Below are 144,179 nucleotides of genomic sequence, written 5' to 3' on the forward strand. Positions count from 1 at the left end.
AGAGGTTGGTATCTCTTTCCCAGGACTCGATTTTCTAACACCCCGCAAGGGGAGTCAGAAACACTGGAGCTGGATTCTTGGTAAGGAGGATGACAGCGTCTGGTCAGTGCGTCAGTTGGGGAGTTGACTTCCATCAGGACTTACTGTGGCAAGCCGCGTAGTGCAAGTAGGTAGCCGAACATCACTGTGCCTTGCCATAGCAAGTGAAGGTTTTTTTATACTTTGAAGGTGTTTAGGAATGCCAGTATTGATGTAGAAGTCGAGCATATGAACGTCATGAATGAACCCCTAAGGATAGATGTTCAGGCATAATAAATGAGTTCTTGGAGAAATCAATATTCAAGCAAGGGGAAGTCCTAAAGGCTTAAGAGTCTTGTTTTCCAGGAACTCGTTGTGATGTGGAGGAACGGTTGTAAGCAGCCATGCCTGTATTTGGTTAGCATGGACAATGCCTAAATAAGGACTGGATAAGGGCAATGTGAAACGTACTATATAGGAGCATACGGAATCTAAATCGCTACACAACAGAGGCAAAGATGGAGTCAAGTGCGTTGGTTCAGTGACAATTTGGGTCAGGCCAATTGTAGGAAGTTGACCTTTGAATGCATGGTTACCCCCACTTTTTTCCTGGTGTTTTGCTGGTTTTTGACAAGTCCCGCTTCGTTGTTTGAGCCTACTGCCAGCTGAACGGCGGTCTCCCAGGGAGGGGAGCAACGTCGAGGGCTTTGAGGCTATGCCTGCGACAGCTGTACCTGTGGGGGCAAAGCGAGTACGCCGCACGGGACTCCAGGAACCAGGAGTCTGTGCGAGAGTCCATCTGTGCGGAGGTCCGCCCACACACTCCGGCTCTTCATAGCTTCATCCGGCTAACGCAACGCGGGACGATGCCTGGAAAAAGGGAGGACAGTCTGTGACAATCCGGGACAGGACGAGGCTGGGCTGGGCCACCCCCCTTGACTGCCGCTACACTACCCAACCAACAGCTAAGTGGATTCATTTCTTTATTCTAATTTTAACCTTGTATTCTTACGTAAAAGGATCCTCCGAACTGACCCTTAGTATTGCTGCTCTGAGCCTACTCTCTGTAGCTCTGACTTCAACAATCCTGGGATTATCTATCTGCTGCAGTAATGTCTAAACAGAAATCAATCATGGATAACTATTTAGTTAAAGTTGTGAGCAAGATCAACCATGATCAAAGAAAATCGCTGGGCTGGGAAACTCCCCCAGTCCTACTTCCTACGTCCCCTGTAGACAGTATTGTACCGTCTCCGGAACCCCCCTGTACTACCAATGTCCCACCTACGGAATTGCCGGAAACATCAGCACCAGTTCAGGATGTTTCAGTTCAGGACCCGCTGGATGTTTCCTTGGATACACCACCACGGCGCTCTCCGGCCAAGAGAGCAGTGAGGGCCTGCAGGAAAGCACAGTATAAGCAAGGGGAAAACCATTGCAAGAAAAGATCTGAAACTGTACCTAGGAGCCCTGTTCGTGACAAGGAGACCATGACCAAAAACAGTGGAACTTACATGAACACAGAGCAATTTGATTTACTAGTTAACTTGATAGAAGTTAAGCTTGATACTATCGCCTTTAGTGGACAAGCTAGACCTATTGACCGCCGAAGTGTCCAGACTGGGTAATCTTTTGGGTGCCCATACTGGCAATAAAGAAAGCCCTAGGCCCCTAGAGAGGGATGTATTACGCAACAATAACGTATAGAAGCCAACGGTGGGGAGGACTAGTATTAATGAAACAAGTGGGCTAGGCCCAGAGGGCGGACATATACAAACAGACCAAGCCACAACGGCACTAGCTAATAAGGTGGGGGTACCAGCACCAGTACCTAGGAAAAACCGTTCTGTTAATCTCCCACCAGACTGTGCACCCTATGTAGTTGTGCTTTCTAATGTCCCGCCTCTAGACCACAATTTGATCCAACCCCCTCAGGAATCACATGATTCACTCAAAAATAAGACAGTTTCCTGGTTGAATAGGCACTGTGAGTTTCCAACTAAATACTCTGACCAAATACTCACAACGAGAAGGGTAAACTGGATAGGTAACGCCAGGAAATCCTGTAAGGGTGAGTGTGTTATTGTAAACTTCAAGCACCCTCAACACGTTGCAACCATCTTACTCAGAGCATCCTCTTTAACACCAGATGAGAATGGTGTATGTGTGCACCCATTGGGATACTTTTATAACCACCTTTGTAAGGTACCTCACCTTAGCAACCGAAGTAGGCCTCCCAGTTTTAGTCAGTGTCCAATTTTTGAGATTCCGACTCAGAATAGGTATCTAGCCTTGAGTACTGTTGTATTTAGCCTGTCCCCATGCAGTATACTTTAGGGGTGGTGAGTGACAAGTGAGTGGCAAGTGACGCAATTTATGTCTTTTTGGAGTGACACAATTTTTGTGTTTTTGGAGTGGCGAGTGACACAATTTTTGTGTTTTTGGGGTGGTGAGTGGCATTTGTTTTTTTTTTAGACATCTAAGCTGCATTTTCAAATTGTTCATGAAGTGAGGTGTTTGGGGTTATATGTGTCCTGGTGTTTGGGACTGTATGTGTCCTAATGTTTGGGACTATGTGTCCTAGTTAAGTGTTTTGAAGGGTAGTGAGTATCCCATTAGAAAATTGGGGGCGGAGCAATGGCAACTCCAAGGTGTAGTTCATGGGGAGAGTTGTACCCCGTTGTGTACCCCATTTAGGTAATTGGGGGCAGAGCAATGGTTACTCTAAGGTGCAGTTCATGGGGAGAGTTATACCCCGTTGAGTACCCATTTAGAAAATTGGGGACGGAGCAATGGCTACTCCAAGGTGCAGTTCACAGGGAAGGTTGTACCCCGTTACAGAGCAAAGTGGACTCCATTAATTTTGGCCCAAAATCAGTTTGTGTTTGTGTTTCCCAAGGAAAGGGGATGGGACTTGTGACTACTTGTGTTTGGGACGAGTTGTGGTTCACTTGTGTTCACAACTTTTTGGGATGTGTTAGTAAACTCATCTTTTAGAATGCACTGTGTACTTTTATATGGATGTGTACACTCAAGCTAATTTTATCTATTCTATTTTCATCTTGTTGATTTCCCTAAAGAAAGGAGATTTGTTGTATTTAGCCTGTCTCTTTTCTACCTGTGGGATTTCATAGTCATTCACATGATGTCACCACTAGAACCTTTGGTGACATCATGGAGTGTTTGGGGCTTAGCCTAGTGACAACTGGCAGTTGGCACCAGGCAGGCTGAGTTGCAAGCTGGTCACTCCTAGTGGGTCTCTTTTATCTTATCATCTTAAAGACTTGACCTGTAATCTATCTTGAATAAAACAACATAAGTTATACCCGGCTCCAGGCTTCTATTTACAACAAGTACATTGGACCTGAATGATTAACATTTAAAGGTCAGCAGGCTCTGCCCGAATCTACCTTTAAACTCCCAGGATGGAAATCCGAACGGGGCTAGTATAGATTCTGAACATTTGTGGGTAGCCACTCCTATACTGTGTTCCGGAAACGGGCTTGGACTCGTTTCTGATGTAAATAGTGTGGCAAATGCTCAGTTTTTTATACGTATTGAGGATACTAATGTTGGTCTAGCCAAGGTTGCACCCTGTCTAGATGTTGCTAACTGTGGTAATGCCCTTGATCAACCCAAAAGTAGTATTATTGAGGGCATATCTATTGTTAGCTGGAATATAGCTCGATGGGCATCCAAAGGGGAAAAGTTGGGTTGGGTGGATACGATCAGGTCATATGATATTCTATTTTTCCAAGAAACCTGGTGTCCGACAAAACCTAGCTTTGAAGGGTTTGTCTGTTACAATCTGGATGCCTCAGAGTCACGGTATGGCAGGGCCAAGGGAGGTTTGCTAGTATTATTATCTGTGGATTTAACACTACCCGTTGTTAAATATATAACAGTAGGAAGCCATTCTCAAATTTTATGGGTACATCAGCGAGAAGGCTCAGAGCTGCTTTTAATAAATTTTTATAATAACATATTTGATCATTCACGGCACAAGATTATTGGGGAATTGGAAAGTGCCCTTGTGAAGCTTGTAGCGGAAGCAAAATGTGTTTTTAGTTACATTTGGTTAGGTGATTTTAATTCTCCAACTTGCCCACTGTCGATCTCAAGGGCATGCGGGGTTTTAAATAATAGCGGTGAGAATACACCCCACTTCCCACACAACACTTATGGGGAGGCTATTAATAACATCATGATAAGTTATGATTTAGAACTACTACAGCCAGCGCCAAATTATTCCTACATACACCGGAAGGAATACTAACTCCAACATTGATCATGTTATGGTCTCATCCACCATTGTACCACACTGCAGGACCTTGGTAACCGAGGACCCAACTTTAAGCGATCACAACCGTATCGTAGAGTAGAGTCCTGGAAACGCAGATGTCAGTGTGTGACAAGAACCCTGGTCAATGTTGAGCCACACAGGCCAAACGGGCCCATGCTAAGGTGGAGAGGGGATAAATCAACAACAGTAATGCCTATAATCATTTCAAACTCCTTAGAGAACGGTAGCTAGACCCAAGAACTTTCAAATGTTAGGACTAAGATGGCAAAGAGTGCCTATGGTATATTTAAATTCGCCTCCAAGCTCGGCGATAGACAGATCAGGGACATGATGTCGATTTACAAAGCAAGGAGCGTCTCAATTGCATTATATGGGGCAGGGCTGTGGGGTTATACTAATGTAGGTCCCGTGCAAAGGGAAGAGAATACCTTCCTTAAAAAACTTCTTTGCTTACCCACCTCTGGCCCTATCGACGTGATCCACAGGGAATTGGGTGTCGCTTACTTAGGCGACCTCATATTGCTGAGGCCTCTGATGATATGGCGTGCGATTTGGAGGAAGGATGAGACAGTTTTTAACCAAAACGTCATCAAGGACTGTCTTGATCTGGAGTATTATGTTATGTTATGTTATAGTAATTTATATAGCGCGCGGCTGCCCCAGCCAAGGGGCGTCCCGGCGCTGCGAGAAGACTAATTGCAGAGAGTATTACACCAAGATACCTTGGCTTAAGTAGGTTGTTGACAGTTTCCGGGACATTTTCGGGCTTAACATATTGGTTGAACCATGTTCTGCAGGTAACATCTCTAAATTGGATCTGAAAATACTTTTATGTTGTATAGAGCCCAGAAACGTTTAGTGGTCAACTGTCGCCTTACCACAGTCCACCTTTACAACAAATATAATGAAAGTGATGGATTTCAGTTATACTTGAGCCTTGTAACCAGACCTGCCCACAGGTTTGTTCTAACCCCTACTCAGATTCGGTACGGCTCACATTCTGGTGGCTTTTCCGCAACCAAAAAAACATCATGTTGGGCCGTGCCCATGTGACGGGCGTTCAAAGCAAAGCACGCTGCACTTTATGCTAATTTGTACTCTTTTTCTGAGTGTAAGGGTCGCCTATCTGAAACCTATGTTTGTAAAGTATGGAATTAGTAATGTGGAGGACGCCATGAAGCTGCTATATAATGTGAACACACCGGACAAATGTTTTTAAATTGCTACTTTTATCTGTAAATCTGTTTACTTTAGAAATAGCATGATATTTTAAATATTTATTTCTTTTAATCTGTTTCTGTATTTTATACCGCATCTTGCTGGGTGCTTTTATGGTCATTGTCTAATATGAACCGAATAAAGCTTCATGAAATTAATGACAAGTCTGACCCCAGTTTATCTGCGTTCTCCCTAAATTGGTTGTGCATGTACTTTAGGCACACCCCAGATTGGATACTGGAGTACCCTTATCAGCCACTAGAATATGGTACACCATGTACCCAGGGCATAGGTACCCCTGAGGCCTCCCAGGGGCTGCAACATGTATTATGCCACCCCTGAGAGACGACTCAAACTGACACCCAAGGTCTGCTACTGCAGCCTGTGTAAGGTGGTGCATGCACTCCTTACTTAGATATAGGTGACCAATATCTATTCTAAATCACTGCACATATAAACCTATCAGTCCCCCTTATGGCAGGCCTTATGAATCCTGAAGGCAGGGTGCTGGGTTTTGTGTGAGAGGGTGCCCCTGCATGAGCAGAGCCCCTCTGCAGCCTTCGGAATCTATTTCCCGGGGTTGTCTGTGATGCAGCCAAACCATATATACATAAGTGCATTATAACATTGCAGTAAATTCTAACTTTACAACAGCTGCTTAGAAACATGTTGTCTTTGGTGTCAAACACCTTGGCACGAAACCGGACAAAGGACATGGGTGTAAGACCCTTTTGTCCTGACCCTCCCATAGGTGGGTCCCCAGAATTTGTCCAATCCCTTCCTTGGGTATAAAGTAGGAACCCTTACTACAGGACTTTAGATTTTACCTGGACAAAACTCTGCAAGCAGAAAGCAAGTACTTCGATGATCTACACTACGCTGGATGACAGAAGAATCTCCCTTGGAGTAAAGGAGTCACTCCCCTGCTGAAGCAGGCACCTTAATGCATCTGACCAGCTTGCATCTCCAAAGCTCCTGAGGACTCCAAAGATTTCTTCAACACAGGAGGTGGGTTTCTGAGCATTTCTGAGGTTGATCTGCTTTCTCAGCAATTCTGGGACATGTATCCCTCGAGGGGACCATGCAACCCGAACCCCTGTGCACTGTGTACTTTTGCAGCAGCATATCCCTTTTGTCGATCCCTGAGGCTGTGTTTGAGGCTATATGTAGTCCTGACCCTGAGCAGCTGAAGATTTCTTGCCTCCACTCCACGAGTGCTCCGTGGGCCTGTACTTCGTGATTCAGCTCAATGTCCCTTCGGGATCCCTGGTCCATTGGCCTGTGGGTCCCAGTGAAGGTGACTTTGATTTCTCTTAGGCTTCCCTGCTTGATGCAGATGTGCCCTGTCTTCTCCTAGCTTGGAGAGTCTCTAGGACCTTGCTGGTCCTCACTGTGACTTGCTTCCTCTACCCGAGTGGGCTGCATTTGCCAAGGCTTGTTAGTGTTAACTCTGGACACTGAGCCCTCAGCACTTGACATCCTTTGTGGGACAGCTCACCTCTGGACTTTGGTTGTCATTGATGTCTCCTGGTCCCCGTGGCTGCAGAGTCAAGCATCCAGTCTTCTCACCTGAATCACCCAACATTGGTGGCCATTTGTCTACTGAGCCCCTGGTCACCCTGTGTGACCCAGACTCTGTCCCCTCTGCTTTCAGGTTCTTCTCACCTTGTATCCAGGCTTGGACTCCACCGGACACTTTTCATCTTCCCGGAAGCAGCACTTCTTTGTGTCACGTCATTGAAAATGACGAAGGTTTCTGACACCACTTGACCCCTATGCACCCGGTTCCCCTAGGATAGGTAACATGGGTACTTCAGTACTCACAAGGGTGCTGGCCTTAGAATCTTTTATGTTCCAAAGGGTTTGCTTGAAGTCCTCTCCGAAGTGTTCTTAAACTGTAATTTTCCAACTGCGACTTTCCCATAGAGTTGTACGGAACTCGCGTCTGTGTTCCAACACTGCACCCGTCCTCCGTGGGCTCCCTGTGCCACTCTTTTGGGTGGTTCCTTGGGGTCCCAGCGATTCTATGTGCTCTAGGCACTGTGTCTAGTGAAGTCGTTGTTGTTATACCATTTTTTAGTATATGGTTCGGTCACCCCCTGGAGCCCGCTGTGTATTGTGCTATTTACTGTCGTTCTATTGATTAAGGATTATGAAGCCTTGTGCTCTAATGTCGTACAGAGGTTAGTAGAGTGTTTAGTGATAAATACATATACTTTATATATCTCTTGTGTGGTTCTCCTTTCATTTGGTTATTCAGAAGGTTCTGATCTGGTGAAACAAGCTGATTTACATTCCTTAGACACTTAGCCTGAAGGCTGCTCTCCACAGCTACCGCTAGGATAGCTTTCTATAAAGGTTGTCTTTAACCTAATCATCAAAAAGGGTTATTTGGACTGATACAAGGTGCCCACTTTAATTAGTAGACAGCATATACTAGGCCAACTTCTCACACTAATGTTGTGCAGGTTTCACAGTAGGGCGGTGGATTTGGCGTTGTTAAGGTCATTGACATGGAAATTGTAGTCGCCGAGTTTGACGTAGTGGTGTGAATTAATGGCAAGTGGGGCGATGAGGTTGGAGATGGCATCGCAGAAGGCTAGTTGGGGTCCAAGAGGTCTGTAAATGAGGATGCCTCTTAACGTGTTTTTGGTGTGCGTCTGCAGTTGGAAGTTGAGGTGTTCCATGTGAAACGTGGTGTCGTTGTTGGTAATGGTGCATCTGATGGTATCTTTGAAGATGATGGTGATGCCCCCACCGTGCTTGTTGGTGCGGTCTCTGCGTAGCATCTTGTAACTGTTGGGTTTGGCTCGGGCAATGTTGGGGTTTGAGGTGGGGTTGAGCCAGATTTTGGTGATGAAGGCTATGTTGAGGGGAAGGTAGTGATGGTGTCCCAGATCTCCGTGGTGTGTTTGCAGAGGGACCAGATCTTGAGCAGGATGCATTAGAGTAATTTTAGGTTATTCATGGCCCTGATTGTGGAAGTGGGCACAATCCATAGTCTAGGGCTAGGAGCTCACTGGTGGTGTAGTGGTGTGAGGACCAGGGGTCCTGGCACTTGGCGTGGTCCAGGCACGGATGGGCGCAGGCAGGGTTGCCTTTGGCACTCCAGCAACGCAGCCACACTACAGCCTCCTTTAAGTAGATTATAAGAGGACAGGGGTGATGGGTGGTGGGAGGTGGGAGCAGGGCAAGGATAACGACGGTACATAGGCACAGCCGAACAGCAGCAGTAATAGGGCATGAACATAATGGCCACAAAAAACAGTACAGGGTGTAAGTTGGATTTAAAAGTTGAAACTAAAACATAAAACTGACTAAAATGGGGAAGGCTAACTAGCCGCTGCACTAGCAATAAGGGCAGTGCTGCACGGAGCCGTATTGTTGATGGCAGGGGGATGGGAGCAAGAGCTGCCAGCAGCAGCACGAGTGGAGAAATGCTTGACGGAGTGGGGAGCTGTCACAGGACCTGCTCCTTTTGAGCAGTATTCTTTAAACCTTTATGATAAAGAGAGGCTTTTCAGGATTTTGTCTCATTGTTCATAGATTATCATAGACAATATTCGCACTACATGATCATTGTAGTATGTAGAATGTTGTTCTGGAGTGCTGTAATATGCATGTAAATAGCCTTTCTGTTTTCTCTTTTTCAGCCCTGAAGAAGGTGTGTGGAGAGCTGCGAAACATCTTTTGACTGAAAACTTCTTGCTGAACACAACTTGATTTGAATATATTCTCTGTGGAAACCCTGTGTGAAACTGACCCATAATAACTGTGTGCAGTCGGTGCCACGTGATTATTTTCCAGAGAGTTCTCAAACGAATTTAATAGCTTTAGCACAGAGTCTGCATTACTAGAAGTGTCAGAGTCGATTCGCGAGTGTGTGGATAGGGGAGAGGAGGCCATGTTGGTCCTCCTCGACCTATCCGCAGCTTTCGATACGGTGTCACATGACATCTTGTTGGATCGTCTCTGTGATGTGGGCATTGGAGGGACACCGCTGGCCTGGGTGAAATACTTCTTGAAGGATAGATCGCACAGGTCTTCCTCGGGCCATACATTTCTACTGAGAAACCACTGACTTGGGGGGGTCCCGCAGGGCTCTGCACTTAGTCCTTTATTCTTCAATGTGTATCTGTCCCCGCTAGTGGAGGTGGTGGAATCCTGGGGTGTCAGAGTCATCTCTTATGCTGATGATACTCAGCTTGTGTTTTCTTTTAGAGATCACTCTGATGGCTACATAGCTAATTTTCGTCGCTGCCTGGTGAACATCGCCTCGTGGATGTCCACCAATAATCTCAAACTGAATACAGATAAGACGGAAGTCTTATTCTTTAATCAAAGATCTTCTGTTGCAGCTCACTCTTGGTGGCCGGCAGAACTCAATCCCCCCCCCAGTGCCAGTACAAACTGCCCATAATTTGGGCTTCCAATTTGATACGGCTTTGTCCTGCAAAACCCAAATCAACAAAGTCTTGGCAGCCTGCTTTGGTAAGCTCCGTATGATCAAAATAATTGTGCCCTTCCCCCCACTTGATGCACGTAGGACGGTGGTTCACGCCCTAATAACATCCCATTTGGACTATGCAAGCAATCTGTATGTGGGAGCCCCAGCTTACCTCATTAAACGTATACAGACAGTGCAGAATGCCGCGGCCAGGCTGATTTGTAACATCCCTTATCACCATTCCATCACACCGTATCTGGCTAAACTGCATTGGTTACCGGTGAGCTACCGCATTCAGTTCAAGGCTCTTGTCCTTGCCTTTATGTTATGTTATGTTATGTTAATAACTTTTATTAGGCGCACAGCTGCCCCAGCAAAGGGGCGTCCTGGCGCCTGATCAGATACCACAACACAACAAATCGATGCTGGAAAAGAGAGGGGATCAATCAGCAGTAGGGAACAAATAAGTTTTTATGGCGCGTCTGAAAAGAGTCAAGCTGTTCAGGGCACGAATATGGACAGGGAGAGAGTTCCACAATCCAGCCGCAAGAACTCGAAAGGAGCGACCTCCCATCCTACTCAGTCTGAACCTGGTCTTAACTGCCAGATGAAGAGATTCCGATCTGAGAGCCCGCGTAGGAACATAAGGTAGAACAAGATTAGCAAGGGCTGGAGGAGAGGAGAGTTTCAGGATCTTGAATGTCAGACAAAGAGCCTTAAATTTAATTCTTTGTCTGACCGGTAGCCAATGAAGAGAGGTCAAAACTGTAGAGACAGAACACCGTCTAGGAAGGCCAACGATGGCACGTGCTGCCGCATTCTGCACCCTTTGCAGTCTAGTAGCCTCCGCCTGATTCACTCCGAGAAGCAGCGCACTCCCATAGTCCAGCCGGGAAAGAATGGAGGCTTGGACCACCAGTTGCCGAGTAGGGGGGTCGAGGAACTTGAGGACTGGTCTCAGTCCTTGCAGAATACCATAGCAGGTAGCTGCGGTCTTCTTTGTGTGGCTGGTAAAGGAGAGTGTAGGATCCAGCCAAACCCCCAAGTTCTTAACTTCGGCAGCTGGGATGGGAGTCACCCCCAATTCTGGAGGCCACCACTGGTCTCCCCAAAGTTCCGCCTGCTTCCCTAGGATCAGGACCTCGGTTTTTTTGGCATTTAACTGCAAGCAGTTAGTACGCATCCAGTTTGGCACGGCTATGAGTCCTGCACGGAATCTGGGAGCGTTCACCTCAGGGTCCCCACTGAGTGTCACCGCCAGCTGCGTGTCGTCGGCATACGATGTCATGGTTAAGCCACATTGTCTGACGACAGCAGCCAGCGGTTTCACATATAAGTTGAACAGAGTGGGGCTCAACGCAGACCCCTGAGGTACTCCCAGCCCCAATGGATGGAAGGAGGACTGACCAGGTGGAATAGCCACTTTAAAAAACCGGTCCGAAAGGACGGAGCGAAACCATTGGAGAGCCGTCCCCTCAATTCCCACTTCCTCCAGACGCTGGATCAAGATGTCGTGAGACACCGTGTTGAACGCGGCGCTCAAATCTAACAAGAGGAGCGCCGCTGTCTGCCCTGCATCCAGCACCGTACGCAAGTGCTCAGTCATGAAGAGCAGTGCGGTTTCGGTGCTGTGTTGTGCACGAAAACCATTCTGGCTCTCGTCTAGAATATTATTACGAGAGAGGTGGGCAGACAAGATGGAGTTCACGTGTGCCTCAGTGACCTTAGCGGTCCAGGGCAGGAGGGAGATGGGACGATAGTTTTCTGGTAGCAGGGGATCCAGATTAGGCTTCTTTAAAATGGGGCTGACCACTGCCTGCTTCCAGGAGGAAGGGACCACGCCCGTAGTGAGTGATAGATTGATCAAGTCCAATATAGGCTCATGACAGAGGGGCGGAAGAAGTTTAAATAGCTCTGGCTTCAGCGGGTCTAAAGGAGAGCCAGATTTAATTTTGAGGCTCAAAGTGTCAAAAACCTCATCAGACATAACAGGCAGGGAGGACAGACTTTCATGGACCGTAGCCATCACACCAGTAGGCTCAGCACCGGGCACAGATGGCATGAATCCTCGGTAGATAGCCTGCACCTTCTCCACGAAAAAGGATGCCAAACTTTCACAGTGAGAGTCCGTGCAGATTTCTAGCGAGGTGGCCCGTTTCCCCACAAGGTCTTTGAGAACCTTGAAGATTAATTTAGATGGGTTAGGGCTGCTCAAAAACTCAGAAGCGTAGTATGCGGCCCGGGTTTGGCAGATTGCCCTATGATAGATCTAGAGCTGGGTAAAATACAGAGACTTCAAAGTGGAATCAAAGGATTTCCTCCACGCCCTCTCAGCTTGCCGGCACGTTCTCTTAAGCTCGGCAAGAGTATCATTATACCATGGGCTGTGAGTTTTAGCGTGGCATTTCGACCAGCGCATTGGTATAAGAGAATCAAGGGCGGCTAAGACCCAGTTACAAAACTGCTCATATCCTTGTTCCACATTGAGCAGATTGCCCAAGGGCTGCGCCTCCAAGATCTTAAAAAACTCCTCTAGTTTGAGCTTACGCCAATTTCTTTTAAGGATCAGTCTGTCCACAGGTTTAAATTGTGGGTCATCTAAAGGACAGGAGACTTTAACCAACAGATGATCAGTCCAGCCTACCACCATCGGGTCAGATACCCTAGCCCGATCCAGTGTGGTAAAGAAGGGGTCAAGGATGTGACCTCCTATGTGGGTAGGGGAGGTAACTAGTTGGTTCAATTGCATGGCTTCAAGGCTCTCAATGGGCGAGGCCCTGCATATTTGAGGCATAGACTTAAAGTTACTCAATCGGTACGAGACCTCAGATCAAACCATCTTCGCCAGATGCATGCCCCACGCTTCCATCTTGCACGAACTGGGGTCGGGCCTTTGCTTTGACCACATCTAGACTTTGGAATCGCCTTCCGATGGATCTTAGATTTATTACATCAGAGTCTCTGTTTCGGAGTAAACTCAAGACCTGGTTCTTCTCCATGATCTAGCGCTCACTGAATCCCCTTGGTATCGATCGTCTGCAGCGCCGGGACACCCCCGTTGGGGATAGCCGTGCGCTCTATAAGTTTCAAAATAAATAAATAAATAAATAACGCAGACAATAGTATACACAGGCATGAGGTGTGTTTAAGACCACACAGCATTGGTATTCGACACACCAATATTCAGTAGCTCCTGCCACGGGTTTATCAGCAAATCTTTGGAACCTTGATTCTTTTTGAAATTAAGCAGTGGGATGGAAAGAGGTTATAAGTGGTAAAAGGGCTTCATTAATAAATCAAATGAAGTCTTTGTTAGCAAAGGGCGGCTGATGATACTTCCTGAAGCAACATTTTGTATGAGTGAGGGGGGGGGGGGAGATTGCAGATGAGGTAATATAAGGAATGTTATTAACATGGCCGTCGATTTCCTATTGAGATTTTCCTTGTTTTTCATTTTATTCCCTAATTGTTTCCTATTTTCCTGTCCGCATCTACACTGGCACTTTGAAATCCATTTTTTACCCCAACCAAGCGCAGAATGAAATCGGACTTTATAAGAACATGCTGCAAAGCAGTGCTTGGTCGCTATGTGCTATACTTCCAGGCCCCGTACTAAGAAGTACTGTTTTTGAATGAAGCTAATTATTTGCACGCTCTCAGACGTGGGATGAAAGGCTGAGAGCTTCTCAAAAACATTCGTACAAGGGGGCTGGCTCGCGGGCCCAGCGTGTGCGCTCACGTTGGTTAATACAGCAGAGAATGGAATCAAACACACGGCTGACGGATTGGAAAGAAGCTATTGATGGATGAAAATGTCACTTCAACGCCGGAACATAGGTGGGATCCACGCCCTCTCAATTAAGCGGTATGTTGCTAAGCAATGCACAAGGCGGCGAGTTGAGTGGGAGTCAGGCTCCCACGGCTGCTCTTCACGGTGCATTCAAGCTTGGCTGCCAGGCGGGGCACGGTTACTGAAAGGCTTTAAATAAGATACCAAGGCCCTCGAGTAAGTAAGTTCCCTTTAAAGCCTGCTGGGCTTCTTTTTACCTTCACCGTTTGCCACTCCCCTAGTTTCATGAGAACAAAAACTTTTTTTAAATATAATTGTAGACCGAGTTTTTTCAGTCTCCATGCGATTTACAGGGGTCACCTTTAAAAAAAATAGTTTAATATATAGCGAGCGCGAAGTCGACTCGAAGGTATCAGAGCAATTTATGTGAGCACCAATTGCGGTACAAAATTACGCATTTATTTTGTGAGGCACGGGGAGAATAAGAGATTTACCCAGAATCACAGGATGCCTAGACTCGAACCGGGATCCTCAGGTTTAAGGGCGACAGCATAAGGCCACATTCTCTCTATTTACTGGAGCTAGATTTTGGAAGGATGAGCTTGCATTCAACTTTTGACGTCCAGGCAGGCCCGGTTCTAGCGGGTGGGCCGGGTGGGCCAGGTCCACCCAAACATGAGCCTGGCCCACCCAAACAGGAGCCTTGGCCCTCGCAGTGAGGGTTTAAGGCAGGCGCGCAACGGCATTGGGTTCAAAGGGCTGTCTGTGTGTGTGTGTGTGCGCCCGGGTTGAGACAGCTTCCTGGGCGCACACACAGACAGTTTTAGAGATTATCGCAGCATCACCCGAGCACCCAGGTCTATAAAAGACCATTACCTAACAAGACTTTGTTTATTTTTCATCTCTTCATCTCCACATGGCAAAGGCGACAAATCCTTTCTTTGTTAACGATAACCTTTGCCTACTGTTCTGCTGCGTGGAAATTTCTTTTTCTATGCAGCACAGGAGAAAAGAAGTTTGTTTATTCCTATTCACCTTTCCTGACCCCTGCAGCTGCTCATCACATCAGGTTGTGACACAAAGTTTGACTAATGGAGTAGTAGGTAAGAGAATGTGTTACTATGTGTTTCTCTTTTTTAAATCTGCACAGGCCCAGCAGAACACATACTTCATGTGTGCTTCGTTTAAACAGTTTTTATCATTATCATGGCTGATGCAGGACAACAATAAGACAATACAAAATGCCCAGTGAACGCTGGTGATTAATGATCCTGCTGGAGAGCAATCATTTATCTGTTAGTAGTTTTTAAATGCAGATGAACTGTATTTTTTGTGGAAGCTCAGTGGGTTACTGCCTCTGTCACAGAGATCCGTGTGTTACTTGCAGTTCAGAAGTTACAATCCTAACATAGGGCAGTGACCAATGAACTGTCACCAAAGAGCTACATACAAACAGAAATGGTATAGTTAGAACTTCACTTTTTTTGTTTTGTGATACAGTTAGAACTTCCTCAGTCTTTCATTATTCTAATATTGGCAAAATGAGTATGTTTGGGCAGATATAGATTTTTATCAGTAAAGATGACCCCCATGGAATACTCTTAAATCCTAAGGTTGTGTTTCCCCAGACGAAACCTTCTTAAAATATACTGTCCACCAGTATGGATGACACATGATTCCTACACCTTGTTGCCCTCATTGGCTTATGTGACATTCCCAGTAGACTGATTTACATACTTGTATGATTCATTGTCTCTGTATAATGTGTGCGTGGTGTAAAGTACTGACACACACTACACTGATATGATACAATGCATATAAGAGAGGGGCTACGTAAAGATGAGGGGCACTGTTGGAGGGTGGCAGTGGGGGAATCTGAGGAGGAGATAGTGGGAGGGACTACTGAGCGAGGAGGGGCACTGGTGGAGGGTGACAGTGAGGGAATCGGAGGAAGAGGTCATGGGGTGGAGGGGGTGCTAGGGAGAGATGAGGGGCACTGCTGGAGGGTGGTAGTGAGGGAGTCTGAGGAGGAGGTCATGAGGGGGAGGGGCCACAGAGAGATGAGGGGCACCAGTGGAGGGTGGCAGTGAGGGAATCCGAGGAGGAGGTCATTAGGGTGGCCCATGGAGGGATTAGGAGCACTGTTGGAAGGTGGTAGTAAAGGTATTTACAGAGAAAGAGGTTATTGATGTGGCGCCAAAAATGGACTTTCGCACCAGCGCTAAAGCCAGCCCTGTCATGGCCTTTCCGTTTTTGTTTATTTAATTAGCAGCCGGGTCATAAGGGCTTCTGTGGGACATACTTTAAAGTGTGTGTTAATTATATTTACTGCTATATTCAATATTTTAAGTTTGAAGGTGATTTTACTGATGTTTTTACTGGGAAAAATGAACGTGTAGCCCGATGGTGCCTAATGTGGGGCTGGGGCCCAAGGTCAGCTGCGCAAAAAGGGGCAGTGGAGAGGAGTAGTGGATAATCAAGTCTGTAAGGGAGAGCATTGCAGAGTCCGGGGTCAAGTGGAGGTAGTAATGAAGAGGGATTCTCCCTGAAGGCTCGCACAGAGAGAACCCGTGAAGTGTCACTTGACTGATACTCCCACCTCAGAAACCTCCTCTTCCCATCAAAGGAACATTAGATGGAAAAAACACTTTTCGAGAGTGATAATATTTAGAAACAGATTTGGAAAAGAGTGCATTTTACTGGGACTTGTAAGACTAATAATAGATAAAGGAGGGCCCTGAATCAGGCCAGCCCAGACATATATGCGACAAATCGAGCCCGCAGTGGCTCACCCAAACGCACCCTTGGCCCACCCAAATAAAAATTCCTGGAGCCGGGCCTGCGTCCAGGTAGCAACCGATGTTAACGCGGACCTTAAAATACCTGAGGCATCCTGCCAGAAACAAATTGAAGCTTGCTTATCAGGAAGAACCTGATTAAATGTGCTCACATTGGGGACGATTCACAAAGAAAATCGTGATTCTGCACCTGCATGTCTAATCACTGGTAGAGAAGCCGACACACGGTTTTCAAAAATGCATAAGTTTCCCAGTGTACTCCTTGAAGTAATATTTCTATTTATGCAGAGTCTCTGTCCCGCATATGTAACTGTACATGGTGTGCTGTTATTAATAGGAAAATTCATGTGCATTGGTGCGACTATTTTCCAGGTGGAAACTTGTTTTTCCCATGGAGATAACCCTTCACCTACACCTCCCCCAATCTTCGAGGTATTTTCAGGCCATGTTAACCCTTCAAATAAAAGTTCCCTTGTCCTTAACACGAATAAATATTCAGCTAAGAATTGATCATAGAGAAGTTTGTGAATACCCACAATTTCTGGATCTGTGTCTGTCAAAAATACTTTCTGGGCTTTCCCCTCTTTGAAACACTGACTTCCTTCCCTGGCAGCAAATTCAGCCATGCAGGACACAGCAGACGGGTGTATATCGATGGGTAAATGCCTTTTCTACTGTGAATACACATCTTACAAAAGCTAATTTGCCCTCATATATCAAGCCACTTGCAGGGCCGAACTGGCCGTAGCGGGCACCGGCAACCCCGGTGCGCCGCAAGGGTGGGGCCGGTTTTGGTCCCCTAGGGGCCGGTTTTGTTACAGGGCCGTCAATCGGCCCTGTAACAAAATCGTCCGAAAATCGGCCCCGCCAAGAGCTCGGCGGCACCCACAATCCCCGGAGGGAGGGGGGCCGGCCAAGTTCTTTACCAGGGCCGGTTTTGGATCCCAGTCCGGCCCTGGCCACTTGAGTGGGTGTGCTGAATTTACACATGCAAGACCATTTTATTTTACCGCAGAGAATAGCACCAGATCACATCCTGAGGATTTCACAGGACCTTGTAATGTTGTCTGATTTTAATAAGTGGATATTTTCGCATTCTATTGATCTTTAACATAAAATGCCACCCCACCTGTTAAATATTTAAATACCTTAAGTAACAAGTAACAAATATCAGTAAAGCCCATTTGTCTTGTTACATGTTGAGTCCTGACTATTTTTTAATAGCCTTCTTAAAAAACAATATAAAATGATTTATTTCTTTATACAGTACGTCTATGAGATAAATAATTTAATGTGTGATGATTCAGCGTACTTTTGAGTTATAAAATAGTCCCTCACGCATTAGAATGCAAGTACTATTTTTGATACTCATAATACAAATTAGAATGTATTCGTTTTTTGCCTTATTATTGTGATATATAAATGCATTGCATGCGATTGAATATCTTTAATATTATTACCTGTACATATAGTGAGCGTAGCTACCGACTGGCTCATGTGTGACTCTTTTTGATATGCACATGAGGGAGGTAAGGTTTAAAACAACATCACTGATATGTGTCAAAGTTAGTATCTGAAAGGAATAGGAATTATTGTCAAACACTAACTCGTAAGACAACGTGGTGCCACAAACTCGGAATGTAAAGGTTGCTGAGAGAATCAGTTAGCTATCATTCATGTTTGCAGCTTTTCTCTCACTATTATGAAGGAATATTTTCTGTCTTAATGCTCTTGTACGTTCTAGTTGTTGGTAACCCGTGTGTACTTAAGCCCTTCCTGGTCACATCGCGGTCGCCACCGTTATTCTCTGGAGACGAACCGCTTAGGATCGTTCCTGCACCATACCAGTAAGTGTAACAAACATGAATGATAGCTAACTGATGCACTCGACAATCTTTACATTCCGAGCTTGTGGCACCACGTTGTCTTACGAGTTAGTGTTTGACAATAATTCCTGTTCCTTTCAGATACTAACTTTGACACATATCCGTGTCACTGTTTTAAAGCTTCCCTCCCTCCTGTGGATTTGAGGTGTTGTCCGAGAAAACTGCTAACCGTTCCACTTAAGTAAGTCAAGATTAGGTTACCATTGAGCCGTAGAAATCTCTCCATACTATGTGGCCTGATCTCTAATCAGTCTGAGGAAGAGTGGGTTGCCTTGGCCCCTTTTAATTGCTCGAAATCCTTAAAGCATATTACCCATTGAGTCGTTATAACTCCTTGCTTTCAGAGGAGGGTATTATTACCATGATATTTCCTCGCGAACTGCAAGCAGAATCGTCCGGTGAATATGCACTCCTTTTCAGATTTAACACTTTTGAACACATACCTCTGTATTCTACCATGGCTCCAGAACACGCCCAACCTTAGATTCAGGTATGATATGGTGGTTTTAAGAGTGTTAGTTATTCATTTCCTGACATATACATTTATTTAAAATTCCCTTTTGTTACCACTTTAGATTACCTCAGTGAACTTGCCTGGGACCTGTCAGTGTCAGCGGTACTCCAAATCCCACGAGCCTCGGAATCAGCAGCACCTGTGCCCCCTTTGCCTGCCGCCTGAAAACTGTTCACGGCCCCCGCTCCGATGGAGCCATTCACAGCAGTGAACTTGCCTGGGACCTGCCCGTGAATCAGATGTCATGTGGGGAGTGTCGGTACAAAAGGGGGTGGTGATGGACGGAGCATCTGAACCAATCAAACACTCACACCCAGTCAACAGATCTGGGTTTAATCCATCACCTTTCTTTAGCTCACTCTGCCACCCCAGTTCTGAAGACGGCTGAAATGCCAGAAACCGGTCCTCAGAAGCTTGTTTCTGTTCCAGGGAAGGCATGGCTTGGCAGTTCGGGCTGGACTGTTCCCATGAGGCACAGGGTCAGACTGCTTTGCATATGGCCATGTCTGAACTGGGGTGGCGGAGTGGGCTAAAGAACGGTGATGGATTAAACGCAGATCTGTTGACTGGGTGTGAGTGTTTGATTGGTTCAGATGCTCCGTCCATCACCACCCCCTTTTGTACCGCTTTGTTCGCCATAAGTTGGCAGGGTATGATCAGACGTGAGTCCCTTTCTCACTTTGCCACTGGATTCAAGCAAGCCGGGCTGAAGACGGCTGAAATGCCACAAACCGGTCCTCGGAAGCTTGTTTCCGGTCCAGGGAAGGCATGGCTTGGCAGTTCGGGCTGGAATGTTCCCATGAGGCACAGGGTCAGACTGATTTGCATATGGCCATGTCTCAACTGGGGTGGCAGAGTGGGCTAAAGAACGGTGATGGATTAAACCCAGATCTGTTGACTGGTGTGAGTGTTTGATTGGTTCAGATGCTCCGTCCAACACCACCCCTTTTTGTACCGCTTTGTTAGCCATAAGTTGGCAGGGTATGCTCAGACGTGAGTCCCTTGCTCACTTTGCCACTGGATTCAAGCAAGCCAGGCTGAAGACGGCTGAAATGCCAGAAACCGGTCCTCAGAAGCTTGTTTCTGTTCCAGGGAAGGCATGGCTTGGCAGTTCGGGCTGGACTGTTCCCATGAGGCACAGGGTCAGACTGCTTTGCATATGGCCATGTCTGAACTGGGGTGGCAGAGTGGGCTAAAGAACGGTGATGGATTAAACGCAGATCTGTTGACTGGGTGTGAGTGTTTGATTGGTTCAGATGCTCCGTCCATCACCACCCCCTTTTGTACCGCTTTGTTCGCCATAAGTTGGCAGGGTATGATCAGACGTGAGTCCCTTTCTCACTTTGCCACTGGATTCAAGCAAGCCGGGCTGAAGACGGCTGAAATGCCACAAACCGGTCCTCGGAAGCTTGTTTCCGGTCCAGGGAAGGCATGGCTTGGCAGTTCGGGCTGGAATGTTCCCATGAGGCACAGGGTCAGACTGATTTGCATATGGCCATGTCTCAACTGGGGTGGCAGAGTGGGCTAAAGAACGGTGATGGATTAAACCCAGATCTGTTGACTGGTGTGAGTGTTTGATTGGTTCAGATGCTCCGTCCAACACCACCCCTTTTTGTACCGCTTTGTTAGCCATAAGTTGGCAGGGTATGCTCAGACGTGAGTCCCTTGCTCACTTTGCCACTGGATTCAAGCAAGCCAGGCTGAAGACGGCTGAAATGCCAGAAACCGGTCCTCAGAAGCTTGTTTCTGTTCCAGGGAAGGCATGGCTTGGCAGTTCGGGCTGGACTGTTCCCATGAGGCACAGGGTCAGACTGCTTTGCATATGGCCATGTCTGAACTGGGGTGGCAGAGTGGGCTAAAGAACGGTGATGGATTAAACGCAGATCTGTTGACTGGGTGTGAGTGTTTGATTGGTTCAGATGCTCCGTCCATCACCACCCCCTTTTGTACCGCTTTGTTCGCCATAAGTTGGCAGGGTATGATCAGACGTGAGTCCCTTTCTCACTTTGCCACTGGATTCAAGCAAGCCGGGCTGAAGACGGCTGAAATGCCAGAAACCGGTCCTCGGAAGCTTGTTTCCTGTCCAGGGAAGGCATGGCTTGGCAGTTCGGGCTGGAATGTTCCCATGAGGCACAGGGTCAGACTGATTTGCATATGGCCATGTCTCAACTGGGGTGGCAGAGTGGGCTAAAGAACGGTGATGGATTAAACCCAGATCTGTTGACTGGTGTGAGTGTTTGATTGGTTCAGATGCTCCGTCCAACACCACCCCTTTTTGTACCGCTTTGTTAGCCATAAGTTGGCAGGGTATGCTCAGACGTGAGTCCCTTGCTCACTTTGCCACTGGATTCAAGCAAGCCAGGCTGAAGACGGCTGAAATGCCAGAAACCGGTCCTCGGAAGCTTGTTTCCGGTCCAGAAAAGGCATGGCTTGGCAGTTTGGGCTGGACTGTTCCCATGAGGCACAGGGTCAGACTGATTTGCATATGGCCATGTCTGAACTGGGGTGGCAGAGTGGGCTAAAGAACGGTGATGGATTAAACCCAGATCTGTTGACTGGGTGTGAGTGTTTGATTGGTTCAGATGCTCCGTCCATCAGCACCCCCTTTTGTACATGTGTGGGGAGTGTCAGCAGGACTCCAACTCCCAGGAGCCCGCAATCAGCAGCACCTGTGCCCCCTTTGCCTGCTGCCTGAAAACTGCTCGCGCCCCCGCTCCGTGGGAGCCGCTCGCAGCAGTGAACTTGCCTGGGACCTGCCTGTGAATCAGAGGCCGTGTGGGGAGTGTCAGCGGAACTCCAACTCCCAGGAGCCCCGCAATCAGCAGCACCTGTGTCCCCTTTGCTTGCCGCTCACAGCCTATATCTTTGTGTACGCCCCTGCTACGCGGGATGCGCGGGGGCGTGCATCAGGCAAATCCCGGGCAAAGGGCGGGCCCGTTTGAGCACGTTAGAGAACGTTTGAGGACGGGACGGGGCCCCCCCCCCCTTCATCTGTAATCAAAGGTTAGTGCACATGTTGTAGACTGGCAGTTGTCACAGAAGTAGTACCTATACGCAATACCTATTGTAAGTGAGTACTGCAATGGCCACCTCCCAGCCCACTATTGTAATGACTCCCTCCAAGGCGGGGACGGATAGGAAGTCTATCAATGGCGGGTCAATAGTTGGTACTCTGGACCAATTTCTCATAAGGGCATCATCCGTGTTGGCCCACGAAATTGAACTGACCGAAAGGACTCTATCTATGGACCCTACCTTCGACAAACGGTCATCTATGGGTATGCCGGTACATGCAATGTCGCCAAATTATCAACAAGGGTCAGAATCTGCTATGCCAGGCGCTATTGGAGAGTGGAGCAACTTATCACAAGCCTTTGGAGGTTCCTCTATTGCCCTTGCTCTCACGGACGCTGCTTTAGCCACCCAATGTACATCTAATCACAATCATGAGCATTCAGGAAACCGGGGGTTTTAAATTTGGCAGCTGATCCGATCTCAAAGAGGAAGCGAGGAGGTGCTCCTCTGAAAAACAGCAAGGTGAAAATTCCGAAACGCAATATTGCGGGGGAGTGTCAAATTATAAGATCACCTAACAGCACTGCTGCATGTCTGCCCATTGCACAAGCGACTACGTCTAAAACGAGCTTCAGTGAGGTGGGCCTTACTGAGTTGGGAGCAGACTTTTGGACTTATTTTTACAAAGACTTGTCTCCCTATCTACGATAGACTCACTACGATAGAAACCAGACTCACACATCTTGAATCATTGGTTGACCCTTCCCAGGTTCAGGGGGATTACGGGACACAGGGATGAATGGAAACCAAGATAGGCTGCAACCTAAGGGTGATGGTCATCACCCACTCCTGTCTACTACGACCAATTTATCTGATCCATCTCTTTCTGCTGCAGTAGCAAATGACCCCTTACCCCAATCAAGTGACATTGCAATTAATAACAAAGTAATGACTAGTAGCGGGGAGACTGGGGTTGGAAGCGGAACTGAGAATCGACAAGCTTGATCAAATAGTAATATCCCCCATGATGCGCCAACAAAAGCTTTATCATGCATAGATCTCCCCCCTTGAGCCTTTACCGTATGTGGTGGTGCTTGCAGGGGTTCCAGTTTTGAGTCAGGGAAAAAGGAGGTTTATAGTGAACTTAAAAATAAATGTATCCAGTGGCTTAATCACAATAGGCCACTTCCTTTGCAGGTATCTGGCGAAATTTTGTTCACCAGACGAATGGAATGGGTGGGGTCACAGGAAAAAACTATTTCGGGAGATTGCGTTATAATTAATTTTAGGAACAGACGCACTGTGGCACATATTCTCAACTGGGTCCCAGCTCGTTCAGTAACGCAAATTCAACCCTTACACCTATCCTACTTTTACCCCGTTTCTCACAATAATCCCAGTAGTTTCAGAGGAGGACAGTTCTGTGGGGCCCAGGATACTCTTTGCCGTGGTGCTCAAGTGGGGGAGACAAACTGGAAGGGAGTTAATACCTATATCCCCATTTTGGTTAGCTTTCTCCATTTTAATAGATTCAGCACATTGGATCAAATAGACTGACGGCGTAGGAGCCGACCGTCTATACTTCCATCGATTGACGGTCAGGGATCACCAGAAGCTAGAGAAGGATTTGGAGTAAACAATTGTAACATTCCTACAACTACTCAACAGGAGGGTGTATGTGCATAGGAGGAAACCAGGGCTAATGAGGGGCGTGTTATGGGGAGCAACTATGAGGCTACACTGTGTGGAGCTTTATCTCCAGCTACACAGGTGGGTATCGGTTGTGCCCAAACTTTGTTGTCAAAGGGAAGGGTCCAGGAAGGAGACGAAGGGGGTAAGTGGCCATCTCGTGATAGTGGGGAAGAATATTGTGAAGTACCATCAGTTGGGGAAACCAGTTGTCCGAGGGTGCAAGGTGAATCAATGGTTGGTGCGATTAGTGGAAACATTAAAATTCACTTCTGGAATTTGGCTGAGATTAAAAACAAATTAGCTTCCCCTGATTGGGGTCTGTTCGTAGGAAATTGCGATATCTGTTTATTACAGGAGACCTGGAAGAGATCTCGATAGGCGGTTTTGCCACCTTTAGTATACCGGCTGTAACAAAGGGTAGGGTAGGCCATCGGGTGGTTTAAGCACCTGGGTGGGCACACATTTGGGTGCTAAAGCAGTCCACATACCAACTAACTCACCCGATATTCAATGTGTCCTCCTAACGCTTCCAGTTTCCACACAAATTGCCCTACTTAATATTTATTCGAGGCCTATGCAGAGTGAGCAAGAATCTGGAACTATTGACGAACTGAGGCAGTTCATCACGACCATTGATCCAGCAGTTATCCTAATAATAGTCGGTGACTTTAATTGCTGATTTGAGCCCCTTTCCAACGCAGGCTTAGGTAGATTAGATGGATTGGCTGATGAGGACCAGTACTGGGGTATCCCTGATCCACAAATAGCACCAGTTAGAGCATGGACACCGCTAGTTCTTCAAATAAACTCCCTTACCCTTTTAGCGTCCTTGAGGGCTTGTAATTAGAGAACAAACTCAGATAGACCTGGTTCTTCAACGTTTAATAGAGAGGGGCAAAACTCCCTTATTGACAATATTTTGGTCGAACTTAGAACCTGGGATAGGGTTCTGGATTTCCAGGTTTATCCGAGGAAAGACAGTGACCACAATGCCCTGGTTTTGACATTGAAACCAGGAAGTCTGGGCTTGTCAAACCCCGTACCACAGCTCAACCCTATTCAACAGCCTCTCTTGCTAACTAATAACAGGCGGAGAGTTAAATGGCCACAAATACAGGGCTCCCCAAATAAACTTGCAGGAATATACCAACAAGCCTTGCCTCAGTTGACAGAATTGGGAGAGATTGAGGATATGGACATGCATCCAGGATTAGTGGACAGGCCCCGGGAAATCCATAAACAGCTGGCTGCCAAATTATTCGATGGGTTCTACCCAGAAGGAAACAAAAATGCAAGGCCGGCTTTCACCCATCCCTGGTATAAAGCCAACTGTCGGAAAGTAAAAACTGATCTGCTAATCGCTGTCAAAGCGAAGGATAAGCTAAAAATTAAGCAATGTTGCCTCATATACAAGCAGGTTACTAAAAGAGAAAAGAAAGAATGGGAAGCTAATAGATGGGAGGATCTTAGATTAGCAGTAAAGTGCAAGGACTCTAAATCTTTTTGGGCAATTGTCAGCTCGGGGTGAGAGAGGGTAGATCAGCGATCAAACCGAATAAAGCTGCTGCTGTCTGGGAATCACATTTTGGAGCCCTGTACGCACACTTTGGTGATGAGGGTCCTTCGATCCTAATCCCAGACCTCCTCCATGAGTTTTGATTGGAGGGGGCCTGGGATATTACGCCCTGTGAGGTTGAAGCTGCAATACTTAAACTTTTACCCAATAAGGCCCCTGGTCTGGATAAGCTTCCGGGGGATCTATTTTGGTCAGAACCAAAAATATGGGCAACTTACTTGGGTGTTCTCTTTATTGCCATACTAAAGGGAATGGATCCTCCAGACACCTGGAAGGTGCAGAGATCGTCCCTATCCACAAAAAATGTTGTCCCCTCCTGCCGTCTAACTATAGGCCCATCAGTCTGACAGACATCACTCAAAAACTGATGGGAAGGATTATTTTAGACAGAGTCCAGGGGTGGATAGAGGAAAATGAGATCTTGAGTACTCTGCAGGCAGGCTTTAGAATGAGTATTTCGACCCTCAACCAGATATTTAGACTCCAACTTACTTACTGGATGTGCTAATTAGACTCTATACGGATAACTATGCTCAAGTTAGGTGTGGGAAGCATGGTGAACTTTCAGCCCACTTCCCAGTGAAAAAGGGGGTGTGCCAAGGGTGTGTCCTTGCCCCCACCTTGTTCTGTCTTTATATAAATGGGCTTATAGACCACCTTCTTGGAGTTAAGGACAATGATGTCCCCAGGTTGGTCTCAGGTCGGGTGCCCGCGTTGATGTTTGCAGACAACACTTTGTTGTTGTCAAAAACATCAATGGGCATTCATCGTACCTTGGATGGCTTTGCTGCTTTTTGTGCACTAAGAGGGCTAAAGATAAAATTAGCTAAGACAAAATTTATGATTTTTAATCCCCCCAGGCAGACTCGCCCAAATCCAATTTTGAATGGAATTTCACTGGAGCGAGTAAAGACCTTTGAGTACCTAGGCATTATTCTGACAGAGCATTTTGACTGGGGTACTCAGTCAGCCAAGGCTGCTCTTAGGTTAACCCAAGTGGCGGGGGGGTCTCAAAAGTGCATAGAATGTCCGAATTTAAGCCAGCGGCCCGATTATAGAAATTTACAAACCTCAGGCTAAAGCGACCTCTATTTATGGGGCAGAACTTTGGGGACATCAAAGTTAATCTAACCTCATGAAGGTAGAACATACCTTCATCAGGAATTTACTGGGCCTTCCAGTTAGTTCACCACTTGTGCCTCTACGTATGGACTTGGGGTTTGTCCCTATCGAGGAGGAAGTAGCTTTACGGCCACTGACGTTTTGGAGAAGATTATGTTCAGTGCCCGAATTAGCGTCCTATAAAAATGAATTTTTGGAGGTCTGGGCAACACTGAGAATAAAGAAAACCCCATGTCTCTCACATATTAAGGCAGTCAGCACTAAGATCGGCCTACCCGAGCTCTGGGATACTCCTGAAGTAACTTGCCCCGTGCTTTCAACGGCAGAGCTGGTTCATACTTTTAGGCACTATAATTTACTGTCTCTTCACAGGTGCCCAACAGTGGGAAGACTAACAGCAGAGTTTCTCCGAGTAAAAATGGAACCAAAAAAAGAGGATTTTTTAGATCTGATTTATCCCCCATTGGCAAGGAAACTCTATATGCAATTTAGGATTGGTAGTCTCCCGCTTAGGGCATTTACTAATAAATGGAACACTAGTGAGAACACTGTGTGCCCAGCATGTAAATATAATATTGAAGATGAACTCCATGTCCTTTTTTTCTGCCCGGCCTATCAGGCCACACGGAAATGCTGGTTGATACCAATATTTAGAAATGTAGGATTCAGACGGTGCGCTCAAGCCTCTAGAGTTCTAAAGCATGATACCCATCCCCACATTGTTTTTGCTGTTTCATGGTTTTTAATTGGCATGTGGCATAGACGTAGAAAATTTATCTAAAGTCTTATTGTCAAATAGGATTCTGTATTAATTGTAATATCTCAATAACCAATTATTGTTTAATTCGTTTTTACATAATTGATTTTCTGTTGTATATATGATATTTATTTTTTTAATTGCTGTGCGTTGTATCTATTTTATTTGCACTTTTATGGTCCTTTGTGACCGAAAGAAAGTTAATGATGATGATGATGATTACCTCATTGATAGGGCAAGTTCCCAGACACCCAGCGTTATAGACCTGCTGGGTTGGAATTATCACCGGCATCTCGGTGAGTGTCCCATCATGATAGATAATTTCCTGACCAGCCTTCTCCTTTTACTTAACCAAACTGTACAGTTGCGGTAAATCGCATGAGGACTGATACCTCCTCCTAGTTGTATCCCTTTCAGATTACGCCGCCTTGCTTACACCAGCACAGGTATTGTTCTATGCCTCGCTTTTAGTGATTCTTACACCCGGCGGTCCTGCTCCGTTTCCGTGATTCTAAATCCTATCCCCCCCGCACGACCATTTTTTTCAGGTGTCTTGTTCCTTGATACTCTAACACTCGGTACCTTGTCTCCCCCGCATTGCCCGCATGTTCCTTTTTAGGCATTTCTCTGTTAAATGAAGCACTATAAAAAACCCATGTGATTAGCACACTACGTCAGGCACTATTTCTCCATATTATAGTTAATGATTTCTAGATACAATTCTCCCAATATACTTACAATCAAGGCTCTGTAACTAGGCATTGTCATTTTAATTACTAGCAACTCTTATACATAGCACTATGAGTCACTATGCATGGCGCCATTAAAAATGTTGTTCAGTTTAGGCGCGGATATGTCCACCTGTTATTTTTCACTTTTGAATACGGTTTTGTTGATGTTTAGGGTTTCCCCTTTTAATGGGTGATATGCACCATTGTCACCTGACCGAGGAGCTTGCATACTTGTAAAGTCACTATCCAGTTACTATCACCCCATATGTTGTGTTTACGCCACTTTTGTATCATACCCAGCCCTGAAGAGTCGCGGGTCTACCTTACCCTGACAAAACACATGTCGGCTGGTTGTTCTATGCTGATTGATTGACAACATAAAGAAAATTAAATGAAATAAGAAACAACTCCTCTGCAACTTGTATTTAATGGATTTTTTTTGTGGACTTACAACTAGTGAATTGATTTATTACTCCTGTATGTGAGTGCCCAGGACTTGGTACTACCTAAATAGGTGTCAGAATGAGTGCCAACTAGTAAATTATTAGCCCTGGGCCAATCTTGTACCATATACATATATGTCAATCAGGTGTAAGTAAATTGTACCATGTTCTTGGGAAACTGCACAAGCATCTTTTGCACTGGTTAGTGGTGGTGAAGTACACAGACTCCTATTGCCAACAAAAACAAAATTCAGAAATAGATGGGGTGAAGTCAAAATGTTTGGGGGAATACCACACCAATGATTACAGGTATACACTGATTGCTTGCAGGTGTATCTATTGTGGTGTGTTGTTCTTTTGGAGTAAGTGCTGAACACATTGCAAATTTCTTTGTAAAGCATGTCAGAAATGTGAAATGGTATGCAAACAAAGAGCAGCCTAGGAAATTTCAACCTTCTCATTACGACTTAGGGGTTAATCATTTTTCACTAATAATTGTGTATTTAAAAAACAATTGGCATGATTAATTTTAAACCACTGCACTACCTTAGATCCCTTATAATTATGCAATTAAAATACTGCAGGATTAGTAGCTCTGGAGAAAAATACATAAAATGTTCCACCATTTAAGGTTCTGGCTGTCAGGAAGTAGGTTAATAACTTGGGAAGGGGGGACCCTTATTAATTTATGAAACACATCTTTGTTAGGTCTCAACACAAGTCTCAGCGAAATTGTGTTCAATCCCTGGTAGTTATGGCACAAGCAGGAGGTAATTCCCCTGAGAAATGTGTGTTAAGTTCAAGCATTATAAACAATTTCAAATACTAGAAAACATAACAGAAAATTCATAAACCAGTCTAGAAAAATAAATGAAAATTAATGAGCAAAAAACATAAAAACAACTAAAATCGGATAATGGGATTGATGATATGAATTTTAAAGTTTTTAGTACAAAACTTGCCAAAAAAAGTAAAGCCCCAATTAACAATATGATTTTTATGTTGTATCGGAACCTAGCTGCAATTTCTGGCCCACTGCAATGAATACATCAAGCAGGTCATCCAGGTTCAAGATTCTACCTTTAGACTTTGGGTCTGATAATGGACCGCCAAACTCATGGTGGCGTGACTCGAACCGCCGCACTGGTGACCGGCTGCCGTATTACAAGTGTGGCGGTCTCAGTGCCACAGGACTGCAGCAGAGATTCGTGATCCCTCGGCTGTGGCACAGATGTCTGGCCAAACAATATGCTGGCAGTACTGCTACAGCACAGCAAACATATTATGAGTTTCGTCACATCCACAGTTTTCATGGTGGTGAGTCTGCCATGAAAACTGTGGCAACGAGGAAACTAAGCCTCTAGTCCCGGGGATGCATGCAGGGGGCCCATGTTGGGCCCCCCTGTCTGCATGCACCCCCAGTTACCCCCAGTTACTGCATGGCATGGACTTCACCGTGCTTTAGTTCTGCCATTGCGGTGCCTTTCTAACAGGCACCTCCATGGGACCACCAAAGCATCACCCGCCAGAACACATATTACCTCATAATCGTGTGGGCAGTGTGCCCGTAACCCCTCCCATGCTCATGACGAGCTGAGCTCGTCATGACCGCCTTGGCACTGACACGCGGGGATAATTCCTCTGCTGTGCTGCCCATTCCATGAAAACGTGTGTGGTCATGACGAGCTGAGCACAGTGCCACCGCGCTGCATAACGAGCCGAGCTCGTCATGAACACCGGGGCACAGCGCGCGCCCCCCCTCCCCCTCCCCCAGCACAGCGGGGAAATTACCCCAGCGGAGAAGGGGTTAATCTTTTCTCATAGGTTACAGTCTTTCAGGGGGACAAGGACCAAGGCTAAAGCTAGAAAGGGCCCTTTAAAGTGGGATACATTGTCAAGGTCCTTAAATCGTCTTGCTTCCAGCAGAGCCTTCTTCTTCAGTTGTAGTTTTCCTAGTTCTAGGAATGGTTTGAGGAGGTTTTGGTGAATTGCCCATTTTATCCTGTGTACTAGCCAGTCATTTGAAACATTTTCACTACCCAATTGGATCTATGTTCCTGGCCTGTGGCCATCTCATTTGAGGCACATCCTCTTCTTTACTGCAATAATTCCCAGAAGGCACCCTTAGTTCACTGGTACAGTACTGTATCATTTCTCTACATGTATTCTGTATGTGACTCAGGAATACTTTGAGACATGATGTGCTGACAATACCTCATATGTTCCAGTTTAGAAAGCTTATCTGTCCAAAGCCTACTGGGTGTTTTTTTATGCATTTACCAATATAGTCACATTCCTAATTTATGTGTTTTACTGTAATTTTCATCAGTTTGTACTGCTGACGTAGCCAATACATACTAATTTCCACGGTGATGCCATCGTAAAGAATGTAGAACCTATTAACAAATTGCATTTTGTAGTAATTTAGTAGCACTAGAACAGATGTACTAAAGCACTACAAAACGCTATTCACAAATCTCCACCTGAACATCTCCTATCTTTTCTATGGGGACATCCTCACACATGTAAGTTTACTACTTAGTAGCAAATGTGGGAGGGACCAGGGGAAGTGGCTGGAAAAGGTGCATACATACTGCTAAAAGAGAGGGTATTGTGGAGGCATGAGACTGGGGATAGGGAAAGGGTTGTGAAAACATGAACTCACCCACAAAAAAATAAGCCCATTGCTTTTCGCAAACTGCACTTCTAACAGCACTGCAAGGAAAAACAGACCCCAAACAGTACTAAATGAATCCATCTCAGTACTGGACTAGGTCCAGCACCACACATGACCAACCACTGATACCACTAAACCCTCCCCTAGAAAATTATTGAAGTAGGAACTTAGAATAAAACCCTACAGGAAATAATTTTGAATTAAATATTTAAAATAGATAACAATGTAACTAAATAATATTTAATGTTAAAAATGAAATAAAATATAGTTATTATTTAATAATAAACTATTTTAACCCCTTCGCTGCGGCGGCTATTCCGCCGCAGCGCTAAGGGGGTAGGGCGGCCGCGCGGCGGTCCCGTGCTTGTGACGGAACCGCTCCGTCACGGCTCGCGGGTGAGCTGTGCTTGTGACTGAACGGTTCCGTCACGAACCCGCCCCCCCATTAATTTGTCAGCGCAGGCGCGGAATTCGCACCGCGCAGGCGCGGCGAGCGGGCCGTGACGGAACCGTTCCGTCACAAGCACAGCTCACCCGAGGATTGTGACGGAACGGTTCCGTCACAAGCATGCAAGGGGTTAACAACCTTGATGAGAAAATTGGGTGTATGATATGGTGTGGTTATGCGGCCTCACTGTGTAATACTCTTACCAACTGCTTTAGGTTCAGTAAGTTTCATCTGTCAAACCCTCAGCTCAACCCTGGGTAGCTGTGGCACTGAGCAGCAAGGCTTACACAGAGAAATAAGTGTAAAGAATTTAAACAGCACCAAAACAAAAGACAAAGAAATCAACACATCACTCAAGAAATCCAATATCAATTTAGAAAAATAGACTGTATTTTATGTAATGTTAGACCCCACAATGAAAGAGATCCACCGGAAAGTTAAGAAGATAAGCAATTTACAAGAATTAATAAATCAAAGCACTTCACTCAACTGCGAACAAACAATGGCAAATTCACCGAATTTGACACTTAGAAACTTTTTCAAGGAAAACGTGGGCAAGAGTCAATTCTACCGGGTAGAGTTACTTGGAGCGACCATCACCAGCAGTCCTGTGGCGCGTTTTAAGTTGGGAAATGAATTCCTCTTCAATCCTGAAGTCCCCCGGGGGCCAACTAACCCACCAGGTACCTCCAATATGCGCCAGGGAGCTGCGTTGCAGATAAATGTTCAGAGGCCACGCTCCTTTTTACAACACTCTGCAATGCAGCTCTATGCTGCTTATTGGAAGTCGCTGGTGGGCTAGTTGGCCCTCGGGGGACTTCAGAGGATTGAAGAGGAATTCATTTCCCAACTTAAAACGCGCCACAGGGTGTGTTTGTACACATGTCACCTCAGGCCCCGCCCCCTCCCTTTACCACTGTGCAAATGCACCCAGTGGCACGTTTAAGGTTGGGGGATTAAGTCTCCTTGAATCCTGAGGGTCCCTGTGGTGCAACTAGCCCACCAGCTACCTTCATTAAGCGCCACAGAGCTGCGTTGCAGAGAGGTGTAAAAAGGGGCGTGGCCTCAGAACACCTCTCTGCAAAGCAGCCCCCTGGCGCATACTGGAGGTTCCTTGGGGGCTAGTTAATCAAAAAGGGACAAGGGGAACCCATTAAATCGCTCGGGACCATGGGTAGCAAGTATTTATCAAAACAACAAGTGGTCCTGAGCATACGAGAATGGGGAAAAAATTGTATATATAGATCACAATGGAATTCTATATAGTTCAGGATTCCTTGACCAGCCGGCCAAGGAATATTTATTGGTTCAATAAGTTTGTGATCTCAAAAATACAACAAATAACCCAAGGAGTAAGGGTTAAATTGGGGCACAGTCCTGTGCCATACAGGGAGAGGAAAGGTAAGAGAGTAAAGGTAAGTGAGGAAAGTTATCAGGCAAACAGAGTGAGCTTGCAGGTCACTGATATTAGATTTACATTAGCAGTGTATCCTGGAGTCATTCATACAAACAATAGTCCTCAAGCGTCTTGGGATAGCGCCGGGTGAGGAGGTGCGGCCAGACAAATAACTGGTCCGCGGTGGGAGCAAAGAATTCTCAGAAGGCGCCGGTCACTGGGGCTGCTCTCAGTGGAACGCCGCACCTCCTCACCCGGCGCTATCCCAAGACGCTTGAGGACGGCGATCCTGCCCTGAAGGCATCCGAGGTTGGCCAGCGCAATGTGCTCCAACTAGATATATTACACTGTATTTCCAGAAACTGAAACGGACTTCTGCTAAACAATGATACTTCTCACCACACTATGCAAATAAACGCATAGTATCAGATGTCCCTAACTGAATAATTTCAAGACCCGTGATTTCGGTGTCACTCTACCTAACAACCCAGAAGATTGGGCTTTATCCATATACCTATCCCGGCGCCTATTCAGGATCCCAACCCAACCGCATCTCGAAGAACGGTTAACCCACTAAGAAGGAATCGCGTGGGCGACCCAAAAAGGACCTTCCCAATTGAAGCTATTCCTACTTCAAGCCACCAACTTGGTGTTGTAAATAACTTTGTTCAGGCAAAACTATTTTTCTTGTCCTGATGATGATCCCGTGATACTTGAGCTGGGGATCGAAACGTCGACCTTAGAGTAATTCATACATGTACTTCCATGATACTATTGTTTGTATGAATGACTCCAGGATACACTGCTAATGTATATCTAATATCAGTGACCTGCAAGCTCACTCTGTTTGCCTGATAACTTTCCTCACTTACCTTTACTCTCTTACCTTTCCTCTCCCTGTATGGCACAGGACTGTGCCCCAATTTAACCCTTACTCCTTGGGTTATTTGTTGTATTTTTGAGATCACAAACTTATTGAAACAATAAATATTCCTTGGCCGGCTGGTCAAGGAATCCTGAACTATATAGAATTCCATTGTGATCTATATATACCATTTTTTCCCCATTCTCGTATGCTCAGGACCACTTGTTGTTTTGATAAATCCTTGTGGGCTAGTTGGCATGAGAAACTAGTGTGTAATCTCCAAACTATTTAGATGTAACTAATATTGCCACTTATAGCAAAATGTTCTGTGGCTGCTAATTAAGAAACAGAGCGATTAGTATATTTTAGCTTGGTGGGGCTTGATACGCATGTGTGGCATGGCCACTAATCAGTTATTATCTTGTACATTAATATATGTGTTTTCAGTCCTATCTATGTCATCATAAAGGTACTTGATGTATCTAACTAGGTGTGCCATATTATCTTACAGAGCACATTTAGGCCCCCAGCACCTCCTGCCACTTTCAAAATGATCCCTTGACTCAGTCCAGTATTTGCTCTAGAGTGTCTGGATCATCAAATGTATTCGCTTTCCCATCTACTGTGATAAACATGATTTCTGGGTCATATAAATCAAATTGTATGTTCCATTGTCACAGTTTTGGTCTTAATACAAACAAATGCCTCTGATCTATGTTTGTTTCCGATGAACAGTCTTGTGTTGATTAGATCTTATCGTCTCTGAACATGAAGGGATTTTGCTTCTTGGCAGTCTTAATGATCTGGTACACGTGTTGGTGTCTCGGCAAGCATACTTGTATTTGTCTTGGATAAGTTCTGCTATTATTTTCTAATGTTCTGATCCTTTGTGCTCTCAAAACAAATTCCATCAGTGGCATAACCTTTATTTTCACGACCTCTGGCAAAAAGTTGTTGAGGAATGCAATCAGGGTGTTTCCCTCTATTTTCTTAGGGACTCTGGTCATATTGTCCCTTTTTTGTCTTCAAAGTCTGTTAATTTTTTTTGTAAGTATCAGTGGTCACGTTCACAGTCTGGATACTCGACTAGTTTCTGCTATATCTCAAATGTTGCTGATAGTTGTGCATTAATAATTAATATTTCTGTTTGAATTAAGGCTATCTCATTTGCTTTCATCTCTACTGAGTCAATAGCAAATTTAATTTGGGTTACCTTCTCCACGATCACCTTCAGTGAGACTTCTTTCATGGCTGTGGTGGCAGTTTCCATCGGTATTTTATGATTGTTATCAGCCACTGACTCTGTGATGATCAGTTGATGTGCAAGTTTTTACCTACTAATTAGGTATTCCTGCCCAGTACTGTTAGTGCAAAAGTGTTGTTGTCAGTCATTGTCCTGTGTGCCTTTCTCTTGAATGCCTCTCTTGTTATCTCTATTGCAACGTCTGCACCAGATGCCTATCTCTGCAATCAGACTTGTGTATCATTTCTGTGGTTTGCTATACTTGATTCATAGGTCACACTCCTGTATCTAGCATAGACATCTGTGTGTTAGATTGAAATATGTCTAAATATTTCCTCCTCCTTCTTCGCTATAGTCTTAATTTTCATCTATTTTTGTCATTTGATCAGTGTAGTCCAGTTCCTTGCCCTCGGTGCATGTAATGACTTTCCCTTATGAATTTACAATCCACATGATAGTTTTTCCCACGTGTTGCGGGTGGGATGTTTATATGCACACAGTATTGGCCTTTTACCTCTCTGACATAACAGTGTAGAAAGAAAGATGGCCGCCCTCACTTCTTCCAAGTCTTCTTTCCATTGATACTGCTTAGATGAAAGTTGCTGGCCTTTTACTCTGAGAGTGGCTGTCTAATGTCAGTTCTTTTCACTATGCCTTCAAAATCTTACCGGAGTTTCGTCCTTCTTCTCAGCAGGCCCAAAGGTCACTCAATCGTCCTGTTGACCTGCACACTTCCATTACAGTACAGTGGTCACGGTGCTAGTGTGTTGCTACTCCCATCTCCGTAGCTGCCATGTTTCTCTACCTGTCAGCAATGGGTCTTCAGCATTCCTTTCCACATCAGCCTGCATCTCTAGTACTTCCTTCACTGCACCAGGTAAGTTGTCCTGTTTCCTCTTGACCTAAGGTGTGGTTAAAGGGTGATTGCAGCAGGCCATGTCTTTGAGCTTCTGGGCAATATGTGCTTCCATATCACAGTGCTCCTGGATTACTACAATTTAAACACCTCTCCCTTATATTTTTGCCTCTTACTCCCCTCTGTCTTAGAAGGAGTAAATGGCTTTGGCGGAGTTCTCAGTAAAATGCTGCCATCTTTCCTGATGCTGATTCTCCATCGCCATTGCCATGGCTTTCGATTACTTGCCTGTAAGCCATGGCAGTGTCTCTGTAGAGTGTCAGACCTCAGCACTCTTCGTCAATACTCACTGTGCTAGCCAGCTTCTGCTGCAGATCTTTGCAGATATATCTGCTATCTCATAGACACACTGCTTACCCACAATGCACTGCTGCAAAAGACAATGGAAACCTGGGCAAATCTCTAGAGGGCTGATCTAACAAGTAATTATTGAAGGGAGTTCACCCAAATTCTGCTCTGCTCAAATTCATGACGTTAAGTCTTTGGCTTGCCCTGTGCTTCTGATGCACAAGTGGGCTTTTAACAGTTATGTCACGTAACCCTAGAGGTAGTTCAGTAGCAATAAGACCAAGATGCATAATTGAAATTAGAATGAGATGAGAAATGTAAATTGCTTCTGGTGGTACTGATGGTAACACGTGTTAACTTGCTATAAATGCTATAACTTGTTATAGACTAGCATCTGATTGATTACACAAACATATCCATCTTCCTGTAATTTAAACACTTGACAGAGGAAGTTCGCACTACTCAGCTGAAGTGTGCCATTAGTCAGAGCAGAGACTTAAGTGTGATAATTGCAGATAAACAAAGTTTGTTTTACATAAGGTAATGGAATAGTCTAGTAATTATGGTGTGTGTATTTTTTTTCTTGTTTTTAGTGATGAGTAGAACATAATGCAGGATCTGATTGCTGTCAGCAATTGAGAATCATAAAGTTTGACTGGGGCAATAAAAAGCAAATGGAAGTAAATAAACAACTCTGCTCTGGGTTACTTTGAATTTTTTTTAAAGGTACTGGTACTTCTAGAAGTAAAGTTGTTAAAATGCTATTTTTCAGAAGGATTTAGTGAGAATAGATAGTGGTCAGATTTTTTACTAATTTATTTTAAAATATTTTATATGACATTTGTTCGAGGTTTCTAGAGGTAAGTGTTAATTTTGAGTTGGATTTTAAAACGCGGAATTTAAAAAAAGGCCTATTCACATGCAAGGAGTTAAAAGATATAGGAAATAAGGAAGGGTCCGATGTAAAATGTTCCATTCCAGTGGTCGCAAATTACGCACAGACTATTTGGGAATTGAAAAGAATTTTGCGAACCGACCTATGTACTCGCAGGTCAGTTCACAAAATTCTCAATTGCAGTGGGTCGCAGTTCAACCTACCTTAATAATAAACAGGAGGAAGTTCCCAAATTGTAACCTGCAACGATTGGCTAGAGTCACAGACATGGCGGCCTGCTGCGGTTAGAAGACCTCCATGTTGTGATTTCTTTTAGATAAAGCAATCATTTTTAAATGCATCCCAAAAAGGACAACTCGATGCAGTAAGAAAATATGAAAAGTTAAATGAACCTTTTTTATGAGTACCAGTGGTCCCCTTCTAAAAAAACTAGGAGAATGTGCGAATGGGTTGAATTGTATCTGTTATTAGAGTCATAATATATGAGGCTTGGAAGGCTGCAATTGAGTAGTTGAAGTCATATTAATATCTGCGTGATTCACTTTGAAGATTTAACGAGCTGAAATAGCAAAACATAAGAATACATAGCATTTGGTTACCATTGCTGTTCATTATTTTTTAATGAATCCAATAAGGAAAAAGAAAACTGAGTTACACATAAAATACATTTTTGTAGCAAATAAATACAACCTCATTAAAAAATAATAATTTCAACTAAATATCATTCAGTCATTCAAATAAATGAAAACGATATTTAAACAATATGGGGGAAATTGTGAAAGGTAAATATAGATGCATAGAACTCTGAGGACATAGATTTATGCCAACGTCTGGGTGTAAATCTCCATCAAGATGCAATTCTCAAATACTGGGCAGAGTTTTATGTCTATTACTAGGAGTCTGTGTCCCCACCACTTGAATGAGGGGTTGTGGGCAAATACGACTCAAAGTATGACCTAATGTTGCCACTGCTATTAACTTTAAAACCTTATTTTAGGCATAATCAGCTAAACATAGTTCTAACTAGTTTAGGCAGAACTACTAACTAAAGACACACCTAATAATCTTTATAGTCTAAATAACATAACAACAGTCCACTTCCTGGGTTCAGCCATCTTCCCCTTGCGCTGCAAGATATTGTGGAGGAAAGTATTAGCTACTGACAAGATTGTGAAGACCATTCGACTCAGGAGAAGGAAGAACTTTCTTGAGGAGGAGTCTGATGTTGTGAAAGATAGAGTGACTCATCATAGGAAACTGCATGGTCTGCCTGCAGTCACCCCATAGAGCAGATAAGGCAGCCATGTGGCTGGAACATATCAGCGGAGTAAATGCTTTGGGTGTGAAGGTATACAATGTGAAGAACATCAAATAAAACTAGCAAGCTGAGAGGAGGCAGGTAAAGGCTAGGTACTCCTGGAAACAAGGTGACAAAGTACCTTCCTAAGGGGTGGCAGACACCAATTTCATTTCACTCTTCTTGATGATGTATCCTCTCGACTAGGCACCATTACCTACTGTATAAACTAATATCCTAACATCAGGTCAGAGAAAATCAATACACCTCTAAGATGCAATCAGCAATTGACTCTCAACCTATGTCAAACACTCCACAAAGAGTGGACATCTTCACCTTTACACACAGTAATACAATTCAAAAAAGATTGGTTGTTGTCAGGCCATCCACAAATCACTAGCCAATCCTCTTGGTTGTGGGTACCCTTTGAAAAAAATTTCCAACAACATCCAATTTATTTTTATCAGTTCGAGGCAAACCTATAAACTGATAAAAGCATGTCATAAGACCCATAATCACCATATCAAAGCAGCTCTGCAACATTCCCTAACGGGTGCAAGAAAAAAAACACATGCAATTGAGATGGTCGGTAAAAATACAGCAGAGAGAAAAAAGTGGCAATATATACACTCACTTATGAGTAAACACAATAAGGCTGACTTATGGAGGCATTTCAAAAACAAAACACGTCAGGATGCCACCAGAACCAACATATTGATGAACCCAAATGGACCCTGAATGCAAAAAACTGTACACAGCCGAACACCTGAGTGGTCCCATACCAGAAACCTTAAACCCCATAGATGACCCAAAGGAGGGTGACATAATGTTTACGATTAACAATATCAAAGAAGTTATACGCAAAACAAGAGCATCTGGTGCACCTAGCCCAAAAGCGCTTCCAGCGCAACTGTTTAAAGACAATCAAGTATTGTGGCCGGCAATACTCTCCCCACTGTTCCATTCATGTTTCAAACTCTGGCAAGTCCCCAACAACAGGAGAAGCTCAATATTGCATCCAATTTTCAAAAAAGGTGACAAACAGATTCCCTCCTGTTATCGCCTGAACGCCCTTTTGGATATAGAGGCCAAGCTATATGCCTCAGCTATTTTAAAAGATCTGGAGTTAGGGGCAACAACAAATGAAATAATCCCATTTTGCCAAAAAGGATTTAGATCAAATTCCTAGACACTGGCCAACATATTTACCCTTTCTTATCTCATTCATCAGGCGAACACCAAGAAATCACAAGCTTTCTATGCATGCTTTGTTGACTATTCGTTGGCCTTTGATCTGGGGGGTAGGGTAATCCTATGGAGCAAACTCCAGGCGTGGGGCATTTCAAGCGACCTGTTTAACGCTATTATCTCACTCTATTTATCAGCTTGGTTGAGTGTCAAGCTCTCAAACACTGCTCTAACAAAAAAGATCAATACCAACCAAGGTCTAAATCTGGATGCGTGCTAGCCCCAATGTATTTAAACCTATACATGGCAGGCATGTCTTCACTAAACCAAGCCAATCTAATTCCCCTAAAAATGGGAACAAGCAGGATTACAATACTACAGCATGCAGACAATATCGTTTTTCTCGATAATTTGAAAAATAGGGATCCAGAGAGCCCTTAATGCCCATCATACATATATTAAGGAAAGCAAGATGATAGAATATGCTTCAAAAACAAAGGTGATATCATTTGGAAAGGTGCATAAGCAAATAAATGGTCCCTTAAAAATAGCAGGAGCATAATCTACCTGGGCACTTGTCTTTCGGCAAACGGCAGACCAAAAACCTATTTGATTCACTTTAAAGATAAGGCCACACTAATTATCACCAGACTTTGCCAATTGAACGCATCCCTCGAAAGCCCTACTTCAGCCCCAATCCGAAAAGTTCTTAGGGCCACATTACCATCTGCCGTCACCTACGACAGTGAGGCTTTTCCGGGACTACTCATCAAACAAATGGAAAAAGTACATCTAAAAGCCTGGTAATGAGTGTTTAGGCTGCCATATTACACCAGGAGATCATTGGTGAGATTCGAATTTGGCTTTGAGGGCCTAAAATGGACCAACATGGGTTTGATCCTAAAATATTATCATAGATGCATTACGGCCATGCCCAGGATGCTGAATTTTGTTCTTCAAAATATATTCAGCACCAAAAACAGTCCTTGGAGCACATATTTAATGGCATCAGCAGATGCCCCTCAAATAGACGTAATGCATGCAGCAGTGAAAAGTGTACTGAAGAAATAGACAAAACTTCTTTCGAAATTTGCTGATGTAGAAAATATCAAGATCATTCCTCTCTCACAAGCCCTGGCAACTTTGTATGACAAAGAATGCCAGGAGAGCCTGAAGCCCCAGCCATACCTTAGTAGTTCAATCGGGAAAGCCTGTGTCACACAAATCTTGGCTCTGAGGATGATGACACTACAAATCAAAGACTTCAACCCAAACTAGTCACCCCCATCCAATATTGTGACGTGCAGGCTCTGTGGCTATAAACTTGAACCTTCTCGCATTTACTCTGCTGCTGCCCGTCGCTATTTCACATTTGGAGGACACTACTAAGGCCATTCTTTTTAACCGATGGCCTAAGGACTTGAAGCAAAGCTACAACTTGTATTTGAAGTACCATGGTCCGGTCGGAAGTGGCAAGAATAGGCAAATGCTTCAAGGCGTTGCAGGACCTTCTAAAAAAGAAACAGCTAAGCGCAGCCATGACTGCCGCTTAAAAAATGCACCTTGCACTCTGGCTGATCTGCTAACATAAGCTTGAGAAGGTTGCATGGCTCCACAAAGATCTATCTATCCTAATGCACTGTGCACTTGGCTCATTTGCAATAGATTTTAAACAATCACATTGTCATTAAGACAACTACAGTTGACTTTAAATCACCAGTCCCATTTTTTACTTGCTTATGTCATATGTCCCTATAATGAACTAACTACTTTTTCCTGTTTCTTGTACAACATGGTTTTAATTTTCTTCCAAAATGTTCTATATTGGCAAGGTTTTAATTCATCATACAATAAAAATAAATTTCTACTACCGTTACATAATCCACATAGGCCTAGCCAGTAACAAATCATCTGCCTGCTTACACACGTAGAGTTAAGATTAAACATACTGATGTTGACGCGCTCTCCCTTTTGTTTTCTTCAAACCTGGTGCCTTTTGCAGTGCAGGTGACAGCTGCAGCAGCACCACCTCCCCCTATGGCAGAAACCAACCTGGACCGTGATCACCACACACCCCTGCCACCCAGCCAGGTATGTTTCACTGAATGATTCCCACAATCACACACATGAGAAATAACCAGTTTACATTGTCCGAGTTCAAAACGGTCTTAAATGCTCCAGGTCTGCATATGCAGAAGCAACACCCTTACTATATAGAGAAAGTGTTGGAGAATCTGCCTGATTCACCTACATTTGCATCATGTAAAAGTTACCCGTGCAGGACCTGCTGTTCCTGACCTTCTGACACGTGCCTCCACCTCCACTGCTGTTCACTGCCTTCACTGCCATTTGGACTGGTCTGTTTTAACAAGTCTGATGCCTGTGTCCTTAGTGCGCCCTGGACTTTTGCAACTTGATTGGTAAGTAATACCATTCAAGGTTGCGGAGCGTGAACGCTCCAGGTGCCCGGCTTGATGGCATGCATTTTCCATTAATCGCACCTTAAAACACACCGATTGCATTTTTGTAGCGCTGACTTTGCATTAGTTAATTATTTCATGCATTTGAAGATGCTCTGAAGACCTTAATGTTATTGGAAAAGAATATGTATAATGCAATTACATAGTTTGTTGATGGATGCATTCAATCCTGACGAGAATCAATCAAATAAATTAGTCAATGTAAATAACATTGGCATGTTATCAATACGTTATTCATATGTATTTAGTCCAGCAAACCATGATAGTGAATTAGTGGTACAGTGTTTGAAAGTTACATCAGTGTCATATTGAAAAAAGGTACATTGACATGCAGCATTTTGGTGATGCATTTAAAAAATATGTACACAAACCAGACTTGGCAATTTTAATGTAGAAATCGATGCATTCATTAATGAAGATGAAATCTCATCTTTAATAACAGACTCGCATGTTGGGAACTCCACATTAACCTTGAATCGCATATATGTAGTCAAGAAGGCACTGAAACCTAGGCCTGGGATTACTGATTGATAGGTCATTGGTGGGAGGGTGCATAGCTGACAGGCACACACTAGGGTGGGAAACTCTTTATCAATCCCACAGATAGGTGCAGTGACATTACAATGGTCAAGGGTGTTTGCCCCAATAAAGCACACAGAGACGGAGGGGGTACACGCGCTCCTAGAGCACCCTAAAGGTCAGATGCCACAGGAATTAGGAACACATAGCCAATCAGGACCTAGCACACGCAGTGATCTCATGCTGTCCATGATGGACACCTGGACACGTTATCCACTGGCCACATTGTGTCCATGCGAGGTCAAGACCCACATGTGGTACCCATTAGACAATTCATTTATGACTCCAATGGCAGTAACCATCATTCTTCACCATATATGGTACACCAAAAACCTGTATAGCCCTTAACCTCATAGATGCTATTAAACATTCCTCCCCAGTGCTGCGCTGTCTATTGGAACTAGTGCTGAATGGACGTCCAATGGTCGTGCGCAGCACTGGGGAGGTAGTGCTGCCGTCGGCCAATGCACCGAGGCAGCACTTAAGGGGTTAATGTTTTGCATAAAAGAAGTGTGAGTTATAAAGGGGTGGGCCCTTAGAACTCGCTGACCTGGGTCCATAAATCAGTACAAAAAGGAGGTTGTCCGAGTTACAAAACAATTAATTTGCAGGATTTATTCTGTATTGCATCATACAGACAAGGTGCTTGTCTGTATGATGCAATACTGAATAAATCCTGCAAATGAATTGTTTTGTAACTCGGACCACCTCCTTTTTGCATAAAAGAAGGACACAAACTGATTGTAAATCGAGACAGTCCTCAGATCTTGTGCCTGTAACGGTTCCCCCAGCCATAATGTTTAATTAAACAAACTGTTCCTGTTTTTTTGCCAAACACCTCTTGTCTTGTTTTTAAGGGATTTCAAACTCAGGTAGCAGCAGCACCAGACCCCTTAAGTCATATTGTGGAGGAAGTAATTTACTGGTTAACTGAATCAAAGCAGTCACCATCCCTATGACACAATGTAAATGGCATGTTCTGGTCCTAAACTGGATAGAGATACTCTTCAAATAACAAAAGGTGGTTCAATGGATGGTGTTGTGAACTTTCCTTTGTTTATTAAAAAGCACTCAACATGATTTTTCATAGAGCTGACAAAAAGTCATTTTTCCATTAAACTTAATAATCTGGGCAAACAGGTTACTCTCTGTCACAATAGTGATGGATACAAATACCATAGGATATAATTGAATTTATATTTCGGCGGACGATATATCCATCAAATGAAATTAAATTATATTAAATTAAATTAAATGAAAGAGCCTTTATAGAGCGCACAGCTACTCAGCAAGAGTGTCTTGGTGCTAGAAAGACTCTATCAGACCCTCTGCAATCCCAAGATGCCGGAGACCAGGAATTAGATACTGAAAAGCTAGGTTTTAAGCATTTTCCTAAAAAAGGCTATGTAGGTCATCATTCTGAGAGTCAGTGGGAGAAGGTTCTAGGCGTGGGTTCCATGGACCCGAAAAGAACGGTTGCCTGATCAGACGTGGTGTATCCTGGGGACGGATGCCAGGCTCAACGTGGAAGACCTCAGGGTTCTTAGCGGCATACAGTGCGCAACACTCCTTCTGAAATACTCTGCACCGCTTCCTTGGAGGGCCTTGAAAAATAGCCCCAGAGCTTTAAACCTGGTTCTCTTGTTTACAGGGAATCAGTGTAGAGCCTTGAAGTGCAGGGAAACATGTTTCCTAGTTTAAGCAGAAGGACTGCTCTGGCAGCTGCATTCTGGACCACCTTTAAGCGGTTCAGCAAATACTCAGGGTTGCCCAGAGACATTGACATTGACATAGTCCAGTCTGAAGGTGACCAATGCCTGGACTACGGTATTCCTGTGCTCAAGAGGCAAAAGGGGGAGAAATTTCCTAAGCACCCACAGAGATCCAAAACAGATGCCTGCTACTGACTGGACCTGAGAACTCATTGCAAGAGTGCCGTCCATCATGATGCCCAGATTTTTAACAGAGTTTTGCGCAGAGAGAGGAGGCGACATATCCGCAGGCGACCAATGTTTCCACTCGTCTGCTGGCGGGGAGCCAAAGAAGATGACTTCAGATTTCTCTTTTTTGCACTTTGACTGGTTCCTCCTCAACCACAAAAACACCTTCAAGAGGCAGGCACTGATCTTCTCACCCTCAAAGTCAGCTCCCGTATCACAGGTCAAAAGGAGCTGCGTGTCACAGCGTAAGAAATAATTTTTGCACCACAAGCCTCTGCCAGTGGTGCCAAGGGGGACACATATATCGGTTGAAAAGAGTAGGTCTCAGTATAGAGCCCTGAGGAACTCCAACTTCAGACTGAGGATGGGGGCCGCTAAGGGGCGGCATCCAGACTCCCTGGTTCTGTCCTCTAGGAAGGAGGAAAACCATTTCAGAACGCTAGTGCCTATTCCACAGTCCTGTAGCCTGTCCAGGAGTCTAGAGTGGGGAACGGTACCAAAGGCCTCGTTCGGAAAGATCTAATAAAATCAGAATGGCTTTACCCCCCTGATCCAGCTTCTCCTTAATATGCTCCGAGACCTCTGGTAGGGCAGTCTCTGTACTTCAGTTTTCCTCTGCGATCTAAATCAGGCCCTTGGTATTATTGGGAACGTGAAAAAAGCATTGACACAAATGAGGCAGCCTCCGTCAACAAACTACAACAGTTTTTTACATTATTTCAGGCTAATGTGTTTCTATTTAGTGTCTCCTCTTTGTGTATGATGTCTACTGTTTAATTAGGGCTAGGTAAGAATATAAATTGATAAGTCAATGTAACAAAAATTCCATATTGTTGGGTTACAGAAGTTAATCAAAGAATGTCATTCAAATCTCTGAAAACGCATTACACACATTTACAGACAATCTTTCTTTGAAATTTAAAACGCAGAAAAAAAGGAACCAGATATTTCTTTATACCAGTGGGAAATTAAAATTACGCTAGTGTAATTTGTATAATTTTGGACTTTTGCGTTATGTTTATTACGCCATTAAACAACTTTGCGTAGTTACGCAGTATTCACTATCGAAATTTACAGGGAATATATGGGAACAACAGAATGCAAGCGGCTATTGTTCACCTTGCTTTTGCTAAATGCATCCTTGCATCAAAAATTAACAAAATTATTGATTTCACACTAAATCTAGTTTGGAATGATGGATTTCAACCCTGTGCAATTACACGTAATTTTGAGGAAATGTTGCGTAATTACTCAAAAGCAAATAAAGCGAGGCAAAGTATTTGTGAAAATATCAAATATAGGACAATTAGTAGAAGTTATATGAAAAAAGTAGGTAATGTTTGTAACAAATGGTGTTTTTAAATCTGTTTTGAATAAAGAATGTAGTAATAGTATGAAAGTAGAAGGGTGGAATTACTGACTTTAGGCACGTTGCCAGAGAATGATTGATTCAGGGTACATACACTGGTTATTCAGTCTTGCGAGATCAGGCAAGCCGAGACCACCTGAGATTTTCAATTGTTGTGCCTGGGGCAGCCAGCATCAGGCAAACCATTTTAGAGATGGACCAAAGAGCTTACAATGGAAACCATTGGAGCATAATGAATACCATTAGGATGTGGTCAAAGCATTGTCTGCCTGAGACTGGGGATGCAGCAGATCTCAGTGCTCTTTCAAAGACATGAGAGGAGTGTTAGGCATCCCGGCAACGTTAACATTTTCATAGTCGTGTCTGAACAGGGCTTTCATTTCCTGTTATACAATGAACAATTATGAGTGGGAGATAGGGCGGGCTCGGGGCGCACTGAGGCAAACAATTGTACGGGCACCGAAATAAAGGTGACGCACATTCATGAACTGGATGGTAATAAAAGAAAAAGTGTTTACATTTTGTAAATCAAGGTGGTGTCTGAGGGGTGGCGGACCCCAGTAATTAGTGCTTGCTGTAGGTAATGTGAGGGGTACTTTTATATACAGCTGTGTGACTGGTTTGCAAGTAGAATTAAATTGTGATCCTCCATACAGTATTAGTTTTAACTTATTGTTTTCGGGGTTTTTGAGGCATTTGTTACACAAACTGGAATTAATCTGCACTCCGATCTTCGAGGCAAGCATTTTTAGCCATCTTTGTTGAGGTCATCTGACTTAAGAGGTTACCACAACCTTTTGCAGGGGGTAAGTAGCATGTGGCATTCACTTCTTCCAAGTTTTCCCACTGATCCGAGTTCATCAAGTCAGCAGTCTAGCTTTTCTGTCAGATGAAGGTCATGTGTAGACATCCTGAAAGGTATTTAGCACAACATAGGGTGCATATATATTCACAGGGGATGCCTGGGAGCGAATGCAGGGACAGGTCATTCCAGAGGTTACATTTACCGAGGTGAGATGGCAAGGTAATTACCATGCTGCTCAGAAGAATGAACAGAGGTCACAGGGGGAGGCAGTAAGCAAAGATGGGGGGAGAGAGACAGGCCACAGGCAAGAGTACAGGATAACGAATCACAGTGAATGATGTACTAGTGAATGGCAAAGGGTCACTTAGTAGCTTAGGGAATACCATTTGGATTGATACCAGCTGCTAGCTAGTAACAACAATCAAACGACTAAGTCTCATTTTGATGCTGCTGTCATACTCAGTACAAGGGGAACCAAGACTGACAAGAACACCTAGACAGGAAAAACTCTAAAGAGCCTGGTCGCAACAACAAAGGATATTTCCTTTAGGATCAGAATGGAGACAAAGAAGAGGTCACAATGTAAACTGTAAACGTATACATGACTGCAAAAGACAGTGGACCAAATCTGAAATGGAATAGAAAACCTGAAAGGAAAGAATAACCATAATACAGAATATACAGAGAAAAGAGACTGAAGACAGATGCTGTTGTATCTTGTTATCTCCTAGTGGCTTTGTCTGTATGAATGTGATGTAATAGAATGTTCAAGTGCATGGGTTGTATGAGTGGTCAGTTTGACGATTTCAACATAGAGAGCCTACAGAATTGAGGTTTTGGCTGTTTGACCTCGTGCCTTGAAGACAGACAACCTACAGAATTGAAGTATTGGACAGACCTAGTGGATCGGAATAGTGTTGGTGGGCATCGCACTCTCATAGAGGATTGGCGAGTATTGCACATTTTTCTCCTAAGATGGTTCAAGTGAGTTGTGCCAGAGTTATTGCCAGTTGTGAAGACTCCCAAAGTATGGGTTTAGGTATACTTTAGCCTGGATCTGCATATCTCCGGACTCGCACGCTATCATTCTGGGGTGTAGATTGAACCTTGGCAGCGGGTGTATAAGTAAACATTTTGTTATTCAAACTTACAGCAGTGAATTTCTTACAGGAATGTTGGGGCGCATTCTGGCATGCGGTAGATCCCTCATAGGATTTTTGCAGTGGTCATTGTTGTAGTCTGTTGCACATGGTACAGTCAGTGGACCAATCATAGGCAGCCATCATCGTTACTCTACTTGGAGGCCATTGTCTTGGCAACAAGAGCATTGTGGCATGTTGGGAACTTCAGGACCATTACTGAGTGAAGTCATGCATGCGCATTCTGGGTTACAGTCAAGCACGTTGTGGTGCAAGTGTCGCAGGAATTCTGTGGAGTCACAGAATTATGCTTGGAATCATAGAACCTTAGTAGACAGGGACTGAGTCATCCTACCACCTGAGTACCCATGACCAACTAGCTATAGTGTCTCACTTGCCCTCCTACTCACTCGCAGAGGAACAAGTGGTTAGACACCCCAGAACACAACACTCTTCACAAACTGGCACGGCAAGTTAAATCTGGCTCCCCCCGCGACCCGGCTCCTCCGGAGATACTACTCCAGGCAAGCCAAGCCACACTCCCCGTGGTACTAGACCTACTCAACTCCTCCATCTCCTCCTGTACTGTACCCACTGGATAGAAGAAAGCCATGGTTCGGGCATTGCTAAAAAAAAACACTCTCAACCCAGAAGACCACGCCAGCTACCGCCCAATATCATTACTTCCCTGGGTAAGTAAGGTGCTGGAGAAGTACATAAATACCCAGCTAGTACAATTCCTGGAAAATAATCTGCTCCTGGACCCAACCCAGACAGGTTTCAGGCCCAAGCACGGCACTGAAACTGCCCTGCTTGCGATCACCGAAGAGTCACGAAAGATATTAGATCAGGGAGGATCAGTGGCAGTGATCCTCCTTGATCTAAGCGCGGCCTTCGACACGGTCAGCTACGCCACCTTGCTGAACCGCCTATGCAACATCGGCGTCACAGGCGATGCTCTAAGATGGTTTGAATCTTTCCTTAACAACAGATCTTTCCAGATCTTTGATGGGGATACAGTATCAGCCAGTAAATCCCTGAACTGTGGAGTACCGCAGGGCTCCTCACTGAGCCCTGCGCTGTTTAATGTATATATGAGACCATTGGCCGGGATCGTCGAACCATACGGTATAAAAATTGTATCGTATGCCGACGATACCCAGCTAGTGGTCTCATTGGCTCAAGAGGGTACCAGACATACGTCAGCAGGTCTGATGAAATGCCTTGAAGACGTTAAGGAGTGGATGACACTCTCCTCCTTAAAGCTTAACGGAGACAAAACTGAGCTCATGCTCCTGGGCTCAGCATCCCCAGTATCTCTCACCCCCCTTTGGCCTCCCTGCCTGGGTACCCCCCCAACTCCCAAGGACAGCGTAAAGAGTCTAGGAGTTTGGCTTGACAAAAACCTCTCCTTCGCCACTCAGGCCACCAAACTATCCGCCACATGTTTCGGCCTACTAAGAACACTAAGGAAAGTTCTCCCCCTCCTACCAATGGAAGCCAAACAAGTGGCAATGCAGGGCCTGATTGTGTCCCGGCTAGACTCGAACAACGCCCTGTATGTTGGAGCTCCAGAGATGACCCTGCGAAAGTTACAGGTGGTGCAGAACTGTGCGGCCCACACCCTGTTACAGATCCCACGGACTCAGTCAGCAAAACCCGCACTGAACAGTCTACACTGGCTTCCAGTGAGACAAAGAGTGGCATTCAAGGCACTATGTATTGCCCACAGGGCTTTCTGGAAGTCGGGCCCAGCTATCACCGACAAATTAGTCACGCAATACCACCCCAACAGAAACCTTAGATCTATGGAGGCCTTCCTGGCTGTGGTACCCAGAGTCAGGAGAGCTAGGTCCGGAGGCAGGATGTTCTCCTTAAACACCTCTAGGATGTGGAACTCACTCCCCTTACAGCTCCGGACTAACTCAAACCTACTCTCCTTCCGCAAACAATTGAAAACCTACCTGTTTGCGAGGTCCACCGAACCTTAAACCCATCCGTTATACTCAGTTCTGTCTTATGCTTCAGCGCTTGGACGCCCTTGGGCAGCAACCGCGCTATATAAATGACAATACAATACAATACAATACTCCAGACCCTCTCAGGAATCGCGGTTACAGGACACACCCTTTTGCTCTCACACTCATACCAGTCCTCAATATGATCTGACAGAGACATGAGAACAGTTGAAACTGTTTATTTGAACTATCATGCTCTAGTATGCAGTACATGGGGCAAAATGAGTAAGAAAATGCCTAACACAAATACGGCCATCATAGTAGGTAGTCCATAGACCATAAAAGGAGCTGTCATTATATAAGACATGTAAGCCTAACTCACTCCCCTTCTACAAAAGCAAAGTGATTATATATCAGAAGATTTCTGGGTGATTGCTGCAGAGCCCTTACCTTAGCATGCACATATGAAAGTTCTACATCTCACGTGCTGTCATCATCTCTTCCCTGGAAAGATCCCTCTCCAAGTGTGTTGTTACCCACTCTGCACATAGCTATTTGACAAAGTATGTCCCAAATAACAGCTGCATTTGTCTATTTTGTCCTGGTGCTGATGCCTGACCAGAAAAAAATTACAAGGGGCATTGTTGTTCGACCTTGTCTACGGCATGCAGACTAAATTCCAGGAAGAATAGAACGCGAAAACAACAGTAGATTCTGTGTGAAAGTACAGTGTCACACAAAGCAAAATATGTTTGTATAGTAGCATGCGCAAAGCAGAATGCAGTCTGTAATACGCCCATGCCAACACAGGGAAAATTACAACAGGCCTGCATGGGACAAATGACACCCACTCCCTGGCCAGGATGGTAGCACCAAAATAATTATAGGAATCAGGTGATAATCAGAACCAAAGCATTCACAACAGTTTCTAGTTAGTGTATCCCTTGCCGACTTTGGTCAAATTGGAAAAAAAGATCTTTGGTGAAAAATATATCCAATTGCAGCATATCGCCGGGACCCAGGATGTAGGATGCCAAGTGAAAAGACAAGGATTCCAGTAGGAAATCTGTACCTTCCAAATTAGAGATGTCAGCCATCCAGTTGAGCAGGTCAAAGGAACAAACATGCTCCTAGTATCCAGTTGTCTACAAGACAATGAAAGGATATCCTGAAGTGTTTTCGATGAAATTGAGATCCAGAAGATGCTGCACATTTGCACAGGGATCACCACCGGCCACAGGCCACAATGGAATCAAGAGTATCTAAGAGCACCACACAAAAATGTTGTAGCATTTCCTTACAGGAAAGTTGCAGCGATGCTAGTCCGGGAAGGACCACAAGTCAAGCAGCCATTGCACAAATTAAGACACACATCAGCTGAAACCCACGAATACACGACAAAAATTAGAATGTATAAAAGCTAGGATTACTCCCAAAATAGTTTGAAATTATGACACCAGGACAAAGCCCACAAGTTTAAAAAAGTGTACCAGACTTGTGGTATCAGATGCATTTAATATTTGGTGTATCAATTCCCCGAAATATAGGGGGAGATTTGTGTTTAACAATGACTGTATTTCACTAGATGTTCTCGCCACCTGTAATTTGAAGGTCTCGCGAGCTGGAGTGAGAGCCACTTCTTGTTGAACCAATAACACTTTGAGTATGCTCAGCTTATTGAAATCTGTTTTCAAAGTTGGAATGGAAGGCCATAATGAACAATCTACACTCCCATGCGGAGGGGGAAACAGGACTTTGTTGCAACAAGTAACCAACTGGGATACAGACACCACATACAAGATTCAGGCCCGGAGACCGCAACCGTCCTGATTATTAAGGAGATAACTGCCATTAGAAAGAGGTGTGAAAATTGTGTGGGAACAGGAGTTACCCTTAAATAACAAACCGGATTAGGAGCAGAAACATTACAATCACATGGATATTTACATGTTGACCCACAAGGGATCTGCAGGCGAGTCGCAGATATCTCCTGTAAGAAAAACGTATCTATCAGCTCATTGATAACGATGTGTAAAGGGCAGGGACCATAATTCATGTATGTAGCTTCTCCCAAGGGGTCATATTTATCTGCTGGAAAGTGTTTCATGCAGACAGTGAACTGAAACATTGAGATGGGCAATGAGATAACCCCATGTATTAACCATCACTCACTGCAGAAGAGGGTTTTGGAGAAAACCAGGCAGGACCTTCATGCTCAGCTGGCAATGCATCAGCAGCACAGCAGTGAGTGCTCTTTTTGTAACTTTTAGTTCATTCATATGCACATGTTGAATGTTTTCATTCCTTGTGCTGCATAGAGAATGTGGGCCAAATGTAAAGTATCAGAGGGCCAAATCTGCAACAATGTAAGATGTGTTTGATGCTATACCAATTATTTAGACTGTTTATACTTCGTCTCCATTTGTGTGTGTACTCATGTGCAGGTTTAGGGATGACAATGTCACATAGATCCAATTTGAAAATGGTCCTATCAAGTGTATTCTTTCTGTCTACAAATTGATGCCATTTGATCTTGAAAAGTGTGCCCTTGTGTTTACACACTAAGGGCCTCATTAGGATGGCGGACGGACCTGCGTCCGTCCGCCACCCCCGAGGTGGAGGGACCCTCCGCAGGGGCAGTGGCGGTTCCTCCGGTGCAATTAGGATGTGACCGCCACCCTGGCGGTCACATCCTGGATCTTTAACCTTGCGGCGGGTGCTGCTTGAAGCAGCACCCGCCGCAAGGTTAAAAAACACATGTTTTACATTTACATGCACAAAGCGGCAGGCACCGTGCGATGCCTGCCGCTTTGTGCATGTAAAAGCAGGGGGGTATCATAGGTACCCCCATGTGCACCACCCACCCCCCTTCTCCCTGGGGGCCCACAACAGGCCCCCAAATAAAAGACTGTATGCCTTTTCGTGTCGGCATTGCCGCCTCAGAAAGGCATGTCCAAATGCAAATCCTAATATGGCTGGCGGTGTCTGATAGACACCACCACCATATTAGAGCTTTTCCGACACGGTCGGAAGGCGACTGCGGCTTAAAAGCGGCGGACGGTCTTCCCGTCCGCCGATGACCTCCCAGCCATCCTAATCTGGCGGGGGGTCTTTAGAATCACAGCAGCGGTGAATCCGCATCCTCCGGTCCGGCGGTGGCTTCCGCCGGCCCGGAGGATGCGGATTCACTGCAATCCTAATCGTCCCCTATGTTTTAAATATTTTCACACAGATTTTGAAGATGTATGAATTTGATGATATGATGTCATTACACATACATGGTCTATCACCTTGTGTCAATTATTGTATACAATTAGCACACAATACACATTTCGAGCATTTTTTTGGTTCAATGACCTATATAGATTTTCACATATAAAACCATGTAAGCATATATGACAGAAACAGCCATAGTAAATCGAGCTATGACGCTCCGAGGGAAATTGCACCCAAAATGTGGAAATTGCTAATTATATCAGATATGCAGTATGTTGTGTGATAGAATGTGTAAGGGTAGCTTTTCACATTGGCCTAGGTGACCTACCACTGAATGACACATGTTAACCATCTCACGTTTCTGAAGACACTGGTGCATTCATTTTGATCTTATAAGACTGTATAAAGTTCCACATAAGCATGAACACATGCACTCAAGATTCTGTCCCAATCTTCCTCTTCAGTGTGCAGTCAATAAATAGGCAGGGAGCAGAAGGACCCAGGGAAAATTCTTTGGAGGACATCAGGGCAGGATGGGTATCAAGGAATACCACCATGTAGGAGGTTGACCAAAACAGCAGCAAGGGAATTGTGTGCCCACCAGGAGGGAAGACATGCTCTAAAACTAAACATCTTTGGGTAAAACCTCTGCTAGTACCCCTACGAGCCAGGGTGACACTTTGTCCCGAGATCAGGCTGTCCTCACAGTGATGCCTGAAGCCACCCTAAGGACAATTAGTAGGTCCTCCCTTCTCCGTTACTCCTCGTTTAACAGGTAGCAGCTGCCCAAATGAAAAGCAGAGGCCCAGGATGAGATTTCCCTGGCACTCCTGAACTAGCATGTGTGGTCCCTCCCTCCTTCTCCTAATGTATGTGTGTGGCATGAGTCCAGAAGGCCCTCAACCGTTTGCAGGTTGATCAAAAGGCCATTAAGCAGGTACTTTTTGAGGGTCAAGCAAAATGACAGATGAAATAGGTAAAGAAGGGGGAGTTATGCTGACTAATAAATCTCTGTTTTCATCTAAACTCAAGCCTGGATATCTTTTCTGTAAATCATTATTTGTTTGAGGTAATATGTATCTCGCTGGTTGAAATATTCAATATCAAATTTAAAATGTAGGCATTACTTCTCTCAACCATGGATTTCCACCTAACTTTGATTAAGGAGAAAGGAAATCCTGATTGACCTGTAAGTAATGTGGCCTATTTCACTGATTATTCTTGACAATAACATATATTTAAACAGCCTTTGACTGAAGTTATCAAAACTTTGAAATAGACTGATTTAAATGGCATTATCATAGTCAGGTCAAGCAATATGACTACAATTTAAGTGATACAGATTTGATACTCAAAAGAGCCTATTGATCAAGGCAGGCAATCATCACTGTATATGTGGCAAAAGTTATTGAATCCCAAGATTGGGAGTGTCTGTAGGTAGAACTGGAATCCTCCAGATCCAGTACAGTTAGGGTACAATAGAATGGTTCTAAACTAGGGTAAGAACCAAGGAAGAACTCCAATTTTGGATGAGTGATAAACGGCACACAATATGTGTGCCACCTCTCACTAATTCCTTATTGCATTGGCCATGGATCCTTTGCAAGTAGCAGTTAGGATAAACAACACTTCATAGGGTGCTTGCACAAGGTGTCTCTCTACAAGGCTGAAAAATTTGCAGCTGGTAATAATGCTTCAAGTAAAACAATAATGCAATTTGGTTGAGCTACAGTGTCGGGAATAAAGATATTGGGCCTGATTCACAAACTGCACTTTATAGTATATTTTGAAAATACCACAAAATGCAGTACACAACATACTATGAAATGTAAGTTTCGTCTATACTTATATGTGCAGAGTTCTCTGCCCTGTCTGCAGAGTTTCTGCCCATGTAAGTATAGATTTTAGTAATAAATGTGGAAGGGACACAGAGGAGGGGGTGGTAAAAGGGGCAGACTTACTACTTAAGGGATGGGATTTGGGAGAAGTAAGAGCTTAGGGAGGCTCAGTGAGGGCTCAGGTAGGGGCATCATAAAACCACAAAAGAATAAGCCAGTTGCATTACTTTGGTGAAGGAAACATGTAACTTACACTTTGGTAAGCTCAAAATATAACTCACCTTTGCAAATCAGGACTATTGCTATCTTCTTCCCTTGTGCAATTGGCAAAGCTGCTTCAGAAGTACACTATTTATAAAAAAAGGGACCTAGATGACAGATCTCGACATCAAAATACAAAGATCTATTCAAAGAGAATTATGATGTAGTCCTGAAGTGGATTCGAGTTCAATGAAGGTTACAGGTTCTTTAAAAATGTGCATTCATACAATGATGAACATAAATAAGATGTTAAGGTGCATTTTCCTCTAAAGGTATTCTATCAATATATATTCTTACTGCATAGCATATCTGAATCATGAATTAAGCAGCTAAAGAAAGTATTCAGTATGGAAAGTTATAAGGGGGCATATTTAAAATAATAGGGTAATGCAACGCACCAACTAAGGTTCCTGCACTGCTCTGCACTAGGGGCACAGAGTGGTATAGATCTATATTTACTAGTGAAATGTATTGTACCAAAGACCATAACAAGACTTTGAAATGTATGTTTGCCTCAGTTTGTCAAATTTTGCAGCAATGCCAAGTGTAGACAAATCTTCCCTAAAGAGTTCCATTAGAAATAAGACCAATTTCACAAACATTCAACTGCACCGTACTACTTTGGGTTTCCTTGTAATTTTGTAATAAATACATTTTTGTATTTCAAAAAGTTTTCTAAAATAATGGCTGAGAGCCTGTGACAATCACAGTACTACTGGAAAATAGTCATGAATTTTCATTTACAACAATGTAAAAGCATATCCGCAACCATACATATATATGTTGGAGATACCTCTTCCTTTACACCCACACTGACTTTCTGAGTGTTCTTTCCCATTTCCACTCTATACATAGGTACTGTCCAGGATGGGAACCAGTCATTAAAATTTGCAACTACTCATATATATGTTACTTTGTGAGTGTGCACAAACTTTCCACAGCAGAATATCCTCTTTTCACTGCAGGAAAAAATTGACTTGCACAAAAAGCACACATCTGTACACGTTTTAATGAGTGTAATCCCACAATTTGGGTATATGTGATGTGGTTCTGTTTTACTTAACACTGGTAGACCTTCTTAATGATTTGATGGAGTTGAATAATTATTGCCCAAAAACATGTTTTGAAAATTAATATCTCTAAATGGAAGATTTTGGCCATTCGAGTAAAAAACAAAGTATATACCACAATTGGGCCTTGAGGCTAGAAAAACTTTGAACAGCAAAAATGTACTTACATATAGGGAGAACTTTTTTGGGTAACTTAAGTATTAAATTTCACTCTACCCAATTAAGGAGTAAGGCTCTGGCTTCTGCAGATGCCTTATAACACTTATCAAGGCCACTGAGTAGAAGACATTTAATCGTCTATTAAATGTCTATAAATTAAAAACACATTCAACTCTAAGCTATGCCCAAATTCTAAATGTTTTTTTAAAATGTTTTCAGTTAGAAGATTCTACCCAAATTTTGTATTGTACGTCTAGCAAGCTGCGCCCAACTATTGCGATTAGCACTTAGTTTTTTGGGTATATGTGTCCAAGCAATTGCTAAAGCCATTTGATGGGTCTACATCTTACTACATGCTCTTGAGAAAAACCTGAGGGGACATTTATATGAGGCTTGGTAAGGAGCCAGTGTATTTTCACCTCAAATTTTAAATTTAAACTCTGTTGCAATATTGATTTTCTTAAGTGTGGACCCCAGGACATTTGCGATTGTTCCTGAAAACCCAAATTGCACAGCTAGTTACAATCCAGATGGAGATCAATTATGGAAAACTAAAAATGTACAAAACAGTTTTTATAAACATATAATTTCATCATGCCTAGCCATATCTTGACTTTTGTATTGAACATGGGGTAAAGTGATTAACAATGTAATCATGAATAGGAAATCTGTCTTGCAAATTCTTGATGGGGAGATGGGCAAGATAATCAGTGGAGTCCTTCAAATGCGGTCTTTGTCAGGGAGGCAACAAGGATCTCTTTCACATTGTGCAAGTATGCCTGGCACGATCTGATTACAGAACACCGTATCTAGGGGCCGATTAGGATGGCGGTGAATCCGCATCCTCCGGGCCGGCGGAAGCAGATTCACCGCCTTGGACTGCGACAACACCACCAGCCACATTAGGATGGCGGTGGGATCAGCATCGGATGGCAAGTCCATCCGCCGCTGATCCACGGTGTGTGTACCCAAATATGGTGGCGGTGTCTGCAAGACACCGCCAGCCATATTATGATGCAGGCGGAAACATGCTTTTCCACTATGGCTTTTCCGCCGTGGAAAAGCATGTGGTCTTTTGTGTTTGGGGGCCCGTTGCGAGCCCCCGGGGTGTTGGGGGGGCACATGGGGGGTACCTATGGTACCCCCCTGCTTTGGCAGGCACCACGCTGTGCCTGCCAAGTTGTGCATGCCAAAGTTAAACATGCATATTTTACATTGGACGCAATGTAAAATATACGGGATGTGACCGCCAGGGTGGCAGTCACATCCTAATTGCTACGGAGGGACCACCGCTGCCCCTGCGGTCGGTCCCTCCACCTCGGGGGTGGCGGACGGACGCAAGTCCGTCCGCCATCCTAATCGACCACTAAGTTCCAATAATTTACATTTTTTAAAAGATTAATGAGTATAATCATATTTAATCCTTTGAAAGAGTGGTGTTTGGGCAACATTTCGAGTTGTAAATATTGGGAGACAGAAACCTCTGAAATAAAATATTGTGATACAAGAATATTGCGAAGATTTTCATTGTCAAGAATATTGTTTTTTTAGATAAGTAATTACATTTGTATGAATATTGTTCTTTTTAACATTTTTCAGTAATATATTTGTAAAAACATCATTTAAATTTTTTTATGTGTTTTTATATTCATATAATAATTGTATGTGTCTCTATTATTTGAATAAATGTGAATAATATTTTTGACATATAATTTATAATTTTAAGTGATTTCGAATTTTTTAATTGATTTGTTAATAGTAATTCATACTGTTGTAGCTTGTGATTGTGTTTGTACGGGGATAGTATGGGAAGTTAGGGGCTCATTACGATGGCGAGGGACCCCACTACCAGCCGTGCGGTGGTGGGCCCTCCGCCATCTGACAACGTTTTCACCCCCCCAGATTATGATGGAGGGGGAAATCCGCAGGGAAGCATGGCGGACGCAAAGACCGTCCACCACGGTTCCGCAAGGAGGTCCTTTTCTGCCTGCCTTGCGGAACCAAAACATAGGGCAGCATTGCGGCGGTGCATTGCAGGCACTGCCGTAGGGATGACGATATCCCTTTCCGCTTGTCTTTTCGCGGCGGTCATCCCACAGCAAAAAGACAGGCGGAAACGGATTTGGGGACCCGTTGCAGGCCTCCTCCTTGTGTTAGGGGAGGTGGGGTGCTCTTGGGCTGTACCTATGGTACGCCCCTACATTTCACTGCACCAAGTGGCAGGCATGTGAGGCAGTGAAATGCAACACATGCGATTTTAACATCACAGCGGGTACTGCTATCAGCAGCACACGCCGCAATGTTAAAATGAAGAATGCGACCACCATGGTGGCTGTCACATCCTAATTTGTGTAGCAGGACTGCCCCAGGCATGGCGACGGTCCCGGTTTATAACAGGATGGCAGATGGACTCCAGTCCGTCCGCCATCCTAATGAGCCCCTAAATTTTTAAGTAAGAATTAATTAAGAATTAATAATGAAATATATAATTGCTATCAATTATGTAAATTATGTAATACTGATTTATTTGAGTTATCTTTTAGGTGTGGCATGCTATGTTTGTAGAGGTATAGGGTGGGGAGTTCATTGGTTATGAATTATGTAAATTGTCCAATACTTACATCGTTTTCTATATTTTAGGTGTGGGTTGTTAAATAATAAGAAAATTAACAATTAATTATTAATTTTTTATTTAATATAATTTCAATAATTAAATTGTGTTAGAACATTTATTTGAGGTTTTTTTAGGTGTGAGCTGCTAGGTTTGTAGGGGTATAGGGTGGAAGGCTAATTAAGTAATAAGTAAATAACGTTTTGGATTATTAATAATTATTTATTTCATTTTTAATTATGCAAATTGTTTAATTGATTTTATTTTTAATAAATATATAATAGCCAATTCGCCGTGGCGCAAATTTGGCCACGGCTCGGGCGGGGCTAGGGCGTTAGCGTGGTGCTCCCTCACTCATAACGGCTCCATGCCGCCATGAGTCACGGGCAGCGTGTGCTCATGACGGTGTGAAGCCATCATGACCCCGCCCGCTCACTAATTCGCCCGCACAAGCGGGGAATTAGTGCTGTGTAGGCGGAGCGGTAGTTGATGATGGCTCCACGCCATCATGAGCACACGCCGCCTGTGGCTCATGACATTGTGTATCCATCATGAGCATCGAAAAGGTTAAATGCATGTTAATAATTAAGAGTTTAATATGGATTCTATATTAATAGGATTATTCAAATATGTAATGTATTTGTAGTGAGGTACTTTCACTACTGTTACTTAGACTGGAGTGCGAATAGTTAATTTAAACCCTTTGAAGTCCAACATTTTTCTTACTGGTGCAAAGACTGGAGTGGAAATAGAAAAAATCTTACCTCTCCGAAGACCAATGCTTTCCCTACTGTTACACAGACTGGTGTGGAAATAGTAAAACTTACCCCTCCAAAGTCAAAACACTTTCTCTAATATTGTGCTGTTTGGAGTGGGAATAGTAAATGTAACCCCTCCGTAGTCCAACTCTTTCCCTGCTATTCCATAGACTGGAGAGGTAATAGTAAATCTAATTCCTCCAAAATCCAACACTTTTCACATGGATGCGCTGTTTTGGATGGAAATACTAAATATATCCCCTCCTAAGTCCTACATTTTCCCTACTGTTGTGATGTTTCGAGTGGGAATAATAAATTGAATCCCTCTAAAGTCTAACAGCTTTCCCTAATGTTGCGCTGACTGGCGTGGGAATAGTAAATGTAACCCTTCCAAAGTCTAATGCTTTCCCTACTGTTATTTAGACCTGCATGGAAATAGTAATTTTAACCGCTCCAAAGTCCAACACTTTCCCTACTGTTGTGCTAACTGGAGTAGAAATAGTAAATCTAACCTTTCCGAAGTCCATAACTTTCCCTACTGTTGCGCTGTTTGAGGTGAGAAGAGTAAATTTAACCCCTCTAAAAACCAACACTTTCCCTACTGATATGATGTTTGCAATGGAAATAGTAAATTCAACCTCCCCGAAATCCAACACTTTCCCTACTGTTGTGCTGTTTGGAGTGGGACTAGTAAATGTAACGTCTCTGAAGTCCAACACTTTACCTACCTTCTACCTAATATAGAATCCATATTGACTGGAGTAGGGATAGTAAATATAACCCCTCCAAAATGTAACACTTTTCCTACTGTTGCTTAGTCTGGAGAGGGAATAGTATATTTAACCACTCCTAAATCCACCACCATCCCTACTGTTGCACAGACTAATGTAGCAAGTCCTGCATTTTCCCTACTGTTGTGTTGACTGGAGTAGGAATAGTGAATCTAACCCCTCCAAACTATAACAGTTTTGCTACTGTTGTATTGTTTGGAGGTGGAATAGTTATTCTAACCCGTCGGAAGTCCAACACTTTGCCTACTGTTGCACTGTTTGTAGTGGTAATAGTAAATGTAACCCCTCCAAAGGCCTTCACTCTCCCTACTATTGCAAAAACTAGAATGGAAATAGTATATCTAATGTTCCCAGACTCCAATACTTTCTCTAACATTAGTTACATATTTTTACTATTTTAATGTTATACATTTTTATAGTTTTAATTTTGCAACCTTTTTATAATATTTACTGCAATAGTGTTTGTTTTTAAAACATTTTATATATTTGCAATTTATTTAATGTTTTGTAATTGAGTTGTTAACTTTTCTTATGTCTTAATGAAATATACATATTTATATATAGATGGATGGATGGATAGATAGATAGATAGATAGATAGATAGATAGATAGATAGATAGATAGATAGATAGATAGATAGATAGATAGATGGATAGATAGATAGATAGATAGATAGATGGATGGATGGATGGATGGATGGATGGATGGATGGATGGATGGATGGATGGATGGATGGATGGATGGATGGATGGATAGATAGATAGATAGATAGATAGATAGATAGATAGATAGATAGATAGATAGATAGATAGATAGATAGATAGATAGATAGATAGATAGATAGATAGATAGATAGATAGATAGATATGCTTTTCATATTAATAAATAAAATTAAAAAAGTAAATTGAATTCCTTGTTCAAAATTGCGAAGGATTGGGCATTTTCCAGCATATACATATGTTATCAGTAGATGGCCATAGCGTGTTGAGTCCAGTTGCTAACTTAGGAGTCTTTCTGACTGAGATGTCAAATGTTGTTACAACAGGGTGATGATCACCAAAGTGAGTAGACATAGTGGTGCCATGCATCAAACAGCTGTTCAAAATACAAGAGACCATGTCAGAGGGGTGTCCCAGCTCAGCCTCTCTCAGCCATGGACAGGCAGGGATGGGCCTGCCCGTGGCCCAGTCTTTGCCCTGGCACGACTGTGTGTGTCCTGTGCTGCAGGAGTGTCCTGCCACTTTTACAGGATGGGGAGGCTGGCTCTGCCTCCTCCGGCAACGGAGAACACTGGGGGACTGAATCCCCCCCCCCCCCCCCCCAGTGAAGCCTCAACCCGCATCAGTAGCAGGTGGGCAAACAAAGGGTCTTTGTGGGCCTTGGACGGCTTGGGAAGTATGCAACAATTCTAAGCACATTTCCAATCCAGCCTCTTGTGTGAAATGAAAAAAGGCCTAAAAGTCAGACAGGGCTATTCACAAAGGTAACTTTACACCTGCATAAATCTACAAGTCTACGTTTACTCCTATATGCTGTAGTAAATTTCCTACTTTTGACTATTCACCATTTACAAGTGTAAATGCACTACAAGGTGTAGGCTTAAACGTCCCCATCCTCTGAAACCAGGGGATGGAGCTTAATTTATGAGAATAAATTCACAACTATTAACTTTTCACATGTAGACAGAGATCTCCGCACTGGTACGGAGATAAGTATAGGAAAAGTACAAAAGTTTATTAAAGTTAAAAAAATAAATAGAACAATATTTTTAAGATAAATATTAATTTACATTAATTTATTATATTCAATTTAAATGTAGAAAAAAATACAACAACACAATCAATTTTCTTCTATTTTTGGAAGTTAAAAAAAAAAACATCAAAAGTAAAATCTTTATATTTATGTATTATTTGTAAGAAATATTAAACCCTAAGGGAGATCGATTCACAAGGGTAAATATAGACCAACAGTCTAAGTTTAGACCAAAAGTCTACTTTTATTAGTTCAGTTTAGTTCAACAAACATTATTCAAATTTTTGTTAAAAATCACAAAAGTGGGGGCGTGGCCAGGCAAGATGGCCGATCGGACTTAATCCGTCTTGGCTCCCGGTTCACGCGCGCTTCATGTGTTGAGAACTGCGGCCATAGGCACCTGAAAGCGCCGCAAACGGAGCACCCAGCGTGGAAAGGTGTGGGTCGCCCGCAGAGGTGTAGTGTAGTTCCTACATTCCCAATAGGCTCTGCGCATTGGAATAATAAATCCTGTAGGTTAGACGTAGGACTGAGGTCGACTAGGTCTCTACCGAATCTATTAGACTTAATTGTGAGTGACAGCTAGCTCAGAGGTCACTAGAAACTTTCTCAAATTCACAAAAAGGGATTAGTTTCTGACAACCGCATAAACATGACAACTTTGTTTCCCAAGAATAAGAAATCAATCTCTAGAGTCGCGGAAACAATAGATAGCTATTTTACTCAGTCAATCGTGCATGCTTCGTTTCACCAGAGGTGCTGAAAAAATAGATTGACGGGGGTTTTCAATAAAAGTATTTATTGAACAGTCTTATTTCTCAAGCATAAGAAATGTACTGCTACAATCGTAATACTGGTTATAAAGTACAAGGCATATAATATGATAAGTATTATAAAGTAGTACTGTAAAAGCATGATATGGTTTCAAAGTCATAAAATACATAAAATACATAAAATACATACAGTGATAAAATAATGACTAAAAGTATCAACTGGTGCTTCTAAAATACGCCTACCCGGTGTACCGAACCTAAGTCTAGTACAAGGGAGGAAGTAAGTGAGGTGTAGCCTAAGTTTAGTATACTTTGCCAAGTATCTATTCCAAGAATTCTCTTAAGGGTCTAATCAGCTCCGTACCTTGGTTTTAGAATGAAGGAGGTCCTGTATCTGTCTCTCAGGACTCGATTTCCCAGCAACACGCAAGGGTAGCCTGAAAACACTGGAGCTGGATTTCTCGGCAGGAGAAAAGACAGCGTCTCTCAGTGCGTCAGCTGGAGGGACGGCTTCCTTCGGCTCTTGCTGCTGCAGGGCGTCGGGCAAGTAGTTGGTCCATCTGCTCCAAACCACTGTGTGTTTGTCTGGGCAAATGTAGGCATATTTATACTTTGCAGGTGCCGAGTTTGAAGTATAATTGGACATAATAACGTCGCTCAAAGACTCAGTTCTTTGAAAACTCCATGATTTCCTAGATAAATTAGTATTCAGGTGAGGGGAAGTCCCTAGCTGCTGAAGGCGGGTTTTTCTAAGAAATCATTGTTGATTCTCGGAACTTAGTGGAAGTAGCCATGCCGCATTTGGGCTGCATAGGCTCAGTCTAAATATGGTAATGATTTCCATGCCTATATAAGGATCGGGTAATTTATACCTATATATGGGCATAAATCGGGAAAATTACACTAGGGTCCTAGATACCTACACAACAGAGTCAGTCCTTATTGCTTGATCACGGCGAACAATAACTGGTTTCGCCAATGCTGCCGCAGAGAGTGAGCTCGCGCCGCGCAAAATGGCGGCGTGCCGTCTGCGCCAACAGAAACCTTGCCAGATCGCTCTGAGACGTATTGGAAAGGATGCCCTTCTGAGGACCACCTCATCGCCCAAGGTAAAGCCCGACATGGGGAACTATTGGGAATAAAAGCACATCTCCGACGGCGATCGAGCAATGCCATCTGCACCCCTGCCTGACCCTAAGATGGCGGCCGTATCTCCCCAAATGGCGGCGATCTTCACGCTCTTCACCCGGTGCCCCGATGAAGCTACCAGTTCCCACGTTCGGGCCTATCTGATTAGCTGCTTACCTCTCCCATCCCTGCACGCCTAGTGATGCTAACAGGGGATTATTGCAGATGTGCCTGTTCATCTGTTCTCACACGCTGCTGCAGGACTACCATACTGCCCACGCCAGTCCTGATTTGCTTGCACAGCTTTGCAGGTCCCAGCCTTATGCCACCTAAGAAATCAACAGGCAAATCTTCGACTAAACTTTCGGATTTCTTCTCCACTGCAGAAAAACGTTCAGCGCTGTGAGGCGAGGCAGGTGCATTAGCAATGGCCCTCACAAAGATTGATCTCCTGGCTATGTTTAAAGACTTTAAATCTGAATTGCGTAGAGACGTTAGGCAGGATATCAAATCTTCTATAGCTCAACTGCAATCAGACTTGACAGAACTCTTGTCCTTCCTCCAGCAAGATGTTGATTCCGTGGGCAACAGAATCCTTGACCTTGAAACACATCCGCAGGAGCAAAAACAACTCTCTACTGAGCTTTGGTAGGATGTCCGCTCACTCAAGGACCAGCTGCAACAAGCACAACTTTAGGCAGACGATCTCGAGAACAGGGCACAAAGAGAGAACCTACGCATGAGGTACCTTGAGGAGGGCGCAGAGGGGCCTGACCTGGAGGCCTTCCTGGTGGGTTTTCTCTCAGAAATCCTAGCCCCACAAACTCTCAACATAAAACTGGATAGGGTTCATCGAGTGGGACCTCTACAACACAGAGAGAAAAAGCGGCCACATGACGTCTTGGCAAAATTTCACTCCGTTAAAGTCAAGGGGGCAGTCCTTCAAACTGCTAGGTCAAAAGACTCCGTCTCATTTCAGAGCCATTCCTGCACCATCTTCCAGGATGTTTTGCCGTCCACTCTTGCATGAAGGCAGCTACTCAGGCCCGTCACCACTAAACTGCGTGAAGACAAAATCAGCTATAGATGGACATATCCCTTCGGGCTCGCCTTTGAATATCAGAATAAACTGCGTCATATCACTGACTTGCAGGAAGGAGTAGAGCTGCAGGGCCTTCCTTCAGTAGAAGATACTACCTTACATAGTAAAAATGGAGAAACTTCCCAAGGTTCTACATCGGCTTCAACATGGACTGCTGGATCGCGCAGGGGACGATGATAATCACCAATATCTTGCATTATGGATTGCACTTTTATGAATCTCGCTGTACCGACCGATCCTCGTGACATCTCTGGTAGTAACTGGGGTCACACACCAGAGGCTGACTCTGCTTTGGAAGACTACTGCATCTATATGCACAGACCTACGTGCAGTACCTGCTACTCCGGCAACAGTCACATGCCCACGACAGGGAGGATCATGGGATTTGAGGTCTTTATGAGTAAGGCCAATGTTGCTTTCTTTTTTCTACTCCTTCGTGTTCACTAACAAGAGAGATTTGCACTGACTGAAGGTATGCTAAGGGACTCAAATGTTACTTTATATATTTTTCATACATGCCCGGTCGATACTGCCGCGCTTATCTGGTTATAGCCTTATAGCTGAGGTAGCCTTTCGGGGCTTCCCAGCTAGCCACACAAATATGCTTTTGATATAGCTTTGCACTGGGGCGGGCGTGGACGGGGTCCTCGGACCTGCTGTTGCCCCTGGTTCCTGCGGGATCTTTCCAGTCCTGCGGAGGGACTTTTGTTATTGTTTGTACTGTTTATTCAGTAACACTGGTTCTTTTGTGTTTAGGGTATGAGGGGTGGGAAAGGGAGGGTTGTGGTGGAGGCTTTTTAACAAGTGTGTTCGGGAATATGTATGACTACTGGAACAATGCAATTGGTGGGAGCAAATAGTACACGTCTTTGGTGGGAGGGCTTGAGGGGGAGGTTCTTGAGGGGCAGGTGAATATTATGGTTGCAATGTAGTGCTTTTTTCTGTCATAATGTAGATTTCTATTGGAACCTGGAATGTTAAGGGGCTTAACTCCCGCCAAAAGCACCATAAAGTGTGGAAATATGTTATGGATCACCATCTTGATGTAGTGGCATTACAGGAGACATATTTAGGCAGAGGACACTGTGTAACACCTTAATGTTCCCGAGATCGGGGAAGGCCTGGATACAACAATAGAAACAGACAGTAAGTGGCTAATGATGTCTTTGATGGATAAGAAGACAAATGGCAGAATTAGCCGAATATGAAATCATACAGGAATATAGAAATAAGCAATGTCAATAATACCCATTAGCTGCACCAGGGGTTCTTACCGTCCTCCGCATGCACACCGGTCCCCGTGTACGCCAACGGAGGGCACCGTGCTAATAAACGGCCGAAAATGCCGTTCGACAACGGCTAAGGGAGTACTGTCGCTGGTGTGGGTGCTCGTGGTAATGCCACGAACTTGGGAATGCCCAGCCAGGCACTCGACCATGCAGTCCGTGACTAGAGCCAGGGAACAGCCGCTCAATCTACTCTTTACGCAGAGCTCACCCTCGGTGTTGCATAGAGGAACAACTTTCAGCCTCTTGTGTCTTGCAACAGAGACGCGGCAAACACCTCTGTGGTGTGCATCTCTGTTTGCGGTACTATGGAAGGAAGGGGGGGGGGGCAGAGAGCAGCCGCTCGATCTTGCCTCCTTTCCTCCGTTCAGGTTTCCTCTGGCACAAAACTCTTCTGGGGCTCCACAGCTGAAAGGCGGCAAACACCTCCGCGGTGTGCGTCTCAGCTCGATATCAAAGGTTATCTGGGCGTGGGCAGAGAGCAGCCGCTCAATCTCGCCTCTGTACCCAGCTATGGAGTTTTGCACTCAAAGCGCTCTTCAGCTGAGACGCGGCAAACACCTCTGTAGTGAGCGTCTCAGCTAGACAACAAGGACGTGAATTGGGGGCAGGGAGACGCCGCTCACGCTTACCTCCAATTCTAGTTCCTCCAGTTCGTTGGACAGAACGGGATTCCATGAGGCTGGATTCTGTGGCTGAACACGACGTCGGCAAGGGATCAGAATATCCGACACTGCGTCCTCGCTGTGAAACGCTTATGAAGGCGTTTCCGGTCCGCGATTCTCTCGCTAGACAGGCTAGTACATGTAGTCTCGTTCCTGTGGGGGCGCCGATCATGCTTGTGACGGATGGCGCAGTAGTCAGCGGGATGTCGGGGGCGAGGGGAACCATGACACACATGCCGTAAACAAAAAGAGTCTCCACTCATATATAGGTCCTCAGCACACAGGAAACATAGAGGGGTGGCTATCATGTTTCCTTCTTCCATTCAATTTCAACCATTGGGGTTCCAGAGTGATAAGGATGGTCGCTAGATCATGATCATAGGGCGTCTTAGAGGGAAAACCTGTACCTTTGCAGTAGTCTATGCCCCCAAAACTGGACAGATGACTTTTTTACATTACTTTCTGGGGAACCTGAGAGATTTGATAGAAGGTCTACTTATCCTTATGGGAGATTTCAATTTAATATGGCAAAAAGATTTGGACAGCTCACACACACAAGGCTCGGGTATGGGCTCTTTTCGGGGGCCATGAAACAACCTATACATAATTTAGGGCTATTGGACGCCTGGCGCACTCTGTACCCGCAGACGTGAGTTTAACACCTTCTATTCACATGTCCATCATACCTACTCATTCCTCAATTATATCTTTCCCAGTCAATCCTTACAGGGTGCTTTACAAGATGCCAACATTTTCCCCCCTGCAGTGTCCGATCATAGTCTGTTGTCTATTAGCCTCAATTGGTGTGGACACGCTCCGACTACCCCCAGGTGGTACCCCCGTCGCTTCTTCGAGATAGGGACTCCTGTACTAAATTACGAGAAGCTATTACTATTTTCTTTGATACTAACAGTCCAGAGGACACCTCAAAGCAGAACACCTGGAACGCTTTTAAAGCTGTCATTAAGGGGGAATGTATTGCTCTCAATGCGGCATTGAAGAGACAGAGGGCTACTGAGAGAGAACACTTGGAAAGGGAGTTGAGTACCATTGAACGCTCTCATAAACTCAAACCCACAAGGCAAACTTTGCGCAACCTTACAGCGCTCCGAGGTAAACTCAGGGCTATATATAATAATAGGGCGGAATTTACACTTCTCAAGTTACGACACCTCTCATACACCCAGGGTAATAAAAATTGGCAAACTTCTTGCCAGGCAATTGAGAGACAAACGGGAGAGAAAATATATAGGTGGTATTATGGGACCAACGGGGGACGTTACACATAAAGATGGAGAAAAAGCTGCTCTCTTTGGTTCTTTCTATAACAAGCTTTACACGGGAGACACCTTAGACCCAGATACCCAAAGGGACTATCTTCAGACATTGCCCCTCCCACAGGTGTCAGACGAATGGAATGCACTACTCACATCACCTATCACAGAAGACGATGTCATTTCAGCCATTAAAGCCCTGAAGGACCACAAGGGTCCCGGGCCGGATGGTTATACGGCACTCTTTATAAAACATTTGACCCGCATATTACCTCCCACCTTGCTCATCTTTTTAACACCATGGTAGAGGAAGGCACAACCTCCAATAACATGGCAGAGGCCGTGATCTCGGTGATACCCAAAAAGGAAAGGACCCCCAGTTCTGCACGTCTTATAGGCCGATTGCCCTTTTAAATCAAGACACAAAAGTTTATTCTTCGATTTTAGACAAATGCCTGAAGGACCTTATGCCCATTCTCATACATCCAGAGCAGTCGGGCTTTATCAAAGGGCGTCAAACACACGATAACACCCGTTGAATTATACATCTGATAGAATAGGCCAATAGACGTCAAATCCCTACTGTTCTAGTGGGGTTGGACGCCGAGAAAGCATTCAACAGGGTTGACTGGCCATATCTTTTCCAAATACTCACAGCATTCCGATTTTCACCTAAATTTCTCAATATGAGACCTCCACCCCCATTCCAAAGTGGTAGTCAACGGGTGCAGTCCTCCTCCTTCCACCACTCCAGAGGCACCCGACAGGGGTGTCCCCTTTCACCCTTACTTTTTGCACTCAGCATAGACCCTTTGGCGCTAGCGATCGGATCCAATCCCGGAATTATGGGGGTGCTTTTCACAGGATTTAGTTTAAAGCGCTGCATGCGTTCATCATACCTTACCAATGCTAATAGGGTGGAGTGAAGATCCCTCACGAAGAGCTGCATTGACCCCAATGGAGTCTAGTTAGTCCCAGAGTTAAGAGCTATTCACCCTATCAAAGACTAAACTGAGATCCATGAAGGCCATGTACACCACGCCTCTGTTGGCCCCTGTATGTTTTACTTACTAACAGATGCAAATTCAAATTCTGCTTCACCATGCCTTTGCCCAGCCTACATCCATGCTTGATGTCTGATAGAAGATTATGCTTGTTGGTCCAATCAGTGAGCCTCTCAAGAATCACCCTCTGTAGGATTTTAGCATATACATCTGCAAGGGAGATTAGCCTATATCACTGAATGGTGCCAACCTGCTTGCAGAGAGCCACGCATGTCAGTGGTAAGATGTTGGGTAAAAATAGCTGCCCACAGATTCGTCAAGGACTCAAACAGATCACCTTGCATCCCCTCAAGACCCTTTGCCTTGCCCACTGGAAAGGAGAAAATGGCATTCCTGACTTCTTCCAAAAGTATCACTGGACTTGTCGTCCCCCTGGGATCATGACACTAGCGACTCCCCATGATCACAGTCATATAAGGATGAAAAATGATCAAACCAGGCTTGGGATGAAAATGTAAGGGCCTGTTCTCAGCCCAAATCCGCACTAAAAAGGATTGTATCACCACCCACCTGCAGGCAGCACTGCCCTGCTGGATGCTTGCCTCCAACAAGCCCTCCCACATCCCCTTCTTAAGGTTCTTCATTCTATCCCTGATGTTTCTCTGTTATGACCCTAAAGTGTTTTACCTCAGCTTTATTCCAGGGTTTCTTTTTGAGGACTACTAATAACTTTCTGCTTACTCTTGAGCAGCTCCTGTCAAACCATCTACAAAAAAAGGGGGGGGGGTGCCAAAGCCATCTTGGTAAGAGTAGATTTAATGTACCCAGACAAATGAGCATAAGCTGTCATGATACTGTCATCCGAGGCAACTTCATTGAGACAGATCTGAATGTCCCTCTTGCACGTGGACAGTACGTCCAAATCAAAAGCCTCTGGGATAACCTTGGCCCACCTAATCATTGTCCAACAATTCAATCAAACAGCAATCCAGGCAGAGGTCCATATTGAAATATCACAATCAGAGCTGTGTATGGAGAGGAACTGGGCAAGAAATAATCATGTACGAACGTATTGAGTTCCCCGATCACCTCATCTGAATCCTTTCCAAATATTGAATTATAAATATTAATAATCAGGATCCTGAGTTTATTTTCAAATGTCAAAAGGACGCCCAACAAGAAAGACAATCTGGATACAATCATCTTCATGTTACATTTCAGGTCCAGTTTCACTAGAGTAACAAGACCCCCTCTGGCTCTTCCCCTGGAAGAGACAGTAGACTTGGAACTCAAAGAAACAAACCCATCCAAATGAATCATCTCCTCAGAGTCCCATGTCTCCTGGAGACTGATAGCATCAAAACAGTTTAGCATGGCAACCCAAATATTGTCACAGATTTTCCCTGAACCATGCTATGTTCCAACTTAGCACCTTCAGATTTCTAGTAGGGCAGGTAGCTTCCTTGTGATCTGGGGTGCCAATATCGTGTCCCAGTCATTATAGATTACTAAGCCCACTCAAGGTATCAAAATGATTTCTCAAAGCAAGTTTAGGGGATTGTACCGGGAGTTCACCTCACCAGTTCCTGACATCTGGCCTGAATTCAATCCCCCCCACACACAGTTCAAGATTTTATGAGGGTATGCAGTGATTCTACGGGGGATACCAGAGTTGGCTGTAAGATAATTCCATTTAGATCCCAACCTCCTAGGATTGCAAACATTCACCACAAGATAATCACCTATTTTGGGGAATTCAAAATGATCTCATGAAAAAATAACTGTTTGATGGTTAGGATTAGCCCTGTGCAACCACCAGTGTATAAACTTGTTTTTTAGTTGCTGATGAGTTCCCGCTGCATGCTGATTTAGGGGGAACCTTAGCCAAAACCAAAACATATAGGGTGGATGCAGGAAGGACTTGGATGGTAACTTCGGAAGTGGACAGCCCCAAAGTAGGCTTACCTACAGAGCCAGAAACCTGCCTGGTATTATCCTTTGCTAGGCATGCACTCACATGGTTATTGAGAGCACCCCTCCCCATCAGGGGCTGCCTTAGCAGGCAATTGGGACCTAAGAGTTAAACCAGGAGGGCTAATGGGATTTGTACTTACATTCCCATTCCCATTCTCTATTGCAAACTGCTGTAGGTAGTGAAGAAGGCCTACGGTGACCCACTCCCTGGGATGAATTATTAGGAATAACAAGGGGAAGTGGATTCAATAGGGACATTTTACCGAGAATGTAAACCGTACATTTGAGATTTTAGAATTCAGGTTAAAGAGAAAGTCCTGGTGTGAACTATCTACCTTGGGCACCAGAGGTCCCCCTCCCTTTTGTACTCTTGCAGTTTTGCTAACAGGATGAGTATTACGAGGGGACACCCCTATTTTTGCCTTTGAGCTTTGCCCCACCCCCCATATCGCCATCCAATGTCAGAGGAGCACCTGTGACAATATGGAAATATTCTAGTCCTGCAAGCCCTAAATGTCTGGACTGGGCATAGCTCTGCCTGCACTGCCTGCACCCCTAGAGTTTGTGGTTAAAGTGTCTCTGCAGGCAGTAGCCAAGGACGCCTTAAGTAAGTCTTTATCATGGCGTATTTGCAACTATTTCCACTCTGCATTAGAAATCAACTCGGTACGCATTCCCATTGCATTATTCAGGAATGATAAGATAGTCTTACTGGTTCTGGGCTGCTTATCCACTGAGTTTGAAGATTCACTTTCCTCTTTCTCATGACGTTAAAGCCAGGACAAGACACTGTTCCCACAACCCCACGCCCACAAACAAAAACTATATGGGGTGGCCCAGCATTTTCCGGATGATAACTGAACCTCAGTCCCGAATGCCAAACTTTCACATTTGTAAAGATACTACTCATAACTTACCTCTGTGAATATCAAAAATTTGTAAAGTTAGACTTTTGGTCTAACTTTACTTTTGTGAATCGGGCCCACAGTATGCATTTAATTTAAATTAATGTAATTGTGTTTCTAACAAAATGTAAGTTACATATTTTCCCTTTAAAAATAATCATTACTGTAATTTAAATGAAAATAAATTAATAATTATTTTATTTATATATTTTTTAACATTTAATTACATTTATATACAGTTTTTAGAAGTACAAATATATTCCTTAATTTTAACAATATTTACTATGGAGTATTTCCTTCCCTACATTATTTCTGTGGTAGAGTGTTGCAGTAACAGCTGTTGGCCATATGTGAGGTTGGACTTACTCTGGATCTTAGCAAGAGTGTATTTACTACTGTTTTGAGTCCTCTGGATGTAGTAACTGTAGCTGTGTGGTTTGTGAACAGCAATGGGTGTACTCTTTTGTGAGTCGGTGGGCGGGTGGGACGCCCTCCCTAAACCCCTCTCTGGTCCTTCCTTAAATCTTCCTTACTGTTTTCAAAACCCTTCTCATTTAGAAATAAGTAATCCTCCTTTTCAAGCTACTCCCCCTGTCCCTCCCACATTTACTACTAAACAGATAGGCATATAGGTGCAGAAATGGGGGCGTGGCCTAGCGGTCCATCATAGCGAACGCGCCTTAGGTGAGCTCCCCGTAGCCCGAAATTTATTCTTTCATTTATCCTGTCACATCAGCCCAAATTCTACCTTCCTGCCCATCGAAGGCATCCTACCATAAACAAGCACCAGTGGTGGTATTTAGAGACAGCTGACCTTGAGTGGGCACGGGCCGGCGATGAGGTTGCTGCGTCGGCCGTGCTGCTGCTGGGCAGATCCTCGTCTGCTCCTGCTCGGGTGTCGCTGACGGTCTCGGGGAGCCTTCCTGAAGGGACGGGAGGACCTCAGCTTGGACCTTCCCAGTTGCACGACTGACCGATTGCAGCTGTGGGTTGCAGTGCTGGGGGCGGGCCACACCAGAGCCGGAGCTGATTCCTGTGGAGGGAAGCTAGGCCTATGTTGAGGTCAGCGGCGCTTTGAGAAATGGGACAGTGCCTTGCTGTGCAAGGGCAGTAAGGAGAGGATAGCACACACAAGTGCCTTGCCTACCGCTGAGATCTACCACAGGTGTGGTGCAGCAGAAGGCCCGCAGAGCTGCTCACGGTGGACGTGGGAGGCCGCTGAGTTTGAGGAGTGGTGAAAACGGGGGTGAGCAACAAGTCATAAGGCCAGTACTCAGCATGCAAGAAGACAGGACCACTGACACTACAACAACTGGCCCAATGAAGGTTGTGATTGGGGCACCCATTGGGGGGTCCGCTTGCAGAAGCAGCCGGGTTAGGCCCCGGTGTGGCATACGGGTGGATAACCTCCCCTAGCCTCTCAGGACAGAGCAGATCCCTGGTGGAACCAGGTGGGTCACTACTGTGGCCACTGGCCCTCGCTGAACATTGCCGCCTGCTGGTCTGGTCATGTCAAGCACGGGGGTGGTCGAGGGGTGTCCTGTCCTGGGGGCCCACCTACAGCAAATGTGACCCGCAACAAGATATAGGGCACCAAAGAGAGCACAATGGACCGGTACACAGGAGCTGGAGCTCAGAAAGCAGACCTGGTGGGGCAGACCCCCACTATTCCAGACAACACTGCATTAATGGCCACCATAACCCAGTCAAGAGATACCTTAGAGGCTAAGATTGGTGCCGTGGGTTTGGATGTTAAATTAATCCACCAAGACCTACGCAAGGCAGTTGATAGAACAACGGAGGCAGAAACGACAATATCAAGTGTTGAAAACACGGTTACCTTCCTACAGAAAAAAGTATCATCACTGGAATTCCTCACAAAGGGCCTCGCGACCAGGGTGGAGGATGCAGAGGAAAGGGCCCACAGAAATAACCTCAGATTAATGGGCGTTTTAAAGAGGGCTGTGAAGGAACCAATATGGAACAATTCCTCACCACATGACTAACAGACTGGCTTCCACCTAACTCAGTGTCCCAATGCTTTATCATAGCACGTGCTCACCAGGACTTACTTCGGAAACCTCCTCCGGGTGTCAGGCCGCGACCTATAATTTCCCAGATCCCAAACTTCCACGACAGAGATGCCATCCTGCGACAGGCCATATTGAAAGATCCGCACCTCTATGCCTTAAAACCTATACTAATATATATTTCCAGACTGTACTAAACTTGTGCAACAACGTTGTCAATCATTAATGACAGCCAAGGCCCCGGCTAGCCCCTCAATGGATCATCCGTCCCGACACGGAACTAACACAATCTTAGGGACAGTTAATGGGGATCCATTGGTGAGGGTATGATTCCAGCCCTCTTTGGGGTAAGCGCTGAACCTCAGCTGCGACCGATGCTTCAACTGTTTCGAGGTATTGGGGAGAAAGGGTGGGTGGTGGTGTTAAATTGTTCAAGTTGCTGTTTGTGCTATGTCTCTTTATCGCCCTTGTGATATCTCCAATTGACCTGATGACAGGCTATAGTGAACTGGAACGTGTGGGACATCCTAGACAAGATAAGAAGAGGCTCCATACGCCTCAAGGCCAAACAATACAAAGCGGATCTCTGGTTAATGCGTGAAACCCATCTCTTGGGTACCAAAACACCATGCCTCTCCCGTTTTGGCTTTGTACCGGTCTTTCATTCAGGTTTCACCAGAGGATCCTGGGGTGTGGCAATTCTGATACACTGTAGGGTCCCTTTTGTATACACTAAATCCTGGTACAATCCCCTAGGAAGATATGTCATTATCTCAGGCACGATCCATGGGGAGCAAATTGTCCTAGGTAGTGTCTATGCCCCTCCCCCTTTGGCCTGGTCTTTTGTAGAATGGCTGATGACTATTCTGGTGGAGACACCCAGTGGATTGTCTGTTATCAGGGGGACTATAATGAAGTCCTACACCCAATGCAGGATGGATGGAGTACAGAGAAGAGACCAGGGGTAGTACGTGAGTCAAGCTTACAATCCATGATAGATGCGATGGGATGGGTGGGCACCTGGAGATGATTACGCCAGTCAGATCATGGCTACACATACTATTCCAGCAATTAGGACTCATTCTCCTGACTGGCTTATATATTCATACCTGCAAATTACTTTTAAAGAATAACGACCACTGAGATGCTGTCCAGGGGCCTGTCCGACCTCTCCCCAGTGTTGCTTGAACTGCGTATGGACGCTGATCGTCCTGCTTTTCACTGGCGTCTTTCGACTTAGCACTTGCAAGTCCAACACTACAAATCACATATGCACCATGCAATAGCCGAGTATTTCAGACAAAATGTTGGGTCAGTAGAGTTCTTAGAGACACTATGGGAAGCAATGAAACCAACCCTAAGGGAGGGTAGACATTTCCTACTGCAACGCTCAGTGGAAGAAATGCCAGCAAACACTGATCAAAACTGAGGCTCAGCTTATAGAACTTGAGCGGCAGGGTAGAGGAGAGGAGGGAAATCAGATACGCCAAAAATTGCTCCTTATACAACACCAGTATGCTGGAGTACTGCTGGGTGAGGCTCAGCAGGCCTGGTTGGGCTCCCGCTGCAGAGTATACAAATGGGGTGATAAATCAAGCACATTACTGTTGTGTAGTTCCTATATACCCTATACAGGATCTGCATGTTTGGATAACATAAACTGTGGGATTCGTGGCAGACTGGTTCCGTGCACCCCTACCGGATATGTTAGCCTGTCTGTATCAGCTAGATCACTGTGTCACTAGAATCTCCTCTTATCGGGAAGAGAATAGTTTTTTTGGCAACCTCAGAACATGACAACCCTGATCCCTCAGAATCGTGGAAACAATATACTACCTTTCGCTCAGTCACTCGTGCTCACTTAGTTGGTCTCCGAGATACCCAGAATAAACATACTGGGCATTTTGTCAATAAAAAATTATTGAACAGTTGTTATTCTAGTGTAGAATAAATGAGTTGTAACAACCATTAGACAGTAGCAGAGATATATGATTAGCAGTACTCCGAAAGTGAAGGGATGGTACAGTTCTACCATTTTGCAGTAATCATGAATATATACAAGTACATAAATTACATGACAAAAAATGATTAAAAATGTGTACTCCTACGATGCTTCCCTAACTAGATGTACCTAAATGTACCTAGCATCTATGTAGGTGTTATGCCAAGAATCCCTCTAGGATCTAGTCAACCCAATTACCTGAGCATGAGAGAGTATGGATCCCTGTCCTAGTCTCGAGTTTGACACCCCATGAGGGATGTTAGACCACTGCATGTCAGCCAAGAAGTCACGGTCTCCTCTGTCTTTCTAAGCAAGACATGATGTATATATACCCATAGGTTTCTCCAGGGGTCCTACCTTGCTGTGTTACTTTGTCGGCCTAAAGGATTACGTCAGACCTGAACTTTATACAGAGATATTGTACAGGAGATGGTAGTCCTGCTGTGCTTCCAAGAAACCTCATGCATAATGTATGAGATTCAAACTAGGGAAAACCCTAGTTCTGAATGCAGTGTCGTATCTGGGTAAAAGGTCAGTCCCTAAGAACCATTATGTGTGTAATGTAGGGACGAATATAGGTGAAAGGTTGCAATGTTACTTGCGACTATATAGGGTTCCTATATGGAATAAAATACCCACTCCTCTGCTGACTGGACGACATATGTAACTTATTACCGTACAACTAGCTTAACTAGATATAGGTATGCTCGAAATTCATAAAACATTTGCTTTGCTAAAATGTTTAAAGTAATCTAAATACAATTCTAAACAACTTTAAAATGTTAAAAGAAAAATGTTTTGCAAGCCATAGCTCTAAAGTTTCCATAGGTATAGTCCGAACCACTATAAGCATTAGAAAGCCATCTATGCCCAATAAATGAAAGGAATGTCAATTTTTTTTTTAGTTCTAAATTTGAGCTGGTTTAAAAAAGGGTGAATTTCTTCCAGCACCCGATGAGCCAAATTAGTCAATTGTTTAGGTGTCCTGGCTAATAGACGCAGCATTTTCGTTGCCGGCTTCCACAGTAGACGGCCCTTGTGGCACCTCGCAGAGTATGTCAATTGAGCACAGATGATGTTCCACACTGGTCGCAGCCGATGCTGGGGCAGCCTGTGTGCCATCCAAAGCCTGACTGTCAGTGGAGGAGCCAGTGTCCATGCCACCAGGTGCAGTTACTACCTGTGGTGGCTCAAGGAATGCCTCCATCAACATTCGAATAAGCTGAGGACACTTTAGAAAATGGGCCGTTATCGGGTCCAGTAGAGCATTTACATCCAGTTGCGCACATTATGGGAGTATCAATCAAAGGTCTAACACGCATTCTTATCCGCAAAGCAGGCATCGGAGGAAAGGTAAGATGCATTCCATCCAGATTGGTCGAAATGACAAGAACCAGTATGCACTTAGTTCTCTTAGGTGGGGTATGCCTAGATGTTGTACAACGCGGTCACTGTATTTATGCTCCAGGAGTGCTTTTTCCATGTCCTTGGTGACTAGGATGTCCATTGCGTAGCAGATAGAAGATAATCAGGATACCTGCTATTAGAAACATGATTAGCAGAAGTCCTCCAAAGATATACATTGATTATGCCAACAAGCGCTAAGCCCACATAACATACCCGATATTCGTACCACCAATGGCAGAGTGCTTACTGACCCATCAAAAATTGCTTCCAGCTTTGCAGAATACTTTTTGGAACTATACACCCCTAACGAAACCCTCCCTGGATAACCCCTTACCATTGAGGAACCAGGCTCTGCCCTAGTGGATCAACGCTCTGGCTAAACACCGGGCCCAAATGGTTTCCCATGCAAACTCTTTAAATTATTACATCCTCAGCTAGGCGCACATTACCTTGCAGTGGTTAATCTGCCTCAGAAGAGGGACTGCTCCCACCCAATTAGTGGCACACTTAAATTGAAGTGTTTTACGCCATGCCAACCCCCGATCAACATGCAGCCAACGTCTCATTTTGTTATTGAACGTTGAGGCCAAGCTGCTGGCCAAAGCTCTTGCAAATCACATGTATGGCAGATCTAGTACATCTGGAACAGGCAGACTTCATGCAGCATCGGGCAGCACACCATAATATACGCTGTGTCCACAATGCCATTACAGCAATAGATCATCTAGATGGTTCGGCGGCATTATTATTAGCCATCATCAATAAAGCCTTCAATTCACTGAGCTGGACATATCTTTTTGCACTTTTGCAGTGATTAAATATTGGTCCTCGATTTATCCCATATATACAACTGCTATACAGAGACCTCACAGCTTCAGTTCCGGTGGCAGGTTTTGTCTCCCAGACCTTTCCTATTGGATGTGGCACCCATAAAGGATATCCCTTGTCCCTATATCTATTTGCTATGGCCATGGAACCGCAGGCATCCTGGGTTAGAATTGACGCGCAGGTCTGAGGCTTTAAGTGGTCTAGAGAGATTTCAGATCATATTGCACTATAAGCAGATGATGTCCTTTTGTTCCCCACTGACCAGAATAGGGTTCACTCAATTCTGCAAATATTCCGTGAGACCTCTGGACTATATATATGACTACCCGTAAATCAGTCCTCTGGCCCCTGCAATGTGCTAGGGAAATGGGTACATGGTCTAAAGACATGCATAGAGCCACAGAGGGTTGTAAATACTTGGGTGTGTACCTGTCAGCCTACTAACCTATAGCATGAGAGAAGACCTTTACTCATGTGTGGTCAAAAATGCAGGCTAAGATTAAGTTGTTGTCATGCCTGCCACTCTCCATCCTTGGGAGATCAACCATATTCTAGATGGTTTTCCTCCCTCGTATATTATATCTGTAGCACAACCACCCATTCCCGATATCGCCCGCATGCTTCTGACAGGTAAAAACAATGACAGGTAAAAACAATGTTGAGTTCATTCCTTTGGGCCGATGACACTACTCGGGTCGCACTAAATACATGCTTTCAGTCCACATATTGTGGAGGAAAGCAACCCCAGATATTTAGTCATACCATGCAGCCACCCATCTCTTTGTGCTAAATGAGTGGTGGTATAGAGACAGATAAATGCGGGACATCCCTCCCCACTCCTCCCTTTATTAGACTCAACTATTGATGCCAGCTACATGGGTGGTGTTTGGGGCCTGGAAGCAATCATTGCACAGAATAGGAGGGTAGGACCAACTGACGGGAGAGACACTCCTATGGCAAAATGGTCTCTTACCCCAACTATCCACACTGTCAGACTTTAGGGGCTGGAACAACATGGTATTTCCACACTCGGAGTTGTTATGCATGGTCAAACAGTGAATTATTTACGAGACCTCCAAAATGAGTTCAGCTTTACACACCCACAGTTTTATAAATACCTACAATTTTGTCATGCACTGTCTCCATATATTACACATCTAGAGGCCTTGCCGGAGTTCGATCCAATAGAGGGCAAAGTATTCATGGGAGATTTGGGAGACCAGAAAATTACAAATATATACCATTACTTAGTGATGAATATCCCTACCACACTAGACAAGCTCTGTGAATCCTAACAAATAGATCTGTATCCCCAGCATAATGACGACTTGGCTGAGGCGCTGGAATCCCCACATGGCACAGCCGTGGTCGTGTGATTAAGATGAATCCAATTCAAATACTTGCATAGAATATATTTCATCAGACATAGTCTGTGAAGGGCGGGACTGATAACATTCCCTACACGTTTGCACTGTGGCAACATGGAAGGTACATTTATACACACAACTTGGAAATGTATCGCACTTAATAGGTTCAGGAGAGGGGTCAAGACATGTCTAGCTGAGGTGTTAGGATGTGAGATACTTATGTCACCGAAACTAACCTTATTGCATATCACAGACGAGATCAGTGGTAACCAGTAGAAACGACATCTACTATTTTTGGGCCTCACTCTGGTGAAAAGAGATACACCCAGAGCTTTGAAGGCCCCATCACTCCCCCCCTCCCCCCCGCCCCACACACACACACAATAGGAGCTTGGAAAGCAGGGTTGGACTTCTGTATGGGCCTGGAGCTCCCTATATTTAAAGCCAGAGGATGCCCGCAGAAGCACCCTGTTAGGGACCCTTGCCTCTAGTCAGGATAAGAGGATTACACTCCTAAAATAACCCCTTCTCACCCCCTTGGTAGCTTGGCACGAGCAGAGAGGCTTATCTCAGAGGCAGTGTATAAAGCATTTGTGACCACATACAGTAACCAAGTGACAACACTATAGATGGACACCACACCAGGTTTTATATAAAAAGAAGTATACTTTATATAGATTTACCACAAGACCATAAACGACAAAAATACACAACACTGTTACTTTAAGATGGTAGATTTAGCTTAGTTCAGTTCAGTTCTTAAGATGCAACACTTTGCGTCAATGTACCTTAGGTTGCGTTGCGCTTCCACGACAAGCAATGTCGCAGCGAGGGAAATGCGGCAAAGTTCAGGTGCAAAGAAATAAAGACGTGAAGATCTTCTAGATGCGGCATGCTTCTACGGGGATGCAAGAAGTTCTCGGTTCGATGCGTGGACTGCAGCGTCGACACCCTTGTTCTGCGATGCGACGGCAACAGCTCCACCTGCGACACTCTTCTCCCACGATGTGTGAAGCTTCCCCACAATGTGACAACTACAGCGGCGACATCCACGATGCGACGGCAGCAGTTCCGATGAAGGCGCGCTTCTCGGGGATGCGAGGCGCTTCTCTTCGATGTGGTGCAGTGTGACAGTTCCAGCGGCGACACCCACCTTCGGAGTTGTGATGGCAGGCTCAGCGATGGCGACACACTCCGACCTCATTGCAAGACTCTTCTCTTGATGCGGTGCAATGCGACAGCTACAGCGGCGACACCCTCCTTCGGAGTTGCGACGGCAGCAGCAGCGACAGCGACATGCTTCCTCTTTGTTGCGGCACGCTTTTCTCGATGCAGTGCAGTGCAACAGTTACAGCGGCAGCACCCTCCTTCGGAGTTGCAACGGCAGGCACAGCGACGGCGACACGCTTCTTCTTCAATGAATCGCACTTCCAGCTCCTTGCAAAACGCTGTCCCTCAGAAGGCCCAAAACAGCAGCAGGCACTTACAAATAACTCTGGGGAGCTGGGGGTTGAAGTCTGTTGTCCCTGAGACTTCAGCAGGAGGCAAGCTCGTTTCCAAGCCCTTGGAGATCCTTCACAAGTTGAAAGCAAAGTACACAAAGGTCCTTTCTCCTTCCTTTAGCAGTAAGGCAACCACTGCAGGCTAATCCCGAAGCAGCACTTCAGCTTGGAAATAGCCTTGCCTCAGTTTCTTCAGGTTACTCTCCTCAGTGAAGGTTACTTCTTGTAGTCCAAAAGTGATCCAATTTCTTGGGTTCATGGTTCCCACTACTTATACCCCAAAATCCTTTGTTCTCTGAGGGGAGAGGGGCCTTTGCCCAGTCCAAAACAGTTCTGAAGCACTCTGTTTACCATACTTCTCCTTTCCTTTCAAATTCACAGTGCAGGGCAGGCACATCAGACGCCCCACAGGAGGTGGAGCCAGCATTGTGGAAGGCAAGTACAGTCCTGGAGCCCTTTGTTTACAGGACTTCTTCTCTTCTTTCAGTGTGCAGAGCAGAGACATCAGCCGCTCCCCAGGAGGTGGAGCCAGCATTGTGGAAGGCAGGCACAGTCCTATTCAAGGTTCAGGTGCAACTCCTCCCTCCCATCTAGATGCAGATCTCTCTATTCACCACTGGGCTGACTCATCCTGTCTCATGGAATTGCCCAGCCCTGTCACTCACAAAACCAGATAACGGAATGCACAACCGAGCAGAGATAGACTTGCAAGGTTAGACAAGCAAATACCTACTTTCTAAAAGTGGTATTTGCAAACACAAAATGTTAAAACCAACTTCACTAAAATATGTATTTTATCATTCTGAGTTCAGGCATACTAAACTCGAATTTCTACCATGTTCTCTGAGACAGTTAGGATTATAAACATGTAGTAATCTAACAGCCCATTCTGGCCTATAGAGAACAGGTAGCCTTGCAATAGTGAAAAACGAAAATGGCTGTAATTAACTATTAGGACATGCCACACACATCAGGGCTTGTCCTACCTTATACTTACAATGCACCCTGCCCTTGGGCCTACCATAGGGGTGACTGATATGAAGAAAGGGGAAGGTTTAGGGAGTGACAAGTGGGTGCACTTGCCCAGTCAGCATGGCAGTACCAGACTGCATGCAGGCTCTGCATTGGCAGACCTTAGACACATTTTACAAGGCTGCTTCTGTGGGTGGCACAACCAGTGCTGCAGGCCGACCAGCAGCATTTTGGATTTACACGCCCTGGGCACACTCAGTGCACTAGACTAGGGTCTGACAAGTAAACCAAATAGCCAAACATGGACCCACTGATAAATATATCAATTTGGAATAGGGAGCACTTGCACTGTGGCACTGGACAGCAGTGGCACAGTGCCTAAAGCATCTAACACCAGCAAAAATACATGAGGCAACAGCAAAAATGGAAGGGAGACCCACGCCAATGATGCCAGGTCTAACACACCCCAAAATCTGGAAAAGATGGGCAGTATATCAAGGCCTCTATATGGTGCCCCTCATTCCGATTATACAAGATGATGGGTGATGGCATTCTTATATAGAGTGGCGGGTGAAGATCTGTATATGGGATGGTAGAAATGACAGCACAATGGGGCCGATTAGGATGGAGGATTTTCCGCCTCCTCCGGGCCGGCGGAAGCCACCTCCGGCCCGGAGGAGGCGGAAAATCCATTGCGGGCTCACCAAAGACCCACCGCCACATTACGATGGCTGGTGGGTCTTGGTTTCTGTCCGCTGCTTTTCCGCCGCGGTCAGATTACAACCGCGGCGGAAAAGCTCTCATTTGGCTGGCAGTGTCTATCAGACACCGCCGGCCAAATTAGGAAGCATTTGAAAACATGCTTTTCCGCGGCGGTTTTTCCGCCGTGGAAAAGCATGTGTACTTTTGATTTTGGGGGCCCGTTGCGGGCCCCCAGGGTGTTGGTGGGTGGGGGGTGCACATGGGGGGTACCTATGGTACCCCCCAGCATTTACATGCACAATGCGGCAGGCACCGCGCGGTGCCTGCCGCTTTGTGCATGTAAATGTTACACATGCACTTTTAACATTGCGGCGGGTGCTGCTTCAAGCAGCACCCGCCGCAATGTTAAATATCCAGGATGTGACCGCCAGGGTGGCGGTCACATCCTAATCGCACATGAGGGAACGCCGCAGCCCATGCGGACATTCCCTCATACTCTGGGGTCGCGGACGGACTCAAGTCCGTCCGCGATCCTAATCGACCCCAATGTGTTGAATTGTTGTGGGCTAATGTTTTAAGCCCATTATGTTTGTCCCTCAAGCACTATATTGATATAATAGATGTCCACAGCTTATGTATACTAATGTTTCACATTGATTATGTGAAGAACCCTGGAGATATTGAAATATCTATGAATGTTGGCACAATACCTATTTCTTTTAAAGAAATATATATGTGCAGAGATCTCCCTAGTCGGGGGGGGGGGCTTCGTAAAATTTGATCTGAGAACTAGAGGTATGTAGGAATGTAAATGGCATTAAGAAGTACATGATTAGTACTATTGTAGTACTAATATGCATACTCCAAATTGCAGTTTGTGCATTAACCCAGGAACATTCTAAGCTTTCTTACATGCAGATTCTGGCAGCAACACTTTCAGACACTACACTGATCGCTCCAATTTCTAGCCATGATCACTGGGTATTGTGTCTATAATGCAGCTTCCCCTTTTCCCCATGAAGGCCCATTTAGGAAAGGGCTGCTTCAGTGCGATCACTGACAATGGAAGACGAGCATGAAAAGAGAACGTGTGCTCCAAAGCATGACGCTCTCTGTGCCAACAATGCTGCACTGCATGGCTCTCTTCCCTGTCTTGCCACGAATCACTCTGGGGAAGTGGCTTGTTTAGACCTATTCATAAATCAATGTCATCACATGGAAGGATAATGAATACATGCAGGATGTGGGTCTCCAGGGTTGCCAAACCTCATTTTCACAAGAAAATGACTGGATTGACGTATGTTGGCAGAATACGGAAAGCCTGACCAGTGTCCCAGTGCCTTACTCTTTCAAATGTTGCAATTATAAATGTGGAATGACTCACGAATAGCAAACGTTTCAGTAAAAAAACTAGCAAAATACAAATAAAATGTGTATCTATCCTGGAAAACGTGTATTATGAAAAGTAGTGTTCATACTGAGCTACAGAAAGGATTTCTCAAAAGTAAATACGTTAACTTTAAATTCTGGAATGTTCACTAGACATCACATTAAAAAACAAAAAAATGGAAAACATACTAGTATTATTTTCCCTTCATGTAATGTACCAATAGATACGTGCTCATTAGTTGAAAAGGTGTAATATCGTCGTGGAACATTTAAAAGAGAGGTAAACCTTAAACTGAGCTTTGTTCTTTTTGCGATATGTTGCCAAACATAATTACCTTTATTTTTATTTTCATAACTGAAAAAATAAAGCAAAATACACATTTTTGGCACTATTAAAAAAAGTATTTTCCGCTATTAATGTGCATTTAAGAAAATGCCTCATTTATGCCTGCTACGAATTCTAAAAGTATATCTGGTGATATGTTTCTGGATCTTTTTTGAAACACTGAGGTCGGTTAGGTTTCTAGACCCTCTGGCACCAAGGACTTAGTGAATATGCCAACCCAAATCAGCAAACGAGTTGTACCGTGATCCTTGCACATCTCACTGAGCAATATTTGAGCAAGATTTGTGTCAGGTAAAGATGAATCCCATCAGACATTACAGGGTTAGCTAGTGGACCTCCAAACCCCCTTTCACCAAAGAACTACACATTAAAGAATAAAAAAACACCAGGGATACATGGTAAATATTCATTTAAAATCAGAATCCGAGTCTTGTGTTCAAGATATGAATTGTAACCACAATAAAGGCTATTAAAATGTCAACAGCAATGTACACCAAAAGCGTAAGTAAAGGGAACCGCTCAAATATGGTTACAGTGACATGTCTATAGCAATCCTATCCTCTTTGTGCTACTTCTAAGCGCTAATCTAATTGTTCCACAACAGAAAACTAAGGGCCTGATTTAGGTCTTGATGGTCTTACTACCATCCTGCCACAGCGGCGGTCCCAATTACTCCGCAAAGTCGATGGCCTTTCACCCGTCGTTTTTAGATGTATGCAGGTTGACTCGATGTCCACAGCAACAAAGTCTTTCCCGGCACTGTCACGCCATTGCTGATGTGGCAGACTCCAGTGTTGGCGAATAGTACTCCATCGCCATCAGGCTGGTGGGCTCTCCCAAGCAGATTTGGATTTCACAGTTGTGCTGGCTGCCTCCCGAGAGACATTTCCCTGTCTAAGGGAGTCCGGTCAATAATGCATCATAACTGTTGATTTGGATGGATGCTAGTAAAGCACACCTGATATGTATTAACCAAATGGAAACACCTGCATACCATAAACTAAATACACCCCATTTCAGACCATTATCCTTTGCCATTCCACTGCACCACAACATTTTCTAGCAGATATTTTGCCAGTTAAGTGAGGCTATTGTTTCCCTTTTCCATGTTTATTGTCCCTTTATCTTTTCTAATGTATTACCTTTGGTTTATTTTGTATTTAATCATATTCCTTTGCACGCCAGGCCCCTAAAATCCATGTTTTACTGAAGGCGAATTGTGAATTATGGTGGATGAAATTATAAGAGTGGAGCCACCATTGTCCAAGTCCAAAATACACCTCTATATCAGGAAAGGCAAATGTGAACCAGAATAGTCAGCAGAGTGAATGCTGCAGCACACAGGAGGAAATTAGGAAGAGGAGGAATGACCTGTGGGGGAGGGTGCGCTCCTTGGCCTCCAAGCATCACATGGAGGCCTGAAGGACTGGCCGTGGTTCTCTGATGGCCCCCTTACAACTCATGCCATAGGAAGAGAAGGTCTTGCAGATCCTGCATCCTGAAGGCTTGACAGGAATCCCTGATGGAGTGGAGACTGGGAAGTTACACTCTTCAAAGTCTCACTAAACCTCAATATCCTGTTTGTCCTCAATTCAGCTGTTGCCAATGTGTTCTGCGCATATTTTCATAAGAGAAACCACAAACTACCAGTATCAGATAATTTGATTTGTTTGTGTGAATGAATTGTGTTGGGATTATAGGTGTCAGTCTCCCTTATATTTCACATGATGGTATGGTGCATGTAAGTGTTACAACACCAAATAGCATGTTACCCATATGTGGGTCATACTGTGTCAGTCCCATTTCAACTGCAGTATTTTCTCAGGTATGTTCCAACTACCAGGATGCCCTGTGTTAGACCTGGCACCATCGGAGTGGGTCTCCCTTCCATTTTTTTGCGGATGTGTCCTGTGTTTTTACTATGTTTTTGCTGATCTAGATGCTTTGGGCACTTTGTCACTGCTATTCAGTGCCAAAGTGCAAGTGCTCCCTATTGTAAATTGTTGTATTGGATTAGTGACTCCATGAGTGGCTTATTTGATTTACTTGTCAGACCCTAGTACAATGCACCATGTGTGCACAGGGCCAGTAAATCAAATGTTGCTGGTGGGCTTGCAGCACTGATTGTGCCACCCACAGAAGCAGCTTGTAAAATATGGCTCAGGCCTGCCATTGCAGAGCCTGTGTGCAGTCTGGGACTGCTATGCAACTTGGCAAGTGCACCCACTTGCCAGTCCCTAAACCTTCCATTTTCTACATATTAGTCACCCTTAAGGTAGGCCCATGGGCAGGGTGCATTGTATGTAAAAGGTAGGACATGCCCTGGTGTGTGTGGCATGTCCTAATAGTGAATTACAGCCCATTTCGTTTTTCACTATTGCAGGGCAATCTGTTCCCGTAGGCTAGAATAAGCAGTTTGATTATAACATCTTATAATCCTAATTGACCCTAGGAACAAGATAGGAAAATAAAGTTTAGTATGCCTGAACTCAGAATGTTAAAATACATCTTTTAGTGTGGGTGATTTTTTCATTCTGTGTTTGAAAATACCACTTTTAGAAAGTAGGAATTTTCTTGCCTAACCATCCAGTATGCCTCTGCTAGGTTTGTGTATTCCATGTGTGGCTTGTGAGTGACAGGGGACTGGAGAGGTCCTTGGCTCCTGCAGTCTGATGGGTCAGGGCTGGGCTGAATAGGACCTGCATTGAATAGAGAGTAGGGAGAGGAGATTTCATTTCACTGACCTGAGCCTTCATAGAATAGAGAGTAGGGGGGAAAGTTTTCCTTTCAGGTACCTGGGCCAGGTCTGCTTTCAACAATGCTGTCCCACCTCCTGCCAGGAACCAGGGAGGACAGAACTGGTTTTGGCTGGGCACAGACACCCTTTGCCTTCAGAGGACAACGCATTTTGCAGTATAAATATTGGGGACCAGATCCCATAACTTTAGATCACTTCTGGGAATCAAGACAAACCTTTGCCAAGGAGAAGAACCAAGGAAGCTGAAGGAGGAGACTGCCCCTGTGCTTTTTAGGTCGAGGACCGTAAGGCTGCACTTTTGCAGTCTCCGGTAGGAGATTTAATGATTTCTAGTATGGGGGCTTGAACCCGCCTCTCTCTTCCATTGTCTGGCTTCGTATACGGAGGCCATCCATTGGAGGAGAGGGCATCACTCCTTTCAAGCCCCGTCTCTCTCGGATTCGGGGGTGTGTTTTTTTGCGTTCTTTTGACCTGTGACGTCATCCGTCACTAAGAACGCCCAAAACACGCCCCCGAATCCGAAATTTTTCAGAGCTTTGCGGCAGCCATTTTTTATTATTAGTTCCACCCCTATACCCTCTCTTGTTACGCCCTGCTGTTTACAGGACTCTTGCCTTAAACCTGCGAGTTTTCATCCCTTATATTTACAGATACGTCAGCCACTACTACGCGGGTATATTGTACCCTTGCTACATTTGTAACCAACTCTGGTTCTAACCACAACAGCCGACCCAGCAAGATTTTCTCGTTGTACTTCCGGCTGCACTGACCGTACACCGCTACACCACATGTATTTCCGGGTTGATCTGACAATAATAGCGTTACCGTACAGTGGCCGTTACTCGGTTCCTAATGCCCTGAATTCCATTTTTCCGCTGCTCTGCCAGTCAGCACGCCGTAGCATTTGACTAGCTGCTAGCCTGGCATCCCGTGTCAACTTCTTGATCACTGTTTGTGATTGGTCGCTTTCACCCTGCAGGGTCAGGATCCAACAGAGTCTGCATTGTCCGGAGACCAACACTGACATGGGCACCCCGGACGACGAGTACGACTACCTGTTCAAAGGTACGGGGACAAGGGACTCTGGGAGGAGGAAGGCGGTAGGGAGGGGCCAGAGTAGCGGGTCCGCAGCCGCTGTGCCTCTGCGCCTCTGCGACCAGTACAAGGAAGGAGGCGGAGCGGTGTGGGGATGGGAGATGTTCAGTCACCCTGACACTGCTGTTGTAGACAGATGATTAAATCTGCACTTGCAATACAGTGGTATTCCATTGTGGCTTGTTGAATATGCCCGTTATGCAGTGTCTATGGGCATTTTAAGGAATGCAGATGGGGAAGGGTCTGCGGGTGGGGCCAAGGGCTATCTAAGAAATGGCGAATCCTGGACTCTGCAGAAATACCATCATGAGGTCGGGGAAGGAGGCATTGGTGGTAGGGTGTAGACGGTGGAGGCATTATTGAATCTGCATTACATCTTTATTGTTCCACATAGGTGCCCTCGTGGTCTGTGCAGAGGGGCATTCTGAGGTCAGGAAACTTGCAGCCTTGATTTTGCAGGAGTGTCTCAGCTTCTGCTGGGAGGCTTCCTGGGGTCAACATTGGGGCTTCACTCGATCTGCAGTAGCGTCTATTGGGTGTCTTGACATAGTGGAAGTAAGGCACTAACCATTCTAGTGCGTGAGATTATGAGATTATGTTTTCGTCCCCAAAGGACCCTAGCAACCAGGTCATGCTACGCTAAGGAAGCTTGACACCTACCAAGACCTGTGCTGAGATAGTTTGTGTGTTAGTGATGAGATACTCTGGGTTAAGGACTTGCCCCGGGTTCCTTTAAGTTATAGGAACACCAGAATGCCATCATCATCAGAGATGGCAAGACAGACGGTGACTGACAGTTCCATTGACTCAGTGACCTTTCTTTTATGCTCAATGAGAGGCTACTGTAAACAAGTGTGTGTTTAAAAGAGGCTCACGTTTAAACATGATGCACACCGATGTAATATGGGTGCGTTGGACCATGAGTAGGCATTTTATGAAAGTGTAGCTACAATCATGTTAGTCCTACGATAAATATTTTACTGCCCCTTTGTTTAAGTAGTCTGTATTGATTGTTGCTATTCAAGGTTGCAGACGCTCCTCTAGGTACCACCAACTTACCAAAATGTTTTAAACCAGAGAAGCTTCTCCTAACATCTAGTAATGTGGATTCATTTCCATGGAGCAAGAGCTAGCTTGTTTGAGGTTGAAAACATTTTACAGCTTTACTTGGTGGGACAATATCATTTTGTGATTTTGTCAAAGAATGGGAGGCTTGATATCCTGTTGTAATTGTTCGATTCTAGGTTTTTGCATTTTAATCTTTTTTTGAAGAAACTCTGTAACCACAACATAAACTGTCCGCCTTGGCAGCATGGCATGAGTTCAGTTAGGAGGATGACAGTATGATGGTTTGCAGTCTTGGTTACATTTGTTTAGAGGATTGGGCTAAAGGCTTGAAAACCTAGTTCTTTACAGACTCCTCCATAATTCCATAGATCAGAGTGGACCTGAAGCTGTATTGTAACCCAAACGTCTTTTTTTTCTTTTGGATAAAGACAGTTTTAAGAATATTAAAAATTTTCATAAATATTATGAAGAGATGTACAAATAGATTATTGAGGATTGCACAGGGTTGAGATGTGTTTATACTTTTGGTCTTATACAGATCTCGTAGTGTACATTCTTGTGTCGAAAATTGGATCTTCAGAAGGGGGTAAGTTATATCTGAGAGTCCTACATTTGTTCAACGACTCTGGGAAAATCTCTTTTTTGAGACTTTTTAGATCATCTGAAAACCGTGCCCATCACTGAAACAGGTGCATTGCCTGACGTCCAGGTTTTTGAATGTTAATGGAAAAAATAACAATTCTGACGTGTATTTGAGCCAGGATCACAGCAGAGTCTAGAAGATACTGATTATTGGGGCACCTTGTGTTGGTTGCTAAGTAAATTGTAAATCTTAAGCAACTAATATGTTGAACATCGAGGTAGTGGTTTATGCCATATTGTAAAGTTCGAGTTGGTATTGCAAAATGCGGTTAACGTAAGGAAAAGTTTGCGAGTTAATGTTCTATAAGATTATATTTTTAATATGTGGTTAAATTGTCAGGATTGCCAATCTACCTCGAATTACATGTGTTTTAAGCATAATGGTAGATTTTAATTTGATGGCATATAACCCATACGCTAAAGAATTTCCAGATTTCAACAAAAATAGTCTGTTTTTCAAGCAGATCAAAAATTGCAAAAAAGTTAACACATCAGTGTAGCAAAGATGCGGGAGCTCCACAAAAGTTACCCAATCTCCCTTCGGCTGTCTATTGGTGTATTTGGGTATGCCAAATAAAGTGTTACTATTGCTGTGCTTGCGTTCCTGCCCCCTCGCTGTGCTTGCTTCCCTGCCCCCTGGCTGTGCTTGCTCCCCTGCCCCCTTGCTGTGCTTGCTCCCCTGCCCCCTGGCTGTACTTGCTCCCCTGCCCCCTGGCTGTGCTTGCTCCCCTGCCCCCAGGCTGTGCTTGCTCCCCTGGCCTCTGGATGTGCTTGCTCCCCTGCCCCCTGGCTGCGCTTGCTTCCCTGCCCCCTGGCTGTGCTTGCTTCCCTGCCCCCTGGCTGTGCTTGCTTTCCTGCCCCCTTGCTGTGCTTGCTTCCCTGCCCCTGGCTGTGCTTGCTGGCTGTGATTGCTTTCCTGCTCCCTGGCTGTGCTTGCTTCCCTGCCCCCTGGCTGTGCGAAATAATGGATAATGAAATTCAACAGTACTGCCAAAGCATGGCCTACATTACAAACAAAGTCTTGCAGTTTCTTAGGTGTATACCTATAACAAAAGCTTCTTCCTACGTTGCCCATTGTAAATGACAATGCCATTTATTTAACGATTAAGCTATTGGCAATGTAAATGACAATGCCATTTATTTATGATTTAAAAAAAAAAAGAAATGTCATGAGCAATGCCAATAGCTCTACCTTTAATGATGCTGAGACCATTGCATTGTAAATGCTTTTTGTTATTTGGGGTTGTCCTGCAGTGGTTACTTTATTGCCTAGGAAAAGAGAAAAGGAACTTTGTGTGTACGTTTACTATCTTGAGGAAGATCTCCAAGGGCTTGAAGTTGAGCTTGCCTCCTGTTCTGAAGTCTCAGGGACACAAAGACTTCACCACCAGCTCCCCCTGAAATCCCTTGCTGGGAATTCTACCTGGAGTGAAGTGCCTGCTGTTGTATTGGGCCTTCTGAAGACTGCATGCTGCTGGGAACTGGAAGCATGACACACCGAGGACGAAGCATATCTCCACCGCAGCAGTTGCTGTTCCATCGCCAAAGAAGCGTGTCCCCACCAGAGATGTTTGCCGTCGCATCACCAACGAAGCGTGTTGCATCACTGGAGAAGCGTGTCGCCGCCGCAGAGGTTGCCATTGCATCACCAGAGAAGCGTGTTGCAGGGCCTGTCACGGCTCAATAGTTCACCAAGTCGCTGCACAGCCGTCGTGCGTGCATGCATCGCATCCGCGTTGTCGCATCGCATCAAAGACTCCATTTTGTAGCATTGCACCGGATCGTTGCATCGCATTGAGGTGCCATCTTGTTGCCTCATAACTGGAACACAGTAAAAAAACGACGCATCACCTCCCCTGTGCTGCAGTAAGGCACGGACGCATCACCTCCCTCGAAGCAAGGAACAGACCCATCACCTTCCCTGCGACCCTTTTGTTTGTATTGCGTGCATCCAAGGTACTTTGAAAGTAAAGTGCCGCTTTTACCATCTTCATTGAACTAAGCTATTTCCACCATTTTAAAGACTTATTTTTGATTGCAGTATTGTGGATTTTTGTCATTTGGTCTTGTGTTAAGCCTAGTAAATTTACTTATTTTTCTAAACTGGTGTGGTATCCATTTGTAGTGTTTTCACTGTATTACTGTATGTGTTCACAAATGCTTTACACACTGCCTCTAAGATAAGCCTGTCTGCTCGCGCCAAGCTACCAAGGGGATGACCTGGGGTTATTCAGGAGTGTATCCCCCTTTCCCTGACTAGAAGCAAGGGCCCCTACTTGGTCAAAGGTACCTACATCTGCCAACTAGAGATCCCCATTTCTACCACCCTGTTCCTGTTTTGTCAAAAAAATATTGCTTGTCATATTGCTCAGTTTTACACACAAAAAGAAGCTACCCTGAGTCAAGGATGTATGTCATTATATCGCATACTAATACCACGAGTGCCATTACAACTTGGGTAATACTATCCGATGTCAATGGAAACGGCATGCTATTACATCACATACTTTTACCACAAGTATGCCTTTACCACATATGCCATTACAACGCAAAGGCATTTGTGGTAAAGCTATACTCGTAGTTAAAGTTTGCAAGGTAAGTGACAACCCTACTCCTACACCTACACAGCTCCCACCCCTACACTACCCTAAACCCTAAAACACTACTACACTACAACACTACCCACAATACTCCCACCCCAACACTACCCTAACCCTAAAACACTACTACACTACCACACTACCCACACTACTCCCACCCCTACACTACCCTAAACCCTAAAACACTACTACACTACCCACACTACTCCCACCCCTACACTACCCTAAACCCTAAAACACTACGACACTACCCTACCCTAAACAACTACCCCCACCCCAAGCACAATCAGCCTTTCCTCTTTCCTCGTGGTTCCAGCGTCGCCATGTCTGCTCCCGGTTCCTGCTACCTGCGTCATCAGAGGTGCACTTCGTTGTGAGGAAACAGCCTCAGTTTCCTCACAACTACGTGGATAGCCATTATATCGCATGCGTTGTAAAAGCGCATGCGATGTAATAGTATGCGTAGCTTTTACTATGCGTTGTAACGCATATGATGTAATAGCAACACGAATACAAGTTGCGTTGTAATGGCTGTTCCCCCTGAGTCCGTGTCTGATTCTAAGATGAAAAAAGGCGCACTACACCGTTTTCTGTGGGGTATTGGGCATATTAAAAAATTTGAAGGACGGTCCTCACACACCACCAGGTGTCATGCTTCATCATCGGCAGTCCTCACTCTTTAAAAAGCACATTTGATACAGAGACAGGGGGGCCTATTCGCAGAACTAATCAGAGATAAAATCCTAAACTTCCTACTTTTTGTATTCACAGAAGGCATTTAGTAGTAATAAAGTTAGGATTTTGTCTTAATTAAGGCTTTTGCATTAAGTTTGGATTTTGTCTTAAGTTAGGATTTTGTCTTCATTTAGGATTTTGTCTTAAGTTAGGATTTTGTCTTAAATTACACTTAAGTTAAAATTAAGTTTGTCTTAAGTTATGATTTTGTCTTAATTTAGGATTTTGTCTTAAGTTAGGATTTTGTCTTAAATTACACTTAAGTTAAACTTAAGTTTGTCTTACGTTTTGGTCTTAAAACAAAATCCAAATTTAAGGCAAAATACTAACTTAAGACAAAATCCTCACTTTACTACTACTAAATGACTTCTGTGAATACCAAAAGTAGTAAGTTTAGGATTTAGTCTCAGATTAATTCTGTGAATCGGCTCGAGGGTGGGACTTCTAGAACTAAGTGGGGGCCTGTGAAGAGAAGTGAGTGATTTAAAAATGAATGCAAACTCCAAATGTAATTTATTTATAGTGGGTTTGCCTAATATTAAAAGCTAGAGTGTGTGGACCCAGGGGTTTAGTATCCCATCCCCATAAGATGGCACTGATGGAGATCTGCACCTCTCTTGCTTCTTTTCGACCCCTGTTGCCTCTTTCTCCAGCTCTCTTGAATCTTTCTGCAACCCTCTTCCCTCTTTTGCACCCCTCTTCCCTCTTTCTGCACTTTCCTTGCACTCCCCTTGCCTCTTTTTGCACTTCTCTTGCCTCTTTCTGCATTTCTGTTGCTTCTTTTTGCACTTCCCTTGCCTCTTTCTCACTTATCTTGCCTCTTGCCTCTTTCTGAATTTCTATTGCTTCTTTCTGCACTTCTCTTTACTTCTACCATTTTGTACACAAATTTACAGAGTATGTTGTTTGAAACACAGGTATTCAAGTATCGGTATGTTTTTTTTTATGTAGCATGTCACTAGTTAAAAGCAGAGACACACGCATGTATACCTTCACAAACCTGGTCAGACTTACAACAGTGATATGGTTAGGATTGCTATTTTACATTTGGTAGGCCTAACATTCTGAGCAGTCGATGAGTAGTGACCCTTCAAGAGAAAAGTGAGTTTTAATGCATCTTCGGAGAGTCTGTGGTAAGGTGCAGTCGAAGTGGACCTCTTTCTGCACTTCTGTTGCTTCTTTCTGCACTTCTCTTGTTTCTTTTTGCACATTTCTTCGTCTTTCAGGACTTCTGATGCCTCTTTCTACATTTTTCTAGCTTCTAACTGCACCTTTCTTCCTCTTTCTGCACCTCTCTTTCACCTTTCTGCACTTCTCTTCTTTCTGTATGTTTCTTGCTCTTTCTGTACATGTCCTACCTATGTAGGCATAGTTAGAAATTAGTATTTAAAAAACTTTAAAAATTCGCAGAAAAAAAACACAAGCTTCAGGGACGTTATAGTTAGGAATTTGCATTTTTAAAAACCTTAGAAATTCACTGAAAAATACGCAGGTTTCAGGGACGTTATAGTTAGGCTTACATTTCACTCATGCAAAACTGGAGGAATTAAGCCATTATAGTTAGCTGAGATAACTATAACTCATGCCCGGCAATGCACTGTTGATGATGTCACATATTACATCACTCATGACATGGTCAGTGACATCACTCATGACATCATCCACATAATCTCTGATGCACCTACTCACACCCCAATATAACCTATTATACACCCACTCCAAATTTCAGACTACCGTTCTTGAAATCATTGACACACCAATACCAGTAGGTACATATCCACTCACTGATTCTTAGGTCTACATACACATCCACTCACTCACCCATACATGCACACATACAGCCAGTCACTCACCAATACAGCCTCTAAGATATCCACTCATACACCAATACAGCCACTCATATACCGTCAGTTCCCCAAAGAGCTATTCACACCCTTTCTCACTCACTCAAACACTCAATCACACAGCCACTTACTCACTCATATAGAAACACATACACACTCACTATTCATACAGATACGAACATATACTAACTCTCTAAACAGTCACTGGCACAAGCACGCACTCACCCATACAGCTACTCTCACAACCACCCACTCACACATACAATCACTTATATACTCCAACACTCCCCTATTCTGCCTTTCACATATGCAGTTACTCACCCAAATACCACTGAGACATCCATTCACTCACCGACACAGATATAAGCACACTCATTCACCCATACAGTCCCTCACAGATGCACTCATGAACCCATACACCCAGTGAATCACCCACAAACACATCCATGCAGGGAGTCAAACAGCCCCCACCCACCCACACAGACACGCAGGCACCCATACAGGTACTCAGACAGCCAATCATTAACCAATATAGACACACATGTATCTGCTCACTAACCCATGCAGCCACTTACACACCAACTGACAAACTGATGCAGACATTCACACAGATTAGTCATTCACCCATGCATTCACTAAGACAAGTTTATCCACTCACCTAAAAAGTCAGTCATGCACCCAGTAAATCATCCATACAGACATTCATAGACCCACTCATTCTTCAATACACCTTGGTATATATATATATATATATATATATATATATATATATATATATATATATATATATATATATATATATATATATATATATATATATATATATATATATATATATATATATATATATATATATTACCTACTGGCGGTCGCCAGTAGGTAGTTATAGTTAGGATTTTTTTCAATGCAAAATCTCAAAATTCTATTGTGAATAACTTTGGCGCCGGTTGACGAATCTGCCTGAAAATGTCCTCAAATTTGCCTCGTGGAGCTCCGGTCCTTCCTTGAAAGTTTGGGGGGGATTCGCCAAGCAGGGGACGAGATAAAAGGGGGGTCCCAAAACATGTTTTCCCCATGTTAATTTCCTTTGGGTCGTCGACCTCACTTTTAGCCCGAACGGCTGAATGGATTTCCGCCAAACTTGGCAAAATTGTAGGGACTGGTACCCCGATGTGCCTTTGCTATGTCTCAAGATATATGCTCCAGTGGTTTTTACAAAAATCAACTTTGAAAAAATATATATTGGGCTATATTGGGCTATATATATGTTAGAGCCCAAATGTAGCCCAATGTAGCCCAATGTAGCCCAAAGATGGCCACCAGAGACAAAAAAAACCAAATGTAGCCCAAATATCAGCCAGATGTAGCCCAACTATAGCCCAATGACAGAATGTCCCAGAGTGTTCTAAAGAACAACTAGAGCGCTAACAGTCTTACTTATGACAAAAGTATGGCACACCTGAAGTCATCTTGATTGGAATAAAGTGTTAACACTTAAAACATTTAATTTGCAAAGGAACAAAATGAGGGGGTTCATTTTGCCATAGAAATTATGATTAGTGCTGCAGAAAGAAAAATTAGGGCACATTTTGAGTGACTTCTCAAATCCTCTTATATTTCATTACAAAAATTCTGATATGCAGTCTCCCAAGATGGCCACCAGAGACAAAAGAGCCCAAATGTAGCCCATATATCAGCCAGATGTAGCCCAACTATAGCCCAATGACAGAATGTCCAAGAGTGTTCTAAAGAACAACTAGAACACTAACAGTCTTACTTATGACAAAAGTATGGCACACCTGAAGTCATCTTGATTGGAATAAAGTGGTAACACTTAATATATTTAATTTGAAAAGGAACAAAATGAGGGGGTTTCATTTTGCCATAGAAAGTTTATATATATATATATATATATTCAATGAAAAAACCATAGGTTATAGACCATATATAGTTAGGGATTAGCATTTAAAAAACCTTATTTTATTTGCACAAAACCATTGAAATTCCATATATAGTTAGTTGCACTAACTATATATCGCGGACCCGCAATCCACTGCTAATGATGTCACATATTACATCATTCATGACATGGTCAGTGACATCACTGATGACATCACTGATGACATCTCAAATGACATCACTGATGACATCACTGATGACAACACCCAGTGACTGTATGTTTCTGTAAAGTTAAAATATGTCTTACATATTGAAGAATGAGTGGATCTATAAGTGTCTGGATGAAGGATTTAGTAGGTGCATGACTGACTGTATGAGAGAATGATTAAATGTGTCTCACTGAGTGCATGGGTTAGTGATTAAAGTGTCTTAATTTGGCAATCATTATTTATGTTCTTCTGTAAACTGCTGCATGTTTAAATCAGTAGCTATATCAGTAACTATATGGGTTATTGAATGGTTGCCTAAGTATTTGTATGGGAGACTGAGTATGTGTGTGGGTGGCTGGGAGGTATATAACTGTGCATAGATGTGTGAGCAGTTGATTCCCTAGGTGTATGGGTTCAAAAGTGCATGTAGAAACAGCTGTATGGACAGTTGACTGTGTGCATGAGTATATTGGTGAGTGAATGGATATCTCAGTTCTACATGTCAAAGTAAGTACATATGTAAAACACAGTCCATGTGAGAGTTGACATATATAAATAACTGAACATAAGAGCCAGTGAATGTGAGAGTGGCTGTATGAATCATTGTGAACTTGTATCAAGGATTGTATAAGAGAGTAAATATTTGTTAGTATATGTTTGAATACGTAAGGTGTGTATAACTGTATATTTGAGGAAATGGAGGTGTGATTGATTCTTTGCATGACTGACTAGGTGTGTGAGTAACTCCATGGATGTGTGACAGTCTGTGAGTGCCTGTTTACACTGAGTGTATCTAAGGTTATATTAGAGTCTGAAGATGTAGTATCACATAAATGATATCATCAGTGATGTAATCAGTAATGTCAAATGAGAAGTCAGTGATGTCATTTGAGATGTCATCAGTGATGTCATCAGTGATGTCATTTGAGATGTCATCAGTGATGTCATCAGTGATGTCACTGACCATGTCATGAATGATGTAATATGTGACATCATTAGCAGTGGATTGCGGGTCCGCGATATATAGTTAGTGCAACTAACTATATATGGAATTTCAATGGTTTTGTGCAAATAAAATAAGGTTTTTTAAATGCTAATCCCTAACTATATATGGTCTATAACCTATGGTTTTTTCATTGAATTTCAATGGTTTTTTAAATGCAAATTTCTAACTATATATGGTCTATAACCTATGGTTTTTTCTGTGAATTTCATTGGTTTTTTAAAAGCTAACATCTGTAGCTGTAAAATGTATTCTGCTTTAAATCCCAAAATATATTTAGATGTTTATTGATAATTTTTTAAAAAAATTTTTTTTTCTTCGCTTCTAGTTCGCGAACCGGGAAGCTTTCCGTTAGCTCATCTCGATGCCGCGATCTAGTCCGCGAACCGGTCAACGTTACGTTAGCGGAACTGTGACGCGTCGCGGAAGCGCGACGTATCACGTTATCGCGTAATGCGTCTAATGACGCGCCGCGTTAGCGCTCCCGGAAGTGGTCGGGACCGCGAACCGGAAGCGATCTGGGACGCGGCGCGCGCCGCGTAACGTAAGCGGAACAGGTCATGTGACTTGTTTATCAAACTTTTCATTGGTTCATTTCACTTTTGGTTTCCAAATGATGTATGACTAGGTCATGTGACCTAAAAATAACACTTTTCATTGGTTCAGAACTTTTGCTCTCCCCAAATCATGTAAACCCCTCCTTATTTCCTCACTCTGACTTTCATCTTGGTGAGAGAAAGACCATTTTGCTTGATCTGAAGAATGGCTTCTGTACTGGCTGCAGCTGGTGGAACCCCACCACCACCTCCACCTCCTCATAAGAAGAGAGGACCACCTAGCCAATTCATCACTAACAGAGAGGAGGAAGAGGAGGAAGAAGAAGAAGAGGACAGAGAAGAACAACAATTTGTCGAAGAGTTGCCCCGGGTTTCAAAACGAAAAACCAGTTTCATCTGGCAGTTTTTCTCCATCCCTCCTGGATCAAAGAAGGTTAATGCTAAGTATGCCACCTGCCTCATCTGTGATCACAGATTGTCGAGAGGCACAGAAAAGAAATACAGTATGGGGAACTATACGATGCACCGACACATGAGCAGGTGGCACCCCTTAAACTACAGCAGGGCTGAGTTAAGGGATCTTCAAGACAATCCCACGTCAACTCCTGTGGCCAGATCGACCTCCACAATGTCATTGACGGGAAGAGAGGCACAAGAAACTGTGCCAAACATCCAACCCAACTTCCAGCATATGAAGTTAAGTTGTATATACTGTGGTGCTATGTTGTCATATGGCAACATGAGCGTCAACCTGATGAACATGGCATACGAAAATCATAAATGCCCTAATGCACCCAAGAAATAATTTTTTTTTTTTGCTCCAGTTGAGCCGTTTTCAATGCCTGTTTTTTGTTGTCTCCCCTCCTTAAAAAAACACAAAAAAAACATAAAACAGTTCTAAAAATACAAAAAAATCAAAAAATGTTCAAAAAATAAAAAATAAAAATAAAACAACAAAAACAAAAAAAAACAGTTCTTTTCAGAACTACCTCCCCTTTCAATCAAAATTGCTAGAATGTTTATCACTCTGGCAAGCTCTATTTCTTTTGGTTCGCTTCAAGTTCGCTGACCGGTTCGCGAACTTTAAGCGAACTAAAAAAATATTTTTTTAAAAAAAAGAAGAGTTAGTATAAGGGAAGTAAACAGAGAATAATGTAAAAAGAAAGACAGCTATAGAGAGTAAATGAGAGATACTGTCAATAACATCATCAGCAGTGCATTGCGGGTAAAAAGAGTAGAAAGCATTTACCTTATAATTCTTGTTACCTTTTTTTAAATATTTTTTCATACTTTCAATCTGTAAAAAAAAGAACAAACATTTCCAAAAATATTAAAACATGTATTTAAAAATTAGAAAAGACAAGGGAAAAGGTTCAAAAACAAACAGTTTTTCAACAACTTTGACATTTACAGAAGTCTCTGCTTCGCTACGTCCCCTACACAATCCTAAAGATATATATTCTAAAGAAACTGTATCTTGATGTTGATGAACTGAGCCCTATTTTGGAGCATGATGTTTTTCTTGCACTGCTAATGTCTCACAATAGTGATGCAATAGCAGCGCAAAAAAAATGTAAAGCCATCATAAAATTGTGTCTAACATTGTAAATGCTTGATTTAGGATGCAAATAAGATGTGTGCTTTCAAGAGCTTTCTTTGAGGTGAGGCCTCTTTTCTTTTTTTAAAAAAAACACTACCCAGAAGTACAGCACTGAAAGCATTAAAATTGATATTTACAGAACTCAGCTTACCCATATGTACCTCACATTTCTAAATGTATATCATAAGGACAAAAAGCATAACATTAATTATACATGTTAAATGGTTTCTTTTTGCTGTTCTCAGAATGTATCAAATTTCACTTAAATCAGTGACTTGAAGGTATTCATCATGCAACAGCGGGGAAAAAAAAACACAATCAAAATGACTGTGTTTAAAAAACCCATACAACCTTCGAAATCTGATTTCAAAACTCCTTAAAATTAACTTACTTTCAATGACGTCGAACGATCTCCTATGAACAGCATCCACTCTGTTGTGCTACAAATATTTTCAGCCCGCCACTTTCTGAAAGAAAACCTCCATCGATACGTAAAATATGTTACATAGAAAAAAAGACTTCTCTCATTATATCACATGTTTCCACTAGGCCAAATCATGTTGCCGCGATTCGCAAGTCTTGTTATTCTTCCAATCAAATCCCGACATTTTCTATTTTCGCAACTTTCAAAAATAAAATATTTGAGATTATTTTCACAATCCTGGACTACTAATAACTTACTCTTCTTTGTCACTCATGTTCTCCTTTTCCTATGACACTGATACTGCTTACTATGAAGCAGACTTACTTGCATTAAGTTTATATAGTTGGATTTTTAATCTAGACAGCATTGCAGACTTACATTCCCTCTACTTAAAATTTTGGTTTTAAAAACACCAGGTAAGAATTTTTAAGGTCAAATGGCAATTTTTTTTTGAACGTTACAACAGAATCATTACAGAATGACCAGCCATTTCCAGACTTTAAGTAAGCTGTATAATGTCCTGATGTTGTTGATGGACCATCGTGATAGATAATTGCTACAGTAACAAAAGTCCTCCCTGATATTGACAGCTGAGAAGCCACAAAATTTTTTATTAAAGTTGACAATTTTGATCCATCAGGCCTACAACGTTGGATCATTAAAATGACATACTGGCCATATCTACGTATAAATAATGTTGACATCATATCACATTTACATTGGCTACACTCCATGTTGTGATCCGCTGCATTTACTAGCTTATTAAAGGAGACTGATTTACTGTCTGGCAAAGTTAAATATATAAATCTTTCTGAGTCTACACTAGTAGTACTTGATACCATACAGTTCTCGCAGTCATGCTGCCATTGATAAGAAAGCCCAAACAGGTGATCTACATCTACACCCTCAACTTGCAATATATCAAGCATATACATTAAAAACTCCTGACAATCTTGCTGATTATTTTCAGAGAAGTCTGTTTGACCTGAACATTCATCTACCAGATAACGAACTTCAGACACACTTTCTACTTTTGTTCGATCAGTGCTACATTTCTCGAAAACAGAATTCAACAAACAGCATAAAATTTGTTCAGAATTGAACAGAATCTGTTCTTTTAAACTCTCTAGTGAAAAGAGAACATTAACCACTACATTTGCATAGCAGTTGACACCAGAACTGTTTTCAAATTGAAAACCGACAACATCTTCAACAGAATCCACTTTCTTTCTGCTAACAATTTTCGGTTCATTGACTTTTACTCTTTTTGCAACAACCTCCCTACAATTACTGCTATTTCTACGTTTGCGGCCTACCACACGTTTCTCAAACAAAGGATATTGAGGCAAATGTGGCGCATACTCTCTTCTTAACCTATTATATTCCTTAACACAATCTAGATCCGCACAAATGTTTGTGACATCACAGTCAATCAAGTACAATCCCGATAAAGTTCTAACTCGTGACAATGCCACATATGCCATACCCTCCTTGAACACAGAACTGCCAATATTCACCAATGCACAGTCTACACTTAAACCTTGCGATTTATGGATTGTCACCGCATATGCCAAGCAAACAGGAAACTGCTTACGGCGAACATATAAATCTTTAACAAGCAAAAACCTAGCAGAACAACGACCAATTTGCTGTACTTCCTCAATGCCATCAAATTTAATTCTTAAAAATTCTATTCCATCTCTATTTCTGTATTTCTCAAAATCAACAACATTACCCATTGATCCATTTACCAGACCTCTTTCTACATGTAAATTCCTTCTCAAAATAATTCGGCAATTTAAACACACATTCAAAGTCTTTTCAAAACCCGCTGTTTTAGATATAGTCTTCTCTAATGAATCCAATTTTGATTTCAAATTGTCTGACAAAATAATTGTTGATCCCATATGCTCTAATTTGTCGATAGCTTCAAGTTTCACAATCTCTTGCTTTTCTAAATTCAACATTTTGTTGTTGAAGATGGCACATTCTGCAAGAGTTGGCATGAGACATATCCCGGATTTCTTCTCAGTAATTTTCTGAAAAATATTCTCAGGCACAATTTCTTGTTTGGGATATAAATTTGACAGTAATCGTGCATTTAATGCATCTTTCCCATGCTCGGTCACTTTTCCAATTCTAATATCTTGTAGAATATTCTTGTAATCTTCATCCTTTGCCTGACGCATATTTTGATGCAGTTCTGCATAATTGAAGTTTAACCATATATTGACGTTGCCAATGCTCCCTAGGCACTTCCTGGTATCTTCATGCGTGAGTATTTTGAACACAGGTTGACCTTTTACTGGTGTCAGCTGCAGAAGATCTCCGAAAACAATGATGTGTTTCCCACCAAATAACACATCATATTCAGTTTTAAGTACTTCTTGCATTCTCAAATGCACAAAGGCAAGCATGACATTGGAAACCATGCTTACTTCGTCAATGATAAGTAGTTTCATTTTCCTCAAGACTCTGGAAACTTCACAGCAAGCATCTCCAGATAACTTGTTGTATTGTAATTTGTTGTCATGCTCCACCGGCAGCATCAGTAGACGATGCAAAGTAATACCTTTAATGTTATGTGCTGCCAGTCCAGTAGGAGCGGTGACAACACAAGACAGCGATGACTCAGTCCTTTTCTGCAAATAACAAGAGATTGCTTTAATGAGGAAACTTTTTCCAGTTCCCGCTTCTCCACTCACGTACAGTCGGACAGGCTTCAACGATGTACATGAGCACTTGTTCTTCTCATGACTTAATCCGTGCTCAATTTCCGTGGTAACTTCATCATATATTTTCCTCTGCTCAACGTTGAGTTGTTTTTCCAAGTCTTCTAAGTTAACTGAATCCTCCTGAGCATGTGCCATGGCTCTTTCCACTTCATTCATAGCAGTGGCAGCTTCATTTTCGATAATAGGTCCTCCAAGTGGATCTTGACTCAATGAAACAGAACTCTGACTGTCCTGAGAACTGTCTCTGGCAATCTCGGCTGCAATCGTTGCTTCCTGCTCAATTTCCAAAGTTAGCATTTCTTGATATTTAGAAAAAGCAGGACATTCTATGGACTCCTTGGCTGCATTGAAAGAGTCTTCGTAACAGAGGAAATCTCCAAGCAGTTCCTCTTCTGCACGCCAAGGCTTGAAAAGTTGCAAAAGTGCTAAATAAAAAAACTCCTTTTTTTCTGGAGATTCACCACTCAATTTTCGATGGTTTACTAATTGGCATTTTCTTTGCTTGACCAGGCATCCCTCACTTCCAATTACAGCATACACTCCTTTCTCAATATCTTCTTTGATGTTCCTCTTGAATATATAATTTTGGAGAACCTCATATAGACAAACATTCTCAAGGTGACTGCTTCGATTTGGATAATATGTATCCAACATGTTGGTCTTCAAAATGTCGGTACTGTTTGGTTCCTTTTCTGCCAAATACTCAATTTCCCGGACAGGTTTTAGAACTCGATTTCGCGTTGCAGCAAGACCAAGACTCGCCCAAACGAGACTTCTGGATTTGGCATAGAGACTTGCTGAAGACAACCGGTCAGAACATTCGTAAGCTCCGATTTCTCGATGCGACAACATCTTCAGACTGAAACTGTACAACTTCTTGCTGAGGCTCTTTTCATGAGAAATGTCCTCCCACATATCCTTCAGTTCGGTCTTTTCTTTTTTGGTGATGTAAGATGTCACATACCGAGCCACAGCCATACAGTTGTCAGCCACAAACTGTATATCCATGTTAGCATTCCACATGGACAAAATCACTGGGTTGTAGTCATTGATGTACTTGGACTCTTCGTTCCTTTTCAAATTGTATGTATTCTTGGGTGATTTCCTCGTCACATTATGTCGCAGCGAAGACATCAAACTGTTCACTCTTCCTTTAGAAATCACCGGTCGTGGAAAGTTGAAACGACATTTGGTGTAGAACTTGTCCTTGTTTCTGAATTTACGACGACAGTACTTTCCACAACGATGGCTTTGGAAACGTAGAACTTGTTCTCTTAGACTTTTCTTCTCCGTTGCGTTTGGAACAGCACACGTAGAATACTGTTCGATGAAATTCATCACTAAGTCATCCGGATCTGTTCCAAATTTAGGTGCATCCTTGATCCACAACAACATATGTATATGAGGGGCACCTCTTGCTTGGTACTCCTTTCTCCAGAAGAAATCCAACACCTCTCCAAGAGGTGGATTCTTTTTATTTGTGATGAAAGACATCATAGCTTCAAATCTATGATTGAAGTACCTGCATACATTCACTGGATCCAAAGAACACAGTTCTCGAGGTGTCTTGAATTCAATGTTTTCAATATTTCCATTTGCCTCTCGTAGAAATTCAAGTAAGTCTTCCCAGCCATACTCGGCACAGCTCAGAGTGAGGAACCATGTTGGAGTTCCTAAGTTCCTCAGCATACATTTTAAATCACCATGACGACGGTACCAGTACTCATTAGTACCACGCTGACACGCCATGAGATTAATTAAGTGAGAGTCCAAAATACTGTCTTGGACATTGACTTTATGCATAAAGTCACTTGCCGAGATGTTTCGCATCTGTATACCACTTTTTAAGATGTGGTTCACTGCATATGACAGTCCAGACAGATCGCTTTCAAACAGGAGATGAAACAAATAGGGAATGCATTGCCGAAACCTAGGATCTGCTGCATACAATCGTAAAGTCCGGTATTCAGACGCAGGAATTTGATGAGGTCGCTCATCATATCTTCCTCCTTGACCTGTGGGAAATAGCTGTGGGAAACACCGAGCTTCCAAACTTTCCTCCCAAACACTAATGGGACTCCCTTTGGCTTGTTTCATTTGAAACAACTCAATAGCATTCCCCATGACTTCCTTGGAATGCAAAGGATGAACACTATAATGTTCATATATTTCTTCACTTTTAGAGGCCTCTACTTTCTCAATTTGGCCAGCACACAAATCGCTATCCTCTTCATCACTTACTTCCTCTTCTGCAACATACACATTCTTATAGTACTTATTATTTTTCTTCAAATACACTGTTGCCTTTTTGACTTTCCTAACATCCACTAAATATTGCCATATTTTCTTATTCTTTGTCGGAACCCCATTAACCAAGATAACCAGAGGTTCCTCTTCCACTTTTTCTACTCCAATTGTGTTAATGTTTTTCTTCAAATCTAGAGGCAAATAAACAACTCTTCCCTTTAATCCTCTCTGTAAATCTGCTGGAGGCAACTTCCCTGTCTTCGGCTCCATTCTTACAATAGCCTGAAAGGGATGGATACTTTGAATCAAAATAGATTCATAAGTATTTAAATCCTTCAATTCAGAAGGAATCTCAACCAATTCCAGATTATTATGAACTGCCCTAGCAGGCATCTGGTTTTGGTTTAATTTATTACAACAATAAGTACACACACGTTGATCCGATCCCAAATCAAAATAATTTTCTACCATCAAGTATGTGGCAAAATCCTTCCATTCACTATTATTTTCCCTTTCACTTTTTGCATATAAATCCACTACCTTAGTCTGATTCTTATAATAAGTGCGTCGACAACATACACAAGTGAAATTAGGCCTCTCACTTGATTTCATCTGAAACGTGGCAATTTCCTTCTGAAAATTATCTGTACTGGAAACCTGTACATTATCTTCCACATTACCCTCTACTTCAGGGTCAATTTGAACATTCTCATCTTTACTACCAAAGTAACAAAACTCAATTTCTTCACAAATATTCTTCACATCTATTTCAGAACCATGCAAAAGAGCAGCACATAATTGTTTAAGCATAATTGCTGGACTCTTAGCATAATACAACATTCTCACTAATTTTCTCACTTTATTATGATGCACTGCTAGCATCCTGAAATGATGAAAAACACTTTGGCATACTCTCCTGGAAAGACAAGCCAGTGAATGACCACGCAAACCTGTCATTTGTCTCACTCTGCAAGGATCTAAATCCTGCAACAACTTCATTTTCTGCTTCAAACTTTTCTTATTAAATGTCCGTATAAAATCACAAAGCAAATTGATGGAAACCTGTCGCACACTGCAAATAGAACTACACTTCCAAATGTACACAGGACCCTTAGGACGTCTTCCTAAAACCTCATCACTTAGCGCCTCTTCTGTCTCTGTTGTCACAAGTTGTTCTTTTTCAACTGGACAACCATCCTTCACTTCATAAGCTCGACCACTGATGTCAACTGCATGCACCAAATCATTATCCTGAAAATAAGTCTCCTCATTAAAAAATGCCTCAGAACTTGAACTATGCATCCATTCTCCGGAAAAAACTTCACAAAAGTTAGTACGATTTACTACTCTCTTCCATCTACTTTTTGTTTTGAAATCAGAAATTACCTTGCTTAGTTTCCTAATTCTATTGATTACCAAAATAAACAACTTTCGCTTAATTTCAAAAGCATGATCAATAATTTTCTCTACATTTTTCTTCTTCTTATAAAATGCCGCTTTCTGTTGGCCTTTCTTTTTAATACTTTTCAATAAATTAACTAATATCCTATTACGGAACATTCGATTTCGAATGTCCCTAAACTGATGTTTCCTTCTACTATCATGCACAGAGTTATCTCTTCCTCTACCAGTAACATTTGTGATGGGTCTCTCCTTTCCATTTAAATTACTTTTCTTTTTGTGAACTGAAACATTTTTTTGAGCAAAACTTTTTTTAGTACAAATATTTCTTAAGAATGATTTCGTGCTCTTACCCGGACCTTTCTTGGTGTTTTGACAAGTATTTGGGGAAGAGGACTGCTGCAATAAAACATCATCCTGCTGTCTTTGACGTTTTCTAGCCTTTCGTATGCGACTTTTGGAAGGCATTTTCAAAACTATGAAAGAATCTGCAGTTGAATCTGTGGAAAAATATAATATAAAATGTTATTAACCACTATTACCAAACAGTAAATAAATAACAGTCATCTAAAACTTAATGCCGTACTAATTATTTAACATAGCAAATGTTTTCCACCAGCACTGCATCACAAAAATGACACTCAATGGTACAAAAAAGGCATACAACACTCATAAATCACTCCCTAATATTTTAAATCATTAATTCAGGATGACGATAAGATGTAGCCTATCTAAACATTTGTTTAGGCCCTGATCTTTAGACTGGGGTAAATGTGTGTCATTGATCCACATTCAGTCCATCACCTGTTTTGTTTATTTGAGGTGAGGCCAACACATGGTTGCAGATAAGATTTTCACTGAAAAATATCAAAATAAAAAAACATGTGAAGGCCTACCAATGAAGTAAATCATTAAATGAAAACCAATACATTTCTGGAAATATGCACTACTAGTGCTTCATAAGATGTTTTGGGTCATATTTATAAGGCATTTGAGTATCTAGTATGCTATTTTACGTTCTTCCTGGTGCAAATTTATTGTAAATATGCTCCCACCAGCGGTTGGCAAATTTAGATTTTGATTATGGGAGTTAGATAGGCATGTTACTAATTTCCCAAAAATGATGTATAACCCCAAACAACCTTTGAAGCAAATGCTCTTAGCCATGTTATCCACCTCCCATTCGATAACATGGCTAAGAAGTGCTTGCAAATGTGAAAAAAAACGGCCACAATGCATGAATATCGCAGAAAAGTCAGCGATATTCATGCATTTTCCAGCACATGCTCTTAGCCATGTTATCCACTTCCTATTAAATAACATGGCTAAGAACTGCTCAGGGCCCCATGAGGAACGCTTTCCATTTAAAAAGGGAAAAATAACATCAAAGACACTAAAATGCCTTCTAAATATGACCCCAAACAACCTAAGAAGCTCTAACAGTACATATCCTGAAATGTAATTGATTTCAAAATTCGTTTTTAAACACAGCATATAAATCAATTGTATACCTGCATTCATGGAGAAATGACTAAAAATGTCCTTGAGACACATGAAAGTGTTTTCTGGAATGCCCTAGCACCATTTTTGGGACACTATTAACATGGCTACGTAACTCCCATAATCAAAATCTAAATTTGCCAAGCGCAAGTGGGAGCGTATTTACAAGACACTTGCCCCAAGAGGAACACTTTCCATTTAAAAAGGGAAAAATAACATCGCAGAAAAGTCAGCAATATTCATGCACTTTCCAGCAAATGCTCTTAGCCATGTTATCCACTTCCTATTAAATAACATGGCTAAGAACTGCTCAGGGCCCCATGAGGAACGCTTTCCATTTAAAAAGGGAAAAATAACATCAAAGACACTAAAATGCCTTCTAAATATGACCCCAAACAACCTAAGAAGCTCTAACAGTACATATCCTGAAATGTAATTGATTTCAAAATTCGTTTTTAAACACAGCATATAAATCAATTGTATACCTGCATTCATGGAGAAATGACTAAAAATGTCCTTGAGACACATGAAAGTGTTTTCTGGAATGCCCTAGCACCATTTTTGGGACACTATTAACATGGCTACGTAACTCCCATAATCAAAATCTAAATTTGCCAAGCGCAAGTGGGAGCGTATTTACAAGACACTTGCCCCAAGAGGAACACTTTCCATTTAAAAAGGGAAAAATAACATCGCAGAAAAGTCAGCAATATTCATGCACTTTCCAGCAAATGCTCTTAGCCATGTTATCCACTTCCTATTAAATAACATGGCTAAGAACTGCCCAGGGCCCCATGAGGAACGCTTTCCATTTAAAAAGGGAAAAATAACATCAAAGACACTAAAATGCCTTCTAAATATGACCCCAAACAACCTAAGAAGCTCTAACAGTACATATCCTGAAATGTAATTGATTTCAAAATTCGTTTTTAAACACAGCATATAAATCAATTGTATACCTGCATTCATGAAGAAATGACTAAAAATGTCCTTGAGACACATGAAAGTGTTTTCTGGAATGCCCTAGCACCATTTTTGGGACACTATTAACATGGCTAGGTAACTCCCATAATCAAAATCTAAATTTGCCAAGCGCAAGTGGGAGCGTATTTACAAGACACTTGCCCCAAGAGGAACACTTTCCATTTAAAAAGGGAAAAATAACATCGCAGAAAAGTCAGCAATATTCATGCACTTTCCAGCAAATGCTCTTAGCCATGTTATCCACTTCCTATTAAATAACATGGCTAAGAACTGCTCAGGGCCCCATGAGGAACGCTTTCCATTTAAAAAGGGAAAAATAACATCAAAGACACTAAAATGCCTTCTAAATATGACCCCAAACAACCTATGAAGCTCTAACAGAACATATCCTGAAATGTAATTGATTTCAAAATTCGTTTTTAAACACAGCATATAAATCAATTGTATACCTGCATTCATGAAGAAATGACTAAAAATGTCCTTGAGACACATGAAAATGGTTTCTGCAATTCACTAGCACCATTTTTGGGACACTATTAACATGGCTAGGTAACTCCCATAATCAAAATCTAAATTTGCCAAGCACAAGTGGGAGCGTATTTACAAGACACTTGCCCCATGAAGAACACTTTACATTTTAAAAAGAAAACATAACATCTTAGACACTGAAATACCTTATAAATATGGCTCAAAACAACCTATGAAGCTCTAGCAGTACATATCCAGAAATGAAATTGATTTCTTAAATCGTTTTTAAAAGCAACATCTCTGTTTCAGCTTACATAACAGACCATAAAATGGGCTCCATATATCACAATATCTTGTGTTACTGCATGCCAGAATGTTACACCAAATATGCAATTACAATTTCTCAAAGAAACAAATTCTATTTGTATATCACTAGAGACAAAACCACATTTTAAAAACACAGCTTTCTTCATCATTTTCTCCTTAAATCATACTATTCTCTATCTAAATTAAATAAATCTTTTCTCACCTTAGCAAATATTTTTTTGAGTTTTGAAAACAGTCTGAGAAATACACCAAATTGTCTTCAGCAGAAGAAAAAGGATGCACTCCAAAGGCTGCAGCTATTGAAAGCACAGAAATACAGATATTCTTTTCACATATCTCTCATATTAGCCAATCATACCTCTTCCCTCACTTTTTTCAAATCAAAACCCTTCCCCCCTCTGCCCTGTCTGCCTTGTTTCCATAGCAACCACCTCCTGGAAGACCTCTCATGTTTGCAAATTCACACAACAATGTTTCAATTGAACTCTGAACTCTCAGTGCACCTGCGTATCCAGTGCAATCTTTCATTAAATGTTTCTTCCTTGACCATTCAAATTACATCTTTCAAAGAACACATCCATGCACCCTAACTTTCTGTTTTCAGAAATGGAAATGCACCAATCACTGCTAATGAATCATTAGCATTGTAAATCCACAGTTTTTTTTCTTTAGAAACTCCTACTGTTTCAACTGCCCTTTCATTACCACACTTCATCTGACTGAAGAACAACCTTCTCCCACCATGTTTAAGGTCTGGATTGTTGGACATAGTTACATCCACTGGGCTCAAAGGTATGCTGAAAGCAGAAATTTACGTAACCTCAATTTACAAGATGTGGAAATTAAGTGGTTGGGCCAAAGAGGATTAAAATGTCACCAATTGATACCATTGGTGAAAACCTTTATGCATTTGCCTAAACCTGACCTGTTAATAGTGCACTGTGGAGGTAATGATTTGGGCACTTTGACAGGGGTAGGTCTGGAAATGCTTTTAAAGGACACCTTTGAGCAATTAATGGCACTTTTTCCTCAAACTGCCTTGGTATATTCCAATATATGCCAAAGACAGAAATGGAGGTGGTCCAACCAATTTTGTCCACAAATTGAGAAAGCGAGGAAGCATGTAAACAAATCTGTTTCAGCTTACATGAGAGACCATGGAATGGGCTCTCTGTACAACAATAACTTGCGTTACTACATGCAAGATATCTACAGAGGAGATGGAGTTCACTTCTCAGATGAGGGCAACAGAATTTTCATTCTGAATTTAAGACTGTGCATTGGTACCTACTTATAAGTATCTAAATGTACCATAAACCCAAAAGCTCTTCTCAGAGCTACCCTACATCTGATCACTCACAATTATTATTTTTCTCTAACTTTTTTCACTAATTTTCCACAAAATTCGCTCCCCGGAGCGCTACCCGGTTCGCTAACCGAAAGCTAACCTCGCGGAATTTTTTAAAAAAAAGGTTTTTTTTCCGCACATATAAGCCTCCTCAGCCACGCTCAGAAAACCTAGGGGGTCAAGATAAGTCTACCATGACCCCTTCTACCCATTCTAAACATTATTTGCCCTCCATCTTGTATCTTAATGCGACCGAAACACAAAATGGTGGACTCCCGTGACGCTTAAGGTTCGCTAACCGGGCAGCTTCCCGGAAAGCGGTCCTAAAAAAAGGCGGGAAAGTAATTTACAGAAAAACGACTAGAGACACTCTCACCAAATATAGATTAGCTCATACTACATAACAATCCCTTCCATTCTCACAAATTTCATTGAAATTCCATTTAGCCATTTAGCCTGTAGACCTCTCCAAGTACCGTGAGGTAAATTACTTCACAAAACACATCTGAATTGTTGGAATTGACAACCAATGAAAATGTTACTTTCATTTTCTACTTTTATTACCTGACATTTAATTGGTTATATACCTGTATATATATAAAGGGAGAGAAGGAAACACAGCCATTTTGACTACTACTTCTTGTTGTACCTCCTATTTCAATAGCTTCAAAAAACTTCAACTTCTTTGTGAAGGTAAGTTATAATTTAATATATTGTGCACTATGACTTAATATAGTAGACTTTTTCTGCTAGATATACACTATCCCTCTGTAGTAGTAATGTATTTAGATAGACTTCTCTGTTATAGTTATCAATGGAGTAAGGCTTGTCTTGGTTAAATCACATACACTTTTTTATAGTCCTATTTCCACTCTCATACTATACACTGCCAAAAGATAAATTCACTGATAAAAACTGCCTATCTAAAATTAATCCCAACAGTGCCCTATCTCTACTAATATATATTTTTTTAATCCAAATTTCAGGCAAAATGGAAGGCGAGCAGCAAGTTTCTTTTGAGATGGACCTGCAAGAGAGCAGCCAGGAATTAATTGAACCAATTGACATGGAATTTATGGATGAAAGCTTGGATAATGAACTGCTGCAATGTGTCCAAGCAGTAGATGTCCTCCTTGCAAATGAGGACATTTTGCAACCTCACAGATTGCAAACAATATTTCAAGAAAATAATGACATTTCAGACACTGAAATGTTAGAAAGTTTAATAAATTATGAAAAAGAATCTAAATAAAAAAAACACTTTAAAAAAAAGAAAACAAAAAAAAACAAGAAAAACAACAAACAATTAACATACAGTATTAGAAAAGTCTTTCATTCTTTTATCCATAAAGTTCGCTGCCCAGAAAGCTATCCGGTTCGCGAACTTGGCGCTTACCACGCAAAAAAAAATTTTTTTTTTTCGACCCTCCTAGGCCCTTTTAAAACCTCCACATAAAACCTAGGGGGTCAACGAGGATCTACTATGCCCCCTTATGGTAATTTCCCCCTTTGTTTTGGCCTCCTCTTGTCTCTCGATCCTACCGAGAGACAAGATGGCGGCCGCTCCGGACTGTTTAGAATGTTGACAGACACCGGAGGGCCAATCAGCTTCTCATCGCAAAGTTCCGTTACGCGAAAGGTTCGCTAACCGGATAGCTGCCCGGAGCGCTGTTACAGATATATATCTTGATTTAAACGTTAATTTCTCAAAATCCACTGAAGCACATATATTGAGACCTAGCAAAGGCACATCAGGCTAACAGTCCCTACAATTTTGCCAAGTTTTGTGAAAATCCATTCAGCCGTTCGGGCTAAAAGTGAGTCCAACCGCCCTATGGAAATTAACATGGGAAAAAGGCGTTTTGGGACCCCCCTTTTTTCTCGGCCCCCCCTCCACAAAACTCCCCCAAATTTTCAAGGGCTGCTCAGAAACAAAATGTGCCATTTTCCTGAAAATTTCAGCCAATTCAGTCCACAAACGCAAAAGTTATTAGGCATAGAATTTTCAGAAATCCCATAGGGAAAAAATCCTAACTATATATACCTACTGGCGACCGCCAGTAGGTAATATATATATATATATATATATATATATATATATATATATATATATATATATATATATTCACTGAAAAAAACATAGGTTTCACACCAGTTATAGTTAGGAATTAGCATTTAAAAAACCTTTTAAATTCACTGAAAAAACCATAGGTTTCACACCAGTTATAGTTAGGTGGAAATTTTACTCGCATAAAACCATTGAAATTCCCACGTTATAGTTAGTTGGACTCACTATAACTTGCGCGTGCAATGCACTGCTGATGACGTCACATATTACATCACTCATGACATGGTCAGTGACATCACTCATGACATCACTGATGACATCTCAAATGACATCACTGATGACAACATCCTTGTGACAAAGTGGCAGACCTCCGATCAGCATAAAATAACCTTTGACACACACATTCAAAAATAGAAACTAACATATATATATATATATAACTATATATATAACATTATTGGGTGCACAAATCCAGTGGGAAAAAAAAGCACGGGCTCCTGCGCTTCGTTTATTAAGCCCCTGAGTGGGCTAGGTACCGGGGGTATACAGAAATAAAATTGCGATGCCCATGGGCTTTGATAAAATATTTGCGACGGCATATGGCCCTCCAAGGTCCCGGGGACCGCCACCCCTGGGGTTTGTTTTTTAAAGGTTTGGGGGGCCTCCAAGGCACGCCCAAGCCCCGGGGACCACCACCCCCCAGGGCTTTCATTAACTATTTGTGGGGGCACACTGCCCCCTCGCAGCCCCGGGGACTGATACCCCCGGGGCTTCTTTTTTTTCTAAATAACTATACCTGTGTGGGGGGCTAGAGCCCCCCATGCGCCCCGGGGACTGCCACCTCCCCAGGGTACTGTATTTCAAATGTTGGTGTCCGTTATGGACCCCCGAGCCCCGGGGACCCCACCTCCCAGGGGATGTGCAATGGTTGGGAGGGGGATCCACCTCCTGGAACCCTTCATGGCCCTAGCAACCGTCACCCCCCAGGGCCAGCTCATGCAGTGTCCTGGGGTGCCCAACCCTGGGACTCTACTGTTTGCCTTGCGGCTCCCGTCCTGCCATAGCAAACTGTGGTTTGGAAACCTGCTCTCTCTTCCAAAATCCAAACCAGATTGATTTTCCACACGGGAAGCTGCATATTGGCAGCTCCCATGTGGAAAAGCAATGTTGGCTCCCGCAGGAGGCGGGGAGCCAGCAGGGACCGGCAGGGACCGTGGGGGCATTAGGGCTCCCCCCACGGTCCCCAACAAAGTGGCCAGGCCCCGGGGGATGGGGTCCTGGGAGGGGGGCCCCTTCTTAAAAAAAAGAAGACACGTTTGTGCCAGAGGTCCCACCCCCTTGCAGCAACACTCTGCAAATGCACCCTGTGGCGCGTTTTAAGTTGGGGAATTAATGCCCCTTCATTAATGTACCCCCAGTAAGCGCCACAGGGCTGCGTTGCAGAGAGGTGGTCCGGGCCACGCCCCTTTTTACACCTCTCTGCAACGCAGCTCTGTGGCACTTATTGGAGGTACCTGGTAGGCTAGTTGGACCCCAGGGACCCTCAGTATTCAAGTGGACTTAATCCCCCAACCTACAATGCTCCAGGGGGCACATTTGCAGAGTGGTGTAAAAAGGGGGCATGGCCTTTGTCTACCTCTCACGAATCCTACTTTCTGGGGCTTACTGGAGGTAAAAGGTAGGCTAGTTTGCCCTTAAAAGAGCCCCAGCAGTGAAGGGGACTTCCATCCCCATCCAAGAGCGTGCCAGGGAGTGCGTTTGTAGAGTAGTGGGCAAAGTGGGCATGGCTGGAGGTAATAGTTTGGGAAGTTGGCCCCCAAGGATAGCCTTGGGGGCCAACCACCCCTCTTGTTTCCTCCAGTAAGTCCCACACAGTGGGATTGCTAAGACGTCTTCGAAGGCCATGACCCCCTTTCTCAACCACTCTGCAAATGTGCCTCTTGGCAGACTACAGGATGGGGGATGAAGTCCAATTTAGTTCTGAGGGAGGTTGGGGGCCAAGAATCCCTCCTGGTACCTCCTGTAAGTCCTAGGCAGTGGAATTCCTGAGCATTGGTTGGATGCCCAGTACACCACTCTGCAATCACTATTATAAGTTAAAGTAGCATATTTCTGCACCTCTGACTTAGAGGTAGTTTTAATCCCCCTGCCCTACTATGTACTAGGGCCTTACAGAGGAGGTCATGCTAATCACAGGGGTACCCCAACGTATAGGGGTTACCTAATGTATGTAGGTGTTTTCACTGTATTCTAAGTGTCTTTTAGCATAGCACTGGCTCTAGGCCTGGTTAGTCAGTGTCAGTTACCACCAGTACCCATCTGAAAAAGTTGTGGGCACAGGATGATTTTGCAACAAGCCCTCTTTCTGCTCCTCTGTTGGTTCTTTCTGCCCGTCTCGCTTCTTCCTGCTATTTTTTTTGGACTTCTGTTGCTTCTGCATTTCTTTTGCTTCTTTCTGTGCATGTTTTCTTCTACCTTTGTAGGCATAGTTAGAAACTAGCATTTAAAAAAACCTTTGAAATTCACTTAAAAAACCATAGGTTTCAGGCATGTTATAGATAGAAATTAGCATTTAAAAAACCTTTGAAATTCACTTAAAAAAACATAGGTTTTAGGGAAAGTTATAGTTAGTTGGACATTTCACTCTTACAAAACCATAGAAATTCCCCTGTTATAGTTAACTATATATATAGATATAGTTAACTATAACTCGCGCCCCTCCAATGCACTGTTGATGACGTCACATATTACATCACACATGACATGGTCAGTGATATCGCAGATGACATCTCAAATGCCATCACTGATGACATCACTGATGACATCATCCATGTGGTAATTTGATGCATCTTCTCACACCCTAATATAAACTTTGATACACCCACTCTAAATTACAGACTGCCATTCTCAAAACCATAGACACTACAACACCAATAACCACATAGACACTCACTGATTCTTAGGTTTACACACACATCCGCTCACTCACCCGTACAGTAACTCATACTTATGGTCACTCAGTACAGGACTATCACAGGCACTCATACACCTATATAGACACTCACACATCTCCACTCATCCAAAGAGGTACTCACACACCTAGTCAGACATTCAAATAATTAATCACACTGCCATTTACTCACCTATACAGTTATACACACACCAGCTCAATTACTCATACAAATACTAGCACATTCTTACGCTCATATACAATCACTGATACAAGCACACACTCATCAATACAACCTCTCTCACAATCACACACTTTCACTTATAGCCATTTATACACTCCAACACACATATATACTGCTGTTCACATATGTAGTTACTCACACATGTAAAAAGAACTATTGATGGACAGAATGCTGAACAATGTCATACATTCACCCCAGTACAGATATCTGGGTCTAAATCCATCGGTTTTTTACTCACCATGCCATTCCAGTTTGGACCCAGCCATATGCAAATCATTCTTGACCCTGCGCCCAATGGGAACAGTCCAGCCCGAACTGGCAGGCCAGGTCTTCCCTGGCCTGGAAACAAGGATCCAAGGACCGGTTTCGGGGTTTCACCCCTTTTCCGCCAGGATAGCTTGATTCCAGTGGCATGGAGAGCACCGGACTCACATCTGAGCATACCCGTCCCACTCGGGGTGTCAAATGCAAAAAGAACTATTGATGGACAGAATGCAGAACAATGTCATACATTCACCCCAGTACAGAGATCTGGGCCTAAATCCATTGTTTTTTTGCTCACCATGCCAGTCCAGTTTGGACCCAGCCATATACAAATTAGTCTTGACCCTGTGCCCAATTTGAACAGTCGAGCCGATCTGCCGGGCCAGGTCCTCCCTGGACTGGAAACAAGCATCCTAGGACCGGTTTCGGGGTTTCACCCCTCTTCAGCCAGGGTAGCTTGATTCCAGTGGCATGGAGAGCACGGGACTCACGTCTGAGCATACCCGTCCCACTCGGGTGACAAATGCAAAAAGAACTATCGATGGACAGTGTCCTAATACCACCCGATTCCAGCCAACACTGCAGGAGCGAAGATTTGACCAGTCCCCTACCTCAGCCCTGGTAGCTACAACCAATATAATTACAGTAAAATAGCCCCAGGAACATAGGGAGAGGGCCCGGATAAAGAGGAGACAACACCAATGATACACTCCAGAACACCTTGTTCTTCCTCAGGGACTGCTACTAATGAGAGAAGCTTCCGTACTCTATATGGAAACAAAAAAAAACAACAAATAAAAAGTACCCGCCCCACATTGATTACCCAAGGGCATGCATGAACCGGCACTACAATACGCAAATATAAAATCCCCTTACCAAGATCATGAATTCCAGTAGTCCCAGCAGTGTTCTCCAGAAGAAATATCACAAGGCAGCCAAAACAGGGGAAATAATCTCCCAGTATTTAAATTGATTAACTACCATAAAATATATAGGGGGAAAAATACTCATTAAAGCATTAAAAAAAACCTCAGTGAAATGTCACACAGCCACCTATTTTGGGAAATTCAAGCCCAAAGAAAAACACCCAAATGTTCTTCAAAATTCAAACGATCCAGAATCCGAAGCGCGGCCAAAGACGGGGACAATCCAGGAACAGGAAACCAGAACACCAGGCGAAGCTCTTCCGGATAGGAGGACCGGGAAGCGAAACCAAGCACCGACATGTAATGTAAGGCTCTTTTTATACCCCCTATAAAGCGCGAACAGAATGCGCGTGTGCGCAGCCCTGTTCATGCACGCCCCGGACAGAGGAAGTAAGTAGCTTAATTTCTAACAGTATCTCCCCCCCAAAGGCCTCCGTATGGGTTGGGGTTTGGTAGGATGTCTGATATGGAATGATCGCACCAAACGGGGGACATGTACGTCACCTGCTGGTTCCCAGGTGCGATCCTCAGGGGAGTATCCTTTCCAATCTACAAGATAAAACAACCTCCCTCTCCAGCGCCTAGAATCCAAAATAGCATTAACTTCAAATACCTCAAACCCATCTACTAAAACTGGGGGAGGGGGTAGCAAATCTTGAGTAGTTCTAGTATAGGGCTTCAAGAGAGATGTATGGAAAACAGGATGGCTATGATAATCCCCTGGCAACTCCAATTTCATGGCAACAGGATTCACTACACTAAGAATGCGAAAAGGACCCACATATCGTGGCTGTATTTCCGTGAGCCACCCAAATGCAAATTCTTAGTTGGCAACCATACCTAATCCCCAACTGCATAAGGAGCAGAAACACTCTGCCGCTCAGCCTGTTTCTTCATACTAAGCTTAGAAACCCTTAACTGTTCCTGTGCTTTCTCCCAAATCTGAACCAAAGACAGACTTAAGGAATCCAATGCAGGCACATGCCCAGTTGGTTGTATAGGAATGGCTTTAGGATGGAACCCCATGGAACAAAAGAAAGGAGTCATCCCCAAGGCGGTTTGCATACTATTGTTATAGCCAAATTCCGCCAAAGGGAGAGCCATAACCCAACTACATGTCAAGGTGGTCAACAAGCACCGAAGATACTGTTCCATAGTCTGATTTGTACGCTCCGTTTGCCTATCCGTCTGAGGATGATAATCGGACAACAGGCGCAACTCCATCTTCAGAGACGAGCACAATTCTGTCCAAAAATGAGATATGAATTGAGCCCCTCTGTCAGTCACAATAGCTGTAGGCAAACCATGTAATCTCACCACATTGTTCACAAAGACTACTGATAACTCCTGTGCTGTAGGTATTTTTGTCAATGGTATGAAGTGTGCAACTTTAGTAAACAAATCTACTATCACCAAAATGGCCGTATAACCTGATTCAAGAGGAAGGTCAGTAACAAAATCCATACTGATTGTATGCCATGGTGCTGGAGGAACAGGCAAAGGTTGCAATAATCCAGATGGACGTGTGTGCGTAGGCTTACTAATAGCCCAAACAGGACAAGAGGCTACAAAAACCTGAACTTCTTGTCCCACCGTCTCCCACCAAAACCAATGCAAACAAAACTCCCTGGATGGCTTGTTAGAGATGAAGAGTGACACCAAGTAAGAACCTGTGTCCTCAACTCGGGTGGAACAAACAGTTTACCGTCATGATACAACAGACCTCTCTGGTCTGAGAGGGTTCATCAGCCAAGGGGTAAGATCTATATTCCCCATGTGATCTTTCACTATGGCCATAAAATTTTCTGCTGAAACGCAACCCACAATTTTCTCCTCTGATATCACTGGCCTTGCCTCTAAGCAGCCCTGCATGCCATCCATCTGATTAATATGAATACGAGACAATGCATCTGATTTGACCTGTTGAGAGGCGGGCCTATACGTAATGATGAAATCATATTCATTAGAGAATAGTACCCACAGCATTTGTCTCGGTGTTAAAGCTCTTGCAGAACGAAAAAATTCCAAATTCTTATGATCAGTATAGACCATCTTAGGGTGTCGGGCCCCCCCATAAATGATGTCTCCATTCCCCAAATGATAATTTAATGGCCGACAGTTCCCTCTCTGCCACCGTGTAATTGCGTTCCGCTGGTAACAAAGTCTTGGAAAAAATGCAACAGGGTGCATAAAATCAGTTTCCACATCCCTCTGTGAAAGGACACCTCCTACAGCACACAGTGAGGCATCAGCCTCCACAAAAAAAAGGCAGAGCAGGATCAGGATGGATGAGTACAGGGGCTGCTGTAAACTGACGAACCAATAATTCCAAGGCTGCTTGTGCACTAGGAGACCAAACAAAGGACACCCATTTCTTTAACAAAGCAGTCATAGGTTGTACTACATCTGAAAAATGAGAAATAAACCGCCAATAGAAGTTGGCGGATCTAAGAAGTACCTGTACATCCTTCACACAAGTAGGGGAGGGCCAGGTGACTATAGCCTCGATCTTCCGAGGATTAATTTTAATGCCATCTGCTGAAATGACAAACCCCAAGAACTACACACAGGATTATTGAATTTACATTTCTCCAATTTCATGAATAAATGGAATCCCTTTAGTTTGCTCAATACCTGCGAGACATGTATTTCATGATCGACAGAAGATTTAGAAAAAAATCAATATATAGTCAATATACACAATCACGCTCACATCCAAAAACTCGCTCAAAACCTTGTTAATAAAAAACTGAAACGCTACAGGAGCATTGCACAAACCAAAAGGCATAACCAAATATTCAAACAAACCAAATTGTGTACAAAAAGCGGTTTTCCATTCGTCTCCTTCTCGGACACAATTGAGATGGTATGCACCCCTCAAATCAAGTTTCATGAAGACAGTCGCATGCTTCAGCTGGTCTAACAACACAGGGATCAACGGTAATGGATATTTATTTTTTATTGTAACCTTGTTAAGCGCCCTATAGTCCACACAAGCGCAGAGACTGCCCTCTTTCTCAGGTATAGAAAAGATGGCCGAGGACACAGGAGAGGAAGATGGGCGGATAAAACCAGATGCCAACATCATATCCAAATTTTCCCTGAGATATGCTCCTCAGGTTTGGACAGCGCATAGATACGACTACATGGCAATGTAGCACCAGGTACCAGATCTATTCGACAATCAAATGTGCGGTGAGGCGGGAGAACATAAGCCTGGATCTTGTCAAACACCTCACCGAACTTCACATATGGTGCTGGAACAACATAAACCTCTCCACTATCCCCCACTGCACAAGTCAACGACATTACCCAATCTGTGGCAACCCGATAATAACACTGTAAACAGTGGGCAGAATCCAAAGTGACAGTCCGCCGTACCCAGTCTATTTTAGGATTATGCTTCTGCAACCAGGGCACACCAAGGACAATACCAAAAGAGGGAGCATCAATGAGGTCAAAACATATAGTCTCAGAATGGCCATTATCACACAGGAGACACAAAGGTTCTGTCTGTCGGGTAATGGAACCAGAGGACAGCTCTGTCCCATCTATGGATCTTACAGGCTCCGATTGCTCCTTATAGACACATGGAACATTCAATTTCTCAGCGAGTTTAATGTCCATAAAATTCCCTGTGGCCCCAGAATCTAACACAGATAAGGTGGATCTGCCACTATTAGATACCACTAGACAGACCGAAATGGTAAAGTGACGAGGAAATCTCTGCACGGAACTGGGTATTACATAAGAATCATCATAGGCCACTTCACCCATAGAGTACATTCCATCTTGTTTACCCACACAGGCTACATCCTTTCTCGCGGGCACACTAGATGGTTTCACTAGGCATTCGCGAGCGTAATGTCCACCCATGATTTTCTTGCCTCAATTCTTGTACCTCAGACTGAAGGGACGCATTGGCACCCATTAGACCCTGTATAGTAGGGACCCCGTCCTCCCTCTCTCTATTCCCATCCTCATCCATCTTCGCTCGGGCAGTGTCTTAATTTGTGGGCTTGGTTTTCTGTCCTAATACCACCTGTTTCCAGCCAACTGTCGGGATTGCAAGCGGCGCAAGTACAGTCGCGCGCCACTAACCTGAGGAATCGGGCCAGCAGGAACGATGAGATGAAAGTCCCCTCGACTTGTCTAAACACCACACTCAGTGGTGACGTGTGAATCACCTTCTGAGTGAGTATTCTGAGAAACCGGGAGGTGAGAAGGTTTTAGAAGAGCCGGAGTTTTGGATGTTGCCTTTTGGGTCTGGGTGATCCGCAAGACTCGGTTGAGGGACGGACAGAGATAAAACTCTCTCATCTTTGAATGATAGCAAGCAGTTCCTCAATCCGAGATAACCGGATAGGTGAAGAGAAAGTTATCGTCACTTTCTCAAATGGCGTATTTTCCAATGAGGCTCTTCAACTCTCGGAAACAGAAAAGTATTTTTACTTTGTAGACTCTTGTTCTCAATAACTCTTGGGAACAATATTGTCGTGATAGGGTACAATAACAATGCACTCTAGTAAGAACTCTATCTTACGGAACTTGGGATCTTCAGGGGAACATATGAAATCAGAACGCGTAATACGCAGGAAACTTGAAAGAAAGAGAAATACTGGGGAAGAAGAACGATCCCGTTCTTCTTTTGCAATACTTGCGACTTGTCGGAAGTTTTCTCCACTCCTCTGACCTCGCAGGCTTTTCTTCGGCGTAGACTTGGATCCGTTGACCACGCAGCCTTTTCTTCGGCGTAGGCTTGAATGTTTCTCTGGCCATGCAGGCTCTTCGTCTGCGCTGGGTTTCTTCTCGGTATACATCCGGCGGGGACAACACCATCCGCCAATACCTAAACCACCATAACAATTGTCAAGCCCCGTCCTGTTGCAGAGGAGGAGCTTATATAGGCTCAGCCTTCTTTCCTGCTCTCCAGAGCCGCTTTGCCTTCTGGGACATGTAGTCCGTTTGGAGAGATCGCGCTATTTTGCCTTTTCTTCTTTTTCTCGCCGTGGTGGTGAGAGCGATCGCGACAGAACCCCCTCTCGAGGACGCCCGTCCCGGCGGTCGGCCCGGTTTACCAGGGAAACGCTCGTGAAATTCAGCAACCAGATCCGGGCAATGCAGATGGTCCACCGGTTCCCATGTTCTGTCTTCGGGCCCGTACCCTTTCCAATCGACCAGATACTGGACCCTGCCACGTACCATACGAGAGTCCAGAACCCGTTGCACCTCATATTCCTCTTGGCCTTCTACCTCCAGAGCAGGGGGACGCTCCGGCAATCGCATACTCAATGGACAGGGCCGAAGGAGGGACACATGGAACACTGGATGGATAGACCAAGAAACCGGCAGGGACAGTTTCATGGCCACAGGATTCACAACTTCACAGATGCTATATGGTCCGACAAACTTAGGCTTAAGTTTATTTACCCCTTTCAGATGTATGTTACGTGTGGAAAGCCACACCTTGTCCCCCACCTTATACGCTGGCTCCTCGGACCTCCTCCGGTCCGCAAACAGTTTATGAGCCGCCTGTGCCGTCTTCAAACAGTTCCGAGCAGCGATGAGGATGGCTCTCAAATGGGCATGATGTTCATGTATGGAGGGAACCAAAGATTCAGCAGGCCAGTCGAACGGAAGCATGTTCGGATGGAAACCGTAAAGGCAGAAGAAGGGAGAACACCCCAAGGTGTTATGAACAGCATTGTTATATGCGAACTCCGCCAACCACAAGAGTGTGGTCCAATCCGTGGCATTCTGCATGGTAAAACAGGGGAGGTATTGCTCCAGAGTCTGATTGAGACGTTCGGTTTTACCATCCGTCTGGGGATGATAGCTAGACGATAATCTTGCATCAATTTGCAAGATGGCACAGAGAGCTTTCCAAAAATGCGACGTAAATTGCGTTCCGCGATCAGTGATCAGCACACTGGGCAATCCATGCGCCCGCACAACGTGTTGGAGGAACACTTTAGCCAACTCCACAGATGAAGGTAGACCCGGCAAGGAAATGAAGTGACCCATTTTTGGGAGATGGTCTACTACCACCAGGATAACAGTCTGATTGACGCAGGGAGGCATCTCTACAATAAAATCCATGGACAAGGTATGCCAAGGTTTAGGTGGAATGGGCAAAGGATGGAGGAAGCCTGATGGTTTAGTATGGACAGATTTGCCCTGGGCACAAATCGCACAGGTCTTTACGTATTCTTTCACATCCGCTCGAACATCCTTCCACCAAAAAGAACGTTCCACATTGGCTGTGGTCTTGTAGATGCCCATGTGTCCACTTAATACAGAATCATGCGCCCATTTCAACACCTGTTGTTGCAACGTTGTCTGGGGTATATACAACGCATAGAAATGGTATGCCAGGTCGTTTTCCATATGTCGATGTTCCGGCTCCTCCTGTATCCAAGAGGCAATATCATAATCGGCGAGGGCCACTTTTACGTCGTCCAGAAAGTCCTCGGACGTGACCAGGGCAAGCGAGTGAATGGAGCAGTCTGCTTCTTGCAGGATATATGGAGGTTCCTCAAGTTCCACCGTTTCTTCTTCTCCTAGGCGGGATAAGGCGTCCGCTTTTCCATTGCGTGACCCAGGCCTATATTTGATTATGAAATCGTAGACGGAAAAAAACAAAGTCCATCTAAGCTGCCTCGGAGTCAAAGCTTTAGCCGTTTTGAGGAACAACAGGTTTTGATGATCCGTGATGATCTCAACAGTGTGTAAAGCACCTAGGAGGTAATGTCGCCACTCTTCACAAGCCCTTTTTATGGCAAGGAGTTCCTTATCCATGATAGTGTAGTTTATCTCACAGGGTTAAGTTTCCTTAAATAGTAGGCCACTGGGTGCAACTGCCCCGTATTTGGATGTCTTTGTGACAAGATTCCTCCGAGGGCGTATTGGGAGGCGTCAGTTTCGAGGATATACGGCAGTTGAGGATCCGGATGTCTGAGAATCGGTGCCTGGGTGAACCTGTCCTTGAGAAGTTGAAAAGACTGTTCTGCTTCTGTTCCCCACACAAACGGTACGTTTTTTCGTAGGAGGGATGTGATGGGGTGGATGGTTTTCGAAAAGTCCCGAATAAAGCGTCGATAATAGTTGGCAAAGCCAAGAAAACTTTGCACAGCCTTCACATTCTGTGGAGTCTTCCAGTTAAGGATTACCTCAACTTTGCTCATATCCATCCGGAACCCTTGGGCGTCTATAATGTACCCCAAGAAGGCTACTTCCTGTACATGGAAAAGACATTTCTCCAACTTAGCGTACAACGAATTTTGTTGTAGCTTCCGAAGGAGGGTCTTCACATGGACGATATGCTCGGACATTGTTGTTGAATAAATCAAAATATCGTTGATGTAGACCACACAGTATGATTCTAGACATCCTCTCAGCACCTCGTCCATGAAGAATTAGAAGGCTGCGGGGGCTTGCAGAGACCAAAGGGCATTACCCGGTATTCGAATAAACCGAATTTGGTCCTGAAGGCAGTCTTCCACTCGTCCCCTTTTTGCACCCGCACACGGTGGTAGGCCCCCCGAAGATCGAGCTTTGTGAAATATCGTGCTCCCTTCAATTGATCCATCAAGACCAGAATCAGGGGGAGAGGATAGCGTTTTTTTATCGTTACTTTGTTAATCGCACGATAATCAATGCAGGGTCTTAGTTCATCGTAGTCCTTCTTGGCAATAAAAAACATCGGCGATGACGCAGGGGAGGTTGAGTGTCTGATAAACCCGGTTGCTAGGTTATCATCAATATAGGTTTTCAAGTATTGGGTTTCTTTTTCCGTTAAGGCATACACCCTGCTGCAGGGGATATCCGCCCCCGGTACCAGGTCAACTCGACAGTCATAGACCCTATGGGGTGGTAACTGGGCTGCTTGTTGTTTGTCAAACAAGGCTTTAAATTCCTGGTATTCAACGGGAAGCACTGTGGCACAACAGAACTTCTCAAAGGTGCAGGCGTTCGCCAAATAGGTGGCAGGTGAGGGTGCCGTGAGTGAAGGCTGCAGCTCATGTTTCTTACAATGTTCATTACAATAGGGAGAGGTCATATTGACTGTACGGGATGACCAACTCACAAAAGGATCGTGCAATGTAAGCCATGGCGTACCCAGGATGAGTCGGAACTGCGGGGCATCTATCAGGTCAAATTGGATATGTTCTTGATGGTCTTCCCCGAACTCCATCATTAGTGAAAGGGTATTATAAACCACCGGACCTGATGAAAGAATGGTGCTGTCCACGGCTTTTACTGTTTCGGGTCGCGGCTTCTTTTCGCACGGGATGCCCATTCTTAACGCATACTCTTGGTCGATGTAATTACCGGTAGCCCCAGAGTCAAGGAGAGCATCAATCTGTAGTTTGTGTTGAGAGGAAATCCAGAGAGACCCACTGACGTTCATGTGGGCTACTGCAGGATGAAGGGTGTTAGCAAGAACGGGGGAGATCATGGGAAGCTGGCATCTCAAGTCAGAGACCTCCGTCTGATTTGAGATCTTCAGTTTTCCGACGGTTCCACGTTCTTCATAGTAGCTTGGACTCGGGGAAGGGTAGAGCCTCCGGGAACGTTATTCCGGGCTCGACACTCCTTAATGAAATGTCCACCTTTCCCACAATAAAGGCAAAGCTTCAGACGTCTTCTTTTGTCTTTTTCTTCGGGAGTAAGGGGGCCTCTGATCCCTCCGATCTGCATGGGTTCAGACTCTTTTGACACCTTAATTTTCTCCTCTCCTCCGGTTCGGGGTTGGGTAATAGGATAGTAGAATCGATTGTCTCCTCTGGGTCTTTCTCCTTTTCGTTCTAGCAGACGGTGATCTAACTGGACGGTTAGATCGATGAGTTCTGATACCGTTGTCGGTAATTGCACCACTTGGGCCAACACATCTTTTAATTCGCCTCTTAAACCCTGATAAAAGAGGGAAATCCTTTTTTTCACCGGCCAATCCGTTTCCACTAACAGGCGATTAAAGGTGGTGATATAGGACAACAGATCTTGTGAACCCTGTCTAAGTGTCATAGTTTCCCGATCAAGGGTTAACATGTGAGATTTCCTATCGAATAGTTTTCTCAACTCGAGGCAAAAATCAGAAAAGTTATGTAACACAGGGTCGTTACGTTCCAACAAGGGCATAGTCCAACTTGACGCATTCCCTCCCATGTAGGACATCATAAATGCCGTTTTAGCCGCTTCCTCCTGGAAGACTGCGGGCTTACACAAGAAATGAAGACGGCACTGATTTAGAAATGTTTCAAACTTACGAGGATCCCCATAAAACCTCTCCGGTGGGGCCAGAGGTATCCCCGTGTTCTGGATGATGTGAACAGTCAGTAAGGTATCCGTGGTTGTAGCGGGGGTAGATAAAGGCAAAAAATAACCCCCGGTCCGGGTTGACGAAGGTGGGGGTAACGTGGCTGGTTTGAGTATGGGTCTCACCACTGGTTCCTTTAGTGCCAAGTCAGACAACTCTTTGCGCATCTGTGTAACTTCCTGGTATAAGGATTGGTTCTCGGCTCGGGAGGTAAGGACCTCCTGACGGAGTTCTGAGAAACTTTCCAGCAGGGAAGCGAGAGTAGCATCGACTTCCATCGTTCGGGCTGGTGAGTATTCTTGGGCTTGACAATCTGTCGGGATTGCAAGAGGCGCAAGTACAGTCGCGCGCCACTAACCTGAGGAATCGGGTGAGCAGGAACGATGAGATGAAAGTCCCCTCGACTTGTCTAAACACCACACTCAGTGGTGAATTGTGAATCACCTTCTGAGTGAGTATTCTGAGAAGCCGGGAGGTGAGAAGGTTTTAGAAGAGCCGGAGTTTTGGATGTTGCCTTCTGGGTCTGGGTGATCCGCAAGACTCGGTTGAGGGACGGACAGAGATAAAACTCTCTCGTCTTTGAATGCTAGCAAGCAGTTCCTCAATCCGAGATAACCGGATAGGTGAAGAGAAAGTTATCGTCACTTTCTCAAATGGCGTATTTTCCAATGAGGCTCTTCAACTCTCAGAAACAGAAAAGTATTTTTACTTTGTAGACTCTTGTTCTCAATAACTCTTGGGAACAATATTGTCGTGATAGGGTACAATAACAATGCACTCTAGTAAGACCTCTATCTTACGGAACTTGGGATCTTCAGGGGAATACATGATATCAGAACGCGTAATACGCGGGAAACTTGAAAGAAAGAGAAATACTGGGGAAGAAGAACGATCCCGTTCTTCTTTTGCAATACTTGCGACTTGACGGAAGTTTTCTCCACTCCTCTGACCTCGCAGGCTTTTCTTCAGCGTAGACTTGGATCCGTTGACCACGCAGGCTTTTCTTCGGCGTAGGCTTGAATGTTTCTCTGACCACGCAGGCTCTTCGTCTGCGCTGGGTTTCTTCTCGGTATACATCCGGCGGGGACAACACCATCTGCCAATACCTAAACCACCATAACAATTGTCAAGCCCCGTCCTGTTGCAGAGGAAGAGCTTATATAGGCTCAGCCTTCTTTCCTGCTCTCCAGAGCCGCTTTGCCTTCTGGGACATGTAGTCCGTTTGGAGAGATCGCGCTATTTTGCCTTTTCTTCTTTTTCTCGCCGTGGTGGCGAGAGCGATCGCGACACCAACACTGCAGTAGCGAAGATATGCCCAGTCCCCTACCCCTGCCCTGGTAGGTACAACCAATATGAATACAGTAAAATAGCCACCAGGAACATAGGGGGAGGATGTGGATAAAGAGGAGACAACACCGATGATACACTACAGCACACCTTGTTCTTCCTCAGGGACTGCTACTAATGAGAGAAGCCTCTGTACTCTGTGGTAAATTAAATATTACCCTGTCAGAATTTCTATACTTAAACAAAGGGTCATGTATATAATGAGAGGCAGAGTCCGTGGTGTCCGATTCAAAAGGGTTTTATTTCAGTAACTCGAGTTAAGGGAGAATCGTGTTCCATCACCACTAAGGTTCAGGAAGGGTCTTCTGAACTTTATTCACAGAGTACAATATTTATACATTGAACATACATTGCATTGCATAGAGAAGGAGGAGCGCTCCAGGCAGAGCAGGAGAAAGAGGGAGATAAGAGCATGTGGGCGTGCAAAAGGGCGTGTAAGAAGGCGTACACGTGGGCGTTCACTTGAGGAGTCATAGGTGAGTCATAGGTGGGTGGATACATGGAGGGGGTCTGCATGGTCAGCTGGAACCTTTACCCTACTTGTGCGCGCAACTTGGTCATGACGTGCTATAAACGTGTAACTGGGGGAAGCTGGGGGGAGCTGACTTTCGGTCTAGTAGAGAAACCTTCAGTGCCAGGACGACCTGCACGTCTGGTATTATCTGATATCTTAGGTTTGGAGAATGTATTGTCTGAAGTAAAGGTCGCTCAAGCAAAGGTTGCCCATCACCAAGAGCCGGTGTGTTCATATATTTCTTCGTGCATTGCGTGGGGGCCATGGGCCTTCTATGGATGCAAGGTCTGTAAATCACTTAAACGGAGACAGAAAGGCTAGGCCCTATCTCTGAGGACGGGTTCTGTTTACCTTCTTCACTAGGCAGGAATGTGTTTCTGTGGAGCAAGAAGATAACTGTGTGCAAAATACTGTCTTGGCAGGCCGGGCTGGGCCCCTCTCGGCTGAGCCAAAAGTATGCGAGAGGTCAAGGATACGTAGCTGAGCTGCAGCTTTCAGAGTGTCGGGAGGCATGAAGCCTGAATTCGGGTCCTGACTCAGGCTGAGCCACAAAACGGGTTCATCTCGATGTTAAACGTGCACAATGCAAATACATTGGCAACATGGGCCTTAGTGCAGAATTAACGTTTCTTTCATGAACTGACATTCTAATGTGGGACGGAAATGCAGAGACATTATTATTGCAGGCATGAGAGGGAAAATGCATGAGTGACATGCACATACACTAAACGTGGGGTACACGCAGGGGACACATTGACCATGTAAAATTTCTATTTCCTCATTCCCTCCTTGTCCCCTACTGTACCCTTCAGGACACATCTATATTCATGAGACCGTATATCTGATCATACAGCATCATTTGTTCGTCTTTCTCTTTTGTATACGTGGATGGGGAATACAGGCAGTGGCACACAGGCCGCAAATCGCCGGGCCACATTGCAGACAGAGACAGCAGCTGAATATCATAAGCAGTATCATTCCTAGGAACGACAACACTTTCCATCCCCATGCCGATATTACACCCCAGAGCCAACCGGACCAAGTCCATGTGCCTGGGTCTTGGTGTATCTCGTGAGCAATCTTGTGGAGTCCTGTTATTGCTGCGTACACAGATGGCACGTTATTTGGAATAAACACACAACAACTGGAGCCGATCACTCTACAAGCCCCGCCCCTATCTGCCAGGATGACGTCAAGAACAAGGCGGTTCTGAAGAACAACAAGTCGCATGGCAGACTGCTCCTCGGTCAAGTTCGCCAGGGCAGATGCAGTCTCATTCACTACTGCTTCTAGAGTTCTTGTTAACCTGCATATGAGTTTACTGTTTTGGACGGGACCTATGAAGAAAAAGAATCCTTTATTGAAATCTGTATATTGCTCCCAAGCTGTCTCAGTCTGATCAATCACTGGGGAATCGGTCTCCCTCCTGTGTCTAACATGTACTAGTCGTGAATCTCGATGATAATGGGATGGGGCCAGAAAGACGGGTGGCAGCAGGAACGCTATATAACATGTCCCACCCCAGTCTAAGGGCAGATGTACATAGGCTGTCTGACCGCAAATGAAATAGGAATGGCGGGAAGCTTTGAAAGAAGACTTTCCTTTATCAGTAAACTCGACTATAGCATTACACTCGCTGTGTCCCAAATGTACTGATCCTTTCTTTCTAACACACAATTCACCTTTTACTGGTAGGACTGATATAAACGGTGGACCGGTATTTTGCTTGGGCTGAACATTCAGAATCATAAAGTTAAGGGAAGCATTTCCTTGCTTGTACACTTCATTTTCTAGATCGGTCCCCTTCCTCTGGGGAAGACCGTCTTTGTCTGGGAAACATGCCTCATGCATTACTGTATTCAAGTTTCCCCATATCCAGACACCCTGGGAAACTGCGGACTTTCTGTCTAGTGATGACATTGAAGCAAACCCATGAACCATTGTGCGAGAACGGAAAAGGAAAGAGGGGCAGAACTCCCTTCGTTTTCTGATAAGGTGGGAGTCGGCCACATACCCAGCAATCTGTTACATTGCTGGTCTGATGAGTATGGTGCAACATTCGAATAAAAGTATTGTTGCGCAGGGCTAGTCAATATGACAGTTCATGGGGTGGCAGATCACTAAATGTGTGCTCTGTGGTGCCATTAAAGGAAAAGTGTATACGTGAAGAAATAGGAGGAAAGAAAACATGTAGTGTCAAGCTGATACATATTATGGTGATGCACAGAAGAGACATAAAAATCAGAGTTACTATACATCTACTGCGTAATATCTTGCAGTATTTCTCTCTCATATTGCTCTTTTTACTATTCTGGTCTACGATTTTATACATGTCAGGAACCTGTCTAACCGATTCACCACCTAGTGGACTTAAACAATTAAACGCTGTCTGACTTACTAGATCGTAACTTGGACCTGTATTCTTGTTGCGGAGTCTTTTCTAGCAAAGGGGGCTTAAAGTCTGTACTATCGGTACTGTCTTTAGTCTTGATCAAAGTTCCGGAATCTCCAAAGTATTTCTTACAATGTTGGGCATGAAGCCATCCTTTACGTCCTTCGACCTTGACAGCAGTCCTCGTGGTGAGCAATACTAATTTCGGTGTCTTCCAGCGTGGTTCAAGGGGGCTTGATCGATCAAAGTTCCTCACATATATGTAATCACCAGAGACGATGGCGTGCTCCTTGACTTGGGTGTTGTCAGGGAAGGCGGCGGCAACCTGTGAACGACAAGAGAGTAGTGCAGACATCAAGGAAGCCAGGTAATCTGTCAGCATGTTACTGTCAACATCAGTTATTTTCTTAGGCATAGACGTACCCCACATATTCGGTGGTCTACCGAAAACCACTTCATATGGAGATAGGCCTGTTCTGGAATGGGCTACCATATGCATGTAAAAGAGGGCAACCGGCAAGGCTACCATCCAATCCACGCCTTTTTCTGCACAGACCTTTGCTAATTTCGTCTTAAGTGTCTGATTATGGCGCTCTACGAGTCCAGCTGCTTCAGGGTGTCGTACACAATGAAACTTCCACTGATATCCTAACAGAAGTGACACCTGTTTCATTAATTCAGAAGAGAATGGCTGACCATTATCTGAGTACACGACACGGGGCAATCCATATCTGGGGAAAAACTCACGCACCAATTGCCTGGCGGTGGTCACAGCAGTATAATCTGGGACTGGGTACGCTTCTGTCCATCTAGAAAGTGCACATACAACTACCAGGACATACTTGTAACCCGTACATCTGTCCATCTGGATATAATCCATCTGGAGAACTTCAAAAGGATGGTCAGGAGGATGAAATCCGCCTTGTTCCACCGGAATGCCTTTGCCTGGATTGAACTGGCAACAGATCATACAGGTGCGTACTTTCTGTTTCGCTGCTGCACGCAGGTGCTTGTTAAACCAGATATTCTGTAAGCTGTCTAGCATTGCCTTTTCTCCCAAGTGTGCTGGACTATGTGCTGTGTTTATGATCACTTGTACCATAGAGTCTGGAAGAAACCATGTAGCTTTGCCTTTAGTCATCCAACCTTGGTCAGTCTCGACCCCTCCTTGTTCAGTCCATTTCTTTATTTCGTCTGCAGTGGCATGTGTCTGTATGTCGAGTACATCTTGTGAAGGATCCCTGACTGTCATGCTTTTTGTCAGTAATGGTACCTCTGTCTTTGTCGTGTCTGTTGGTGTCTGGGCTGTAAGTTTAGCAGTTCGGTCTGCCAGGTCATTACCCTGGGAAATGGTGTCTGTAACTTTGGTATGTGCTTTGCATTTCAGGATGGCTATGGCTGTAGGCAAATGTATTGCTTCTAACAGAGCCTGAATAAGCGGACCGTGCTGAATTTTAGCCCCATGAGAGGTCAAGAAACCTCTCTCCCTCCATAATACTCCGAAATCATGAACAACACCGAATGCATACTGTGAATCTGTATAAATGTTCACTTTCAAGTTCTTAGCTCTTATGCAGGCTTGTGTCAGAGCGATGAGCTCTGCTGCTTGTGCTGACAGTGTGTCTATTCTTTGTGTTTCTATGACTTCAGTATCAGTGGTCACGGCATATGCTGCCACTAACTCTCCTGTGCTTGTTCTCATGCATGAACCATCTACATAAAGTGTCAGGTCAGGGTCTGGCAGTGCAATGTCTGTCAGGTCTTGTCTGGGTTTCGTCACTGTATCTATTACTTCCACACAGTCATGTGGTGCAGTGTCTACTGTACTTGAGGGCAAAAGTGTAGCAGGGTTAAGAATATTGCATCGCCTGATCTCTATGTGTGGCTGAAATAACGTCAGTTCATATCCTGTCAGTCTCGCTACAGTCAGGTGCTGTGTCTGTGTCCTGTTCAGGAGAACTTCCACTGCATGTGGTACCTGGACTGTCAGGGGGTGTCCCAACACTATGGAGTCACTTTGTCTTATGGCTAGGGCTGTTGCTGCAACTGATTTCAGGCACACAGGCGGAGCCTGGGCCACTGGATCCAGTGTACTAGAAAAATAAGCACAAGGCTTGTGTTTTCCTGCTTGATCTTGTGTGAGGACAGATAATGCTGTTCCATCTCGTTCAGTGACGAAAAGCATAAAAGGTTTGCTGTAACATGGAGTCGCTAAAACTGGCGCTTGACATAAGGCTCTTTTCAATTATTCAAATGCCAAGGAATGTTCTTGTGTCCAAGGGAGGACAGACGAAGACGCTGCCTCCTGTGTTGTCAACTGTATGAGTGGTTTGGCTACATAGGCATACTGGGGAATCCATTGTCTGCAGTATGAAGTGAGGCCAATGAAGGCCCATACTTCCTTTTGTGTCTTGGGCTGTGAAAGGTTAGCAATTAACTGAATACGTTCTTGTGTCAGCTGTCTACCCCTCTTGGACAGCAAGTGTCCAAGGTACACCACTTGCTGTGCACAGAATTGCAACTTCGAAGGGGACACTTTGTGCCCCTTGTCTTCCAGAAAGTGTAAAGCTGTCAGTGATGCATTTTCGCAGTCTGGTTCTGATCGTGCTGTGATTAGGATGTTGTCTACGTACTGGAGCAGTGCAGTGTTGGTAGGCATGTCAATACTGTCCAGCTGTCTTTTTAATGCTTGGCTGTAAATGCTAGGACTCTCTGTAAAACCTTGGGGAGCTCTCGTAAATTTAAAGCTGCGTCCATTTAAACTGAATCCAAAAAGATACTGACTATCTGGATGAATTGGAACACTGAAAAAGGCATTCTTCAAGTCAATGACAGTAAAGAACGTTGCCTCAGAATCAATAGCAGTCAGTAATGAAGAAATGTCTGGGACCACTGGGTATTGAGGGACTACACATTCATTCAATTCTCGAAGGTCAACCACTAGTCTGTAAACTGGTGGTGCATTAGGGTCTGTTCGTTTAAGAATAGCGATGACAGGTGAATTACATACATTCGAGTCAGTCTCCACTACCACCCCTTGTGCAATGAGCTCGTCAACAATTTTCAGAAAGGCTACTACGGCATCAGGTGGTAACTTGTATTGTCGTATACGTGGTAGTACTACTCCTGCTTTGAGAGTGACACGGTGTGGTGTAATGTGCATTTAACCTACGTCAGTCGGACCTTGTGCCCATAGGTGCTGTGGTACATTCTGGAGTCTGTGGTCAAAGTCTTTCAACACATAATGTCCCTTAAAATCACGTAAGAACAGTCGTACTCCTTCCGGAGAACAACATATAACTGCTCCTAGTTCTTTTAATGTCTTTATACCAAGCAAGTTTTCTGGACATGATCTAGTAAGTAACAAGTCTGTGGTACGTGACAATGGACTAACTCCTAGAGAAACTGGTTTCGATACTTCATTAACAATAGGCTTTCCTGAAAATCCCAGGGAAACATTCTGTGAGCCCGAGAGGGGTGCCCCTGGAACCTCGTCATGGCTGATGGTAGTTCTGCTCGCCCCTGTGTCAATCAGAAATTTTCTGTCTTTTCCCAATACACGACTATGTACATAGGGACCCTCGTGATCTACAGGAACCTCAATAAAGGGCAAGCCAACTTCCCTCTCTGGCTGGTTCATGAGAACTGTTGGTATTCTGGATAGTCTGACTGCGTGTACTGATACATTTGTGTCGGGCATTAGCAGGTGGTGGTGGGGGTGTACTGTCTGTTGTGTGTTCTGTGGGGTGCTATTCTGCCTAGGAACGTGTGGTCGTTCTTTGGTTCTGCCTGTAGCTATATTGTGTTTCAGGACAGCACAATCTTTTACAAAGTGACCTGGTTGTTTGCAATAATTACAGTTCCCTTTAACAAGTGTCGTGGCATTTTTGTTTGTATTAGCTGGCACCGTTTGGGCAACCAGCACCTTCATTTTTGTCTCTTTCATGCGTCTCTTTTCATGATCCTGCTCCTCTCTAATCCTGTTCTGGTGATACTGTAACATTTGCAACATTTGTGAAGGGCTATTTGCTTGCCAAGTACTCTCAACCTTCAGTACTCTATTCTTGATCGGGGGTAAGGAATTCTCTACTAATTTGCTCACGAAAAGATGTGGATATGACTCGCTACTGGGCTTAAGACCACTATTAATAGAAAAACATTTCTCAAATCTAGAATAGAAATCACTTGTGTCCTCGTCTTGTTTCTGTTTACAGGCTGAAATAGCATCCCAGTCTTCCTTTTTAGTAATCAATAATCTCGGCAAAACCTGTATCAGGAGTTCAGGTAGTTCTTTAGCTTTGTCCCCAAGACCAACACCCGGGTGCCGGCCTTTATCCTCTGTTTCCAATTCTGCCCAACTTACCTTTTTCTCTCCCACCTCCCAGTCTTTTTCCTTAAGCTTTTCATAAATACCAGCAGGCAACAGTACTTTCAATAGTTTAATAATGTCAGCGTACGTATAATCTCCTATGCGGAGAATGTCTTTTAATTCTCGGTGGAACCCCCCCGGGTCTTTATCATGGCAGGGCAACATCTTTTTCATTTCCAGTATTTCTAATTTCGTCAAGGGTGTGTAAACATATACTCGTTGAAGCTCACCCGTTGCGTTTTTGACGGGATGCACCTCTCGTAGGGGGTTCTGTCTGTCTATGTATAGGTTCTTTCTGTCGTGGTGTGGGGCGGGAAGCATGCATGTGGTCAGAGAATGTAAGTACTTATGTTGTTGATCCAGAATGACATTAATTAAATCAGTACCTAGGCCTGTCCATCTTTCTAAAAGTATATCGTCCAATAATTTATACAAGTGACCAGGATCAGAATATTGACTCTCATACAACGTTATCAAATGTTGGACCATGTAAATACCGGCCAAGCGCTGTTCGTTCGGCGGAAGGCTCAAAAAGGTCTGGGCCACTATATCATTGCTATATATGTTAGAATTGGACACCCACTGGACGGCTGACCGTGCCAACTCCTTTTCGTGTGGGGTGTAAGATCGCTCGCTCTCTATCCGTCGTTTCAATGCTTTTTCAGTTGCTTGGAATAGATTTTCAAGGGAATATCTTTCTTTTATAGCCTGTCCCTGTTTGCGGTAGTCGAGGCACTTGGGCCTGTCAAACTGTCGTGCTTTGCCTACATAATTCATTTTGTCCTTTGCCTCGTTTTCTGGCTCAAAATCTTCCGATGATGACTCAAACTGCCCGTCAGACACTTCACTATGTATTTCTATTATTTCCTTCCGTATTTTCTTGTACATACTTTCTGTCTGTCCCAGTCTATCATGCCGACCGGCATCTATTTTGTCACTCCAATCCATCAAACCTTTCTTTACGTCTTTGTCTGGTTGGTCTTGTTCCCTGATCAGACAGTTAATCATAAAACGTAGAATGAAGTTCTTAACCTCCACCTTTCTGTGTTCCATGGCCTTTTCTATACACTCGGGTCCCTCCCCCGTTCTAATGAAATGGTATATTTTATCTAGGTGTACCTTCATGTCTGGTAATATGACCAAATAGTCGACGGCATGCCTTAATCTTAGTGAAAACACGAGCATTGAACCCTCTCCAGGTACTGGATCGTATATGCAACGTGGAATTGTTACACCTACAGAATACTTAAATGGTGTTGATGCCATTTGTGGCGTTCGTGGTGGCCCTAGCGGCATTTATGGCGTTGGCGGTGGCCCTCCCCCTACGGCCCCTGTCCCTACGTCCTCTTTCACGACATGCTGGAGCTGTAAGAGCTGAGCCGCTGATGGGGGCGGAGGGAAATCTGCGTTTACATAGTCCGGTGCGGGCTCTTTTAGATAGGAGGAAATAAAAGCTTCTGATACTGTCGGCTTCTTTCTACGTACTCTAAAGGGTACAGGTGGTGGCGTACGCGACCTACAGGGTGTTTCTGAGGGGGTCACTCTAGCTAGTTCTTCTGAGAGGACGGGATAAATACCAGCAACGAGGGCATTCCTTTCTCTATCAGCCTGTTCTGCCTTGACCCGTTCCCCCTCCTCCCGCAGTTCTTTTTCTTTGGCTTTTTCCACTGCTTGTTTACTTCTCTCTGCTTGGTGGAATTCTTTCTCTGCTCTCCTATGTGACTCTTTACGCCATAACTCAATGGCATCTTTCTGTGAGGGTCTTACTTTCCTTTTCCATAGTGCTTCCTCTACTTTCATAATGCATTCAGAATCCCATGTTCCTGAGGCAGGCCATCTGTACTTCTCCTCTAAATCCTTAGTGTAATCCACCCATAAGTCTAAAAACAATATGGCATCTAGCCCGTGTTTGTTGTACATGTAATGACCAGGTGTGTCTCTAGGCGGGACGGGAACTGACTCTTCGAGTATTCCTTTCCTGGTCCCTATCTGACGTAATTTCGAAAACAGTGGCATGTTGAAACCGACACAATGAAAACACAATACACACTAAATTCGACTGACTGGAACAACCATTCACACTACAACACTAAAACACTAAAACAGATACATTCTAACTGATACATGGGGAAGAACATGAACTTGAAAACCGTTAACTTTATGCACTAGGATACAGTACAACCATACCGGTCTCATAAAGAGACACGTCTTTACCGTGCCCACCGAAATGGACCCGTCTTTACCGTGCCTGTGTGAACAGACACGTCTTTACTGAGCTCAAATAAATGAACCCGTCTTGAAACATTATGCGTTCCCAATAGCGGTACTCACCGGGAAGCAGAACTTGAAGGCCTCGGAAACTCGATACTGCGTGAACTCGGTACTGCGCATGCGCCTCGGAACAGGTGGGCTTCTGGAAACCTCGGACCTTGCTCTCTCACGGCCTGGGCTCTGGTTGGGATGATCCGCAATCCTTACCGCCTCGTGTGGATGCTTGGTCGCAGTCCGTCTCCTCCGTGGGCCTGAGGGAGTAAGCAGGAAAACCCACTGGCGTGTACACTTTGAAGTCCGTCACAGCTGTAGAAGGGGGCAAGGGCTGGACCTACATCGCCGGCGCGTGGGGAAGGGGACTTGTCCCTATTCGGGCGCCAGAATTATGTGGTAAATTAAATATTACCCTGTCAGAATTTCTATACTTAAACAAAGGGTCATGTATATAATGAGAGGCAGAGTCCGTGGTGTCCGATTCAAAAGGGCTTTATTTCAGTAACTCGTGTTCCATCACCACTAAGGTTCAGGAAGGGTCTTCTGAACTTTATTCACAGAGTACAATATTTATACATTGAACATACATTGCATTGCATAGAGAAGGAGGAGCGCTCCAGGCAGAGCAGGAGAAAGAGAGAGATAAGAGCATGTGGGCGTGCAAAAGGGCGTGTAAGAAGGCGTACACGTGGGCGTTCACTTGAGGAGTCATAGGTGAGTCATAGGTGGGTGGATACATGGAGGGGGTCTGCATGGTCAGCTGGAACCTTTACCCTACTTGTGCGCACAACTTGGTCATGACGTGCTATAAACGTGTAACTGGGGGAAGCTGGGGGGAGCTGACTTTCGGTCTAGTAGAGAAACCTTCAGTGCCAGGACGACCTGCATGTCTGGTATTATCTGATATCTTAGGTTTGGAGGATGTATTGTCTGAAGTAAAGGTCGCTCAAGCAAAGGTTGCCCATCACCAAGAGCCGGTGTGTTCATATATTTCTTCGTGCATTGCGTGGGGGCCATGGGCCTTCTATGGATGCAAGGTCTGTAAATCACTTAAACGGAGACAGAAAGGCTAGGCCCTATCTCTGAGGACGGGTTCTGTTTACCTTCTTCACTAGGCAGGAATGTGTTTCTGTGGAGCAAGAAGATAACTGTGTGCAAAATACTGTCTTGGCAGGCCGGGCTGGGCCCCTCTCGGCTGAGCCAAAAGTATGCGAGAGGTCAAGGATACGTAGCTGAGCTGCAGCTTTCAGAGTGTCTGGAGGCATGAAGCCTGAATTCGGGTCCTGGCTCAGGCTGAGCCACAAAACGGGTTTATCTCGATGTTAAACGTGCACAATGCAAATACATTGGCAACATGGGCCTTAGTGCAGAATTAACGTTTCTTTCATGGGGGACCTGGTAACTGACATTCTATTGTGGGATGGAAATGCAGAGACATTATTATTGCAGGCATGAGAGGGAAAATGCACGAGTGACATGCACATACACAAAATGTGGGGTACACGCAGGGGACACATTGACCATGTAAAATTTCTATTTCCTCATTTCCTCCTTGTCCCCTACTGTACCCTTCAGGACACATCTATATTCATGAGACCGTATATCTGATCATACAGCATCATTTGTTCGTCTTTTCTCTTTTGTATACGTGGATGGGGAATACAGGCAGTGGCACACAGGCCGCAAATCGCCGGGTCACATTGCAGACAGAGACAGCAGCTGAATATCATAAGCAGTATCATTCCTAGGAACGACAACACTTTCCATCCCCATGCCGATATTACACCCCAGAGCCAACCGGACCAAGTCCATGTGCCTGGGTCTTGGTGTATCTCGTGAGCAATCTTGTGGAGTCTTGTTATTGCTGCGTACACAGATGGCGCGTTATTTGGAATAAACCCGCAACAACTGGAGCCGATCACTCTACAAGCCCCGCCCCTATCTGCCAGGATGACGTCAAGAACAAGGCGGTTCTGAAGAACAACAAGTCGCATGGCAGACTGCTCCTCGGTCAAGTTCGCCAGGGCAGATGCAGTCTCATTCACTACTGCTTCTAGAGTTCTTGTTAACCTGCGTATGAGTTTACTGTTTTGGACGGGACCTATGAAGAAAAAGAATCCTTTATTGAAATCTGTATAGCTATCTCAGTCTGATCAATCACTGGGGAATCGGTCTCCCTCCTGTGTCTAACATGTACTAGTCGTGAATCTCGATGATAATGGGATGGGGCCAGAAAGATGGGTGGCAGCAGGAACGCTATATAACATGTCCCACCCCAGTCTAAGGGCAGATGTACATAGGCTGTCTGACCGCAAATGAAATAGGAATGCCGGGAAGCTTTGAAAGAAGACTTTCCTTTATCAGTAAACTCGACTATAGCATTACACTCGCTGTGTCCCAAATGTACTGATCCTTTCTTTCTAACACACAATTCACCTTTTACTGGTAGGACTGATATAAACGGTGGACCGGTATTTTGCTCGGGCTGAACATTCAGAATCATAAAGTTAAGGGAAGCATTTCCTTGCTCGTACACTTCTTTTTGTAGATCGGTCCCCTTCCTCTGGGGAAGACCGTCTTTGTCTGGAAAACATGCCTCATGCATTACTGTATTCAAGTTTCCCCATATCTAGACACCCTGGGAAACTGCAGACTTTCTGTCTAGTGATGACATTAAAGCAAACCATGCTCCGCATGAACCATTGTGCGAGAACGGAAAAGGAAAGAGGGGCAGAACTCCCTTCGTTTTCTGATAAGGTGGGACCTGGTAACTGACATTCTAATGTGGGACGGAAATGCAGAGACATTATTATTGCAGGCATGAGAGGGAAAATGCATGAGTGACATGCACATACACTAAACGTGGGGTACACGCAGGGGACTCATTGACCATGTAAAATTTCTATTTCCTCAACTCTATATGGAAACAAAAAAAAACAACAAATGAAAAGTACCCACCCCACATTGATTACCCAAGGGCATGCATGAACAGGCACTACAATACGCAAATATAAAATCCCCTTACCAGGATCATGAATTCCAGTAGTCCCAGCAGTGTTCTACAGAAGGAATATCACAAGGCAACCAAACAAGGGGAAATAATCTCCCAGTATTTAAATTGGTTAACCACCAGAAAATATATAGGCGGAAAAATACTCATTAAAGCATAAAAAACCCACTCTGTAAATTGTCACACAGCCACCTATTTTGGAAAATTCAAGCCCAAAGAAAAACACCCAAATGTTTTTCTAAATCCAAACGATGTGAAGAGTGCATTAAAATCCAGGAAGTGCAGCATGTAAACGACACAGGCTCGCAGCCGCCACCTGAGCCCAAGCGTCACCACAACCAGCCCAAACCAGCGTCGTTGTCCCAAGGAAAAGGCAAACGAAAGGGAAAGAAACTCCTTTTCAAAAAAGACACGAAGCGCCTGCAAGCCTGCAGACGGCAGCGTCCAAATCCGGAATCCGAAGTGCGGTCAAAGACGGGAGAATCCAGGAACAGGAAACCAGAACACCAGGTGAAGCTCTTCCGGGTAGGAGGTCCGGGAAGCGAAACCAAGCACCGACGTGCAATAGAAGGCTCTTTTTATACCCCCTGTAAAGCGCAAAAGAATGCGCGCGCACGCAGCCCTGTTCATGCACGCCTCGGACAGAGGAGGTAAGTAGCTTAATTCCTAACAGACCGAATGCAGAACAGTGTCATACATTCACACCAGTACAGAGATCTGGGCCTAAATCCATCTTTTTTTGCTCACCATGCCATACTAGTTTGGACCTAGCCATAAGCAAATCAGTCTTGACCTGGTGCCCAATGGGAACAGTCCAGCCCGAACTGCCTGGCCAGGTCCTCCCTGGACCGGGAACAGGCATCCTAGGACCGGTTTCAGGGTTTCACCCCTCTTCAGCCAGGATAGCTTGATTCCAGTGTCATGGAGAGCATAGGACTGACGTCTGAGCATACCCACTCCGGGTGACTAATGCAAAAAGAACTAATGATGGACAGAATGCAGAACAATGTCATACATTCACCCCAGTACAGAGATCTGGGCCTAAATCCATGTTTATTTTGCTCACCATGCCATTCCAGTTTGGACCCAGCCATATGCAAATCAGTCTTGAACCTGCGCCCAATGGGAACAGTCCAGCCCAAACTGCCAGGCCAGGTCCATCATCCCCTTTTGTTATGCTTTGTTATTATTATTATCATTTTTATTATTATTATTTAACATTTGTATGGTACAGCGAATCATCCCCAAAGGGATCACTCGGCACCCGGCAATACAGAAAAGCACGCCCCATGGACTGCCGAAGCTTACTAAAACATCCAGGTCTTTAAGCTCTTTTTAAAATGTGCCAGGGAGGTGCAACCATGAAGTGATTCTGGTAGCCTATTCCAGTGGAAGGGGGCTAGATAGGAAAAGGCCCGCCCACCCATTCTCACTTTCTTGATTTTGCATGGGGCCAACAGATTTTGGTTGGTAGATCTTAGTTGACGTCCCGGCTTGTATGCTCTTACCTTCCTTTTTAGGTAAGCCGGGCCTTGCCTAGCCTTAAACACCATGATCAGAAGTTTAAAAACTGCTCTCTTCTTCACGGGTAACCAATGCAGAGCCTCCAGCAGAGGACGCGTTGGCGTGCGTCTCGGCTTATTCAAAACCATTCAACCTGCAGTATTCTGCAGTACCTGTAGCCTAAAGAGCAGATCTTCTCTGGCCCCATCTAGTAGGGAATTTCCATAGTCCAGCCTACTCACAATTAACGCCTGAATGAGAGTTTTTCTTGCCTCCACAGGAATCCAGGGAAAGATTTTCCTTAGCGTTTTCAAGATGCCAAAGCAATAGCTAAACACTGATTTTACATGCTCTTCGGAAGAATGGTTGCTATCCAGCAAGATTCCCACATTCATGGCCTGCTTAGTGGGGCAGGGACACTCCCCCAGTTCGTCCGGCCACCACTCCGGAGTCCATAGTTCCTCCGCCTTCCCGAACAGACGGATCACAGTCTTGTTAGAATTCAACTGGAGGAAATTGTCCTTCATCCAGGCCGCAATGTTCAACATACAGGTCTTAAATTTGATTTTGGTGATCTCAGGTTCCAGATTGAATAGGACAATCACCCGTGTGTCATCTGCATATGAGATTGTCTCAAATCCAGATGCCCTTATAATTGCAGA

Source organism: Lissotriton vulgaris, chromosome 8 (assembly GCF_964263255.1).
Source record: "Lissotriton vulgaris chromosome 8, aLisVul1.2, whole genome shotgun sequence".
Lineage (NCBI taxonomy): Eukaryota > Metazoa > Chordata > Amphibia > Caudata > Salamandridae > Lissotriton > Lissotriton vulgaris.